This window comes from Daucus carota, chromosome 9 (assembly GCF_001625215.2).
Source record: "Daucus carota subsp. sativus chromosome 9, DH1 v3.0, whole genome shotgun sequence".
NCBI classification, from domain to species: domain Eukaryota; kingdom Viridiplantae; phylum Streptophyta; class Magnoliopsida; order Apiales; family Apiaceae; genus Daucus; species Daucus carota.
This window is the reverse complement of record NC_030389.2, coordinates 36,278,081-36,407,613: the sequence shown is the minus strand read 5'-3', so window position 1 is coordinate 36,407,613 and position 129,533 is coordinate 36,278,081. Positions and strand designations below refer to the sequence as shown.

The window sequence follows — 129,533 nt, the reverse complement described above, 5'->3', positions numbered from 1 at the left end:
TACAATGGTTCAATGCGTATGTTATTTCGTCATTTATCGAAGTTCACAACCATCGTCTAGCATCGCCATCAGGAAAAGAATTTCTACTTTGTAATCGATCTATGACTTCATTTCAGCGCCGATTTGTTCTAGATGCTGCGAAATCAAACATTGGCTCGTATAGAGCTCACAATTTGTTCAAGTCGATATCAGGATCCTACTCTGAAGTTGGGGCAACCGCTGTTGATTTTCAAAACTGGATGAGAGATATAAAATTATATATCGGCAAACATGATTCTGATATGCTGATACAGAAGTTTCAAAACAAAAGGGACGTATCAGATGGAGGATTTTTTTTCGAATATCAGACGGATTCAAACGGTCATCTTACCCGTCTTTTTTGGGCTGATATTCAAGGACGTAGGAGTTATGAAGTATTTGGTGATGTTGTATCTTTTGATGCAACATACCGTACCAATAAGTAAGTTTGATATGCAGTTTAATTTTATTTTGCAATTATGAGTTTTTTGATAATTTCATTGTATCTAATTTTACAATTTTTTTGGTGTGAAAGGTATGGAATGGTATTCGTGCCTTTTATTGGAGTAGATAATCATTGGAAGAGTGTTACTTTGCTTCTGCATTACTAAATCATGAGGATGCAACAAATTTCACGTGGGCTTGTGAGATGTTTCTTCAAGCATTTGGCCGTCCACCAAAATGTATAATAACTGATCAGTGTCTTGGGATGAAAGTTGCAATTTCTAACACATTCCCACATTCTATTCATCGTTATTGTATGTGGCATATAATGCAAAAGTTCCCTGCCAAGGTATAATCATCCTTGATTCTATTGTAGAATTTATTGATTTCTCTTATTACATATTTGTATGAAATGTTTAGGAAAAAATTCCACTTCAGAATCATATATTGTATTATTTTTAAGTTAATTTTTTGTTATTTATGATTAATTCTCTGCATGGTCCCTTATCAGTTGTTTTTGATATTGTGAATGTAGGTTGGTCCTGTGTCTCTGTGCAGAAACGGGATTTATGGAAAAACTCAATAAGTTGTTTGGTCATCACATTGACTGTTCCTGAGTTTGAAAAAGGTTGGGATGATGTGCTTAAGGAATTTGGATTAAGTGAACATGTCTGGTTGAAAGAGATATATGCAATGAGGGAATCATGGATTCCTGCTTTCTTTGCAGACAAGCCAATGGGAGCCTTATTGAGAACAACCTCAAGGTCAGAGAGCATAATTTCTACTTTAATCTTCGTCCAAAAAGGGGATACTCTTTCAGAGTTCTACTTGTGTTATGAGAGTGCTATTGACAAACAAATTCATGACCAAACAATTGAACACCACTGACAAGAATGTATTCACAATCTATTACCTGAGAAGGCTATTGAAAAGCATGCAGCTTGCCTTTATACTCGAACTATGTTTTATAAGGTTCAAAACAAATAAAAGCCAGTTGCTTTCATATCAGTCTTGGTGGGCAACCAATTGTTACTGATGGCGTGAATAAATATTTACTTTGTGATAAGAGCTTGAATGGTAAGTTGTTTGAGGTTGAATTTTGTTGTCAACATATGATATTAGCTGTTCCTGCAAGCTGTTTACCAGAGTAGGCTATCTGTGTCGTCATTGTTTCTATTGTTTGAGTTTGTGGGGTGTTGATAAAATCCCACATCAGTTCATATCTAAGCGTTGGATGAGGAATGCAGAGAGATTTTGCAAATTGAAGTTTACTGATGAAAGTGAATGTGCTACTGATGGGCATATCAGTAGAGAAATTGCAATGAGGATATGGACAGAGTATCAAGCTTGTGTTGATAATGTTTGCAATAACCTGAAAGGTTTAGAGTATTTGTTGGATGAGATGAAGTGCTTGAGGATTAGAGTTGAAGAGAAATTTGATAAACGTCCGGCAACAAAAGATGATATGCTGGAAGAGATTTTTGGTGTGAGGCCTTCAGGTTCAAGTAATGTACTTCCACCACTGCCAAGTAACAACAAAGGATGTCGTAAAAGAATTGTTGGTGGTGCAGAGTTAAGTCGTGATGGGAAGAAAAGACCAACCAGGACATGTAAATTTTGTCATACTCTTGGGTATCATGATTCACGCAACTGTCCGAAGAAACTCCTTGTTAATCAGCAGATTCCAACTATTCCTAATATACAAGTATCTGTTAGTCCTAGCTTCTACTCTCAGAATATGACTAGTTAGTATGTATAGTTAGTAGTTACTCTCAAAATGTAGATATGTTTTGTGTTGTTAGTATTTTGTGATGAAGAAATATTGTTGTTTGCGATTCAGAATGTGAAGATTTTTAATATTTTTGATATAATCAGTATTTTTTTTATTAGATTAATTTTGTGTATTGATTTTTCAAGTATCATTGTGTTGGAGTTGATTTGTTGATTCTAATGTAGAGTCAGTTGACTTGTCATGTTGTAATACTGATGAAAAATACTGATGAGAAATACTGATGTATCTATTCCTGATGCACAAAAAACTATTCTAGAGACAGTGATTTCTAATTGACTCTATAGTTGCATCATAGTATATGAATTATAAAATACTGATGTAGTAATCAAATACTGATGAAACACATGAATAATATAGAATATTATTTTATTTTATTTTTTTGCTTCTAAAGTGGAATCAACTACATTTATTAAAAAAAAAACTGGCAATATTTGGTTATGTTATAGAATCCGACTTTATATGTCTATTTTTTATGTTTATTTTTCAAAATATCTTTTTATTATGAACATGGTTAAGTATGAACAAGTACAAATATATGATTTTATTTTATTGCTTCTATCAAGGGACCAAGATGCACAAATTAACAATGATAATTACTGATGCAAAAATTAATGATGAAAAATAATACTTACAGATGGAGACAAAGAATGATTTATAGATCTTTGTTCTTTGTTCATTTACAACTTGAAAGACATTGCTTTCACTTAGAAATCTTGCAAGACGTTTATCCTCCCTTGATTTCAGATATTTGATCAGTTTGTCTTTCAAGATTTTCTGTTCTTCATCATCATCATCTATTTGAAATAGAGCTGCTCTGATGGTTGTGTTTGTACTGAATTGAAACTTGATTTCATCAAAACTGATATACGTAGGGATTGTCCCTCTTGGATTAAGATGCAGATATTTTGAACCATCTGAATCCGAAACCTTTGCACTCTTCTTTTGCATAGGGACTTCTTTCAGCGAGTAATCAGTATAACTTGGAGTGTATTCACCTGTATAAGATCCATCTCCATCCACCATTCTTCTTCTTATAGTATTCAGGATCATCCTAGACCATAGGGCTGTTGTTTCATTTGTCACTCTTAGTAAATACTGTACAAACTTTAGCTCCTTATTGGACTTGATTAAGAGATCTTCAATTGGCAGCACCCTGGTTGTATTATCATGTAGAAAATATATCATTTTCTGCTTTATGTCCTTTGTATCCCAGTGATCCTCAACAATGGCTACACTTTCAATTTTCTCAAGATGTTCTGCAGTTAACTTCTCATCAGGACTATCTGTAAGGGGACATTGATCAATGTAGATTGCATTCTCATATTTAATTAAATCAGAACCAAGTCCACCTTTTGTGGAATGACTAATCAATTTTAAGTCAGAAATTCTAATCTTTGAGGTTGCTCCTTTAATAGAAGGCATTTCAGTCATCATTCCTCCAGAGATGAAGTTTATTATTCTCTGAGTCATGCTGTCATTATTCATTTCTCTGTTTCTACGCCTTCTATCTTTTAGTATGTTTTCTGCTCTGGGGCAGTGACTCATTGGGAGGTCAGATTTCAGCCTAGAAGGATCATCCCAGATCTTGCGATTTGAGTTCAACACTTTACCCAGATAAAAATTTTCATTCGCCCGAACCTTTCTTTGAATTTCTCTTTCTCGTTTGTCAACTTTCTTCACTTCTACATCATCTTCTTCATAATAGCTTTCTAGATATACATAAGCCACTATGGTCTCAATACTTTTCATGTAGTCAGCATCCTTAATAACACCATGAATATTCCCAGAATCTTTAACATTTTGTTGTACCGCGTCAGTAACTTTGTAGTGAGCAACTGAAGTCACATCTTCAATTACTTTGACAGTTTTTGCCTGTATGACAAGTCCAATTACTAAAACAGTTTCAGCATCAGAAATATTTTTGGGAATTAAATCAGTTACCAAATCATTAGCAAATAAGTTGTCATTAAACGTGCCAAGTTTTAATAATTGTATTTTACCTGAATTTCCGGATCATTGCCCAACTCAGTTTCAGCATGAGGAACATTTTCATGGACAATTTCTTCACCAGCATCCAAAATATCTTTAGAAATTGGCTTTTCAGGATCTGAGGTTATTTCAGGATTTTGAAGAGAAGCATTTTGCTGTACGCCAAGTGCAATGAACAACATATTATTAGTATCAGGAATACTGTCAGGATTGGAAATACTGTTGATGTCAATTTCATTCTATAAGAGAATCATGTCTTAAGAGTGAAATACTGTGAGGATTGAGTGAAGTACTGTCAGGATTGGAAATACTGATGATGTCAATTTGATTATATAAGAGAATTATGTATTAAGAGTTAAATACTGTCAGGATTGAGTGAAATAATGTCAGGACTGAAAATACTGGTGATGTCAATTTGATTTAATAAGAGAATTATGTCTTAAGAGTTAAATACTGATGATTTCAATCTAGTTCTATAAGAGAATCATGTCTTCGAAATGACTCTAACACAGAATCATAATTTTTTACAAATCAGCATTGATTCATTATAGTCAATAACCATCTGCTATTTGAAAGTAAAATGAATAATTGGATTTACCTGAATTTTAGGATCATTGCCTAATTCAGTTTCAGCATGAGGAACAATTTCAGGGACAATTTCTTCACCAGCATTCAAAATATCTTTAGAAATTGTCTTCTCAGGATCTGAGTTCATATCAGGATTTTGAAGAGAAGCATTTTGCTGTACGCCAAGTGCAATGAATAACATATTATTAGCATCAGGAATATATTCTAGATTGATATGTCCATTAGTAACTGTCAACTAATCAAGAATTTAAACATTATGGTTTACCTGTTTTGAATCTTTTGATTTTCTATTTCTAATCAATTTATTCTCTTCTTCTTTATCAATTGCAACTTCTAAGGCATCATTATATTGAACAACTTTTGGAATTGGAATTGATGTTGAAGGAATAGGATTTTCTTGAGTTGCGATCTTTATTGTAGTACTTGTTTCCTCATTTGATTCATTTTCTTCGATCTGTTTCTGACCTCTTCCTCTTCCTTTTCCTCTTCCTCTTCCTCTTCCTCTTCCTCTCCCTTTACCTCTTCCTGAGTCCTCCTGACCTTCTCCAGCTTGCAATTCATTATACCTTTCTTGTTGAAGTATCCTGTATTCTTCCTCACTTATGTCTGGATCATCTTCAGCTATAGCAATAATTGTTGCTCTTTGTTCATTTATATTTAAAGCCTTCTCACTGTTTGCATACAGCAAGACTTCTTCTCCATCATTAGTTTTGAATTTCTGAAAATACTTGGCGGCCTCTTCAGCATTATCAATTATCTTGTAATCATCGTTAGTACCTTGAATTTATACACAAACTACGTTAAGCTCAACATCAATTTTTAATAAAGGCATGATATACATATGCATCTATCGTAGAAGCACAACTACACAAATTTTGATTGCATTACAGAACATTAATTAAAAAAAAAAAAAGCATTAATTTCAGACAAAAATTATATCACAAAAGAACATTAATGCTTCTACCCTGGAACCATAATTTTAAAGAATATGATTAACACCCTAAACTTTTAAATAACACACATAAATCAAATTGATTAGATAATTTGTATATAGAATCTATATTATGAAAAAAATTTCAGTCTTAAAAACATATATGCATGTAGAATCATACCAAACCTATAAAACACATACATACGCATATATTTTATACAACTTTTCACAAAAATACAAGTCAAAATTCAAGGAATAATTAGTACCTTTGAGGAGAACCTTCTCATTTTCCCCCTCGTCTTTATCAATTTTTTGATCATCATTTTTTTGATAACTGATTAAATCCAAACAAACTGGTTCCTCATTTGAATCATTTTGTTTGATTTGTTTCTGACCTCTTCCTCTTCCTCTTCCTCTTCCTCTTCCTCTCCCTCTCCCTTTCCCTCTTCCTGAATCCTTCTGACCCTCTCCCTTTCCCTCTTCCTCTTCCTTTCCCTCTTCCTGCAATTCATTATACCTTTCTTGTTGAAGTATCCTGTATTCTTCCTCACTCATGCCTGGATTATCTTCAGCCATAGCAACAGTTGTTGCTCTTTGTTCATTTATATTCAGAGCCTTCTCACTGTTTGCATACAGCAAGACTTCTTCTCCATCATTGGTTTTGAATTTTTGAAAATAATTGGCGGCCTCTTCAGTATTATCAATTATCTTGTCATCATCATTAGTACCTTGAATTTATACACAAACTACGTTAACCTCAATATCAATTTTTAATAAAGGCATGATATACATATGCATCTATTGTAGAAGCACAACTACACAAATTTTGATTGCATTACTGAACATTAATTTTAAAACAAAAAAAAACATTAATTTCATACATAAATTATTTCACAAAAGAACATTAATGCCTCTACCTTGGAACCATAATTTTAAAATATATGATTCACAACCTAAACTTTTAAATAACACAAATAAATCAAATTGATTAGATAATTTGTATATAGAATGTAAATTATGAAAATAATTAAATCTTAAAAACATATATGCATGTAGAATCATACCAAACCTATAAAACACATACACACGCATATATCTTCTACAACTTTTCACAAAAATACAAGTCAGAATTAAAGGAATGATTAGTACCTTTCTGGACATTTTCATCATTTTCCATAAGCTTCTCATGTTCCCCCTCGTCTTTATCAATTGCTTGATCAGCATTATGTTGATAAGAGAATGGGATTAAATCCCAACAAACTGGTTCAGCAGCATCAGTGTTTATTTCCTTTTCAGTTTGAACTCCTGAATCACGCATTTCAATGCCCTTTGGAGTAACTACCTTCTTGCCTTTGAGCAATTGAAGAATTTCATCAAGTTTCCCTGTAATATCTGTGAACTTTGATTCAAGACTATCTACTCTCATCGACAAAGTGCTCATCTCACTTTTTGTTGCGAAAGTGTTTTCTGAAGATTTGATATTTTCTTGAAGCTTATCTGTTACAGTATGCAAATCTTTGAGCTCAGACCTAAGATCTTGGTGTAGTGTTGTTGTTGCTTCCATTTTTTTCTTTAAGTCTGAGCTGTCAAAAGATATTTGCTCTTGCATAAATTTGCTGCTGCTTCCAGAAATACTTTTCCTTGAAATTCTAAGAACTTCAGCCAACTCTGGGTCAGACTCATCTTCAGAGGAATCAGAATTGTCATGGACATCTTCATCTTCGACAATAGGATTTTTTCCCTTGTCATTTTTGTCCGTTTTTGTTGTAGTTGTAGCTTCATCAGGAACTGACATAGAATGAAATTTATGTTAATGAGATGATTATGTTATAGAATCATATAATACAATCATAATTCTGTATATGAATGCTTCTATTACAGAATCTATAAATTGTTTTTAAATTTTTATTCTCCAATACTGATGATCTGTTAACAGTTCTTGATGATTACTCTCATCAGGAACTGACAGAGTGAAATTATCTTAATTAGATGATTATATTATAGAGTCATATGATAGAATCAAAATTCTGTATATGAATGCTTCTATTACAGAATCTATAAATTTGTTTATAGATTTGTATTCTCCAATACTGATGAGATGTTAACAGTTGCTGATGATTATTCTCATCAGGAACTGACATAAAATGGAATTATCTTAATTAGATGATTATATTATAGAATCATATGATAGAAATAAAATTCTGTATATTAATGCTTCTATTACAGAATCTATAATTTGTTTATAGATTTGTATTCTCCAATACTGATGAGATGTTAACAGTTGCTGATGATTATTCTCATCAGGAGCTGACATAGAATGAAATTATCTTAATTAGGTGATTATATTATATGATCATATGATAGAATCAAAATTCTTTATATGAATGCTTCTATTACAGAATCTATAAATTGTATATAAATTTTTATTCTCCAAAAGTGATGAGCTGTTACCAGTTCCTGATGAATATCCTCATCAGGAACTGACATAGAATGAAATTATCTTAATGAGATGATTATACTATAGAATCATATGAAAAAATCTATAAATACATATAGAATTTGATACTAATAACGGTTTGGCCAAAAGAGTATGCATTGAATCATATAAAATTATCCATTCTATATAAATAAACCATTTAATGAAAATCATGCTTGATATTTAAATTCTTACTTTGAAGATTTTTCTCTACAGGAACTTCATGAATAGGGTTCACACTGATTAGAGGTTGATAAATGACCATATCCAAATTTCCAGCTGCTTCCTGTAATTGAGTTGAAACCTCTTGCGTCATAATCCGTTCTTCAGTGTCAGCAATTTCAGTTGTCTTTTTCATGTTTTGAATCATCATTTCATCAAGTTCAGGAAGGGGATTGACTTTTTCCTCAACAAGTTCATTGAATTGTAATGTAGGAACGTAGTTTGAGCACTTCACAAGTCTTTTCCTCTTATACACATTGGTCTCTGCCTTTTTCCCAGAATTTGCAGGATCAATCGTTTCTGTATTGCTGATATTCACTGAAGGAGGTGTGCTTTCATCACGATCTGAATCAACATCCAGAATTCTAAGCTTCCTTTTTCTAGGAGGTTTCTGCATTTGTGTATCTCTTGAGTCCATCTCTTTTTTTTATTATCTGATGCCATTCCTGATGCCACAACCTTCTTTTTTTTTACTTTTGATTTCTGTTTGGAGATGTCCTTGATTTTTCTCTTTGGGCTTTGACGAATTGGTGAACTGTCTAGTGCCATATCAGTAGTTGATGATGGAACACTAGTAGTAACCAAATTATATTTTTCTGTCATGTTTGTGCTAAGAAATTGCCACACTTCTTTAGGAACGAAACATTCACCTTCTAAATTATTTTTCTTATCACCATTTATTATGGCTTTAATCCCTGTTTCTGAAATCTTACTAATAGGTACTAATTCGTCATCAGGAAAATCAGCAGAGGGGCACATATGATTGAAAATCAACTGTAAAAACCTAACATAACAGATATACTTAAGCTTATCCTCTTTTCTAGTACCTATCAAGTTAAGGATGAAATTTCCATAATCAAACACAGTGTTGTAGATAAGAGAATACCCAATTTCAAGTGATCCTGATGGAATAGCATCAAAGTTTGAAACCTTGTTCAAGAAGCATCTAGTGATACAATCAAAGTACAAGTTCCATTGCTTCTTCAGGCGAGATCTCTGCAGTACTCCAATCCTGTCAGGATCACCATTATATCCCAGTAATTTCAAAAACGCAATAAGCACATCAGCTGTAATATATTCTGGAGTTTTTTCTTCTAATTTTGGAAGATGCAGTGCTTCCTCCACCACCTCCGGTGTGATGACATACTCCTTGCCATTGTAATTGAACGTCAATTTTGATTTCTCTGTTTGGCCTCCATTTATAAACTTTAAAGTGCTCCAAATTTGCATTACACTTTTGAAAGTAACCTTAGTAGGTTGAGTCAATGCGTAATAAATTGGACTACAAGTCAAAAAGTCTATAATGATATGAAAATCATCAGGAAACACAGATTTCTCTAAAGGAGCACAGAAATTGTTTGGGGCAAACTCGTACCCTTTTATCGAACACTTGGTGTTCATGAAAGGAGAGGTCTGCATTTTGATGAAGTTAGTGAAATGTGATTTAGATTTTACTAGAATTTGAAGATTGAAGATGTTAATCTGAAAGAGATGAGAAAGCTTAGTTGGAGAATTGAATTTGAAAACCGTCGATTGTGTAGTGGAGTGGAAGTTATGAAAGAGTGTGGTAAGTTGGTTCTGTACTTTCTGATAAATGCTGATTGGTTTTCCCGCTTCTTTGTTTTTTTTAAAATTTGCGCACTTTTGTTTTGTTTTGAATTATTTGTTTAGGGGAAAGAAATTCTTAATTTATTACTTAAATTTAAATTTTAAATAAATATTATTTAATGAATTTTATGTAATAATTATTTTTAGCATTTGGTAAATAAATTTAGTCTTACAGGCAAGAAACCAGTCTAATAAAATTAATTTAAAATCGTTAACATTTGGGGTTTATGGTTTGGGTTTTAGAATAATTAATTTCTACTGTATATTAAATTTCCCTACACCCTCAATCCTAAACCCTAATTAAGGCGAGGCTGAAGGGCCGAAGGCCCTGAAGCCGAGACGTAGGCGGAATAAATAAATTTGAAATCGTTAACATTTGGGGTTTATAGTTTGGGTTTTAGAATAATTAATTCCTACTGTATATTAAATTGCTCGACGGTTAGGGTTTAGGATTGAGGGTGTAGGGCCGGTAGACCCTACTCCCTCGAGCCTAAACCCTAATTAAGGCGAGGCTGAAGGGCCGAAGGCCCTGAAGCCGAGACGTAGGCGGAATAAATAAATTTAAAATCGTTAACATTTGGGGTTTATGGTTTGGGTTTTAGAATAATTAATTCCTACTGTATATTAAATTGCCCGACGGTTAGGGTTTAGGATTGAGGGTGTAGGGCCGGTAGGCCCTACTCCCTCGAGCCTAAACCCTAATTAAGGCGAGGCTGAAGGGCCGAAGGCCCTGAAGCCGAGACGTAGGCGGAATAAATAAATTTAAAATCGTTAACATTTGGGGTTTATGGTTTGGGTTTTAGAATAATTAATTCCTACTGTATATTAAATTGCCCGACGGTTAGGGTTTAGGATTGAGGGTGTAGGGCCGGTAGGCCCTACTCCCTCGAGCCTAAACCCTAATTAAGGCGAGGCTGAAGGGCCGAAGGCCCTGAAGCCGAGACGTAGGCGGAATAAATAAATTTAAAATCGTTAACATTTGGGGTTTATGGTTTGGGTTTTAGAATAATTAATTCCTACTGTATATTTTATTATTTAAATAAAAACATTATTACAATTGTTAATAATTTTTTGTGTTTTTTTTGGTTTTAAGAAAGATAAGTTTTAAAACTAAATAAAATCATACATGTTTTTAATAAATTATTTGTTTTATTCATAATTACTAATTTAAATCATAGATAATATAAACGGTCGTTTGGATGAAATTGAAAATCATAATTTTGCTTCTGTTACAGAATCATAATTACTTGCACCAGTATTCATGCTTCTTCCCAACACGTATTGATTAAATGTTCACCCTCCTTTTAAATAAATGTCTCTTCAGTTCTTTAATACACTATTCTATAAAAAGGCATGCATGTAAGCCTACTGTAACACTCATATCAGAAACCCTTTCTTATCTAAAACCTTTCATCTTCTTCTCAAACCCTTTTGTTTTTTGAAAATGTCTCTCTCTGACGGTTCCGTCCGCATCTGCCACCGCTGCTTCAGCGTCACTGTTTGGGGTGTTCGCTACCATGTTCTCAGCCTCCCTGATGAGGTTGTTGAAGAAATGGACTTCGAGACACATCTCGAGGTCCAGTTTCTGACAATGAACTGCTACCTTCATGAGGAGCGCCTCCGTGAAGAAGCTGAGGCAAGGAGGCTTGCTGCCATCAGACGCCGCGAATGGATCATTCGATTCGCGGGGATGATGTCCAGTATCCTCCACAAGCAGGAGGAGGAGGAGAAGAAGGCAGAGGAAGAGTCTTCTAGTTGATAGGGCTAGATAGGTCTTCCTTTATGTACTGTCTTCTTTTTTAAATATATTATTATTAATGAAAAATGAATGTTTGATTGCATCTAATCTTTTTTGGTATGTTGTGTTTTTGAATAATTTATTTTAATCTATTGTGGTTGATTAAGTATAAAAGCCAATGGTAAAAGAAGCCAATGGTTGATTAAGTATAAAAGCCAATGAAAATAAAAGTCGAAGACGAAAGAAGTAAAAGTTACACAATGGAAATATTTTCATTAATAGAAGCCCGTGATGGGGCGAGGAGTTACAAGCAAAAGTTACAAGCAAACGACTTAGTAGTTGTTATCAGTTTTATCCCTTAAGAAGGAGTTCTCCATCTTCAACTCCTTCACTTCTTCCTGCAGCTCATCTATTTTGTCTTCAAGGCGGTCGTTTCGCCTTTCAAGCATCCTTATCCTCGCCTGAAGCTCGGTGATGAGGACCTGAAGTTCGCCTAAGGTTGTGCGAGGAGGAGGCGGAGGAACCGCGTTCGGATCTGGCATAAGTGGCGGAGGATCAGACTCCACTGCCCTATCAAACTCGGCGAGAAGATCTTTAGCAGACATGGTGAGATGGTGATGAAGAAGTGAGAAAAAGTAAACTGAGATGAAACTCTATTTAAAGAAAACAAGAGACTCTCTGAATTCTGACTTCGTTTTCTGTGAAATACAAAAGAATCATGTTTTGATGAGTAAAGTTAATGTGTTTAAATTCAATTTACTTATGATGCTAAAATTGAATTACTGACAGCTGTGAAAAACTACCAGGATCCAAAATACTGATGATGTCAAATATGATTCTATAAGAGAATCATGTCTTTAAGGATTAAATACTGATGACGTTTATTTGATTCTACAATAGAATCATGTGTTAAGATTTAAATACTGTCAGGATCCAAAAATACTGATGATTTAAATTTGATTCTACAAGAGAATCATGTTTTTTGAACATACAGAATATGTTAAAAATCAATTACTGATGATGTTAGTTTGATTCTATAAGAGAATCATGTCTTAAGGATTAAATACTGTCAGGATTGGAAATACTGATGACATGAATTTCATTCTACAAGGGAATCATGTCTTAAAAGTAAAATACTGATGATGACAATTTGGTTCTACAAGAGAACCATGTGTTAAGAGTTAAAATACATAAATGAAATACTGTCAGGATCAAAATACTGATGATTTATAATTTGACAGATGTGAAACACAGTGAGTATCCAAGTACTCTTTGGAATGGACATATTGATGCAACACAATTAACCAAGCTTAAACAAAATATTTTTACAAGCTCAGTCCACTTCTGATTCACAAATTTAATTCTACAAGAGAATTATGTGTTAAGAGTTATTTACATGTATGAAACTGTCAGGATCAAAATACTGATGATCTTAATATGACAGATGTGAAACACAGTCAGTATTCAAATACTTCAGGAACAGAAATACTGATGCAACACAATTATCCAAGATTAATCAATATATTTTTACAAGTTCAGTCTAGTCTAGTTCTGATTAACAAACTTTATCTCTGTTTTCATGTGGTCTTTCAAGATGTTTATTTCTGAGTAGACAATCTTTGCAGCATATATTTTTCTTGCCTTCTCCAATTGCCTTTTCTGTTCAATACCCTGTAAATATGATTGTCACAAATGGTCATAAAAGAGAAAAAAACACATATCTAATCCAAACTTGAAATTATTTTAGAAACAAAAGTTAGTTTTGCATCCAACCTCCGCAGCAAATTTGCAATCCCAGTTGCGTAGAGTATATCCCATATATGTTTCCATATGATGCATCACAAACACTCCAGAGTCTACATTCTTATTTGAAGTTCTCCATTTCATTTCTAGACGTTGCACTGGAGCATTATTTAACAACTTGATTTTTCTTGGGCTTTTCTGTGCCATGTATAACCCAAAGTTCTCTTGCTGAAACGTATAGTTAAAAATATAATAGTTGGTTAATATAATCAAATAAAACATAAATTACTATATTTATTTAAAACTGGAAAAAGTTGCATACCAGGGCTTCAGGTATTCCATCATACATGATATCTACACGGTCTCCACTTCGGTTGTCAATTATGTCAACACAAATCTTCCTTAAATTGAAGCATATCAGGTAGAAGTGGTTTCCAGAGAAGATTGGGAAGAAGATCTTTGGTTGAAAAAAAAACAAATATATTTACTCAAAATCTAAATATGAAAATAGGAAATGATCTCACATTGTTATAAATGATAAATATGGATAGAGTATATACCAGATCAACATGATTAATATCAACTCTGTGCTTGAACAAAATTGCATCCATGTTGGATTTGAACTTCATGTATGTTATATTTGGATCAGTACTGTTTGCTACCAATTGGCTTCCTTTAACCACATTTCCCATCTACCATTAAAGACACATATAACAGTTATTAATAAAAATTCTAAACATATAATATGAGTTCTGCAGATATAATATATAACATGGAATATGAAATAACAGACTGTAGATTATTTGTGATTAACTTACTGTCACCATTGTACTGCAGAAAAACCTATAAGGAGACTCTGCTGCTCTGAATTTTTCATCTTCGTTTAGTATGCTTGTATAAGCATCAACAACATGGAACAACACTTCTTTTCCAATTTGTAGGCTTTGAATGTGATGCTTCAAGCAAGTAACGTTGTTCCAGAGGAATATCTCAATCCTGCATGTTTAAAACAGAGTCAATTATTAGCTTTTGCTTTTGCAAAGTATAGTGTCAACCATATTAAATACTGTCAGGATTATATATATATGAAATACTGTCAGGATCAAAAATACTGATGATTTTTTATTTGACAGCTGTGAAATACAGTCAGTATCCAAATACTTGTCATGTATCATTACTTAAAGGAATGGAATGGTTTCCAAATGACTCTAACACTGAATCATAATATTTTATAAATCACGATTGAGTCATTATAGTCAATAACCATCTGCTATTTGAAACTAAAATGTATACTAAATATATACTCACATTGCTCGGTTCTTTCTTCCATTAATCCAGCTCCATACTTCTTCTTCATCTTTGCTGAACCTTTGTGTGTTGAGATCAATCCCTCGGATTTTGAATGGAGACTTCTGATGATCAGTTGGTTTGAGTACCCTTTTCAGATGATTGTTGAGTCCATATGCAGCATAGCTTGGCTCATTCCTAGTAATATGTTTTGTGTAAATATTACTATCAACCACCTGACCCCCTAATTTTAAATCATCTAAAAAGTCATCTATGTCGTGCATCTTATTAAAAGCCCTTTCATTTTCCGGGAGCATTAAAATGTCAAATGTTTTCCAGTCTTTGTATGTGAAAAAATCCCAGCCTTTATCAATACTGTTTTGCCAAAGAGTAAAAAATAATTCTAAGAATCTATCTAAACAAGTTATGTTCAGAAAGTTATGTAGTAAAAGTATTATTTAAATCTTTCACCTTCCTGTTGTCATCTCTTCAAACCTCTGTTCATATTCTTTCATTTTATCACTTTCTGGGAACAGCTGTTTCCCCTTGTCAAGTGTTTCACCAAATTCTTTCTTCAGCTTTTCCATTTGTGATAAATGATGCTGTAATCTTGACGATATCTCCTAGTTTCATTAATGTATGTTAGTACTTGCACATAGTTATGAATCTATAGTAAATTACTTGATTCTAATAAATTTTCTTACATCCTCTGTGAGCACCTCAGTGCTATTGTGATTCTGTTCAACATCTCTTGCAATTGACAATATTGATGCATCAACATTGTCTTGGGGAGAAAACAGCCGACTGGGTCCTACACCCTTCAATGTTTCTTTAGGTGTGGTGAAGTTGCTGTTCCCACCCTGTATTATAGAATAAAAACATCATTTATATTCATTTATTTATGGAAATAAACAAAAACTCAAGTTAAAAAGGATACATAATCAAAAACAGTTATATTTAATATGGTGGTTCTACTATAGAATCATCTTCATTTTTTATTACTTTTATACCTTGTACTGTTCAGAGTTCACATCATTTTGTTTGCTTTCATCAGGAGTTTCAAATTCTGGAACCTGCATAATTATATAAATAATTGGCATTTTTTATATTCATGACTATATGTAGAAAGAATATAGACTATCTACTTACAATATCTCCATAACCAAAATTATTATCAAGGCCCTCCCTCTTTGCTCTGTCATCAATGCATGAATTCTTCCAGCCAACAAAGGCAGGCCATGTTTTCTTCACTCTAACATCAGGATGGCTTGTCCTAGCTAGATAAAAGTACTACAGACAAAATAGAAAGTCATAAGAGACGATGGCAGAAGTTATATATATATAGTAAAAAAGAGTATCAAATGTTTCAAGGTGTCTTACAAGAAGAAAAACAAAACAACCAGTGTAGTATTGTGTTTTTGGATCATTCCACCATTGTTCATGAGCCTCTTTCAAATTTTGTATCACAAGTTTGCACCAATTGTAGTCTCTTGCATTGTCAAAATTACCACTGAACCTCAGGATTTTGGGGCAAACAAAGGACGTTTTATCTGTTCTGATGAAAAGGTTAGCCATCAGAATCATGAAGTTCTGCTTGAAATGTTCATCGGCATCACGAGACTCTGCAATCTTTTCACGCAACATCTTTTCAGTGATCCTGCTTGGCTGCCTTTCTTTAAATTGTTTGCCCCAGCTTTGGATTTTATCTTTAGAATCTTCAAGTTTAACATCCAATTTCCCTTGGGGTAGACCAATTATGTCAAAAACATCATCCTCTGTTATTTTAAGATTCCGATTTGGGAATAGACCAAACTCACATTTATTGTGCTCGAACCACCATAAGCAATTAACTATTGTCTTGTGTGGCAGTTCCTCACCAAGAGTAAAATGAAGGAGTGCACCAAACCCAGCAGATTTCACCCACTGCCTTTGAGCTTCAGACAGCCTTGAGATTGTTTTTGAAAAAGTTGATGGATAAGCACGGATTAAAATCTTTTTTGGTTTCTCATCATCATCTTTTTCTTCTTCTTCTTCCACTTCTTCATCTTCATTCTCTGCTTCCACCTTTTTCTTCAATTTCTTTTCCTTATTATGTTGTACCTGTATCAAATATTTTTAAAGTTCATGTTAGAACATAGCTCAACAGTTCTACTGTGGAATGTAAACCTGAGATGATTACTATCAGTAATCCTGATGCACTCATCAGTAATCCTGATGCACTCATCAGCAATACTGATGTACTCATTAGTAATCATTATGATCCGTATGAATCAAATATTTTTAAAGCTCATCTTAGAATAATAGCTTAACAGTGCTACTACCTGAGATGATGACTATCAGTAATCCTGATGCAGTCATCAGTAATCCTGATGCACTCATCAGTAATCCTGATGTATTCATCAGTAATCATTAATTTTGCTTCTAAAGTGGAACCAACTATAATTATTAAAAAATTGGCACTATTTTACTTATGTTACAGAATCAGACCATTTAAATGTTTTTACAAATGTGTAACTGTACTATACAATAGAAACCATGTATATTTTATATCTCTACTGTTGTAAAATGGGATGAACAATGAACAAGTACTGTTATAGTGTAACTATTTACCTCTTCTACGGCTTTCCTTTTATTGACACCTTCATTCTTTGTCGCCCTTACTTTTCTTTGTGCTTTTTGTGCTGGTCCCTTGTCTGCATTTTCTCCTCCCTCAGGGTCGACAATATGAATAGAGAAATCTTCTTCATCTTCTTTTATAGGTTGTAGCCTTGGAGATTTTCTCACAGAAGGTGCAGCAGCAGCCAGCTTTTCCTTGCCATCTTTTTCATGAGTGGCAATTGTTTCAGCTGTTTACAAAAACAAACAGTGTTAGACATAAGAAATCTGGATAGCACTATTTATTATACAATATAATAAACAGTGTTTCCTAGCCTCATTTCACTTTTTCTCAGCGTGGAGCATGAAAGCCAAAATCCCACACCCTAGCCACACTGGTTTGGCATAGAACAGGGGAAAATAAAATATTTATAAGAGAAGATGGAATAGAATAAGCTAAAGAGGTTAGAAGCTAAAATCCCTCTCTTTGTTGAAAACTGTAAGTTCTGATAGTCATCAACGTTTTTACAATACCAGCTGTGACTATCCATGTGATCTCAGTTCTTTTACTTGTGATGAAGATCATCAGCTCGAGCTTCACGGTATACTATTTTTCTTTCCGCAAGTAAAAGTATGTCGTCGAAAAGATTAAAAGTTTCCGGTGCTGGCTATGAAGTGGTGGAGATCAAAGCAGTGGCATCTGTAATGTGCAGTAATTGTTGAAGGCAAGATACAATCTGAAAGGTAGTGGAGCTGTCCAAAATTTTAGAGAATTCTTCCATGAATAGTACTCTTCGTACTGATCATAATCATCTTCCATGGAAAGAACATTACGCACATGCAAGAAATGATGATAATATGAGTTAAGCTAGCAGAAAAACTGAATTATGGCTAGTGCTTTGACCTGGTTTAGGGTCAAGAAATCGGGAAATTCAATGTTGAAGTGAACACACAGCCTGTCATTCATGAAGCCCGCCTCCAATACTTTGGCATAATCTCATCACTGATTCACTTATTTGAAGTGCAACCAAACCAAACATAATCATTAGTGTCATGAAAGTACATCATGCTTCCTTAAAATAGATAATCAATAAACTTAGTAAAGGACATAATTAGTACCAGTAATATAGGAAAAAATATATGAATACAAATATGGTGTATATTCAATAATATATACCTTGAATAGTAGGATGGAATTCTTGGGGAAGCAGTACTTCATCATCATCACTGTCACTTTCAAGGTCTACAATTCATAAAACATTAAAGGTACAGATATAAATATTACTTGGGAGATAAATTATTGCCTAATTATCTGATGTTTAGATCTATAGAGTTATAGAAGTAAATGATAACCTCACCAGCATTGCCATAAATACAACATCCTCATCAACCAAAAGATCATCGAAATTGACATTTAGCTGAATTGTTTGGGGGAATGGACATGGAGTACTAGATGCAGACATATAATCGTAAAGGAATTTTAGAAAATGAAGTTGCAGAACAATTAAAATTACCTAAGGGTGGTTCATTCTCTTTTTCAGAGCTTAGAAATTGGGTAATTTTGTTCCAAACAAATTGGTAGTAGACTCAGCTAACTTCATGGGTGAGATATGTCGTCGCCTCTTTGTATTAAGAACATCAGTTCTAATACATTCTACAGACATTCTCATTCAGACAAAGAAAAGTTAATTATGAGTTATAGTTATACCGCATAAATTATACAGTTAAACTACAATGAATGGTTACAAAGACACTAAATCACTATGAAAGCATAGGAGAATTAAGCGTATATACCAAGTGGATTCGCTCATTGCATCCTAAGCTAGAACTCATACCAAAAGTGACATTAGGTTGCCCTATGAAACAATAAATAAGAGCGTAATGAGTGGAAAAAAACATTCAATGATACAAAGAAAAATTCTGCGGTAAATATAATTATAACAAATATGAAGTTGCTCTCCTGCATACCAGAAGAAGGAATCAATATGAAACTGATATTCTTGGTTTAAGTATACATTTCTCCTCCTTGCAGCACTGCTGCCTATTACAAACCACAAAAATATAAATAACTCGAACAAATAAAGAACACAGAACATTGAAAAAATTAGACCAATGGGAAATACACAAACAAAAGCATATGGTTCATAAATACACACGAACCAAAGCTTAAAAAGCAAGAGACGGTAATCAATCAATGTATTGAGAGCGGGCACCCACCTATTGTATTTCGAGCTAATTACTTTGCAAGATACTGAGAGCTTCTTTTAAATAAGCTTTAAAAAAATATGCAGGTGGTTCTTACATTTCCTTGAAACACATGCAACTCATGTGTATCAGCATACCATGAGCTGCCCTCCATTGTGCCATATAAATGAAAAACAAAATTTCAAAAAAATAGATCATAACATGTCTAAGGATTTTCATCAAATAGTTAGAATGCGAACTACTAATGTACAAATTCTCAACTCAAATATCTCATACAACTTATTAGGTCAGATAGTTACACCACAAATAAAACACAATCAATGCAATAGTGAGTAAATACAAAATCAATAGAGAAAAAAATGAAAACTAATATAGATAACAAAACTATGAAAATCGAGTGTATTACCTTAGATTAGCCATAAATCTGACATACAACCTGTATGAACATAGACCTACAAATCAATAACAGAACAACTAATCAATAAAAGAACTTGCATCTTATATGTGAACATTAAATCAATAACAGAATCAAAAATCGAAAAAAGAGGAAAACAATATCAATAGACTGAGAGTAAAAGAGAAGGAACCTCTCTCATTTTTCCAGGAGCTAAGCAAAGATCAGTTTGAACTCAAATTACTAAAGAAAGAGAGATAACAGAGTTTGAATACTTGCAAATACAAACAAAACCTAGTCTACTGAAATTTGAAATTCAAATACATGCTTGTATATGTAAGTCAGATGCAACTCCCAATTTGGTGATGATAGTGCAACTGAAAAAAAATACCACAGGAGGTACCAGGCTCAAGGTGGTTGAACACTTGAGATTTTCCATTCAAAAACATACATAGCAAGTGCCACTGCCAGGTCCCGTAACATAATTAGTTAAACACAATTAATGGTTACAAACACAATTAATTAGTATGAAAGGGGTGGAGAATTACACAATAAAAGGATAAAATTTGCCATATCTCATCCTTCTGTAGGGAATTGTTAGTTACTGCGTCTTGGCTCTTACAAGATACCTTTCTACTTCAATAATTTGCCACCAGGTGATACTCTTATATTAAGAAAATCTCAGGCATGTTTGCTTGGTCTGCTGACACATATATTAGTTTGTGGCTGTGTGTCGGGAGCTGGCCAGCACTAAGATTTGTGATCTATTAAATGATTAAACCTTCACAACCTATTAGTCAGGTATAAGGGTGAGCAAAAACCGGCCAAGCTAAACAAGCATACTTCAGTTCGGTTATGTCTTCTAAACCACTTTTTTTTTCAGCCTTTATATATATATATATATATATGTGTGTGGTTAAAACAAAATAAACTAAATTTGTAATGATATATGTAAATGTCACATCCTGTATCATTTGTACACTAATGCCCATTACAGGTACGCTCTTTTATATAAGTCTAGATATAAGCATCTAACTTTGCAAGTTGCTGCTCAAATGTTCCCTTTCCACTCTTGGAAGTTGCTTCCTGGATCTGTTAATCGATTGACATCCTCTATTCTCACCTTTGCTTTGTTAGTTTGATTTTTACGTAGAGGTAAATTCTCTTTGATTAGGTGTTTATTTCTGATATAGGTCTTTATTGCTTGTAAGTTGTAATGCAACTACGTGTCTTGAAAGTATATTAGCAGAAACCAGAAAGGACAGAATAGGGGGAGCATGATATTAATAGAATTTTGATACTGGGTAGTATTATTCTACTGTTAATTTGTCAGTATAAAAGCTATTTTATCGAGTCATTTCAGTTTTCGATTATGTTGGTTTTATTTTGAACCGACCAAATGCTCACTCCGACTCACGGAAAGGAGTCTGGCTGAAGCCTGAAGGAAAGTCATGTGTATCCACACCCATCTAGCACATACGGCTTGCTGTTTGTACCTACTCTGCTAATAGAGGTTTCCTTTAACTTTTGTCACTCCCCTTCCTTGACTAGTAGCTGTGGAAGATTTTAGTGAAATTATAAGTTTCAGCTGTCCGATATTCAATCGGACTGAGAGCCTTTGGACTACTTAGCCGTAACTGGTACAAGGCTAAATCTTATTTGTGCGTGTTTGTGTGCATCGTGTTACTGTATCTTGTTGTTATGTCATGTATTGCACAAATATATTAGAAGCATCAACTATCACCACAATGCCTGTATGTATGAGCATGATTGGTAAGTTATATTGCAATGTTATCAAGTTCTTCTAAAACTTTCTATGATCAACTTTTCTTGAGAATACTTTCTTATCTGAGTATGAATTATTGTTTTGCTGCATGGGTTTGTGGTTACTTCAACTGAGCATAGCTTCTGGTCATTCCAGGGACTAGTAATTGTCTTTGCTACTTGCTAGGTTTTGTTTCTTCAAGTTGCTGCACTCCAGTCTTCACCATAGTAAACATGCCAGCCAAATATTAACTGAAACATCTCGGATTTGTATTTGGATAATATTTGAACCCTTATGAGTTGAATTTGCGAGTTTTATAACCGATAACCTGTCTTCCTAGTTCAAGACTTCGTTACTTTTTAGTGGTATATGTTAGACCATTTTGGATCTGAATTATTTTGATTTTATGATTTGATATGTTTCTTATGATCTTACCGACTTTTACATTTGGGATCTGAGTTGGAAATTAGGATAGAGAAAATAATACTCTCCAGCTGAGGGATATAACAAAGAAAGAGAGAAATGAAGAGAACCAAAAATTATATTCATAATCTGACAAAAAAAATAATATTCATAATTTTCTCTCAAAGATGGGACGATAAGTTCTCAAAATAAGATCTTCCTTCAATAAGATAAAAGGCACGGTAGAGAATTATCGAAATAATTTATTACTTTATAATCCGATTTTTTCTTTATTAAGAAACAAAAACAAATCTTAACCGTGCCAATCTGATATCATCTTTGTCAAGCAATTGAACTAAATTCAAATTTGAGTTATTTGTGCCATGTATTTCATACTATCATTTACAAATTTTTGTCAAGGAATTGAGATAATCTGTATTTGAATTTTTGTCAAGGAATTGAGATAATCTGTATTTGAGTTCTCGTATAATGTATTTCAGGTCGTTTACAAGATTGTCGGCTCTGTTCACGGACCATTATTCTATCTGAACTTTTTATCAAATTATTTAATTGAGATTAAATATATCATGATTATTATTATATTAGAAAAAAAAAATATATTGAAATTATTAATTTAGTACTTCTATTTTTTATGTGACATTTTGAGTCTTGTCATATATCTTTAGGTGCCTTAACATGCAAATAAATTTTTAATTCTCCAAAAAATATATTAAAAGTGGTACGGCATTTTATCAATTATGCATTCAAAAAAAATATTGAATAAAATAAAATTTCTACTCCCTCTATCCCATTATACATGTCAATTTAAATTTCATGGAAAATTTATCACTTTTATAGAAAACATACTTTATAAAAATTTTGAAAATTTCCTTTTCATTAAAATTTAAATGCGAAATTTTTATTTATAATTTTCCTCCAAAAAAATAGAATATAAAAAAATATTTTTTTTATTCACCATAAAATACATGAAAAAAGTCAAAATAAAGGAAGAATATTTTCTACGTAGGCATGACAGTAATAAAACACGGAGACTAAAATTAAAGCAGGTTTAAGAGTGTACTTCGTAATTCGTACTTCTCCACCTTCAACAGTACTTTATTCACGAGGGTTTCTTGGGATTCTCAAAAACTCAAACCTAAGAAGAAGACAGAAAGATGAAAGATAAAAGATGAAATAAAAGACTGTCTAGTCTATACACACAGGCGATCCATGCAATTTCCCCGGCGTCACTTTCTGGTCAGTAGCGTTTTATTTTATTCCGATCTTTTTTTTTATTTTGTTTCACTTTCCCTTTTTCTGTGTATAGTTCTATTACATATGATGTTTGCTGTGTTTTCGTTGGGTGTTTCGAATTATATATCATAATCTTTGTTACTTAGGTAAGTTGTTCAACATGGATACATGTCTAAATGATAGACTTGGTAATATTTTAAAAATATAGAGTACTGTACATGTTTTAGGCCTAAAATTAGTGTCAAAATCTGCAACAGTTGTACAAGAGAGAGGGTCCATGTCTCAGTGTCTGTCCAACACGGGTACTCGAGGCACACCGAAGAGTCTAACTGTCTTAGGTAACATATTCATAATCGTATTATGTATATCCGATAATGGGTTTTTCTAGGGTGTACTCGTATAACCTTCCATTTATTGTTATTTTAATGGGAATATATAAGAGATTTTATTTTTTGATTTAGCTAATTTGTAAAAATATATTGTATTTTAAACTTTTTCATGAGTAACTTAAGGTAAAGAATTTTTTTTTGGACCATTCCTCGATTTGTGCGTGTCATCCTTGCGCTGGGGCCGTGCTAATCTTCTCTGCATCGTTCCAATTTTATTGGATGTCCCCAAGGGGACATTGTAGATTGTGGTGGAAGAGGTATATAAATGCTATATTGTCTATGCCCGTAACAGTGTGGGAGTTTGTGTCTAGTATACTGACCGAAACTTAGATGAACGTGAACCTAGGAATCTATTTAACCCTCGAAGCAGCCTTCTAGTCATTAACCATGACCGTGAACTGTGAAGCAGAGGGTAAACAATCTGGAGCGGTTTCCTTCAAGGTAGTGCGAAATCAGGTAGGACGATTCTTGAGTTGTGCAAACCTTTTGTGGAGGCAAAAATGTGATATCAATATATTCAGTCCATGGATTCGCTCCCGCCATTTTTGATTCCAGGACTATGTTACTGCTTGGAACTCAAACAGTGTAGAGTTTACAAGCAAGATGCCAGGACTGTGCAAAAAATTAATTTCCCATGGATTTACATGTATGTTTCTCGACCTGGTCTGTCTCCCAGTTGTCTGGTGCCAAGTGCTGTTCACATAAAAAATCGACATACTTTTGTTATTTTTGCACTTAAACCATCAGATAATATTTTTGGCAGAACAAACCATTAAACTTGAAAACATATGAAAGCGTTTCACCATACTTAACAAGATAATGATTTATGATCCATGTGTATATTATTGGTTGTAAATGCGTCGCATTTTTTATTTATCATTATATTAATGTAAAATATAGTAAGAAAATATTAAACAAATAATTTGAGCGTGCTGATGTTGATAGAGAAATATACGTCATAGTGCACTTCTGAGCTCTAGTAATAGAAACATGTTCTGCACATATACTCCTTTTGTCAAGTTGATCTCTAATATAATAGGAAGATTAAGTTCAATATGCTCTTGAATTTGATAAGTATACATGCATCATTGCATGTTGCCTAAGTAGTAGAAGAGTTGCTCGTTAGGCCTTAGAGTTGTAATGTGTTCTGATGATATTTTCCTTCAGTAAGTGGACTCAAGATTTCCTTCAATTCTTGTCTTTTGTTCCTGATTTCTGAATCTGATCTTTTGTACTTTTAGGAAAAGTTTCTCTAGTCGTTCACACAACTACAGAAGTGGAGGAAGATGGTAAAAAACTAGACATCGTTTAGTTTGAAATTTAAAACCATGTTAATTTCTCAATCTTCCTTGATGATAACTTTTATTTTAATTATTATTCCTGCAAATTAAAGATGAAAGAAAATAATATTATTTATCTTCCATTTTTAACTGGTCTTTAGGGAGTGGAATTTCATGAATCTGTTTGTGTTGCAAACTGCCAAGTTCACTACTCAATAAACCTATTAACTGACAATCATTTTACGTGAACCTGAATAGAACTGTAAAAATCAAGAACTGAATTCTTTGATGATTTTTGCAATCTTTTACAGTCTGATACCATTATGTGTTGTTAAAAGATATATTCACATTATAGACCGATCTCATGGCAAATGACACAGGGATTTTTATTAAAATTAAGGAATTCATCTATGTACCCAGGGCTTTTGATCAAGTGGCTATTATTGTAATTTGTAGTTCATTATGAGATATTCTTTCGGTCTTCATCTTAATTATTGAGACAGTTGAATTGTGCGTCCCAAAATTTCACCTACAAGAAATTGGTTTGGATAAATTCTTAAAGGCTAAAGCAGGTATAGAGAATAATAATAGTACAAACACTATCAGCTTCCTGTTTTATGAAGTTACAAAAGAAAAACACGTGTAAGATTTTAGTATTAGAAAATTAATATCATTTTTTTGATTAAAAAATCCATGGGAAAGTCATCTGTAATACTTCGGGTCAATCTTCTTTTAATATGAGTTTCCACTATATGTTCTTCTGGCAATCGTCTATTTTCAATTAAAGAAAAAATTAAAGCTGAATCTGTATGCACTCAGTAATTGACATCTTTCTAATTTTCATTCTGAAATGTAGGTATCACTTTTTAAAAGTATAATCTCCCCCAACCTCTTAGGTTTTGGAGTTGAGACGGGACATTCAAGCTGAGATGGGAATTAGCATTCGGTTGGTCCTGACATTCAAAGTTTGTTTCTTACATCCATTCAGTACAGGTATGGAGATCATTTCTTTGCTGCTGCTCTTGGGCTTGTAAAGATTAGTTATGTAATGATATAATTTATTATTATGCAATCAAAATCTGTTGTCTGATCAAATATGTTCTTACTGTAAGCCAACAGAGAAAAACATCAAATCTAGCCTTAAAACCTCATTTGAAACACAGACATTGCAGTTTGTTATAACTCTTACAATTTAACAAAAAAGATTTTTTGAGGAACACAAAATCTTCGAACCATATATTATTGCTGAGATATTTGATCTCACTCTTGCCAACTATGTGTGTAAAGTGAAATTATGGACTTAACAACTATGTGCGAAAACAACTTAACAATACAATGTGTATATGCTTGTCGTAATTGTGAAAATGAGTCTACTTTATATTTATCATTATATTAATGTGAATATAGTAAGAATATTTTTAAAAACAATTTGAGCGTGTTTACTTGATAAAACAATCTACATTATATCCCACAAACCACAGCAAATACTTGACTATAATTGCTGGGGCTGCGCGGACGCAAGCCCCCCTAACACAAATTATGATGTAGGCTCCACCACTTGGGTAGACCTTAGGAAGGCACCCTTACAAAGTGCAATGGAAGTTGCTTCTCTAGGCCATGGGACACAATGATCACCCATTGACCCCATCCAGGTAAGTTTGTTAGAATTCTTTTCTTTTACTCCATCGATGAGGGAAGCTTTGCAAGCAAATCACCTAATAATAATAATAATAATATTTTATAATAACAATACCATTTGCATCTTTTTGGCATCTGTTGAAAATTTTCAGTTATCTGTCCTAAATGCAAAGCATCAAATATCTAAATGTTTGAACTAATATCTTTCATCATTGGTCAAATGTTTACAGTTTTCCGGCCCAGTGAGTGGAGTTGCTTTTTTCTTACTCCGTCAATGTGGGAAGCTTTGAGAGCAAATCACCTAATAATACTATATTATAGTAAGAATACCATTTGGATCTTATTGACATATATTGAAAAATTGTCAGTTATCTGTCCTAAATGCAAAGCATGGAATATCTAAATGTTTGAACTAATTTCTTTCATCTTTGGGCAAATGTTTACAGTTTTTGAGTGGAATTGCTTTGCTTTGGATGACAGGCGCGAGTAAAGTTGGAACAGCATTGCTCCTCAAAAACATACACTCTCCATCGGGCTTATAGTTTTCGGAGTTGAGACGGAAAAAAGTTGAGATGGCAGCTGTGATGGTCTGTGTTTTTTCCGCAAAAGAGGTATGAAGCTCACTTCTCAACTGTAATATTATTATGCAAGTTAAATTGCTGGACTTCATACAAAATAGTTGTATACACAAGCTAGTGGATCAAAAAAAGATTTTCTTAATCATATATTTAGATGGTTATTTAACAGATAGTAAAAACATGTTTCCGCAAAAATAGGCAGGGAACTTTCAGACTATGTTTTGGTGGGGTGAGCCTGGCCCGAGCAGTAGTGCAGCACTTAGGCGACTCGTGAAGACCCCAATAGCAATCTATTGTGCCGGTCCTTCCCCCTTAATAATAAATTTAATATCGTGTGGACCATTGGCCCACTATGTTTTGGTGGGGTGAGCCTGGCCCGAGCAGTAGTGCAGCACTTGGGCGACTCTTGAAGACCCCAATAGCAATCTATTGTGCCGGTCCTTCCCCCTTAATAAATAAATTTAATATCGTGTGGACCATTGGCCCACATATCAGATATTAAACTGATAAGAACAGATACTACACTTGATCTTAGCCAAAAGGCCGAGAAAGGTATGCCTTGAAAGTTTGGCTGACTTTGTTTATAAGCCAAGCCGCACAACTCCCAACACAAAATATCTCGTTGTGTTACATGACTCCAGCCAGAAATCAGCAGGGTAGAGCTAAAGGACAGGGGAACTAAATTTGAGGATAAATAATTTCGAGTACAAATGTCCTGAAATACCCACATATTAATGCAAATCTCTGAAGATGTTTCAGAGGGTGGTAGCACAAAGAGGAGGCTCTCAGAAAAATATAGAACAAGGTGTTTTAGAAGTCAAAGTTCAGCAGGTCTTCCACGGGCTGCTCCCCTAACTGAACCGCAGAAACAACACAACCGATTTCCTAACTGCGTTATTTTTAGGCAAGCACCCTTTGCTTTTGTGACATGAGCTATGAACCAAAAAAGAGACACCCCCGAACATAGTAAAATGCAAAAAATCCAATATCATTAATTAATGAATTGAAACACATGCGTGTTCGTATCAAATCGCCAAAACACAAACACATCAAAATAGACTTAACAGCTATGCGAATAAAGTGAAATTATCACAACACTGAAGATGAACCAGTTTTGTAGAGCACTCAGGGATGTAGATACTCCTCATAGTCGGCAGATTGCATAATTTTCTTAGCTTGAATTGTTAGGGGAGATTTGGTTGCAAACTGCCAAGTTCACTACTCAGAAAACCTATTAACTGAACTTAGACAATCTTCTTATTCTTTTTTTTTTTTTTTTGAATATGAATAGAACAGTAAAAGAACTGAATTCTTTGATGATTTTTGCAATCTTTAACAGTCTGATACCATTATGTGTTTTTAAAAGATATATTCACGTATTATACTAATCTCATGTGGTGTTGCGGACACGGGGATTTTTATTAAAATTAAGGAATTCATCTCTGTACCCAGAGCTTTTGATAAAGTGGCTATTATTGTAGTACATTATGAGATATTCTTTCGGTCTTCATTTTAATTATCATCGAGACAGTTGAGTTGTGCATCCCGAAAATTCACCTACAAGAAATTGTTTTAGGTAAGTGCTTATAGCAGGTTTAGAGAATAATATCAGTACAAACACTATCAGTTCTGTTTTATGAAGTTGCAAAAGAAAAAAACCTGTAAGATCTTGGTATTAAAAAATTAAGACCTTTTCTTTAATTAAAAATCCGTGGGAAAGTCATATGTAATACTTCTGCTCCATCTTTGTTTATTATGAGTTTCCATGATATGTTATTCTGGCAGCTGTATATTTTTTAATCAAACAAAAAAATTAAAGCTGATTCTGTACACGTCAGTAATTGACAGCTTGCTAAATTTTATTCTGAGATGTAGGCATCACTTTCCAGAAGGCCAACCTTTCAAATTTTGGAATTGAGACAGGACCTACAAGTTGAGATGGGAATCAGCATTCGATTGGTCCTGACATTCAAAGTTTGTTTCGTACGTCCATATCAGGTATCGAGATCATTTCTTTGCTGCTGCTCTTGGGCTTATGAAGATTAATTATGTAATGATAATATATTATTATGCAATTAAGTCCGTTGCCTGATCAAATATGTTCTTAACTTCTTATTGTATGCCACATTGAACAACGGATTAAGTAAAATATGATGTACTGTTGTTTCAGTTTAAAAGCTCATTTGATGTGCTTTAAAGAAACCTAGAAAAAGAAGAAGGGGAAGGAGGGGGGGGAAGAAAAAATCAGTCTTCATAGAAAGCGCGTTTGTATTACATGTGGGGCGCTTGATTGAGAAATAATTTTAACCTTCGTGCTTTTCATCCTTGCACAAAGTCCTTGCTAATTTTTCAAGTGTCTCCGGCAGTAGCTTTGTAGGATTTTAGGTTTAGGACATTGACCGGAACTAAACCTAGGACTCTATGTAACTCTTGGAGCAAACCTTTTAGTCATTAACTATTAAATTGAAGCAATGGAGGGTGAACAAACTAAAGCGATTTCCTTTAAAGTAGTGATACATGTGTTCAGAGTCATAAGTAGCCCAAACCTTTTCCTAGGTTTGCTTGCATTTTTCCTCAACCTGGGGTGGGTGCGTCTTCGCAGTTGTTTAAGACCCTTTCATACAAAACAACTTAACAATACCATGTGTATACAAGTTTGGTCGTACTTGTTAAAATGAGCCTCATTTGTTATATTAATGTGAATATAGTAAAAATATATTAAAAAATGATTTGAGCATGTGAAGTTGATGAAACAATAGACATTATAGACAGTAATATTTTCTATATACCATCTATAAGTGTTCTCTAATTGCTGGACCATACATTATAGTTATATACACAATCTAGAACAAAAAAATATGTTCTTAATCATATATTTAGATGGTTATTTAGCAGATAATAAAAACATGTTTCCGCAAAAATAGGTAAGCAATTTTGAGACTATGTTTTGGTGGGGTGAGCCTGGCCCGAGCAGTAGTGCAGCACTTGGGCGACTCTCGAAGACCCCAATAGCAAGCTTTTGTGGTGGGCCTTCCCCCTTAAAAAATTAATTTAATATCGTGTGGACCATTGGCCCACATATCAGATATTATTAAACTGATAAGAACAGATACTACACTTGATCTTAGCCAAAAGGCTGAAAGTTTGGCTGACTTTGTTTATAAGCCGAGTTGGCACAACTCCCAACACAAAATATCTCGATGTGGTACACAACTCCAACCAGAAATCAGCAGGGTAGAGCTATAGGACAGGGGAACTAAATATGTGGATAAATAATTTCGAGTACAAATGTCCTGAAATACCCACATATTAATGCAAATCTCTGAAGATGTTTCGGAGGGTGGTAGCACAAAGAGGAGGCTCTCAGAAAAATATAGAACAAGGTGTTTTAGAAGTCAAAGTTCAGCAGGTCTTCCATGGGCTGCTCCCCTAACTGAGCCGCAGAAACAACACAACCGATTTCCTAACAGCGTTATTTTTAGGAAAGACCCTTTGCTTTTGTGATATGAGCTATGAACCAAAAGAAGAGCACCCACGAACATAGTAAAAGGCAGAAATTCAAATATCAATAATTAATGAATTGAAACACATGCGTGATCGTATCAAATTGCCAAAAGACAAACACATCAAATATAGAACTAACAACTATGCGAATAAAGTGAAATTATCACAACACTGAAGATGAACCAGTTTTGTAAAGCACTCGGGGATCCAGATACTCCTCTTAGTCGGCAGATTGCATAAAGTTCTTAGCTTGAATTGTTAGGGAGATCTGTGCAGAAACCCCCTCCAAAAATAGGCTTAGGCCATTGTAAGTGACGAGCACACGGTATTCTTTAGTAAAAGGCGAAAGAATAGTTTGCTTTGTGCTCATCGCATGGCTGCATTTTTTTATTTTTTATTAGAGAACAGAACAGTTCTTTCAATATGTGATGTTGTTGATGTGTCTGCGCTTATTCGTGCAATGTGGGATTTCTTTTCGAAGTCCTGAAAAGTTGAATAAGAGCAAGCAAACACAGTGAAAGGCAACCGATAGCTCTCTCCTTTTCAGGTCGGTGCTGCAGAACATGACGCGGGAGTCAATTTTATTATACTTGTAGTAATATTTTATAAGTAACTTGGTTTCTTTCTTTCTTTTTTCCTTTGACTGTGCGACCTGAAATTTCGGTATGCAGTATTGGCGAGGTTTCTGAACTTTTTCGCGATAACAAGTTATCTTTTCCTGTGTGAAATTAAGTTGAAGTTTGAACAGTAGCAGCTGCAAAGCTGTATCAGTCGGACAAGAAAATAAGGAAAAACACCAAGTTTGTATATATGTTAGGTATTTAAACCTTTTGTAACATGAACAGCTCTAGTGTTAGACCATGACCTCCGTACAGTAATAAACAAGTAAAAGCTCCCATAACCCCAGCAAATACTTCACTATAAAATTGTGGGGGGTGCGCGGACGCAAGCCCCCCTAACACAAATTTTTATAGTTGTGATTTTTTAGAAGTAACTTTGTTTTTTTTTTCCTCGACTGTCCGGCCTGAAACTTCGGTATGCAGTGTTGGCGAGGTTTCTGAACTTTTTAGCAATATCAATTTTTCTTTTCCTGTGAAAAATCAAGGTTAAGTTTGGACAGTAGCAGCTGCATAACCGTATCAATCAAGCTGTCAAAGGACCCAGAGCTTTTGATAAAGTGGCTATTATTGTAGTACATTATGAGATATTATTATGCAAGTTAAATGCTTTATGTAACCCTTTAAGTTGTGTCATTCTTAGAGATGTTCAGTCAACAAACCAACAAAGTTTTGTCATTCTTTCACTTAGCCATCAAATAATATTTTTTGTAGAAAACAACTTGACAATACCATGTGTATATATTTAGTGGTAATTGTGAAAATGAGCCTAACTGTTTTATTTTTCGTTATATTAATATGAATATAGTAAGAATATATCTAAAAAAAAATTAGTGTGTTAAGTTGATAAAACAATATACATTATAGAGTCTTTCTTTATTACTACGTCAAGAATAAAATTATTCTGGGTAACCTTTTCTCTATACCATCTATGAGAGTGACATTATCGTTATATTATATATGTTGCCGGTTGTTATAAATTTTCTTACGATATTTTAAGTGATGATAAAAACGTGTTCTACTAAAATAGACAAGAAAGGTTGAGACTATGTTCTGGTGGGGCGAGCCTGGCCCGAGCAGTAGTGCAGCACTTGGGCGACTTTCGAAGACCCCAATAACAAGCTATTGTGGCGGGCCTTCCCCCTTAAAAAATTAATTTAATATCGTGTGGACCATTGGCCCACATATCAGATATTAAACTGATAAGAACAGATACTACACTTGATCTTAGCCAAAAGGCCGAGAAAGGTATGCCTAGAATGTTTGGCAGGTTTTGTTTATAAGCCGAGCCCCACAACTCTCAACACAAAATAACTCGTGGTGGTATTATCAGCTTTCTGTTTTATGAAGCTACAAAAGACAAAAACGTGTATAATCTTAGTATTAGAAAATTAATACAATTTTTTAAATTAAAAAAATCCATGGGAAAGTCATCTGTAATACTTGGGGTCAATCTTCATCCAATATGAGTTTCCACAATATGTTCTTCTGGCAATCGTCTATTTTTTAATCAAAGAAAAACTTAAAGCTGAATCTGTACACACTAAGTAATTTAAATCTTTCTGATTTTCATTCTGAAATGTAGGTATCACTTTTTAAAAGTATAATCTCTTCAAACCTTTTTAACTTTTGGAGTTGAGACGGGACATTCAAGCTGAGATGGGAATTAGCATTCGAATGATCCTGATATTCAAAGTTTGTTTCGTACGTCCATTCAAATCAGGTATGGAGATCATTTCTTTGCTGCTGCTCTTGGGCTTATAAGATTAATTATGTAATGATAATATATTACTATGCAATTTAATCCGTTGCCTGATCTAATATGTTCTTACTGCAAGCAACAGAAAAAAAAACATCGAATTTAGCCTTAACAACTCATTTGAAACACAGACATTCCAGTTTGTTAAAACTCTTACAATTTAGCAAGACTTAAAAGATTTTTTCAGGAACACAAAATCTTCGAACCATATGTTATTGCTGAGATATTTGATTTCACTTAATATGGACTTGCCAACTATGCGAGTAAAGTGAAATGAAACCAACTTAACAATACCATATGTACATGCTTGGTCGTAAGTGAGAAAATGAGTCCAACTTTTTATTTATCATGATATTAATGTGAATATAGTAGGAATATTTTTAAAAATAATGTGAGCGTGTTAAGTTGTTAAAACAATATACATTATCATAAACCACAACAAATGCTTGACTATAATTGCGGGGCTGCGCGGACGCAAGCCCCCCTAACACAAATTATGATGTAGGTCCACCACTTGGGTAGACCTTAGGAACTTCCAAAGTGCAATGGAAGTTGCTTCCCTAGACCATGGGCCTCAATGATCACCCATTGATCCCATCCAGGTAAGTATGTTGTCAAGTAGGCCGTGCATCTCTATTTATACCTTTGTCAGAATTCTTTTGTTTTACTCCGTGGATGAGGGAAGCTTTGCGAGCAAATCACCTAATAATAATAATATATTATAATAACAATACCATTTGCATCTTATTGACACCTGTTTGTTGAAAAAATTTCAGTTATCAGTCCTAATTGCAAAGCATTGAATATGTAAATGTTTGAACTAATTTCTGTCATCGTTGGTCAAATGTTTACAGTTTCCGGCCTGGTGAGTGGAGTTGCTTTGCCTTGGATGACAGGCGCGAGAAAAGTTGGAACGGTGTAAACTCTTTACATGCAGCGTCGCTTCTCAAAAACATATGCTCTCCATCGAGCTTCTAGTTTTCGGAGTTGAGACTGGGGAAAGTTGAGATGGGAGCTGTGTTGGTCGGTGTTTTTTTCCGCAAAAGAGGTACGAAGATAAGTTCCCCACTGTATATTATTATGAGAGTTAAATGCTTTATGTAACCCTTCAAGTTGTGTCATTCTAAGAGATGTTCAGTCAACAAACCAACAAAGTTTTGTCATTCTTTCACTTAGCCATCAAATAATATTTTTGTAGAAAACAACTTGACAATACCATGTGTATATTTAGTGGTAATGGTGAAAATGAGCCTAACTGTTTTATTTTTCGTTATATTAATGTGAATATAGTAAGAATATATTTAAAGAAAATTAGCGTGTTAAGTTGATAAAAAAATATACATTATAGAGTCTTTCTTTATTACTAAGTTAAGAATAAAATTATTCTGGGTAACTTTTTCTCTATTCCATCTATGAGACTGACATTATCGTTATATTATATGTTGCCTGTTGTTATAAATTTTCTACGATATTTTAAGTGATGATAAAAACGTGTTCTACTAAAATAGACAAGCAAGGTTGAGACTATGTTTTGGTGGGGTGAGTCTGGCCCGAGCAGTAGTGCAGCACTTGGGCGACTCTCGAAAACCCCAATAGCAAGCTATTGTGGCGGGCCTTCCCCCTTAAAAAATTAATTTAATATCGTGTGGACCATTGGCCCACATATCAGATATTAAACTGATAAGAACAGATACTACACTTGATCTTAGCCAAAAGGCCGAGAAAGGTATGCCTAGAATGTTTGGCAGGTTTTGTTTATAAGCCGAGCCCCACAACTCTCAACACAAATAACTCGTGGTGGTATTATCAGCTTTCTGTTTATGAAGCTACAAAAGAAAAAAACGTGTATGATCTTAATATTAGAAAATTAATACCATTTTTTAAATTAAAAAATCTATGTGAAAGTCATCTGTAATACATGGGGTCAATCTTCATCCAATATGAGTTTCCACAATATGTTCTTCTGGCAATCGTCTATTTTTTATCAAAGAAAAACTTAAAGCTGAATCTGTACACACTCAGTAATTTAAATCTTTCTGATTTTCATTCTGAAATGTAGGTATCACTTTTTAAAAGTATAATCTCTTCAAACCTTTTAACAATTGGAGTTGAGACGGGACATTCAAGCTGAGATGGGAATTAGCATTCGATTGGTCCTGATATTCAAAGTTTGTTTCGTACGTCCATTCATATCAGGTATGCAGATCATTTCTTTGCTGCTGCTCTTGGGCTTATAAAAATAAATTATGTAATGATAATATATTACTATGCAATTAAATCCGTTGCCTGATCAAATATGTTGTTACTGCAATCCAACAGAAAAAAACATCGAATTTAGCCTTAACAACTCATTTGAAACACAGACATTCCATTTTGTTAAAACTCTTACAATTTAGCAAGATTTAAAAGATTTTTTGAGGAACAAAAAATCTTCGAACCATATGTTATTACTGAGATATTTGATTTCACTTAATATGGAGTTGCCAACTATGCGAGAAAAGTGAAATGATGGAGTTAACGCTATGTGAGAAACCACTTAACAATACCATATGTATATGCTTGGTCGTAAGAGAGAAAATGAGTCCAACTTTTTATTTATCATGATATAATGTGAATCTAGTAGGAATATTTTTAAAAATAATATGAGCGTGTTAAGTTGATTAAACAATATACATTATCATAAACCACAGCAAATGCTTGACTATAATTGCGGGGGCTGCGCGGACGCAAGCCCCTCTATCACAAATTATGATGTAGGCTCCACCACTTGGGGAGACCTTAGGAACTTCCAAAGTGCAATGGAAGTTGCTTCCCTAGGCCATGGGCCTCAATGATCACCCATTGACCCCATCCAGGTAAGTATGTTGTCAAGTAGGCCGTGCATCTCTATTTATACCTTTGTCAGAATTCTTTTCTTTTACTCCGTGGATGAGGGAAGCTTTGCGGGCAAATCACCTAATAATAATAATATATTATAATAACAATACCATTTGCATCTTATTGACACCTGTTTGTTGAAAAATTTTCAGTTATCTGTCCTAAATGCAAAGCATTGAATATCTAAATGTTGAACTAATTTCTTTCATCATTGGTCAAATGTTTACAGTTTCCGGCCCGGTGAGTGGAGTGCTTTGCCTTGGATGACAGGCGCGAGAAAAGTTGGAACGGTGTAAACTCTTTACATGCAGCGTCGCTCCTCAAAAACATATGCTATCCATCGAGCTTCTAGTTTTCGGAGTTGAGACTGGGGAAAGTTGAGATGGGAGCTGTGTTGGTCGGTGTTTTTTCCGCAAAGAGGTACGAAGATCAGTTCCCCACTGTATATTATTATGAGAGTTAAATGCTTTATGTAACCCTTTAAGTTGTGTCATTCTAAGAGATGTTCGTCAACAAACCAACAAAGTTTTGTCATTCTTCACTTAGCCATCAAATAATATTTTGTAGAAAACAACTTGACAATACCATGTGTATATATTAGTGGTAATTGTGAAAATGAGCCTAACTTTTTATTTTTCGTTATATTAATGTGAATATAGTAAGAATATATTTAAAAAAAATTAGCGTGTTAAGTTGATAAAACAATATACATTATAAAGTCTTTCTTTATTACTAGGTTAAGAATAAAATTATTCTGGGTAACTTTTTCTCTATACCATCTATGAGAGTGACATTATCGTTATATTATATGTTGCCTGTTGTTATAAATTTTCTTACGATATCTTAAGTGATGATAAAAACGTGTTCTACTAAAATAGACAAGCAAGGTTGAGACTGTTTTGGGTGGGGTGAGCCTGGCCCGAGCAGTAGTGCAGCACTTGGGCGACTCTCGAAAACCCCAATAGCAAGCTATTGTGGCGGGCCTTCCCCCTTAAAAAATTAATTTAATATCGTGTGGACCATTGGCCCACATATCAGATATTAAACTGATAAGAACAGATACTACACTTGATCTTAGCCAAAAGGCCGAGAAAGGTATGCCTAGAATGTTTGCAGGCTTTGTTTATAAGCCGAGCCCCACAACTCTCAACACAAAATAACTCGTGGTGGTATTATCAGCTTTCGTTTTATGAAGCTACAAAAGAAAAAAACGTGTATGATCTTAGTATTAGAAAATTAATACCATTTTTTAAATTAAAAAAATCCATGTGAAAGTCATTGTAATACATGGGGTCAATCTTCATCCGATATGAGTTTCCACAATATGTTCTTCTTGCAATCGTCTCTATTTTTATCAAAGAAAAACTTAAAGCTGAATCTGTACACACTCAGTAATTTAAATCTTTCTGATTTTATCTGAAATGTAGGTATCACTTTTTTAAAAGTATAATCTCTTCAAACCTTTTTAACTTTTGGAGTTGAGACGGGACATTCAAGCTGAAATGGGAATTAGCATTCGATTGGTCCTGATATTCAAAGTTTGTTCGTACGTCCATTCAAATCAGGTATGGAGATCATTTCTTTGCTGCTGCTCTTGGGCTTATAAAGATAAATTATGTAATGCAATATATTACTATGCAATTAAATCCGTTGCCTGATCAATATGTTGTTACTGCAAGCCAACAGAAAAAAAAATCGAATTTAGCCTTAACAACTCATTTGAAACACAGACATTCCAGTTTGTTAAACACTTACAATTACCAAGATTTAAAAGATTTTTTTGAGGAACAAAAAATCTTCGAACCATATGTTATTACTGAGATATTTGATTTCACTTAATATGGACTTGCTAATGGGAATATTAAATGATTTTATTTTTGATTAGCTAATTTGTAAAAATATATTGTATTTAAACTTTTCATAAGTAACTTAAGGTAAAGAATTTTTTTTTGGACCACTTCCTCGATTTGTGCGTGTCATCCTTGCGCTGGGGCCGTGCTATCTTCTTCGCTCGTTCCAATTTTATTGGATGTCCCAAGGGGACATTGTAGATTGTGGTGAAGAGGTATATAAATGCTATATTGTCTATGCCGTAACCGTGTGGGAGTTTGTGTCTAGTATACTGACCGACAATTAGATGAACTGAACCTAGGAATCTATTTAACCCTCGAAGCAGCCTTCTAGTCATTAACCATGACCGTGAAATGTGAGCAGAGGGTAAACAATCTGGAGCGGTTTCCTTCAAGGTAGTGCGAAATCAGGTAGGACGATTCTTGGTTGTGCAAACCTTTTGTTGGGCAAAAATGTGATATCAATATATTCAGTCCATGGATTCGCTCCCGCCCATTTTGATTTCCAGGACTATGTACTGCTTGGAACTCAAAAGTGTAGAGTTTACAAGCAGATGCCAGGACTGTGCAAAAATTAATTTCCCATGGATTTACTGTATGTTTCTCGACCTGGTCTGTCTCCCCGTTGTCTGGTGCCAAGTGCTGTTTCACATAAAAAATCGACATCTTTGTTATTTTTGCACTTAACCATCACTAATATTTTTGGCAGAACAAACCATTAAACTTGAAAACAAGAAAGCGTTTCACCATATTAAAAGATAATGATTTATGATCATTGTGATATTTGGTTGTAATGCGTCGCATTTTTATTTATCATTATATTAATGTAAAATATAGTAAGAAAATATTTAAAACACAATAATTTGAGCGTGCTGATGTGTAGAGAAATATACGCATAGTGCACTTCTGAGCTCTAGTAATAGAAACAGTTTCACACATATACTCCTTTTGTCAAGTTGCTCTCTAATATATAGGAAGATTAGTTCAATATGCCTTGAATTTGATAAGTATACATGCATCTGCATGTTGCCTAATGTAGTAGAAGAGTTGCTCTGTAGCCTTAGTTGTAATGTGTTCTGATGATATTTTCCTTCAGTAAGTGGACTCAAGATTTCCTTCAATTCTTGTCTTTTGTTCCTGATTTCTGAATCTGATCTTTTGTACTTTTAGGAAAAGTTCTCTAGTCGTTCACACAACTACAGAAGTGGAGGAAGATGGTAAAAAAACTAGACATCGTTTAGTTTGAAAATTTAAAACCATGTTAATTTCTCAATCTTCCTGATGATAACTTTTATTTAATTATTATTCCTGCAAATAAAGATGAAAGAAAATAAATTATTTAGCTTCCCTTTTAACTGGTCTTTAGGAGGGGAATTTCAGTGAATCTGTTTGTGTTGCAAACTGCCACAGTTCACTACTCACTAAACCTATAACTGACAATCATTTTACGTGAAACCTGAATAGAACTGTAAAAATAAGAACGAATTCTTTGATGATTTTGCAATCTTTTTACAGTCTGATACCATTATTGTGTTGTTTAAAAAGATATATTCACATTATAGGACCGATCTCATGGCAAATGACACAGGGATTTTTATTAAATTAAGGAATTCATCTATTGTACCCAGGGTTTTGATCAAGTGGCTATTATTGTATTTGTAGTTCATTATGAGATTCTTTCGGTCTTCATCTTAATTTTGAGACAGTTGAATGTGCGTCCCAAAATTTCACCCTACAAAGAAATTGTTTGGATAAATTTCTTAAAGGCTAAAGCAAGGTATAGAGAATAATAATAGTACAAACACTATCAGCTTCTCTGTTTTATGAAGTACAAAAAGAAAAACACGTGTAAGATTTTAGTATTAGAAAATTAATATCAATTTTTTGATTAAAAACCATGGGAAAGTCATCTGTAATACTCGGGTCAATCTTCTTTTAATATGAGTTTCACTATTTCTTCTGGCAATCGTCTATTTTCAATTAAGAAAAAATTAAAGCTGAATCTGTATGCACTCGTAATGACATCTTTCTAATTTTCATTCTGAATGTAGTATCACTTTTTAAAAGTTAATCTCCCCCAACCTCTTAGGTTTTGAGGTTGAGACGGGACATTCAAGCTGAGATGGGAAATTAGCATCGGTTGGTCCTGACATTCAAAGTTTGTTTCTTACATCCATTCAGTACAGGTATGGAGATTTTCTTTGCTGCTGCTCTTGGCTTGTAAAGATTAGTTATGTATGATATAATTATTATTATGCAATCAAATCTGTTGTTGATCAAATATGGTTCTTACTGTAAGCCCACAGAGAAAAACATCAAATCTAGCCTAAAACCTCATTTGAAACACAGACATTCAGTTTGTTTCTAACTTACAATTTAACAAAAAGTTTTTTGAGGAACACAAAATCTTCGAACCCTATATATTGCTGAGTATTTGATCTCACTCTTGCCAACTATGTGTGTAAGTGAAACTTATGGACTTAACAACTATGGCGAAAACAACTTAACCATACATGTGTATATGCTTGTGTAATTGTGAATGAGCTACTTTATATTTATCATTATATAATGTGATAAGTAAGAATATTTTTAAAAACAATTGAGCGTGTTTACTTGATAAACAATCTACATTATATCCCACAAACCACAGCAATACTTGACTATAATTGCTGGGGCTGCGCGGACGCAAGCCCCCCTAACACAAATTATTTAGTAGGCTCCACCACTTGGGTAGACCTTAGGAAGGCACCCTTACACAGTGCAATGGAAGTTGCTTCTCTAGGCCATGGGACCAATGATCACCCATTGACCCATCCAGGTATAGTTTGTTAGAATTCTTTTCTTTTACTCCATCGATGAGGGAAGCTTGCAAGCAAATCACCTAATAATAATAATAATAATATTTTATAATAACAATACCATTTGCATCTTTTGCATCTGTTGAAATTTTCAGTTATCTGTCCTAAATGCAAAGCATCAAACTATCTAAATGTTTGAACTAATCATCTTCTCATTGGTCAAATGTTTACAGTTTTCCGGCCCGTGAGTGGAGTTGCTTTTTCTTACTCCGTCATGTGGGGAAGCTTTGAGAGCAAATCACCTAATAATACTATATTATAGTAAGAATACCATTGGATTTATTGACTATATTGAAAAATTGTCAGTATCTGTTCCTAAATGCAAAGCATGGAATATCTAAATGTTTGAACTAATTTCTTTCATCTTTGGGCAATGTTTACGTTTTGCGGGTGGAATTGCTTGCTTTGGATGACAGGCGCGAGTAAAGTTGGAACAGCATTGCTCCTCAAAACATACACTCTCCATCGGGCTTATAGTTTTCGGAGTTGAGACGGAAAAAAGTTGAGATGGACGCTGTGATGGTCTGTGTTTTTCCCAAAAGAGGTATGAAGCTCCTTCTCAACTGTACAATTATTATGCAGTTAAATTGCTGGACTTCATACAAAATAGTTGTATACCACAAGCTAGTGGATCAAAAAAAGATTTTCTTATCATATATTTAGATGGTTATTTAACAGATAGTAAAAACATGTTCCGCAAAATAGGCAGGAACTTTCAGACTATGTTTGTGGGGTGAGCCTGGCCCGAGCATGTGCAGCGACTTAGGCGACTCGTGAAGAACCCCAATAAATCTATTGTGCCGGTCTTCCCCCTTAATAATAAATTTAATATCGTGTGGACCATGGCCCACTATGTTTTGGTGGGGTGAGCTGGCCCGAGCAGTAGTGCAGCACTTGGGCGACTCTTGAAGACCACCATAGCATCTATTGTGCCGGTCCTTCCCCCTTAATAATAAATTTAAATATCGTGTGGACCATGGCCCACATATCAGATATTAAACTGATAAGAACAGTACTACACTTGATCTTAGCCAAAAGGCGAGAAAGTATGCCTTGAAAGTTTGGCTGACTTTGTTATAAGCCAAGCCGCACAACTCCCAACACAAAATATCTCGTTGTGTTACATGACTCAGCCAGAAATCAGAGGGTAGAGCTAAAGGACAGGGAACTAAATTGAGGATAAATAATTTCGAGTACAACATGTCCGAATACCCAAATATTAATTGCAAAATCTGAAGATGTTCAGAGGGTGGTAGCCCACAAAGAGAGGTCTCAGAAAAATATAGAACAAGGTGTTTTAGAAGTCAAAAGTTCAGCAGGTCTTCCACGGGCTGCTCCCCTAACTGAACCGCAGAAACAACACAAACGATTTCCTAACTGCGTTATTTTTAGGCAAGCACCCTTTGCTTTTGTGACATGAGCTATGAACCAAAAAAAGAGACACCCCCCGAACATGAAAATGCAAAAAATCCAATATCATTAATTACTGAATTGAAACATGCGTGTTCGTATCAAATCGCCAAACACAAACACATCAAAATAGACTTAACAGCTTGCCGAATAAAGTGAATTATCACAACACTGAAGATTGAACAGTTTTGAGAGCCTCAGGGATGTAGATACTCCTCATAGTCGGCAGATTGCATAATTTTCTTAGCTGATTGTTAGGGGAGATTTGGTTGCAAACTGCCAGTTCACTACTCAGAAACCTTTCAAACTGAACGTAGACAATCTCTTATTTTTTTTTTTTTTTTGATATTGAATAGAACAGTAAAAGAACTGAATTCTTTGATGATTTTTGCAACTTAACAGTCTGTACCATATGTGTTTTTAAAAGATATATTCACGTATTATACTAATCTCATGTGTGTTGCGGCACCCGGGATTTTTTTAAAATTAAGGAATTCATCTCTGTACCAGAGCTTTTGATAAAGTGGCTATTATTGTAGTACATTATGAGATTCTTTCGGTCTCATTTTAATTATCATCGGACAGTTGAGTTGTGCATCCCGCAAATTCACCTACAGAAAATTGTTTTAGGTAAGTGCTTATAGCAGGTTTAGGAGAATAATTCAGTACAAACACTATCAGTTTCTGTTTTGAAGTTGCAAAGAAAAAAACCTGTAAGATCTTGGTATTAAAAAATTAAGGACCTTTTCTTAATTAAAAATCCGTGGGAAAGTCATATGTAATACTTCTGCTCCCATCTTTGTTTATTATGAGTTTCCATATGTTATTCTGGCAGCGTGTATATTTTTTAATCAAACAAAAAAATTAAAGACTGATTCTGTACACGTCAGTAATTGACAGCTTGTAAATTTTATTCTGAGATGTAGGCCATCACTTTCCAGAAGGCAACCTTTCAAATTTTGGAATTGAGACAGGACCTACAAGTTGAGAGGGATCAGCATTCGTTGGTCCTGACATTCAAATTTGTTCGTACGTCCATATCAGGGTTCGAGGATCATTTCTTTGCTGCTGCTCTTGGCTTATGAGATTTATTATGTATAATGATAATATATTATTATGCAATTAAGTCCGTTGCCTGATCAAATATGTTCTTAAACTTCTTATGTATGCCACATTGACAACGGGATTAAGTAAAATATTGATGTACTGTTGTTTCAGCTTTAAAAGCTCATTTGGTGTGCTTTAAAGAAACCTAGAAAAAGAAAGGGGAAGGAGGGGGGAGGAAGAAAAATCAGTTCATAGAAAGGCTTGTATTACAGTGGGGGCGCTTGATTGAGAAATAATTTTTAACCTTCGTGCTTTTCATCTTGCACAAAGTCCTTGCTAATTTTTCAAGTGTCCTCCGGCAGAGCTTTGTAGGAAGGATTTTAGGTTTAGGGACATTGACCGGAACAAACCTAGGACCTCTATGTAACTCTTGGAGCAAACCTTTTAGTCATTAACTATTAAATTGAAGCAATGGAGGTGAACAAACTAAAGCGATTTCCTTTAAAGTGTGATATGTGTTCAGAGTCATAAGAAGTAGCCCAAACCTTTTCCTAGGTTTGCTTGCATTTTTCCTCAACCTGGGGTGGGTGCGGCTTCGCAGTTGTTTAAGACCCGTTCATACAAAACAACTCTTAACAATACCATGTGTATACACGTTTGGTCGTACTTGTAAAATGGAGCCTCATTTGTTATATTTATGTGAATAGTTATAAAAATATATTAAAAAATGATTTGAGCATGTGAAGTTGAGGATGAAAACAATAGACATTATAGACATAATATTTTCTATATACCATCTATAAGTGTTCTCTAATTGCTGGACCATACATTATAGTTATATACACAATCTAGACACAAAAAATATGTTCTTAATCCTATATTTAGATGGTTATTTAGCAGATAATAAAAACATGTTTCCGCAAAAATAGGTAAGCAATTTTGAGACTATGTTTTTGGTGTGGGGCCTGGCCCGAGCAGTAGTGCAGCACTGGGGCGCACTCTCGAAGACCCCAATAGCAAGCTTTTGTGTGGGCCTTCCCCTTAAAAAATTAATTTAATATGTGTGGACCATTGCCCACATATCAGATATTATAAACTGATAAGAAACAGATACTACAACTTGATCTTAGCCAAAAGGCTGAAAGTTTGGCTGACTTTGTTTATAAGCCGAGTTGGCACAACTCCCAACACAAAATAATCTCGATGTGGTTACACAACTCCAACCAGAAATCAGCAGGGTAGAGCTATAGGACAGGGGAACTAAATATGTGGATAATAATTTCGAGTACAATGTCCTGAAATACCCACATATTAATGCAAATCTCTGAAGATGTTTCTCGAGGGTGGTAGCACAAAGAGGAGGCTCTCAGAAAATATAGAACAAGGTGTTTTAGAAGTCAAAGTTTCAGCAGGTCTTCCCTGGGCTGCTCCCCTAACTGGCCGCAAAACAACACAACCGATTTCCTAACAGCGTTTTTTTTTAGGAAAGACCCTTTGCTTTTGTGATTGAGCTATGAACAAAGAAGAGCACCCACGAACATAGTAAAGAGCAGAATTCAATATCAATAATTAATGAATTGAAACACATGCGTGATCGTATCAAATTGCCAAGACAAACACATCAAAATATAGAACTAAAACTATGCGATAAAAGTGAAATTATCACAACACTGAAGATGAACCCAGTTTTGTAAAGCCTCGGGATCCCAGATACTCCCCTTAGTCGGCAGATTGCATAAAGTTCTTAGCTTGAATTGTTAGGGAGATCTGTGCAGAAACCCCCTCCAAAATAGGCTTAGGCCATTGTAAGTGACGAGCACACGGTATTCTTTAGTAAAAGGCGAAGAATATTGCTTTGTGCTCATCGCTGGCTGCTTTTTTTTATTTTTTTATTAGAGAACAGAACAGTTCTTTCAATATGTGATTTGTTGATGTGTCGCGCTTATTCGTGCAATGTGGGATTTCTTTTCGAAGTCCTGAAAAGTTGAATAAGAGCAAGCAAACACAGTGAAAGGCAACCGATAGCTCTCTCCTTTTCAGGCGGTGCTGCAGAACATGACGCGGGAGTCATTTTATTATACTTGTAGTAATATTTTATAAGTAATTGGTTCTTTCTTTCTTTTTCCTTGGACTGTGCGACTGAATTTCGGTATGCAGTATTGGCGAGGTTTCTGACTTTTTCGCGATAACAAGTATCTTTCCTGTGTGAAATTAAAGTTGAAGTTTGAACAGTAGCAGCTGCAAAGCTGTATCAGTCGACAAGAAAATAAGGAAAAACACCAAGTTGTATATATGTTAGGTTATTTAAACTTTTGAAACATGAAACGCTCTAGTGTTAACATGACCTCGTACAGTAATAAACAGTAAAGCTCCCATAACCCCAGCAAATACTTCACTATAAATTTGGGGGGTGGGGGTCGCGGACGCAAGCCCCCTACACAATTTTTATAGTTGTGATTTTTTAGAAGTAACTTTGTTTTTTTTTCCACTGTCCGGCTGAAACTTCGGTATGCAGTGTTGGCGAGGTTTCTGAACTTTTTAGAATATCAATTTTTCTTTTCCTGTGAAAAATCAAGTTAAGTTTGGACAGTAGCGCTGCATAACCGTATCAATCAAGCTGTCAAAGGACCCAGAGCTTTTGATAAAGTGGCTATTCGTAGTACAGTATGAGATATTATTATGCAAGTTAAATGCTTTATGTAACCTCTTTAAGTGTGTCATTCTTAGAGATGTTCAGTCAACAAACCAACAAGTTTTGTCATTCTTTCACTAGCCATCAATAATATTTTTGTAGAAAACAACTTGACAATACATGTGTATATATTTAGTGGGTAATATGTGAAAATGAGCCTAACTGTTTTATTTTTCGTATATAATATGAATAATAGTAAGAATATCTCTTAAAAAAATTAGTGTGTTAAGTTGATTAACACAAATACTTTATAGAGTCTTTTCTTATACGACGTCAGAATAAAATTATTCTGGGTAACCTTTTCTCTATACCATGCTATGAGACGTGTCATTATCTTATATTATATATGTTGCCGGTGTTGTGTATAAATTTTCTTACGATATTTTAAGTGATGTAAAAACGTGTTCTACTAAAATAGACAAGAAAGGTGAGACTATGTTCTGGGTGGGGCGAGGCCTGGCCGAGCAGTAGTGCTAGCAACTGGGCGACTTTCGAAGACCCCATAACAAGCTATTGTGGCGGGCCTTCCCCTTAAAAAATTAATTTATATCGTTGGACCATTGGCCCACATATCAGATATTAAACTGATAAGAACAGATACTACACTTGATCTTAGCCAAAGGCCGAGAAAGGTATGCCTAGAATGTTTTGCAGGTTTGTTTATAAGCCGAGCCCCACAACTCTCAACACAAAATAACTCGTGGTGGTATTATCAGCTTTCTGTGTTTTATGAAGCTACAAAAGACAAAAACGTGTGTATTTCAGTATTAGAAATTAATACAATTTTTTAATTAAAAATCCATGGGAAAGTCATCTGTATACTTGGGGTCATCTTCATCCAATATGAGTTTCCACAATATGTTTTCTGGCAATCGTCTATTTTTTAATCAAAGAAAAACTTAAAGGCCTTCACACACTAAGTAATTAAATCTTTCTGATTTCATTCTGAAATGTAGGTATCACTTTTAAAAGTATAATCTCTTCAACCTTTTTAACTTTTGGGTTGAGACGGGACATTCAAGCTGAGATGGAATTAGCATTCGAATGATCCTGATATTCAAAGTTTGTTTCGTACGTCCATTCAAGATCAGGTAGGAGATCATTTCTTTGCTGCTGGCGCTGGGGCTATATAAGATGAATTAGGAATGATAATATATTACGAGCAATTTAATCCGTTGCCTGATCTAATATGTGTCTTACTGCAAGCAACAGAAAAAAAAACATCGAATTTAGCCTTAACAACTCATTTGAAACACAGACATTCCAGTTTGTTAAAACTCTTACAATTTAGCAAGACTTAAAAGATTTTTCAGGAACACAAAATCTCGAACCATATGTTATTGCTGAGATATTTGATTTCACTTAATATGGACTTTGCCAACTTGCTAGGCGAGTAAAGTGAAATTGAAACCAACTTAACAATACCATATGTACATGCTTGGTCGTAAGTGAGAAATGAGTCCAACTTTTATGTATTGATATAATGTGAATGATGGAAAATATAATATTTTTACAAAATAATGGGAGCGGTTGTTAAGTTGTTAACAATATACATTATCATAACACAACAAATGCTTGACTATAATTGCGGGGCTGCGCGGACGCAAGCCCCCCTAACACAATTATGTGTTAGGTCCACCACTTGGGTAGACCTTAGGAACTTCCAAAGTGCAATGGACAGTTGCTTCCTAGACATGGGCCTCAATGATCACCCATTGATCCATCCCTGTAAGTATGTGGTCAAGTCGGCCGTGCCTCTCTTTTATACCTTTGTCAGAATTCTTTTGTTTTACTCCGTGGATGAGGGAAGCTTTTGCGAGCAAATCACTAATATATAAGTATATTAATAACAATACCATTGCATCTTATTGACACCTGTTTGTTGAAAAAATTTCAGTTATCAGTCCTAATTGCAAGCATTGATATGTAAATGTTTGAACTAATTTTCTGTCATCGTGGTCAAATGTTTACAGTTCCAGGCCTGGTGAGTGGAGTTGCTTGCCTTGGATGACAGGCGCGAGAAAGTTGGAACGGTGTATGGAAATCTTTACATGCAGCGTCGCTTCTCAAAAACATATGCTCTCCATCGAGCTTCTAGTTTTCGGAGTTGAGACTGGGGGAAAGTTGAGATGGGAGCTGTGTTGGTCGGTGTTTTTTCCGCAAAAGAGGTACGAAGATAAGTTCCCCACTGTATATTATTATGAGAGTGTAAATGCGTTAATGTAACCTTCAGGTGTGTCGTTCTAAGAGATGTTCAGTCAACAAACCAACAAAGTTTTGTCATTCTTTCACTTAGCCATCAAATAATATTTTTGTGAAAACAACTTGACAATACCATGTGTATATTTAGTGGGTATGGTGATAAACTGAGCCGAACTGTTTTATTTTTCGTATATTAATGTGAATATAGTAAGACTATATTAAGAAAGTAGCGTGTTAAGTTGAAAAAAAATATTACCTTATAGAGTCTTTCTTTTTACTAAGTTAGAATAAAATTATTCTGGGTAACTTTTTCTCTATTCCATCTATGAGACTGACATTATCGTTATATTATATGTTGCCTGTTGTTTTATAAATTTTCTACGATATTTAAGTGTGATAAAAAACGTGTTCTACTAAAATACAAGAAGGTGGAATATGTTTTGGTGGGGTGAGTCTGGCCCAGCAGTAGTGCAGCACTTTGGGCGACTCTCGAAACCCCAATAGAAGCTATTGTGGCGGGCCTTCCCCTTAAAAAATTAATTTAATATCTGTGGACCATTGGCCCAATATCAGATTATTGATAAGAACAGATACTACACTTGATCTTAGCCAAAAGGCCGAGAAAAGGTATGCCTAGAATGTTTGGCAGGTTTTGTTTTAGCCGAGCCCACACAACTCATCACACACAAAAAATAACTCGTGTTGGTATTATCAGCTTTCTGTTTTTTATGAAGCTACAAAGAAAAAACAACGTTTGTATGTATCTATATTAGAAAATTAATACCATTTTTAAATCTAAAAAATCATGTGAAAGTCATCCTGTAATACAGGGGTCAATCTTATCCGATAAGGTTTTCCACAATATGTTCTTTCTGGCATCGCTCTATGTTTTTATCAAGAAACTTTAAAGCTGAATCTGTACACATCTAGTAATTTTAAATCTTTCTGATTTTTCTTCTGAAGTAAGGTATCACTTTTTAAACGTATAATCTTTCAAAACTTTTTAAACAATTGGAGTTGAGACGGGGGACATTCCAAGCTTGAGAGGGAATTAGCCTTCGCATTGGCTCCTGATATTCAAAGTTGTTTCGGACGTCCATTATATGCAGGTATGCAAGATCATTTCTTTGCTGCTGCCTTGGGCTATTAAAATTAAACTGGTTTTATTTTGAACCGACCAAATGCTCCACTCCGACTCACGGAAAGGAGTCTGGCTGAAGCCTGAAGGAAAGTCATGTGTTATCCACACCCATCTAGCACATACGGCTTGCTGTTTGTTACCTACTCTGCTAATAGAGGTTTCCTTTAACTTTTGTCACTCCCCTTCCTTGACTAGTAGCTGTGGAAGATTTTAGTGAAAAATAAGTTCAGCTGTCCGATATTCAATCGGACTGAGAGCCTTTGGACTACTTAGCCGTAACTGGTACAAGGCTAAATCTTATTTGTGCGTGTTTGTGTGCATCGTGTTACTGTATCTTGTTGTTATGTCATGTATTGCACAAATATATTAGAAGCATCAACTATCACCACAATGCCTGTATGTATGAGCATATTGGTAAGTTATATTGCAATGTTATCAAGTTCTTCTAAAACTTTCTATGATCAACTTTTCTTGAGAATACTTTCTTATCTGAGTATGAATTATTGTTTTGCTGCATGGGTTTGTGGTTACTTCAACTGAGCATAGCTTCTGGTCATTCCAGGGACTAGTAATTGTCTTTGCTACTTGCTAGGTTTTGTTTCTTCAAGTTGCTGCACTCCAGTCTTCACCATAGTAAACATGCCAGCCAAATATTAACTGAAACATCTCGGATTTGTATTTGGATAATATTGAACCCTTATGAGTTGAATTTGCGAGTTTATAACCGATAACCCTGTCTTCCTAGTTCAAGACTTCGTTACTTTTTAGTGGTATATGTAGGACCATTTGGATCTGAATTATTTTGATTTTATGATTTGATATGTTTCTTATGATCTTACCGACTTTTACATTTGGGATCTGAGTTGGAAATTAGGATAGAGAAAATAATACTCTCCAGCTGAGGGATATAACAAAGAAAGAGAGAAATGAAGAGAACCAAACAATTATATTCATAATGACAAAAAAAAATAATATTCATAATTTTCTCTCAAAGATGGGACGATAAGTTCTCAAAATAAGATCTTCCTTCAATAAGATAAAAGGCACGGTTAGAGAATTATCGAAATAATTTATTACTTTATAATCCGATTTTTCTTTATTAAGAAACAAAAACAAATCTAACCGTGCCAATCTGATATCATCTTTGTCAAGCAATTGAACTAAATTCAAATTTGAGTTATTTGTGCCATGTATTTCATACTATCATTTACAAATTTTTGTCAAGGAATTGAGATAATCTGTATTTGAATTTTTGTCAAGGAATTGAGATAATCTGTATTTGAGTTCTCGTATAATGTATTTCAGGTCGTTTACAAGATTGTCGGCTCTGTTCACGGACCATTATTCTATCTGAACTTTTTATCAAATTATTTAATTGAGATTAAATATATCATGATTATTATTATATTAGAAAAAAAAATATATTGAAATTATTAATTTAGTACTTCTATTTTTATGTGACATTTTGAGTCTTGTCATATATCTTTAGGTGCCTTAACATGCAAATAAATTTTTAATTCTCCAAAAAATATATTAAAAGTGGTACGGCATTTTATCAATTATGCATTCAAAAAAAATATTGAATAAAATAAAATTTCTACTCCCTCTATCCCATTATACATGTCAATTTAAATTTCATGGAAAATTTATCACTTTTATAGAAAACATACTTTATAAAAATTTTGAAAATTTCCTTTTCATTAAAATTTAAATGCGAAATTTTTATTTATAATTTTCCTCCAAAAAAATAGAATATAAAAAAATATTTTTTTATTCACCATAAAATACATGAAAAAAGTCAAAATAAAGGAAGAATATTTTCTACGTAGGCATGACAGTAATAAAACACGGAGACTAAATTAAAGCAGGTTTAAGAGTGTACTTCGTAATTCGTACTTCTCCACCTTCAACAGTACTTTATTCACGAGGGTTTCTTGGGATTCTCAAAAACTCAAACCTAAGAAGAAGACAGAAAGATGAAAGATAAAAGATGAAATAAAAGACTGTCTAGTCTATACACACAGGCGATCCATGCAATTTCCCCGGCGTCACTTTCTGGTCAGTAGCGTTTTATTTTATTCCGATCTTTTTTTTTATTTTGTTTCACTTTCCCTTTTTCTGTGTATAGTTCTATTACATATGATGTTTGCTGTGTTTTCGTTGGGTGTTTCGAATTATATATCATAATCTTTGTTACTTAGGTAAGTTGTTCAACATGGATACATGTCTAAATGATAGACTTGGTAATATTTTAAAAATATAGAGTACTGTACATGTTTTAGGCCTAAAATTAGTGTCAAAATCTGCAACAGTTGTACAAGAGAGAGGGTCCATGTCTCAGTGTCTGTCCAACACGGGTACTCGAGGCACACCGAAGAGTCTAACTGTCTTAGGTAACATATTCATAATCGTATTATGTATATCCGATAATGGGTTTTTCTAGGGTGTACTCGTATAACCTTCCATTTATTGTTATTTTAATGGGAATATATAAGAGATTTTATTTTTTGATTTAGCTAATTTGTAAAAATATATTGTATTTTAAACTTTTTCATAAGTAACTTAAGGTAAAGAATTTTTTTTTGGACCATTCCTCGATTTGTGCGTGTCATCCTTGCGCTGGGGCCGTGCTAATCTTCTCTGCATCGTTCCAATTTTATTGGATGTCCCCAAGGGGACATTGTAGATTGTGGTGGAAGAGGTATATAAATGCTATATTGTCTATGCCCGTAACAGTGTGGGAGTTTGTGTCTAGTATACTGACCGAAACTTAGATGAACGTGAACCTAGGAATCTATTTAACCCTCGAAGCAGCCTTCTAGTCATTAACCATGACCGTGAACTGTGAAGCAGAGGGTAAACAATCTGGAGCGGTTTCCTTCAAGGTAGTGCGAAATCAGGTAGGACGATTCTTGAGTTGTGCAAACCTTTTGTGGAGGCAAAAATGTGATATCAATATATTCAGTCCATGGATTCGCTCCCGCCATTTTTGATTCCAGGACTATGTTACTGCTTGGAACTCAAACAGTGTAGAGTTTACAAGCAAGATGCCAGGACTGTGCAAAAAATTAATTTCCCATGGATTTACATGTATGTTTCTCGACCTGGTCTGTCTCCCAGTTGTCTGGTGCCAAGTGCTGTTCACATAAAAAATCGACATACTTTTGTTATTTTTGCACTTAAACCATCAGATAATATTTTTGGCAGAACAAACCATTAAACTTGAAAACATATGAAAGCGTTTCACCATACTTAACAAGATAATGATTTATGATCCATGTGTATATTATTGGTTGTAAATGCGTCGCATTTTTTATTTATCATTATATTAATGTAAAATATAGTAAGAAAATATTAAACAAATAATTTGAGCGTGCTGATGTTGATAGAGAAATATACGTCATAGTGCACTTCTGAGCTCTAGTAATAGAAACATGTTCTACACATATACTCCTTTTGTCAAGTTGATCTCTAATATAATAGGAAGATTAAGTTCAATATGCTCTTGAATTTGATAAGTATACATGCATCATTGCATGTTGCCTAAGTAGTAGAAGAGTTGCTCGTTAGGCCTTAGAGTTGTAATGTGTTCTGATGATATTTTCCTTCAGTAAGTGGACTCAAGATTTCCTTCAATTCTTGTCTTTTGTTCCTGATTTCTGAATCTGATCTTTTGTACTTTTAGGAAAAGTTTCTCTAGTCGTTCACACAACTACAGAAGTGGAGGAAGATGGTAAAAAACTAGACATCGTTTAGTTTGAAATTTAAAACCATGTTAATTTCTCAATCTTCCTTGATGATAACTTTTATTTTAATTATTATTCCTGCAAATTAAAGATGAAAGAAAATAATATTATTTATCTTCCATTTTTAACTGGTCTTTAGGGAGTGGAATTTCATGAATCTGTTTGTGTTGCAAACTGCCAAGTTCACTACTCAATAAACCTATTAACTGACAATCATTTTACGTGAACCTGAATAGAACTGTAAAAATCAAGAACTGAATTCTTTGATGATTTTGCAATCTTTTACAGTCTGATACCATTATGTGTTGTTAAAAGATATATTCACATTATAGACCGATCTCATGGCAAATGACACAGGGATTTTTATTAAAATTAAGGAATTCATCTATGTACCCAGGGCTTTTGATCAAGTGGCTATTATTGTAATTTGTAGTTCATTATGAGATATTCTTTCGGTCTTCATCTTAATTATTGAGACAGTTGAATTGTGCGTCCCAAAATTTCACCTACAAGAAATTGGTTTGGATAAATTCTTAAAGGCTAAAGCAGGTATAGAGAATAATAATAGTACAAACACTATCAGCTTCCTGTTTTATGAAGTTACAAAAGAAAAACACGTGTAAGATTTTAGTATTAGAAAATTAATATCATTTTTTTGATTAAAAAATCCATGGGAAAGTCATCTGTAATACTTCGGGTCAATCTTCTTTTAATATGAGTTTCCACTATATGTTCTTCTGGCAATCGTCTATTTTCAATTAAAGAAAAAATTAAAGCTGAATCTGTATGCACTCAGTAATTGACATCTTTCTAATTTTCATTCTGAAATGTAGGTATCACTTTTTAAAAGTATAATCTCCCCCAACCTCTTAGGTTTTGGAGTTGAGACGGGACATTCAAGCTGAGATGGGAATTAGCATTCGGTTGGTCCTGACATTCAAAGTTTGTTTCTTACATCCATTCAGTACAGGTATGGAGATCATTTCTTTGCTGCTGCTCTTGGGCTTGTAAAGATTAGTTATGTAATGATATAATTTATTATTATGCAATCAAAATCTGTTGTCTGATCAAATATGTTCTTACTGTAAGCCAACAGAGAAAAACATCAAATCTAGCCTTAAAACCTCATTTGAAACACAGACATTGCAGTTTGTTATAACTCTTACAATTTAACAAAAAGATTTTTGAGGAACACAAAATCTTCGAACCATATATTATTGCTGAGATATTTGATCTCACTCTTGCCAACTATGTGTGTAAAGTGAAATTATGGACTTAACAACTATGTGCGAAAACAACTTAACAATACAATGTGTATATGCTTGTCGTAATTGTGAAAATGAGTCTACTTTATATTTATCATTATATTAATGTGAATATAGTAAGAATATTTTTAAAAACAATTTGAGCGTGTTTACTTGATAAAACAATCTACATTATATCCCACAAACCACAGCAAATACTTGACTATAATTGCTGGGGCTGCGCGGACGCAAGCCCCCCTAACACAAATTATGATGTAGGCTCCACCACTTGGGTAGACCTTAGGAAGGCACCCTTACAAAGTGCAATGGAAGTTGCTTCTCTAGGCCATGGGACACAATGATCACCCATTGACCCCATCCAGGTAAGTTTGTTAGAATTCTTTTCTTTTACTCCATCGATGAGGGAAGCTTTGCAAGCAAATCACCTAATAATAATAATAATAATAATATTTTATAATAACAATACCATTTGCATCTTTTTGGCATCTGTTGAAAATTTTCAGTTATCTGTCCTAAATGCAAAGCATCAAATATCTAAATGTTTGAACTAATATCTTTCATCATTGGTCAAATGTTTACAGTTTTCCGGCCCAGTGAGTGGAGTTGCTTTTTTCTTACTCCGTCAATGTGGGAAGCTTTGAGAGCAAATCACCTAATAATACTATATTATAGTAAGAATACCATTTGGATCTTATTGACATATATTGAAAAATTGTCAGTTATCTGTCCTAAATGCAAAGCATGGAATATCTAAATGTTTGAACTAATTTCTTTCATCTTTGGGCAAATGTTTACAGTTTTTGAGTGGAATTGCTTTGCTTTGGATGACAGGCGCGAGTAAAGTTGGAACAGCATTGCTCCTCAAAAACATACACTCTCCATCGGGCTTATAGTTTTCGGAGTTGAGACGGAAAAAAGTTGAGATGGCAGCTGTGATGGTCTGTGTTTTTTCCGCAAAAGAGGTATGAAGCTCACTTCTCAACTGTAATATTATTATGCAAGTTAAATTGCTGGACTTCATACAAAATAGTTGTATACACAAGCTAGTGGATCAAAAAAAGATTTTCTTAATCATATATTTAGATGGTTATTTAACAGATAGTAAAAACATGTTTCCGCAAAAATAGGCAGGGAACTTTCAGACTATGTTTTGGTGGGGTGAGCCTGGCCCGAGCAGTAGTGCAGCACTTAGGCGACTCGTGAAGACCCCAATAGCAATCTATTGTGCCGGTCCTTCCCCCTTAATAATAAATTTAATATCGTGTGGACCATTGGCCCACTATGTTTTGGTGGGGTGAGCCTGGCCCGAGCAGTAGTGCAGCACTTGGGCGACTCTTGAAGACCCCAATAGCAATCTATTGTGCCGGTCCTTCCCCCTTAATAAATAAATTTAATATCGTGTGGACCATTGGCCCACATATCAGATATTAAACTGATAAGAACAGATACTACACTTGATCTTAGCCAAAAGGCCGAGAAAGGTATGCCTTGAAAGTTTGGCTGACTTTGTTTATAAGCCAAGCCGCACAACTCCCAACACAAAATATCTCGTTGTGTTACATGACTCCAGCCAGAAATCAGCAGGGTAGAGCTAAAGGACAGGGGAACTAAATTTGAGGATAAATAATTTCGAGTACAAATGTCCTGAAATACCCACATATTAATGCAAATCTCTGAAGATGTTTCAGAGGGTGGTAGCACAAAGAGGAGGCTCTCAGAAAAATATAGAACAAGGTGTTTTAGAAGTCAAAGTTCAGCAGGTCTTCCACGGGCTGCTCCCCTAACTGAACCGCAGAAACAACACAACCGATTTCCTAACTGCGTTATTTTTAGGCAAGCACCCTTTGCTTTTGTGACATGAGCTATGAACCAAAAAAGAGACACCCCCGAACATAGTAAAATGCAAAAAATCCAATATCATTAATTAATGAATTGAAACACATGCGTGTTCGTATCAAATCGCCAAAACACAAACACATCAAAATAGACTTAACAGCTATGCGAATAAAGTGAAATTATCACAACACTGAAGATGAACCAGTTTTGTAGAGCACTCAGGGATGTAGATACTCCTCATAGTCGGCAGATTGCATAATTTTCTTAGCTTGAATTGTTAGGGGAGATTTGGTTGCAAACTGCCAAGTTCACTACTCAGAAAACCTATTAACTGAACTTAGACAATCTTCTTATTCTTTTTTTTTTTTTTTTTGAATATGAATAGAACAGTAAAAGAACTGAATTCTTTGATGATTTTTGCAATCTTTAACAGTCTGATACCATTATGTGTTTTTAAAAGATATATTCACGTATTATACTAATCTCATGTGGTGTTGCGGACACGGGGATTTTTATTAAAATTAAGGAATTCATCTCTGTACCCAGAGCTTTTGATAAAGTGGCTATTATTGTAGTACATTATGAGATATTCTTTCGGTCTTCATTTTAATTATCATCGAGACAGTTGAGTTGTGCATCCCGAAAATTCACCTACAAGAAATTGTTTTAGGTAAGTGCTTATAGCAGGTTTAGAGAATAATATCAGTACAAACACTATCAGTTCTGTTTTATGAAGTTGCAAAAGAAAAAAACCTGTAAGATCTTGGTATTAAAAAATTAAGACCTTTTCTTTAATTAAAAATCCGTGGGAAAGTCATATGTAATACTTCTGCTCCATCTTTGTTTATTATGAGTTTCCATGATATGTTATTCTGGCAGCTGTATATTTTTTAATCAAACAAAAAAATTAAAGCTGATTCTGTACACGTCAGTAATTGACAGCTTGCTAAATTTTATTCTGAGATGTAGGCATCACTTTCCAGAAGGCCAACCTTTCAAATTTTGGAATTGAGACAGGACCTACAAGTTGAGATGGGAATCAGCATTCGATTGGTCCTGACATTCAAAGTTTGTTTCGTACGTCCATATCAGGTATCGAGATCATTTCTTTGCTGCTGCTCTTGGGCTTATGAAGATTAATTATGTAATGATAATATATTATTATGCAATTAAGTCCGTTGCCTGATCAAATATGTTCTTAACTTCTTATTGTATGCCACATTGAACAACGGATTAAGTAAAATATGATGTACTGTTGTTTCAGTTTAAAAGCTCATTTGATGTGCTTTAAAGAAACCTAGAAAAAGAAGAAGGGGAAGGAGGGGGGGGAAGAAAAAATCAGTCTTCATAGAAAGCGCGTTTGTATTACATGTGGGGCGCTTGATTGAGAAATAATTTTAACCTTCGTGCTTTTCATCCTTGCACAAAGTCCTTGCTAATTTTTCAAGTGTCTCCGGCAGTAGCTTTGTAGGATTTTAGGTTTAGGACATTGACCGGAACTAAACCTAGGACTCTATGTAACTCTTGGAGCAAACCTTTTAGTCATTAACTATTAAATTGAAGCAATGGAGGGTGAACAAACTAAAGCGATTTCCTTTAAAGTAGTGATACATGTGTTCAGAGTCATAAGTAGCCCAAACCTTTTCCTAGGTTTGCTTGCATTTTTCCTCAACCTGGGGTGGGTGCGTCTTCGCAGTTGTTTAAGACCCTTTCATACAAAACAACTTAACAATACCATGTGTATACAAGTTTGGTCGTACTTGTTAAAATGAGCCTCATTTGTTATATTAATGTGAATATAGTAAAAATATATTAAAAAATGATTTGAGCATGTGAAGTTGATGAAACAATAGACATTATAGACAGTAATATTTTCTATATACCATCTATAAGTGTTCTCTAATTGCTGGACCATACATTATAGTTATATACACAATCTAGAACAAAAAAATATGTTCTTAATCATATATTTAGATGGTTATTTAGCAGATAATAAAAACATGTTTCCGCAAAAATAGGTAAGCAATTTTGAGACTATGTTTTGGTGGGGTGAGCCTGGCCCGAGCAGTAGTGCAGCACTTGGGCGACTCTCGAAGACCCCAATAGCAAGCTTTTGTGGTGGGCCTTCCCCCTTAAAAAATTAATTTAATATCGTGTGGACCATTGGCCCACATATCAGATATTATTAAACTGATAAGAACAGATACTACACTTGATCTTAGCCAAAAGGCTGAAAGTTTGGCTGACTTTGTTTATAAGCCGAGTTGGCACAACTCCCAACACAAAATATCTCGATGTGGTACACAACTCCAACCAGAAATCAGCAGGGTAGAGCTATAGGACAGGGGAACTAAATATGTGGATAAATAATTTCGAGTACAAATGTCCTGAAATACCCACATATTAATGCAAATCTCTGAAGATGTTTCGGAGGGTGGTAGCACAAAGAGGAGGCTCTCAGAAAAATATAGAACAAGGTGTTTTAGAAGTCAAAGTTCAGCAGGTCTTCCATGGGCTGCTCCCCTAACTGAGCCGCAGAAACAACACAACCGATTTCCTAACAGCGTTATTTTTAGGAAAGACCCTTTGCTTTTGTGATATGAGCTATGAACCAAAAGAAGAGCACCCACGAACATAGTAAAAGGCAGAAATTCAAATATCAATAATTAATGAATTGAAACACATGCGTGATCGTATCAAATTGCCAAAAGACAAACACATCAAATATAGAACTAACAACTATGCGAATAAAGTGAAATTATCACAACACTGAAGATGAACCAGTTTTGTAAAGCACTCGGGGATCCAGATACTCCTCTTAGTCGGCAGATTGCATAAAGTTCTTAGCTTGAATTGTTAGGGAGATCTGTGCAGAAACCCCCTCCAAAAATAGGCTTAGGCCATTGTAAGTGACGAGCACACGGTATTCTTTAGTAAAAGGCGAAAGAATAGTTTGCTTTGTGCTCATCGCATGGCTGCATTTTTTTATTTTTTTATTAGAGAACAGAACAGTTCTTTCAATATGTGATGTTGTTGATGTGTCTGCGCTTATTCGTGCAATGTGGGATTTCTTTTCGAAGTCCTGAAAAGTTGAATAAGAGCAAGCAAACACAGTGAAAGGCAACCGATAGCTCTCTCCTTTTCAGGTCGGTGCTGCAGAACATGACGCGGGAGTCAATTTTATTATACTTGTAGTAATATTTTATAAGTAACTTGGTTTCTTTCTTTCTTTTTTCCTTTGACTGTGCGACCTGAAATTTCGGTATGCAGTATTGGCGAGGTTTCTGAACTTTTTCGCGATAACAAGTTATCTTTTCCTGTGTGAAATTAAGTTGAAGTTTGAACAGTAGCAGCTGCAAAGCTGTATCAGTCGGACAAGAAAATAAGGAAAAACACCAAGTTTGTATATATGTTAGGTATTTAAACCTTTTGTAACATGAACAGCTCTAGTGTTAGACCATGACCTCCGTACAGTAATAAACAAGTAAAAGCTCCCATAACCCCAGCAAATACTTCACTATAAAATTGTGGGGGGTGCGCGGACGCAAGCCCCCCTAACACAAATTTTTATAGTTGTGATTTTTTAGAAGTAACTTTGTTTTTTTTTTCCTCGACTGTCCGGCCTGAAACTTCGGTATGCAGTGTTGGCGAGGTTTCTGAACTTTTTAGCAATATCAATTTTTCTTTTCCTGTGAAAAATCAAGGTTAAGTTTGGACAGTAGCAGCTGCATAACCGTATCAATCAAGCTGTCAAAGGACCCAGAGCTTTTGATAAAGTGGCTATTATTGTAGTACATTATGAGATATTATTATGCAAGTTAAATGCTTTATGTAACCCTTTAAGTTGTGTCATTCTTAGAGATGTTCAGTCAACAAACCAACAAAGTTTTGTCATTCTTTCACTTAGCCATCAAATAATATTTTTTGTAGAAAACAACTTGACAATACCATGTGTATATATTTAGTGGTAATTGTGAAAATGAGCCTAACTGTTTTATTTTTCGTTATATTAATATGAATATAGTAAGAATATATCTAAAAAAAAATTAGTGTGTTAAGTTGATAAAACAATATACATTATAGAGTCTTTCTTTATTACTACGTCAAGAATAAAATTATTCTGGGTAACCTTTTCTCTATACCATCTATGAGAGTGACATTATCGTTATATTATATATGTTGCCGGTTGTTATAAATTTTCTTACGATATTTTAAGTGATGATAAAAACGTGTTCTACTAAAATAGACAAGAAAGGTTGAGACTATGTTCTGGTGGGGCGAGCCTGGCCCGAGCAGTAGTGCAGCACTTGGGCGACTTTCGAAGACCCCAATAACAAGCTATTGTGGCGGGCCTTCCCCCTTAAAAAATTAATTTAATATCGTGTGGACCATTGGCCCACATATCAGATATTAAACTGATAAGAACAGATACTACACTTGATCTTAGCCAAAAGGCCGAGAAAGGTATGCCTAGAATGTTTGGCAGGTTTTGTTTATAAGCCGAGCCCCACAACTCTCAACACAAAATAACTCGTGGTGGTATTATCAGCTTTCTGTTTTATGAAGCTACAAAAGACAAAAACGTGTATAATCTTAGTATTAGAAAATTAATACAATTTTTTAAATTAAAAAAATCCATGGGAAAGTCATCTGTAATACTTGGGGTCAATCTTCATCCAATATGAGTTTCCACAATATGTTCTTCTGGCAATCGTCTATTTTTTAATCAAAGAAAAACTTAAAGCTGAATCTGTACACACTAAGTAATTTAAATCTTTCTGATTTTCATTCTGAAATGTAGGTATCACTTTTTAAAAGTATAATCTCTTCAAACCTTTTTAACTTTTGGAGTTGAGACGGGACATTCAAGCTGAGATGGGAATTAGCATTCGAATGATCCTGATATTCAAAGTTTGTTTCGTACGTCCATTCAAATCAGGTATGGAGATCATTTCTTTGCTGCTGCTCTTGGGCTTATAAGATTAATTATGTAATGATAATATATTACTATGCAATTTAATCCGTTGCCTGATCTAATATGTTCTTACTGCAAGCAACAGAAAAAAAAACATCGAATTTAGCCTTAACAACTCATTTGAAACACAGACATTCCAGTTTGTTAAAACTCTTACAATTTAGCAAGACTTAAAAGATTTTTTCAGGAACACAAAATCTTCGAACCATATGTTATTGCTGAGATATTTGATTTCACTTAATATGGACTTGCCAACTATGCGAGTAAAGTGAAATGAAACCAACTTAACAATACCATATGTACATGCTTGGTCGTAAGTGAGAAAATGAGTCCAACTTTTTATTTATCATGATATTAATGTGAATATAGTAGGAATATTTTTAAAAATAATGTGAGCGTGTTAAGTTGTTAAAACAATATACATTATCATAAACCACAACAAATGCTTGACTATAATTGCGGGGCTGCGCGGACGCAAGCCCCCCTAACACAAATTATGATGTAGGTCCACCACTTGGGTAGACCTTAGGAACTTCCAAAGTGCAATGGAAGTTGCTTCCCTAGACCATGGGCCTCAATGATCACCCATTGATCCCATCCAGGTAAGTATGTTGTCAAGTAGGCCGTGCATCTCTATTTATACCTTTGTCAGAATTCTTTTGTTTTACTCCGTGGATGAGGGAAGCTTTGCGAGCAAATCACCTAATAATAATAATATATTATAATAACAATACCATTTGCATCTTATTGACACCTGTTTGTTGAAAAAATTTCAGTTATCAGTCCTAATTGCAAAGCATTGAATATGTAAATGTTTGAACTAATTTCTGTCATCGTTGGTCAAATGTTTACAGTTTCCGGCCTGGTGAGTGGAGTTGCTTTGCCTTGGATGACAGGCGCGAGAAAAGTTGGAACGGTGTAAACTCTTTACATGCAGCGTCGCTTCTCAAAAACATATGCTCTCCATCGAGCTTCTAGTTTTCGGAGTTGAGACTGGGGAAAGTTGAGATGGGAGCTGTGTTGGTCGGTGTTTTTTCCGCAAAAGAGGTACGAAGATAAGTTCCCCACTGTATATTATTATGAGAGTTAAATGCTTTATGTAACCCTTCAAGTTGTGTCATTCTAAGAGATGTTCAGTCAACAAACCAACAAAGTTTTGTCATTCTTTCACTTAGCCATCAAATAATATTTTTGTAGAAAACAACTTGACAATACCATGTGTATATTTAGTGGTAATGGTGAAAATGAGCCTAACTGTTTTATTTTTCGTTATATTAATGTGAATATAGTAAGAATATATTTAAAGAAAATTAGCGTGTTAAGTTGATAAAAAAATATACATTATAGAGTCTTTCTTTATTACTAAGTTAAGAATAAAATTATTCTGGGTAACTTTTTCTCTATTCCATCTATGAGACTGACATTATCGTTATATTATATGTTGCCTGTTGTTATAAATTTTCTACGATATTTTAAGTGATGATAAAAACGTGTTCTACTAAAATAGACAAGCAAGGTTGAGACTATGTTTTGGTGGGGTGAGTCTGGCCCGAGCAGTAGTGCAGCACTTGGGCGACTCTCGAAAACCCCAATAGCAAGCTATTGTGGCGGGCCTTCCCCCTTAAAAAATTAATTTAATATCGTGTGGACCATTGGCCCACATATCAGATATTAAACTGATAAGAACAGATACTACACTTGATCTTAGCCAAAAGGCCGAGAAAGGTATGCCTAGAATGTTTGGCAGGTTTTGTTTATAAGCCGAGCCCCACAACTCTCAACACAAAATAACTCGTGGTGGTATTATCAGCTTTCTGTTTTATGAAGCTACAAAAGAAAAAAACGTGTATGATCTTAATATTAGAAAATTAATACCATTTTTTAAATTAAAAAAATCTATGTGAAAGTCATCTGTAATACATGGGGTCAATCTTCATCCAATATGAGTTTCCACAATATGTTCTTCTGGCAATCGTCTATTTTTTTATCAAAGAAAAACTTAAAGCTGAATCTGTACACACTCAGTAATTTAAATCTTTCTGATTTTCATTCTGAAATGTAGGTATCACTTTTTAAAAGTATAATCTCTTCAAACCTTTTTAACAATTGGAGTTGAGACGGGACATTCAAGCTGAGATGGGAATTAGCATTCGATTGGTCCTGATATTCAAAGTTTGTTTCGTACGTCCATTCATATCAGGTATGCAGATCATTTCTTTGCTGCTGCTCTTGGGCTTATAAAAATAAATTATGTAATGATAATATATTACTATGCAATTAAATCCGTTGCCTGATCAAATATGTTGTTACTGCAATCCAACAGAAAAAAACATCGAATTTAGCCTTAACAACTCATTTGAAACACAGACATTCCATTTTGTTAAAACTCTTACAATTTAGCAAGATTTAAAAGATTTTTTGAGGAACAAAAAATCTTCGAACCATATGTTATTACTGAGATATTTGATTTCACTTAATATGGAGTTGCCAACTATGCGAGAAAAGTGAAATGATGGAGTTAACGCTATGTGAGAAACCAACTTAACAATACCATATGTATATGCTTGGTCGTAAGAGAGAAAATGAGTCCAACTTTTTATTTATCATGATATTAATGTGAATCTAGTAGGAATATTTTTAAAAATAATATGAGCGTGTTAAGTTGATTAAACAATATACATTATCATAAACCACAGCAAATGCTTGACTATAATTGCGGGGGCTGCGCGGACGCAAGCCCCTCTATCACAAATTATGATGTAGGCTCCACCACTTGGGGAGACCTTAGGAACTTCCAAAGTGCAATGGAAGTTGCTTCCCTAGGCCATGGGCCTCAATGATCACCCATTGACCCCATCCAGGTAAGTATGTTGTCAAGTAGGCCGTGCATCTCTATTTATACCTTTGTCAGAATTCTTTTCTTTTACTCCGTGGATGAGGGAAGCTTTGCGGGCAAATCACCTAATAATAATAATATATTATAATAACAATACCATTTGCATCTTATTGACACCTGTTTGTTGAAAAATTTTCAGTTATCTGTCCTAAATGCAAAGCATTGAATATCTAAATGTTTGAACTAATTTCTTTCATCATTGGTCAAATGTTTACAGTTTCCGGCCCGGTGAGTGGAGTTGCTTTGCCTTGGATGACAGGCGCGAGAAAAGTTGGAACGGTGTAAACTCTTTACATGCAGCGTCGCTCCTCAAAAACATATGCTATCCATCGAGCTTCTAGTTTTCGGAGTTGAGACTGGGGAAAGTTGAGATGGGAGCTGTGTTGGTCGGTGTTTTTTCCGCAAAAGAGGTACGAAGATCAGTTCCCCACTGTATATTATTATGAGAGTTAAATGCTTTATGTAACCCTTTAAGTTGTGTCATTCTAAGAGATGTTCAGTCAACAAACCAACAAAGTTTTGTCATTCTTTCACTTAGCCATCAAATAATATTTTTGTAGAAAACAACTTGACAATACCATGTGTATATATTTAGTGGTAATTGTGAAAATGAGCCTAACTTTTTTATTTTTCGTTATATTAATGTGAATATAGTAAGAATATATTTAAAAAAAATTAGCGTGTTAAGTTGATAAAACAATATACATTATAAAGTCTTTCTTTATTACTAGGTTAAGAATAAAATTATTCTGGGTAACTTTTTCTCTATACCATCTATGAGAGTGACATTATCGTTATATTATATGTTGCCGGTTGTTATAAATTTTCTTACGATATCTTAAGTGATGATAAAAACGTGTTCTACTAAAATAGACAAGCAAGGTTGTGAGACTGTTTTGGTGGGGTGAGCCTGGCCCGAGCAGTAGTGCAGCACTTGGGCGACTCTCGAAAACCCCAATAGCAAGCTATTGTGGCGGGCCTTCCCCCTTAAAAAATTAATTTAATATCGTGTGGACCATTGGCCCACATATCAGATATTAAACTGATAAGAACAGATACTACACTTGATCTTAGCCAAAAGGCCGAGAAAGGTATGCCTAGAATGTTTGGCAGGCTTTGTTTATAAGCCGAGCCCCACAACTCTCAACACAAAATAACTCGTGGTGGTATTATCAGCTTTCTGTTTTATGAAGCTACAAAAGAAAAAAACGTGTATGATCTTAGTATTAGAAAATTAATACCATTTTTTAAATTAAAAAAATCCATGGGAAAGTCATTTGTAATACTTGGGGTCAATCTTCATCCGATATGAGTTTCCACAATATGTTCTTCTTGCAATCGTCTCTATTTTTATCAAAGAAAAACTTAAAGCTGAATCTGTACACACTCAGTAATTTAAATCTTTCTGATTTTTATTCTGAAATGTAGGTATCACTTTTTAAAAGTATAATCTCTTCAAACCTTTTTAACTTTTGGAGTTGAGACGGGACATTCAAGCTGAAATGGGAATTAGCATTCGATTGGTCCTGATATTCAAAGTTTGTTTCGTACGTCCATTCAAATCAGGTATGGAGATCATTTCTTTGCTGCTGCTCTTGGGCTTCTAAAGATAAATTATGTAATGATAATATATTACTATGCAATTAAATCCGTTGCCTGATCAAATATGTTGTTACTGCAAGCCAACAGAAAAAAAACATCGAATTTAGCCTTAACAACTCATTTGAAACACAGACATTCCAGTTTGTTAAAACACTTACAATTTACCAAGATTTAAAAGATTTTTTTGAGGAACAAAAAATCTTCGAACCATATGTTATTACTGAGATATTTGATTTCACTTAATATGGACTTGCCAACTATGCGAGTAAAGTGAAATGAAACCAACTTAACGATACCATATGTATATGCTTGGTCGCAAGTGAGAAAATGAGTCCAACTTTTTATTTATCATGATATTAATGTGAATATAGTAGGAATATTTTTAAAAATAATGTGAGTGTGTTAAGTTTATAAAACAATATACATTATCGTAAACCACAACAAATGCTTGACTATATTTGCGGGGGCTGCGCGGACGCAAGCCCCCCCTAACACAAATTATGATGTAGGTCCACCACTTGGGTAGACCTTAGGAACTTCCAAAGTGCAATGGAAGTTGCTTCCCTAGGCCATGGGCCTCAATGATCACCCATTGACCCCATCCAGGTAAGTATGTTGTCAAGTAGGCAGTGCATCTCTATTTATACCTTTGTCAGAATTCTTTTCTTTTACTCCGTCGATGAGGGAAGCTTTGCGAGCAAATCACTTAATAATAATAATATATTATAATAACAATACCATTTGCATCTTATTGACACCTGTTTGTTGAAAAATTTTCAGTTATCTGTCCTAAATGCAAAGCATTGAATATCTAAATGTTTGAACTAATTTCTTTCATCATTGGTCAAATGTTTACAGTTTCCGGCCCGGTGAGTGGAGTTGCTTTGCCTTGGATGACAGGCGCGAGAAAAGTTGGAACGGTGTAAACTCTTTACATGCAGCGTCGCTCCTCAAAAACATATGCTATCCATCGAGCTTCTAGTTTTCGGAGTTGAGACTGGGGAAAGTTGAGATGGGAGCTGTGTTGGTCGGTGTTTTTTCCGCAAAAGAGGTACGAAGATCAGTTGCCCACTGTATATTATTATGAGAGTTAAATGCTTTATGTAACCCTTTAAGTTGTGTCATTCTAAGAGATGTTCAGTCAACAAACCAACAAAGTTTTGTCATTCTTTCAGTTAGCCATCAAATAATATTTTTGTAGAAAACAACTTGACAATACCATGTGTATATATTTAGTGGTAATTGTGAAAATGAGCCTAACTTTTTTATTTTTCGTTATATTAATGTGAATATAGTAAGAATATATTTAAAAAAAATTAGCGTGTTAAGTTGATAAAACAATATACATTATAGAGTCTTTCTTTATTACTAGGTTAAGAATAAAATTATTCTGGGTAACTTTTTCTCTATACCATCTATGAGAGTGACATTATCATTATATTATATGTTGCCGGTTGTTATAAATTTTCTTACGATATTTTAAGTGATGATAAAAACGTGTTCTACTAAAATAGACAAGCAAGGTTGTGAGACTATGTTTTAGTGGGGTGAGCCTGGCCCGAGCAGTAGTGCAGCACTTGGGCGACTCTCGAAAACCACAATAGCAAGCTATTGTGGCGGGCCTTCCCCCTTAAAAATTTAATTTAATATCGTGTGGACCATTGGCCCACATATCAGATATTAAACTGATAAGAACAGATACTACACTTGATCTTAGCCAAAAGGCCGAGAAAGGTATGCCTGGAATGTTTGGCAGGCTTTGTTTATAAGCCGAGCCCCACAACTCTCAACACAAAATAACTCGTGGTGGTATTATCAGCTTTCTGTTTTATGAAGCTACAAAAGAAAAAAACGTGTATGATCTTAGTATTAGAAAATTAATACCATTTTTTTAATTAAAAAAATCCATGGGAAAGTCATTAGTAATACTTGGGGTCAATCTTCATCCGATATGAGTTTCCACAATATGTTCTTCTGGCAATCGTCTCTTTTTTTATCAAAGAAAAACTTAAAGTTGAATCTGTACACACTCAGTAATTTAAATCTTTCTGATTTTCATTCTGAAATGTAGGTATCACTTTTTAAAAGTATAATCTCTTCAAACCTTTTTAACTTTTGGAGTTGAGACGGGACATTCAAGTTGAAATGGGAATTAGCATTCGATTGGTCCTGATATTCAAAGTTTGTTTCGTACGTCCATTCAAATCAGGTATGGAGATCATTTCTTTGCTGCTGCTCTTGGGCTTATAAAGATCAATTATGTAATGATAATATATTACTATGCAATTAAATCTGTTGCCTGATCAAATATGTTCTTACTGCAAGCCAACAGAAAAAAAACATCGAATTTAGCCTTAACAACTCATTTGAAACACAGACATTCCAGTTTGTTAAAACTCTTACAATTTAGCAAGATTTAAAAGATTTTTGAGGAACACCAAATCTTCGAACCATATGTTATTGCTGAGATATTTGATTTCACTTAATATGGAGTTGCCAACTATGCGAGAAAAGTGAAATGATGGAGTTAACGCTATGTGAGAAACCAACTTAACAATACCATATGTATCATGATATTAATGTGAATCTAGTAGGAATATTTTTAAAAATAATATGAGCGTGTTAAGTTGATTAAACAATATACATTATCATAAACCACAGCAAATGCTTGACTATAATTGCGGGGGCTGCGCGGACGCAAGCCCCCTATCACAAATTATGATGTAGGCTCCACCACTTGGGGAGACCTTAGGAACTTCCAAAGTGCAATGGAAGTTGCTTCCCTAGGCCATGGGCCTCAATGATCACCCATTGACCCCATCCAGGTAAGTATGTTGTCAAGTAGGCCGTGCATCTCTATTTATACCTTTGTCAGAATTCTTTTCTTTTACTCCGTGGATGAGGGAAGCTTTGCGAGCAAATCACCTAATAATAATAATATATTATAATAACAATACCATTTGCATCTTATTGACACCTGTTTGTTGAAAAATTTTCAGTTATCTGTCCTAAATGCAAAGCATTGAATATCTAAATGTTTGAACTAATTTCTTTCATCATTGGTCAAATGTTTACAGTTTCCGGCCCGGTGAGTGGAGTTGCTTTGCCTTGGATGACAGGCGCGAGAAAAGTTGGAACGGTGTAAACTCTTTACATGCAGCGTCGCTCCTCAAAAACATATGCTCTCCATCGAGCTTCTAGTTTTCGGAGTTGAGACTGGGGAAAGTTGAGATGGGAGCTGTGTTGGTCGGTGTTTTTTCCGCAAAAGAGGTACGAAGATCAGTTCCCCACTGTATATTATTATGAGAGTTAAATGCTTTATGTAACCCTTTAAGTTGTGTCATTCTAAGAGATGTTCAGTCAACAAACCAACAAAGTTTTGTCATTCTTTCAGTTAGCCATCAAATAATATTTTTGTAGAAAACAACTTGACAATACCATGTGTATATATTTAGTGGTAATTGTGAAAATGAGCCTAACTTTTTTATTTTTCGTTATATTAATGTGAATATAGTAAGAATATATTTAAAAAAAATTAGCGTGTTAAGTTGATAAAACAATATACATTATAGAGTCTTTCTTTATTACTAGGTTAAGAATAAAATTATTCTGGGTAACTTTTTCTCAATACCATCTATGAGAGTGACATTATCGTTATATTATATGTTGCCGGTTGTTATAAATTTTCTTACGATATCTTAAGTGATGATAAAAACGTGTTCTACTAAAATAGACAAGCAAGGTTGTGAGACTGTTTTGGTGGGGTGAGCCTGGCCCGAGCAGTAGTGCAGCACTTGGGCGACTCTCGAAAACCCCAATAGCAAGCTATTGTGGCGGGCCTTCCCCCTTAAAAAATTAATTTAATATCGTGTGGACCATTGGCCCACATATCAGATATTAAACTGATAAGAACAGATACTACACTTGATCTTAGCCAAAAGGCCGAGAAAGGTATGCCTAGAATGTTTGGCAGGCTTTGTTTATAAGCCGAGCCCCACAACTCTCAACACAAAATAACTCGTGGTGGTATTATCAGCTTTCTGTTTTATGAAGCTACAAAAGAAAAAAACGTGTATGATCTTAGTATTAGAAAATTAATACCATTTTTTAAATTAAAAAAATCCATGGGAATGTCATTTGTAATACTTGGGGTCAATCTTCATCCGATATGAGTTTCCACAATATGTTCTTCTGGCAATCGTCTCTATTTTTATCAAAGAAAAACTTAAAGCTGAATTTGTACACACTCAGTAATTTAAATCTTTCTGATTTTCATTCTGAAATGTAGGTATCACTTTTTAAAAGTATAATCTCTTCAAACCTTTTTAACTTTTGGAGTTGAGACGGGACATTCAAGCTGAAATGGGAATTAGCATTCGATTGGTCCTGATATTCAAAGTTTGTTTCGTACGTCCATTCAAATCAGGTATGGAGATCATTTCTTTGCTGCTGCTCTTGGGCTTCTAAAGATAAATTATGTAATGATAATATATTACTATGCAATTAAATCCGTTGCCTGATCAAATATGTTGTTACTGCAAGCCAACAGAAAAAAACATCGAATTTAGCCTTAACAACTCATTTGAAACACAGACATTCCAGTTTGTTAAAAGACTTACAATTTACCAAGATTTAAAAGATTTTTTTGAGGAACAAAAAATCTTCGAACCATATGTTATTACTGAGATATTTGATTTCACTTAATATGGACTTGCCAACTATGCGAGTAAAGTAAAATGAAACCAACTTAACGATACCATATGTATATGCTTGGTCGCAAGTGAGAAAATGAGTCCAACTTTTTATTTATCATGATATTAATGTGAATATAGTAGGAATATTTTTAAAAATAATGTGAGCGTGTTAAGTTTATAAAACAATATACATTATCGTAAACCACAGCAAATGCTTGACTATATTTGCGGGGGCTGCGCGGACGCAAGCCCCCCCTAACACAAATTATGATGTAGGTCCACCACTTGGGTAGACCTTAGGAACTTCCAAAGTGCAATGGAAGTTGCTTCCCTAGGCCATGGGCCTCAATGATCACCCATTAACCCCATCCAGGTAAGTATGTTGTCAAGTAGGCAGTGCATCTCTATTTATACCTTTGTCAGAATTCTTTTCTTTTACTCCGTCGATGAGGGAAGCTTTGCGAGCAAATCACTTAATAATAATAATATATTATAATAACAATACCATTTGCATCTTATTGACACCTGTTTGTTGAAAAATTTTCAGTTATCTGTCCAAAATGCAAAGCATTGAATATCTAAATGTTTGAACTAATTTCTTTCATCATTGGTCAAATGTTTACAGTTTCCGGCCCGGTGAGTGGAGTTGCTTTGCCTAGGATGACAGGCGCGAGAAAAGTTGGAACGGTGTAAACTCTTTACAGGCAGCGTCGCTCCTCAAAAACATATGCTCTCCATCGAGCTTCTAGTTTTCGGAGTTGAGACCGGGGAAAGTTGAGAAGGGAGCTGTGTTGGTCGGTTCTTTTTCCGCAAAAGAGGTACGAAGATCAGTTCTCCACTGTATATTATTATGCAAGTTAAATGCTTTATGTAACCCTTTAAGTTGTGTCATTCTAAGAGGTGTTCAGTCAACAAACCAACAAAGTTTTGTCATTCTTTCACTTAGCCATCAAATAATATTTTTGTAGAAAACAACTTGACAATACCATGTGCATTTATTTAGTGGTAATTGTGAAAATGAGCCTAACTTTTTATTTTTCGTTATATTAATGTGAATATAGTAAGAATATATTTAAAAAAAATTAGCGTGTTAAGTTGATAAAACAATATACATTATAGAGTCTTTCTTTATTACTAGGTTAAGAATAAAATTATTCTGGGTAACTTTTTCTCTATACCATCTATGAGACTGACATTATCTTTATAGGGGAGGGTTCTGGTACAAACTTACAAACTTACAAACTTTTTTTGTTCAACACATATATAACTTGAGTTCAACATTTTTTTTAACATATTTTGTTGAACATCGATTAAAATAGTGGTGGAGAAGTACATAAACCAATTTTTAAAGGTCAGAACTAAGGTAAACATGTTATATAACTAATATTTATGTTTCTAGACCCTACCCAAACCCTAGAGGTATAGTTTAAACATGTTTTTAGATATGTTCAGCACAATGATAATTAGTGTTCAACACCCGATGTTGAACCCCAGTTATAAATGTGTTGAAAACGCGATTTATTTATGCGTTATTTTTAAAAATTGTGATGTTTTTTGAAAAATTTTCAACATGGATACTTTATATAACTAAGGATTAACACGATGGGAGAATAAAAAAAAGTTTGTAAGTTTGTAACTTAAAAAAGTTTTTATTTGATCCTATCCCTATCTTTATATTATATGTTGCCTGTTGTTATAAATTTTCTTACGATATTTTAAGTGATGATAAAAACGTGTTCTACTAAAATAGACAAGCAAGGTTGAGACTATGTTTTGGTGGGGTGAGCCTGGCCCGAGCAGTAGTGCAGCACTTGGGCGACTCTCGTAAACCCCAATAGCAAGCTATTGTGGCGGGCCTTCCCCCTTAAAAAATTAATTTAATATCGTGTGGACCATTGGCCCACATATCAGATATTAAACTGATAAGAACAGATACTACACTTGATCTTAGCCAAAAGGCCGAGAAAGGTATGCCTAGAATGTTTGGCAGGCTTTGTTTATAAGCCGAGCCTCACAACTCTCAACACAAAATAACTCGTGGTGGTATTATCAGCTTTCTGTTTTATGAAGTTACAAAAGAAAAAAAACGTGTATGATCTTAGTATTAGAAAATTAATACCATTTTTAAAATTAAAAAAATCCATGGGAAAGTCATCTGTAATACTTGGGGTCAATCTTCATTCAATATGAGTTTCCACAATATGTTCTTCTGGCAATCGTCTGTTTTTTAATCAAAGAAAAACTTAAAGCTGAATCTGTACACACTCAGTAATTTAAATCTTTCTGATTTTCATTCTGAAATGTAGGTATCACTTTTTAAAAGTATAATCTCTTCAAACCTTTTTAACTTTTGGAGTTTGAGACGGGACATTCAAGCTGAAATGGGAATTAGCATTCGATTGGTCCTGATATTCAGAGTTTGTTTCGTACGTCCATTCAAATCAGGTATGGAGATCATTTCTTTGCTGCTGCTCTTGGGCTTATAAAGATCAATTATGTAATGATAATATATTACTATGCAATTAAATCCGTTGCCTGATCAAATATGTTCTTACTGCAAGCCAACAGAAAAAAACATCGAATTTAGCCTTAACAACTCATTTGAAACACAGACATTCCAATTTGTTAAAACTCTTACAATTTAGCAAGATTTAAAAGATTTTTGAGGAACACCAAATCTTCGAACCATATGTTATTGCTGAGATATTTGATTTCACTTAATATGGAGTTGCCAACTATGCGAGTAAAGTAAAATGAAACCAACTTAACAATACCATATGTATATGCTTGGTCGTAAGTGAGAAAATGAGTCCAACTTTTTATTTATCATGATATTAATGTGAATATAGTAGGAATATTTTTAAAAAATAATGTGAGCGTGTTAAGTTGATAAAACAATATACATTATCATAAACCACAGCAAATGCTTGACTATAATTGCGGGGGCTGCTCGGACGCAAGCCCCCCTAACACAAATTATGATGTAGGTCCACCACTTGGGTAGACCTTAGGAACTTCCAAAGTGCAATGGAAGTTGCTTCCCTTAGGCCATGGGCCTCAATGATCACCCATTGACCCCATCCAGGTAAGTATGTTGTCAAGTAGGCCGTGCATCTCTATTTATACCTTTGTCAGGATTCTTTTCTTTTACTCCGTCGATGAGGGAAGCTTTGCGAGCAAATCACTTAATAATAGTAATATATTATAATAACAATACCATTTGCATCTTATTGACACCTGTTTGTTAAAAAAATTTCAGTTATCTTTCGTAATTGCAAAGCATTGAATATCTAAATGTTTGAACTAATTTCTTTCATCATTGGTCAAATGTTTACAGTTTCCGGCCCGGTGAGTGGAGTTGCTTTGCCTTGGATGACAGGCGCGAGAAAAGTTGGAACGGTGTAAACTCTTTACATGCAGCGTCGCTCCTCAAAAACATATGCTCTCCATCGAGCTTCTAGTTTTCGGAGTTGAGACTGGGGAAAGTTGAGAAGGGAGCTGTGTTGGTCTGTGTTTTTTCCGCAAAAGAGGTACGAAGATCAGTTCTCCACTGTATATTGTTATGCAAGTTAAATGCTTTATGTAACCCTTTAAGTTGTGTCATTCTAAGGGATGTTCAGTCAACAAACCAACAAAGTTTTGTCATTCTTTCACTTAGCCATCAAATAATATTTTTGTAGAAAACAACTTGACAATACCATGTGTATATATTTAGTGGTAATTGTGAAAATGAGCCTAACTTTTTTATTTTTTGTTATATTAATGTGAATATAGTAAGAATATATTTTTAAAAAAAATAGCGTGTCAAGTTGATGAAACAATATACATTATAGAGTCTTTCTTTAGTACTAGGTTAAGAATAAAATTATTCTGGGTAGCTTTTTCTCTATACCATCTATGAGAGTGACATTATCGTCATATTGTAAGTTGCCGGTTGTTATATATTTTCTTACAATATTTTAAGTGATGATAGAAACGTGTTCTACTAAAATAGACAAGCAAGGTTGAGACTATGTTTTGGTGGGGTGAGCCTGGCCCGAGCAGTAGTGCAGCACTTGGGCGACTCTCGAAGACCCCAATAGCAAGCTATTGTGGCGGGCCTTCCCCCTTAAAAAATTAAATTAATATCGTGTGGACCATTGGCCCACATATCAGATATTAAACTGATAAGAACAGATACTACACTTGATCTTAGCCAAAAGGCCGAGAAAGGTATGCTTAGAATGTTTGGCAGGTTTTGTTTATAAGCCGAGCCCCACAACTCTCAACACAAAATAACTCGTGGTGGTATGTAACACCAAGTAGAAATCAGCTGAGTAGTGCTATAGGTCAGGGGAACTAAGTACGAGTATATATAATTTCGAGTACCAATGTCATGAAATACCCACATCTTAATGCTATTTTACAGAGTCATTTCAGTTTACGATTATTTTGGTTTTGTTTTGAACCGACCAAATGCTCACTCCAACTCATGGAAAAGGATTCTGGCTGAAGGAAAGTCGTATGTATTAGCATCTATCTGGCACAGAGGGCTTGCTGTTTGTTAAATTATAAGTTTCAGCTGTCTGATATTCAATCGGACTCTTTGGACTAGTTAGCCGTAACTGGTACAAGACTAAATCTTATCTGTGTGTGTTTGTATGCATCGTATTATTGTATCTTGTTGCTATGTCATGTAATGCACAAGTATGTAAGAAGCATTAACTGTCTATGTTTAGACTTGTCTTGAGTTTACTTTCTTATCTGAGGTATGAATTAATGTTTTGCTGCATGTATTTGTGGTTACTAATCCAAGGACTGGTCTTTGCTAGGTTTTTTTTCTTCAAGTTGCTGCCCCCTCCAGTTCACCGTAGTAGACATGCCAGTCAAATATTCTGAAACATCTCTATTTGTATTTGGATAAAAATTTAAACCCTAATGAGTTGAAATTGCGTGTTTTATAACGGATTTGAAACCTGTCTTCCAAGTTTAGGACTTTGTTAGAAAGTGTTTTATGTTGGACCATTTTGGATCTGAATTGTTTTGATCTGTTACATTTTGCGGTCTAAGTTAGAAAAAGGATAGAGAAAATAATGCTCTCAGAGTTTTCTTGAGGGATATAACAGAGAAAAATGAAGAGAACCAAAAATTGTATTCATAGTTTTCTCCCAAATACAGTATGGGACGACAAGTTCTTAAAGTTGTTTTCTTAATAAAAAAAAAAACAAATCTAAAAATAATCTAAAAATCTTAAACAGATCTAAACATGGCAATTCGATATCATCTTTGTCAAGCAATGGAACTTGACAAAAACTTGAAGGTGCTGCATTTGTTCCCATTGAACCGTAATGTTCGACATTCCCCTCGAGCGAGCAGACTATCAGTATCAACGAACAAAAATAAGTACAGGTAATATGGCTAAGTATGAGTTGTTTTATATGTAAGAAGCTTAAATTGTAGACCTCTTGGATCAATTAAGAATTATTAATGTATTTAAGATTTAAGATGTGCAGTTCAGATTTAAAAAAAGGTATTTACTCACCGGTTTTTGCAAAAAAATCTTGTTTGATTAAAATAGGGAATATTAAGAAATGTAAATGTTAACAAAAAAAGTTTATGAAATAAAATTAATCTTGAAAATATAAATGGGAGATATGTGAATTAGAGTTGATTTTAAAAATATAAACAAGTATTTTAAAATCATTTAAAATTAACATTGCTTAACAAATCTTTTTGCAGAAAAGACATCTTTTTTTGTCAGGAAAAAAGACAAATATTTTGAACGGGGTAATGATATATGTTCATCATTGTATGGTATATACTACATCAAGTTAAAAATCGTATCTATTAAAAAGATATGATACTATAAATTTGAAAATATTTCAAATTCTTCTTTTGGGAAAAAAATAATTCAAATTCTACATTACTCACTCTATTTTATTTTACATGTTAATTTAATTTTTTTTTTACATGTAGTTTTAGTTGCATAGTAATTTTAATTCCATATACTATTTTTGAATTTCCCTTTTGATAAAAATATAAATGCTGCTTCCTCTCACTCGTTTCTTTAAAAAAAAAAAAGTTCACACACACATTTTAAGGCTATTATAAAGTAAAATTTTATAATTTATTAGTATTTTTCTTTTTTAATTGAAAATCTAACATAAGGACATCTAAAGCCATCTAAACTATTAGCAAAAAATCAAATAAGAAATATAGAGTCTAGTAGTTCATTCTCTTTGTCTATAAATAAGAAAATAAGGACATGTTTCCTTTTTAATTTTTTAAACTACGACCTCTCTTATAATTATTTATAATTAACTGATTATTGTTTTCAAATAAAATTTATCATCTTTTCAATATTTTCTAACTAAAATCCGTCATTTCCTAGAAACATCATGAATGACATTTATATAATTATTATTAAATCATCTCATTTAAAAATTTAAGTCTCCAAAATTCATATTAATAAAAATTTATATAATATTAAAAAAAATCCGTGCGGTTTTAAGCTAATTATAAATTAATTATAAAAAAATAAAAGTAAACTATGACTATAAAATAGTAAGTTAGTAAAGTTAGGAATCTTAACTTTGAACGTTCAATTATTTTGGAAAATAAGGCCAAAGAGCCATGTATGAATTTTACCAATGGGTTAGGTCGAAGCGGCCCATTTAAAAGTGTGGCCCAGAATAGTGATATAAAGAAGATACAAAAGTCATCATCAGCCTAACCTAACACAAACACAGCCGCAGCAGAAGATTGAAGAAGCATGGAAGAAAAGAAGAGGAGTCTAATTCTGGCGCAGGTTGTGGTGGGAGAAAAAAGATCTGATTATTATGTATTTGATCTGGAAGCTGATGAAGTTTTGAAAACTGAAATTCAATCTTTGTTGGACCAAGGACAGGGGGACATGGTGAAGTTGGGAGGAATGATGTATAATATTGGCGGTCTAAGACGAATAGATGAATGCCCTCCCCTTGATGTTATTCCTTGTGCTGAAGGAGATCACCACGTCCACTTGGGAGTATCTTGTTTAGACTTGAAGAATTTTGATGATGCTCCTCTATCCTCCAATAAGTGGAGGTGGAATGATATCCCTCCTATGAAAGAATTCCGCATATACCCGTCTTGTGCTTCCCTTGATGGTAAATTATATGCCTTTTATTGTTTATCAGCAAAGACCCATATTGGTGAAGTGTTTGACCCCAGCCTTGGACGCTGGGAACCCTTGCCTCCTCCACCAGAGGAAATCCCTGCCGGTGGCTCTTTGCTCGTGTCTCCTCGGGTGATTTCTGATGAAAAGAGACATCGCATTCTTGTGCATTTTGATACTACTCATTCCCTCTATGCTTATTATCCTGATTTCCATTCATGGGATTGCCTTGTACAATACTTTAGCCCGTGGTATCCTGCTACCATCGCTTTGGTTGATGATGTCCTTTTCTTCCATATATATGAGCGCCGTGATTGCCTTGCTGCCTTTGATTTGTTAAGCAATTCATGGTTAAAGGTTAAGTATTCTTCCAACTTTCCTGCTTGGGATATGTCTTTTAATGAATGGCAGAACATTCTTCATTTGGGCGATGGCATCTTGTGCTTGGCCAACTCCTGTGCTTCTTTTAGTCCCCCCCCTGTCCACACTAATATTCGGTTTGTCAAATTAAGACTTCAGCGGATCTCTTCTCAACACCTGCTGCTCGTCACTTTCGTTTCTTCCCAATGCTTTCGATTTCAAGGCTACTTGAGAGCCAACAGCTTCTTCCTTCTTTAGGTACTTCAAATCCTACTTATATGCTACTGCCACTTCTATGTCTAGATATTGCTGGAAGGTTAGTGATATATGCACATCCTAAATTGATTGTTGCACACCCTAAATTGATTAGTTGACCAAAATATCCCATGTTTCTATATCATTTTCCATTTTGCCCCTTTATCAAGATATATGGTTTTGTTATTTAGATTCATGTTACTCCGTATTATTATGTTTTATAAAGTAATATATACATTAATTAGGTAAATTTAAAAATAATTTACATGTTGATTATTTTACTAAATACGTGCTCCCTCCGTCCCAGCAGATTGTTAATGTTTCTATTGGAGTTCTAAACGTCAAGTTTTAGGCCTATATTTGAACATCCTAATCATTTCGGATTAACGATCAAGTGTTTAATTTGAATACACTTGATCGTTGATCCGAAATTATTAGCTAATCATTTCGGATTAACGATCAAGTGTATTCAAATTAAAGCTTGTAGTACACTTGATCATTGATCCGAAATTATTAGGATGTTCAAGTATTGGCCTAAAACTTGACGTTTAGAACGCCAACAGAAGCGTTAATAACCTGCTGGGACGAAGGGAGTAATATTTATATGAACGCCTCTTATTATTTAAAAAGGTTTTCTTTCCAAATCAATAAAAGTAGTAGAGAAAATTCAAGAAAAATTCAATTCAAATATATTATAATTACTTATTTCTAATTATCATAAAATTACTAATATCTTATTTAAATATTAATTGCATATAAAAAGTTATTTTATTAAATTTTATAAATTTCATATATTAAGAATTAGATCCTTATACAGTTCACTCCTAGGTTTGATATGTATGGGTGTGCACAGGTGGGTTCAAATCAGTTTCTACCTAAAATTGTTACCAAGTCGGGTTTTTATCTTATAACTTATAACCGTAACTGAATCGTTCTAAACGATTTTTTTCGGTTCGGTTAACCATTCATCGATTTCATTTTTTTCGATTTTTACCTAATTATTAAATATTAAATAAATTAAATAATATTAATGAACAATATTTTATAGTAACATAATTTTTATTTATATAAAATTAACAATTTAAATAATGAAGGCACAGTAAACAAAAGAAGCACACTCATTTCCGGATTCAGATCCGTATCAGAAATATTCGTTTGACAATCCTGATTAGGAGTGAGCATTACCCGCCCGATTCGTAATCAGGATCGGGTGTGCTAAAAAATTAAAGATGATATATACCTCGCACATTTAAGCCCCTTGTAATCTGGTACTGTATATCTAACATGTAAATTATAACTATTTTATTTGGGAAAAATCTCAAATTGGTCAATGAAGTGAGCTTGTAGTATCAAAAGTTCTATCAAATTTAACGGGGTCTCATTCGTACCACTTTAGTAAGGAATAATGACATGTCCGTTAGTTTGACCGGTTGACCGGACGGAAAGCTGACGTGGCGAACAGAGCAGCATTATGTGGCTTGTGACTCAGATTGCAGCAGTCACAGTAGATAAAAGAAAACAAAAATAAAAGAAGATAAACAACAAAAACAAAACAAAACCCATAAACAAACCCGACACATTTCCCTTTAACCAGAATTTCCACACAGCTTTTGTCTGTGACAGCAACATGAAATGAAGGTGCAATGGTATCTGTTTTGGTTTCAGCTATAAATTGGGGTATCTCAACAACTCCAGACTGATCAGTTTTATCACTGAATAGAGACGAGACAGAACAGATGGAGTCTTCATCTTTATGACAAGGTTTTCTTTTTACAATTTTCAGAATGAATGGGAAAGTCTGAAAGTAGTTGCAGATAAAATTATGAATCATGTGGGGCTGGTGAAGCAAATAAAAAAGTTCAATATTCAAGCTCAATATGCTAGTACTGAAGCATCAGTAATTTAAACACCTACAAAGAGCTATAAACCTGCAACAATATGAAAATAAATGATCAGATAGTACCTTGCAAGCATCACCAGTCCATTATAATAATGGGATTTACTAGTTGAATCTTATGGTTCTATTATCAAAGCTTCTGCATATTTACCCTGTTGCATACGGAAAAAGGAAACAAATACATCAAACGAATAAAAAAGATTAAACTACATTCTTAAAATTAATTATCCCAACGCTAGTGCTCCCATTATATCTTCCACACACCTAGTATGATCTAATTTTCCAAACTAGCATGCAGATTATGATACGGGTAACATGTATAAGATCCAATTGAAACATTATATGTCTTACACAGGCTTTCAAGGAGCAAGAATTCTGAACTATACGACAACAATTTAGTTTCATGCATCATTTCTAATGTCTCAAATTTTAACAGTTTTAAAACTTTAAAAGTGTAATAAGTTTAAATTCTTATTAGGCGAGGATTCTTCACTATTATATGCTGCAAACTTCAACCGTTGCTGAAGGAGACTCTTCCGGACTAACTCGGCTGCATGCGGGTTCATAATTAATGGAGGCATTAAGTGGTTACCATATGAATAGGCCGCCCCCATCCAAAATCTAAATCGTATATTGGGGTCCTCTGACAAGAGCTGATAGACCAGGCTGGCATTCCAGGAAGTCGAGTGCTGATCTCAAGTACTCATTTCCCATCTTTGACAATGCAGCGTGAATTCTCTTTGCAGAGTTCACTAAAGGCTCTGATATAATTTCACCTGCTGTGCCAACTGGGATGGCTGTAAAGACTACATTGCCTAGATAGCCTGGAGGAAGTGGAGGGCTCAGTCTGAATCATCCATCCGTGACCATGTAAAGATATACACACACACACACACACACCGGGATACAGAAGAGAAGAGGGGTTTTTAATTAGTTTATATTATTACAATCCAGGTAGATGCAAATAGAGACGTTAGAAGCCACTCTGTCAAACATACACCCGCCACGTCAGCTTTCCGTCCGGTCAATCGGTCAAACTAACGGACATGTCATTATCCCTTACTAAAGTGGTACGAATGAGACCCCGTTAAATTTGATAGAACTTTTGATACTACAGGCTCACTTCAGTGACCAATTTGAGATTTTTCCCTATTTTATTTATATGATGATTGACGTTATTTTAGTCATTTAAAGTTAGGGTGTGCAAGAATCAATTTAGGGTGTGCATATGTCAACACCCTTTCCTAAAAAGCTTGAAATTACAAAACATGGAGTAGTTAAAAAGCATGCTAATACATGAAAATAATCCACAATTAATTTTCAAATGTGGTTGAGGTGTTCTGTAGATTAGGTTCAAGATAGGAAATGTTGCAATCTTCTAACATATACGCATACCTGAGCCCATGTCTAGATTAGAATCTATACACATGTTTCACTTGACACAGCCGTTTGCATTATGTGGTTTGTGGATGATTGCAAATCAGCATTGGTTTTTTAATTGTACTGTTGTGTTAGGATAGTGACATAGCGCTACTTGTAGGCTTTTATAAGGGTTGGATTGGTAAAATGTTATTTCTCAGTACAATTTCCCCCACTTGCATTATGTGGTTTGTGGATGATTGCAAATCAGCATTGGTTTTTTAATTGTACTGTTGTGTTAGGATAGTGACATAGCGCTACTTGTAGGCTTTTATAAGGGTTGGATTGGTAAAATGTTATTTCTCAGTACAATTTCCCCCACTCAAAGCGAGGAAGGAGGGTCTGTCACTAGTCAGATTGTGAATAGTATATACACCAGTAGTTAATGACCTTTTTGCTCTTTTCTTGTTGAGAAATTTAAAATTAGACAGAATTTTACTGCTTTGATTCTTATAGTCAAAACAAGTGTTAACCTGATTATCAAATGAGTGTTGTGTCGGACTGAGATGAATCAACTATTGGTGCGTCAGTCTTTGGGTAAATTATTAATGTAACAGATATTTTCACATTAAAATGGTGACTTTTCTCACCAATTTGGTTACATACTATCCCATAATTATATCTTCTCAAATATCGGGAATAAGGCACACAAATAACGAATATGATATGAGCTTCGGCTTGAGTGTCAGCTGATGCTGATATTTTCTGCATCTATACACCCAGGAGCAACATTTACAAAAAAATAAGTCACAAGTTAACTGATAAATAGAACTTGTTCTGCCCGACTTCACTCATGACCTGGTTCTAGCACCTTAATTTTTTTCCTTCTGATTAATAAGACTGCTCGTAACACACGTTTTCAGCTGACACTCTCTTATTATTATTATTATTATTATTCCACCTGATTTGTATTTATCTACAGGTGCAAAAGTTATCCGGATACCAAATCTTTCTTACATCAAGATAACGGCTCTCCCTTTAGTCGAAGTTACTGATGCATTGGTCTTTGATGATTTCTGCTTGCTTGCTTCTAAGCTATATGTTTTCCGAATGATGATCCGTGGTTTGTAATATTGTGACTTTTTTTTTTTGTCAGACTTATTGTGACTATTTTATTGTGACAATTTTATGTAACCTGCATCTTTAAACAATTTATGCACCTTGGTCACTACGATTAGGAGTAATTTTACATCATCTGGCTTGCTTAAATTATAGTATTTGCAGTATGAAATTATTCACTTATGTTATTGCTTCTTCTCTTTCTATTTAACCCATTTTTAAAGATACAAATTTTTACTTATTCTGATTTTTTGATTGATGAAATCCTTGATTATGAATGTATTTTGTTTAGTATAGTTTGTCACTCCAAAGCAGCGGCAATCGATATGTTGAAACAATTTGTATAAATATATATAATTATTTTATATTTTTAATTAAATAAATATTATTTTGTTGTCAACTACTCCCTCCGTCCTGGTAGATTGTATACATTTGGTTTGGACACGGAGACCAAGAAAAAGTGTAAAAAGTGAGTAAAGTGAGATGAAAAGTGATTAAAGTGGTGGGACCCATTTATATTTAATGATAGATTTGAGATAGTGGAGGAAAATAGTGGGTGTAATAGTGTTTATATTATTATAGAATGAAGATAGTGGAAGAAAGAAGTGGGTGTAATAGTGTTTTATATTATTAAAAGTTACTATATTTGGAATGTATAGAAATGATGGGACGTCTCAAAAAGGAAACTGTATAGAATTGATTAGGACGGAGGGAGTATCTTTTTTCTAAAATAATTATCCACTGTCTGATCAAAAAAGAAAAAAAAAATGAAAAGATGGCATGAAATATCTGTCATAATTGGAATTTTTATTACACTAATGTCAAATGTTGAGGTTTACGATTTGAAAAAAAAAAACTTTAGGTAAAATCCTAAAATTAAGTTATTGTTTAGCTATGCATGTCTATGGATGATGATAACAAATGTCACAAGGTAGAAAATGAATCAAGGAATCGAAGCTGACAAATGAATTAGGAAGCTAACTGAAATGCAGTTCAACTAAAGATCAGTAATCAGAAGAGAGTTTGCTGTAACCATGCAAGTAATTTCGAGAAATCAAGGAAAGAAGAGTTCGAGAAGTCAGGGATTTTATCATAACTCTATTCGAGATATATTATACCTGACCTGATTCGAGACAACAAAAAAGGTTATTCGAGAAGTTCCTGTTCGAGAAGTCAATTTGATAACTCTATTCGAGAAGTCTGTTATATAGGCTATTCGAGAAGTCTGTGATATAGGCTATTCGAGAAGTCATTCGAGATCTCAACAAAGAGAACTACTCGAGAAGTCGACATTCGAGAACTCAAGCTCTATCAGTTCGAGAACTCAGCCTGAACTCTTAGAAGTGCCAGAGTTGTCTAATGGAACATATCGAATAAAGATCAAACCCAGAATTACTTTGCAACCCGTGACTTATAGACAGTGATCAATTACACAAAGGATATTACGAGTAGGGAGTCAAATTGTAGATATTTGAAGGCTCAAACTCTTCCAAGTGAAAGGTGAAATCAGTCACTGTTTATCTAGTTTCAAGGGCAACAATAAGAGTGGAAGCAACCTCCAACATGATTACTCTACTACTGAAAAATTCGAAGGATATCTTGATGAATGCATAAGGATCAGCTATTTTATATGGGAAGTTCAAGCATAGCTCAATAAGCAGAAAAGCTTATTGACTTTCGAAAAGATTATCTTTTTGATTAAAGCCACTTTTCAGATATAGAGATTGAAAGCAAAAGGTTCTTTTGCATAAAGCATCACGTGAGCTTGGAAGCTAAGTCAATTCAAGAACTTAGAAACTTACGAAGAAAGAAGCATGCACTGACTTGGAGCATGTTGGGATTGTCCAAATCAAGGAAAGATGACTTTCAAGATAATTTCAGAAATAGAGTGACTTCAAGCTTGTGTGTGTGACAAGTTACCAAAAATGTATCTTGCATTTTACGTATTTCACTTGGCTTCTGATAAGTGGATTTTATATCCACTTGGAGCGTTCCATATCGGCTTAAATTGATTTACTAGGCCTCAAGTAGAAGAGGTGTTAGATGATGAAGAGAATGTGGTTCTGCAGCTCACAGATGTTGAGGATGAAGACTTTTACTCTCTAGAAGAGATTGAAAGCATGAACAATCCAACCATGGCATATATGGCTAAGAGATTCAAAAATATAAAGTTCAGAAGAGACAAGTCATATAAGCCACATGGTCAATCGTCCAAGTTCAACAAGGGAAACTCATCAAAGGCTATTGGTAGTGCAATAAGAGGAGGATACAAGACAAGGATGGTGGACAGATAGAAGTTCAGATGCTATAACTGCAATGAGCTAGGCCATTTTTTTACTGAGTGCAGAAGGCCAAAGCAGAATCAAAAGTTTGAAAAAGGATCTAGAAGTCAGTTTAAGAAGAATCAAGGAAGAGCCTATGTGGCTGAAGGGAAGTGTTGGGATGATTCTGATAATGAGAAAGAGGAAAAATTTGTGAACCTAGCTCTCATGGCTAGATCTGATGATGAAGCATCAAGCTCATCAAATCAGGTACCATCTCTCGTTCTACTTGATATGTCTAAAACTGAGTATAAGCAAACTATTGAAGAGTTAAGTGCTGAGATGTTTAACATTCATGTTAGTTTATCTGCTGCTAATGAAGAAATTGCTAAGTTAACTAAACAGAATGAAACACTCAAATCTGAGAATGAAATGCTATTGCTTAAAACTAGTCCACTAGATTCGCTAGCTCAAGAAAATGGTAGGTTGAAGAATGATATTGCTTGTGCTAAGGAAGTAAAAAAATTCTTAAGGAACCAAATTGCTGAAAATGAATTTAAGATCAAGTCCATTTTAGTTGGATTTTTAGCAATGCGAAATTGTTTTTTTTTGCTTCACCCTTTTATTCTAAATCCCTAACCCCCAAATGGAGTAACCCGACTCTGTTTTTTTACAGCTTCTGGAGATTTCGAGCTCCCTCTCTAATCTCTCTGAATCTCTCTCTTCCTCATGAATCTCTCTCAATCTTTTTCTCTTCCTCACGGTTCTCTCCCTCTTACTGAAAATCACAATCTGTTGTCTCTCTCTCGTTAATCTCGATTCTCCTCTCTCATGTAAGATCAATTCGAGCTTATGTGACCTTGTTGAAATTAATTCCCCCTTTCCCTCTATTCATTTTACCTCTGTGATTACTGCGTGTATAATCGAGGTCGTGGCTGTGTGTGTTGATTTTCTCCTCCCCCTCCCCTGTTCTTGACATCGAAGTGTTGTGAGTTGCTGCTATTGTGCGTGTGTGTATGCAGTTTTGGCTGGGTGTGTGTGTGTGCGCGCGTGAATAATCTGTGTGTGTGTGAGTTCGAAATAGTGTACGTGTGTATGTGTAGCAAGAGGGTGAGTCGAATTCAAGCTTAGAGGTACTATTGTGGTTTATTTTGAGCGGGTATGTGACTCTTGTTTGATGGTTTATTTGCTTGATCAGTGTGGTAATATAATTATAGGTAGTAATAGGTTGTAATTTGAGTGTAATACTTGATCAGTATAAATTTTCAGTGGAATTCTGGTTTTGGTCGAAGCTGGTTTTGGTTGTGTCTGGTTCGAAGGTGGCAAGGGGATTAAGAGGCTTTGAGGAGGAGGAGTTCGATTGGTGTGGGTGGTAATAAATCTAGGAGTTTTAGTAAGTGTTTAGCAGGGGAGAAGTCTGTGCAGATGTGTGAAGTTAAATGTACTGGTGTCCGTGTGTGTGTGTGTTTTTAGGAGTGTCAAGAACAGGAGGATGGTATGGGGTGACTGGTAAGTGGTGTAAAAGCTATACGTATATGTGTTGGGAGTGGTATGTATAATATTGGTGTGAGGGTGTTATTTTGTTGTAGATGTTTGTTTGGGTACAAGTGTGGGTATGTACAAGTGTTGGCTGAGTTTTAATGGATAACTAAATGTGGATAGATTGTTTTAAATAAAAAGGGCTAATTGTTTGTTTGCTTAGTACTGACAAAATGTAAGATGGAAATATATACCCTTATGGACGATTAAAGATGTAATTGTTGTTTTAAGGATTATTGATTAAAATTTGGTGAAGTACTAATGGTATGCGATTTTAGTAGAATTGTTAATTGAGCTCGGACTGTTTGTAGTAAACTAAATTGTTAATTGTATTTAGAGTGATAATTATAATTGTTAAATTACTATTGTGGATATTAACCTGTTTTAAGGATAAAAGAAGTTGGATGTACATTTTGTTGAAACTGTGGTATATGTACGTTGTTTATCAAGTTTATGGATTTTCAGAGATGTACAAACTAGGTACATTAGTGTGAATTGATATGATTGAGTAGTGTATTGAAGCAAAGGATATTTGGTTGTCGACGGGGGTTAATAGTATTTCTCATAGGTTAAGTTATATTTTGGAGGGGGTACTGTCCACTTTTTGTTAGAATTATTTGTAAATTTTATAGTAAATTGATGACAATTATTTGTAAATAGATATGAGGTACATGTTAACAGGTATAAGTGTAACTAAATAATATGTGCTAAATGTTATGTGATTTATGTGGGTATATATTACTATTTTAATAATACGTGCTGTATATGTTAAGTGGTAAAACGTATAGGATGCGTTTTGGGTAGAATGAGTTAGACGGTTAAGGTTATAAGCACACTGAAATAGTACTTTGCCTTTCTATAGGTATGAGTAGGAGGCCGACTGGGAGCCAACGCACGTGTAGAAAGAATCTAGAGGAAGGAGACAACCATTGGAAATAGACGAGTATAATAACGGAGTGACAGACAAATTGTAGAGGAAAGATGAATGTATAGCCGAGCAGAGGCCAATGTATAAGGAAGTAGAGATTGATGTAAGGTGAATGACGAATCAATGTGATGGAAAAGGAAACTTCGTATATTGAGGCAAGTTTACTATACCTCACTTATTGTTCAAGTGATGTGAAACCTTCTGTTATATTTATTCGTTCTTTCGAAATCATTTCCTGCAAGTATTTTTACTCTCCATATTTATTTGAAGGATGTGAACCTGTTTCTATTATTCATAAAGTGTTCTTCCAATTCGTGTTGCCAGGGTCTATACCCTTTTTTTTTGTTTCAAGCTCGAACCTTGTATTGAAATTCAGATTTCTTGAATCGCTTATGAATTGTATTTAAAATTCTCGTACGTTATTGCTATTCCTTTTTAAATTATTATCGAACCTTTTATACCTTTTTGTTTATCCCTGATAAATTACTATTGAAACACATGTACCTTGCTTTTCCTTATGAATCATTATTTAAACTTATGTACCCTATTATTTGCCTATTTCTTGTTAAACCATAAACCATGACTTACAATTTATGCACTGCTTTATCTTAGTCTTTTCCTTATTCTCATTCTTTTAAACCATACCAGCCTAACCAGATCTCATAACCCCTGAATTAAATTCTAGAACCCTAACCTTTGTTTTGTTCCTTATTAACTAACAACTCTTCATTAGATTGTGACCAATGCAGTAACCCAATTTCTCAATTGAACTTCAGATTTCTTTATTCCCTGATTTTCATATAATTGCTGTTCAATTTCTGGAATCTCAATAATTGCTTCGTTATTTAATTGATATATGTTTCCTTGATATATGATTCTGTCTTGCTGAATCCTACCATGTTTAGTTCAATCTTATTGCTTTGTTGCTATGATTCTTTATATCGAATGCTTCCCTGAATCTTAATATTATTGTTGTGTTGTTCATAATTCTTTATATCGAATGCTTCTCTATTTCTTAATCTTTAATGTTGCTCCCTAAAATGGTCTAATTTATTAAAGATGTTTTTAAAAATTCCTTATACTGGGCTGATCTGTTATCAGTGAGTATAAAGGACTTAAAAGTGATTTGTTTTAAAGGTTTTAAAGATTTTAATGTGGGGTTTTCGTTAAATGTTTTTCACGGATTCCTTCAGATTGGAGACGTAAGAGGCTAGGGTGGTCCTAGTCCAAATTTTGTTTAGCGTAAGAGGCTAGGGGTGGTTCCCCTAGTCCAGCATTGAAGGCCAATGTGTTGCCTAATTGGGAACCCAATTTCAAGGTCCAGAGGGACTTCGTGTCCGGTATGGGGACTTTACGTGGCTGATCACCCGTATTGTCCGTTGTCAAGGAAAAACTCCAATCAGCTTAAATGTTTTTAAAAGGTTCTATGAAAAGTATGTTTTAATGATGGAATGGTTTTAAAGAAAGAATATTTTGATGAAATGTTATGATTGAAGAAAATGGAAAGCTTAATCCTATAATGGAAATTGAATGATCTTTTGAAGTAAAGTATTCATTGATATTGTTCATCAATGAATTATCGTGACACCATTGTTTCACTATATTATTAACTTGCTGGGCGTTCTTTGGCTCACTCTTGCTTTGTTTCTACCTAACCCTTTGCAGTTAGGCTTAAAGATGATCTACCTGTATTTTTCCTTTCGAATCAGAGCGATGAGGCATTCTATTCAAGACAGATTTCAGAGCCAGCGCGGGCAGGCACAGATTTGGTATGAGCTTCAGATTTGACGGTACAATAGTTGAGATTAGATTATAAATGGAAGTTGTAATAATTTGTATTAATTGGTTTCTTGTTTCATACCATAACCTGGAATCGATCCTCGGTGAGGAATAGTTGGTGTATTAAATTTTTATATACAGGTGGATAGTCTGATTTTCAAATACTTCATGCCGAAATTTTCTAAAATTCCCCTATACCAAAGACTATTTTATTACAAAAAGTATATTTGCAGTATTGGAAAGTCAGGGCGTTACACTAACAGTAGCCCTAAGGGCTATGGTTAAGCATTAACTAATCTCATATATATTGTCAACATTTATTTTAGTTATTTAACTGATTGTTGATTTTTCAATGCTTTTTTACAACATCAATTTAATTTCCCAAGTATTTATAGTGGACCTCGTATTCATATTAATTTCTACTAATAAAAACTTCCAAAATTCTTAAATAGTTACATTGGGATTCGTGCAAACTTGATATATTAAGTGCAAAATTGACATTTATCCACTTACATTAATTCTTAACCATAGCCTTAGGACTATGTTTAAAAGAATACATTTATCAACTTAGAGAGAAGACCTGGTCATTGGTCACCTGCACAGATACAGAAATTAAATTGTCTCCAAATACCATGGTTTCTCCACTGAGCCTACGATTGCAATAAATGAAATATGAGATCTGAAAGCAACCATAACCAAACCGATTAACAAAATCACTTATTCGCAAACTGAAATCCGATATCAAATTTTGAAAAATGGCAAAAATATCTCTTTTTTCATAAAATAACCTTAAAATACCCGATTTAATAAAATTGGCCAATATTCCCCTCTTGAACCTGCCGCTGCCATATGCGTATTATACATAACCCTACCCAAACTTAAAATCAAACAGAACGGCTCACATCTATCTTACATCGTTGCCATTATGTATTTACCAGTTACTCATGACAGATTGGGTTCTGTTATTTACACCAACTATGAGAAAGATTGTAGAAGGGGAGGTTGAATACAATCTTTTACAAATTTAAAAGATTCAAGAATGATACACTAAGAACACAGTAAACAGAAAAACACCAAGTATTAAAAATACGGGTGGATTGAATGATCCACCCGTGAGATTTTATATAGAAGAATCTGTGGATTGTTTACAATTCGCACAGCTGCTGGTTCATCACTCAACAAGTTCTAACTCTCAGATTTTTCTCTCAAGTAATTTGAACAAGTTCAACTGATGCTACTAACTTGGTTATATACTCCAAGTTTTACAAAGCTTTTAGCTAGATTACAAAATGCACTCTAATCTAAAAACAATGCTGCACAACTTTGTCTTATGCATGCTTTCTGAGATGTCTTCATCTTTGACCATCATCTTGATTTGATCCAGATTGCACTGCATGAGATAAGTATGTTTCTGCTTCTTCTTTATTTTCCTAATTAGGCTTCCATGTCTATTTTAGTGTAATTCGATCCATGTGATTTGTCAGACTTAAGCTCTAGTCACTTTCAACTGCTCTTTGCTTCATCAGTTGAAAGTTCTGGTTACTTTCAACTGCTCTTGACTTCATCAGTTGAATGCCCGGCTCATCAGTTGAATGAATTACAAACTTCATCAGTTGAATGGTGTTCCAGTCTCATCAGTTGAATTCCTCAGCATCATCAGTTGAACACTTTGTCTTCAGTTGAATGCTTGATTTTCATCAGTTGAAACATCATCCGGTCTTCATCAGTTGAATAGATACATCTCATCAGTTGAATATCCTTCACTTAGATAAAATTACATGGCATTGGATATTTACAATTAGCCATCCTATTCTACCCATCCGTTGATAATTCCCAAAGACAAGAAACATAACAATTACAACTGAAATTTGATAAAGGTTCTAAGTAAGACATGTTACAAAATGTTTATGTTATCATCAAAAATTATTGATTCCTAACAATCGCCCCCAATTTATGACTGGAGAAGATGCAGACATAAATTCTACACTTGATGATAACAAAAACATTAATAAATAAAATGCAGAATTTAAATACAAGAGTTAGAAAAGATTACAGATGATTATGCTCCTCTAGACTGAGCAGTTACTTGTTCCTAGAAGATCTTCTTCTTCTGGACTTAAGTTTTTCTTCAAGAATATTGATTTGCTTCTGAAAGATCCTGTAGAACCATTCTTCATCACTATCTTGTCTGTTGAGCTTGGATTGGAGAGTCTTCAGAGTATTCAAGCTAGCAACCTTGAGTTGATCTTTAGGTCTGAAAATCTCCTAACACCTTGATTGTCCCTAAATTCCATGACTGGAGTAGGTTCATGATGAATTTTCTTTCCAGTGTAGGGAATTTTTAGCCTTCTTTGTAGACTAGCATCTGAGTTCCATTCCTTCCTGATCTCAAGGATTCTCTTTAGTACCATTTGCTTTGCAGGTGGTGTAAATCCTCCAGTCCTCTTCATAGATCCATATATTTTTGTTAGAGAACTGAATCCCTCAGAATTCAGAACTCTGTGAAGAGGCCAGATGACATCACCCTTGTTTTTGTAAGAGAATACCAATCTTTCAGGTAACTTTGAAGTTGCTTCTATTCCTCTTACTTCTTGAAGATCATCCAGCTCCAGCTCCAACTCAGAAATTTCTTCAATGTTAGCAATGATCAGATAGTCATCAGGATTTTCAGGTTCTTTTGGAGGTTTAGGAGGGTTAGCCATCTTCTTAGCAACAGACTTGACTTTCTTCTTTGGCTTGGAAGGTTCTTGAACAAGAAAAGCTGGAATTGGGATATCTTCCAAGTCAACTGGCTCCTCCTTTGGCATTATTGGCTCATCATGGAAGTTGACATCTGGATGTACCACTGTGGTGTCCTTGATTGGAGAAGAAGGCTTTGAGATAGGCTTTTCTGGCACTTCTTCTCTTCTCTTGGCTGCCTCAGGCATCTTAGTCTTAGATTTGACTCTCTTTTTCTTTGGAGAAGATTCAAGAGGCAATCTTTCCTCATTTAAAAGCTCAGCTGCCAACTCCTCTTCCAGCTCAATAGCATACCTTTCATCAACCTCTATTTGATTTAAAGAGAGTTGAGATTCAAACTCCTCTTTTTCACATTCTCTGGCCACCTCTTCAGCTTTTGCAAATGAGTAGTGAGGATGGCCAGTTCCAATAAACAGCTTCTGGCCTTCTCTATAGATGATGGCAAAATGAGCCTTTAAGGCCACATCTGCACAGTCTTTATAACTTTTGATTTCTTGGCCCAAAAGCTTGTATTCATTTTTGTCAGGCCTGGCTAGTGGAAAGTAGATTGAGCTGAGTCTTTCCCAGGCTTGGAGTAACCACAGCTGTTTGGAAACAGAATGGGCTTGAATTCATTCACAATTGATGGCTCACCCTTTTCTGTCTTGGAAGGGATAACAATCTCAGGTGTAATCACCTGAGAATTGTGGTTGTGGTTGGAAAAGAGATTTGAGCAGTAGTGGGCTGTAGAAGATGGTGAAGCTTTCTTGCCCAGTTGAGCCACTCTCTTTGCAATGGAGTCCATTCTTTCATCCTTTCAATCTTTTGCTTTTCCCTTTCAGTGTGGAAAGGAGGAGGAATTTGGCTGATCAATCTGCAGGAGTTGGTAATTCTTTCTCCCCCTTTTGTTAGCAGCAAGTGTAGGGGATGGACTGGGAAGAGAAACACCAGAGGCAAGAAGAAGATGTTGAAGAAGTCCAGTCTGAATTCTTTGATGCTGCAACATCTCATCCATTCTAGAGTTTAAGATATAGACATTTCCTTCCAGAGCTTCCACTTGCTTTTCCAATTGCAGTTGTTTTGCTCAGATCCAGAAAGAGCTGATTTGACCTGAGCTGGAAGCTTTTCATCAATTTGCTTGGTCAGATCAGTCTTAACAGTGGCAATAAGAGAATTGAGATGCTCTATCTCATGCTGAAAATGGAGAGATTGAAATTTGTGAAGCTTGAGATTTTCAAGAGCTTGACTGGCAATTGTGGCAGAGATGGCTGGAGAGGAGGATGAGCTTCCAGATTGTGGTTGAAGAATTGTTGAAGCTTGCCTTTCCAGCTCCATGCTAACAGCAATGGCATTGGCAGACTGCATGGAGAGCCATGAAGGTAGAGAAGTTGTAGGTTGTTCAACAAGGGATTCCTCAAGAGCATCATTGAGGTCTTCATCACTATCATCATAATGAAAATCATCTCCAGCATTGGCAGGCAGAGCTGTAAGTGCCTCCTTTGCTCTAAGCATAGAAGATGTAGTGTGAATCAGATTGAGGTGCCTCTCAGCTGCTTGATTATCCAATCTTGCAAAATCTTGAATGGAAGACATCCCATGAGTAAAAGTCTCAGGGTCTAGTGAAACACTATCCAATATGGATCTATATTCAGCTTGAAACTCTTGTTCACTAAACCCTTCATTGACACCTGCATTTCTCTCAATATCTCTCTTTTCTTGCATCAAGGGCTCCCCTTGGCTCACCACACAACTCACCTCTCCCTCACTTACCCTTACTAAAGGGTCACTCTTATCCTCTCCTTTTTCCTGGCTAGAAGAAAATGCCAGACTCTCCACACCCTCTCCTTTTGCCAGCTCACTAGGCTGCCTCTCCACTCCATAGCTCACTCCACTCAATCCTAAAAGTGTTTGTGCTACCATGTGATCAACTGCTGTAGAAGAAGGTAAAGTAATTGAAGTAGCAGCAGTTGTCAACTGATGAGGACATCAGTTGAAACATGAGTAGAGGAGGCATTCAACTGATGAGAGCTGTTAAGCAGATCAGTTGAAGGACAAACCTGTTCAACTGATGAGGAGATCAGTTGAAGAAAATGAAGAAATAGGTTTAGAAGCTGTGACAGTTGAGTCTGTGGTGATTGATTTTAAAGGAAAATCCACAGAACACACTGTCTCAGTAGAAGGAAATGGAAGAGAAAGATCCAACAAATCATCAAAATGATGATGATCAATCTCAGATGGGGGCTTCTCCATGAAATCCAAAGATGGAGAATTTACAAGTGTGGTGTGAATTAATTCCACATCCACAGAAGAGGTTGGGATTGTGTTTGAGTAGTAGAGATGGTAAGATCATAAATATGGGTGATTGGTTGAGATGAAGAAGGGGGCTGTGACTCCACATTTATTGGAGTCACATCAATCTGACTTTGAGAAGTTAAAGGCATAGAGTCCAGAATGGATGCCTGTGTGTGTGCAGAGTGCTTCAGTTTATCACTTCTTAGCTTCTTTCTCCCATAGGCTTTTATTGGTGAAGAAGTGTGTCCCTCCCCCTTTTTAACTGTGTCCCCTGGTTGAGGACTATTTCAATAGCAACATCCTTTTGGGAGGATGCTCTAGGGAACGGTATATTGTTGCTATGTCATGTAAGGCACAAGTATGTAAGAGCATTAACTGTCTATGTTTAGACTTGTCTTGAGTTGACTTTCCTTATCTGAGGTATGAATTTAATTTGCTGGCAATGTATTGGGGTTACTAATCCAAGGACTGGGCTTTGCAGGTTTTTTTTCTTAAGTTGCTGCCCCCTCCAGTTACACCGTAGTAACTCCAGTCGAAATATTCTGAAAACTCTATTTTATTTTGGAATAAAAATTAAACCCTAAGGAGTTGAAATTGCGTTGTTTTATAACGATTTGAAACCTGTCTTCCGAGTTTAGGACTTTGTAGAAAGTGTTTTATGTTGGACCATTTGGATCTGATTGTTTGGATCTGTTACCATTTGCGGTTCAAGTTAAGAAAAAGGATAGAAAAATAATGCTCCAGAGTTTTCTTGGGGAATATAACAGAGAACAAATGAAGAGAACCAAATTGTATGCAAATTTTCTCCCTCTCGTATGGGACGAACAAGTTCTAAGTTGTTTTCTTAATAAAAAAAAAACAAATCGAAAATAATCGTAAAAATCTAAAACAGATCTAAACATGGCAATCGATATAATCTTTGTCAGCAATGAACTTGACAAAAACTGAAGTGCTGCATTTGTGTTCCCATTTGAACGTAATGTTCGACATTCGTCCCTCGAGCGAGCAGACTATGCATATCAACGAACAAAAATAAGTACAGGTAATATGGCTAAGTAGAGGGTTGTGGTTTATTAAGGTAAGCTTAAATTGGAGACCTCTGGGATCAATTAAGAATTATTAATGTATTCTAAGATGGTGCAGTTCAGATTTAAAAAAAAGGTATTTAACTCACCGTGGTTTTTTGCAAAAAAATCTTTGTTTGATTAAAAAGGGAAATTTAAGAAATGTTAAATGTAACAAAAAATTATGAAATAAAAGTAATCTTGAAATATAAATGGGAGATATGTGAATTAGAGTTGAGAAAATCAAGTATTTTAGAATCTTTAAAATTAACATTGCTTACAACACATCTTTTTGCGAAAAGACAAATCTTTTTTGTCAGAAAAAAGACAATATTTGTTGAACGGGGTTGATATATGTTTCAGCATTGTATGGTATAACTACATACAGTTAAAATCGAATCTATTAAAAAGATATATATATCAAATTTGAAATATTTTTCAATGTCCTTCTTTTGGTAAAAAAAAATAATTTCAAATTCTCATTACTCACTCTATTTTATTTTACATGTTAATTTAATTTTTTTTTACATGTAGTTTTATTGCATAGTAATTTGTTTAATTCCATTAACCTACTTTTTGAATTTCCCTTTTGTCATAACCATATATGCGGCTTTTCCTCTCACACCTCGATTTCTTGCACCACACCAAAAAAGGTTTCCCACCCAACCATTTTTCAGGCGCTATTCTACAGTAAATATTATATTCTATTCGTATTTTCTTTCTTTTTATGACAATCTAACTAACCCGGACAATCTAACCCGCCCCATCTTACCACAACATATCACAAGAAACAAATGAATCAGAGTTCTGTAGTTCCTTCTCTTTTGTCTATAACTAAGAAAAAACATAGGACATGTGTTCTCTTTTAATTTTTATAACTACTGACCCTCTCTTATAATTACTTATAAGTACTGATTAGTGTTTTCAAATACTTTATCATCATCTTATCATTTTCTGACTAAAACCGTCCTTTTCCTAGAAATATCACATGATGAACAGTTAGTAATAGAAATTAATACATCTCAATAAGATCAGTTAAAATGTTAAGTCTCCAAAATTCATATTAATAAAATTTAATATATATAAAAAAAATTCCGTGCGGTTTTAAGCTATATTATAAATTAATTATAAAAAAATCAAAGTAAACTGATGACTATAAAATATAAGTAGACAGTCTACGAGCTTCAGTCTACGTAATTATGAAATAGCGGCCAAGACCTATGAGGCACAGTTACTATGGGTTAGGTGACTCCCAATAAAAGTATCTTCTCAAATTATTGTTTAAAGATTTTGATACAAAAGTCATTGCAGCCTATATTTAGTCAAACAGCAGAAAGCGATTTAAAAGATGAAGTAGTTAGAAAAGATGAGTTGATCTAATGTGGCCCAAAGTACGTGCAAAAGTGAAATTAATTAATTTGACGAGTAGATAAATTTAGGTCTTATTGAAGGTATAGTTTGGAAATGCCAAAGTGGAATAATGGTAGTCACGGCCTAGTGTGCAGATTGATGAAGGTACAAAGTTTCGCAAAACAAAAGCGCAGAAAGTTAAAACGAAGGGATCAATTCTGTGTGTGAATCTGAAAGTATTGTCTGACTGAAGTTTGAAAACTAAATTCACGGGAGCAGGCATGGTGAAGTTGGAGGAATGATGTATAAGATTGGCCGTCTAAGACGAAGAGTGAATGCCCTCCCTTGATGTTATTCCTTGTGCTTGAAGGAGATCACCACGTCCACTTGGAGTATCTTGTTTGACTTGAAGATTTTGATGAGCTCCTCTATCCTCCATAAGTGGAGGTGGAATGATTCCCTCCTATAAAATTCCCGATATACCCGTCTTGGCTTCACTGTGATGGTAATATATAGAGCCCTGTTATTGTTTTTATCAGCAAGACCCATATTGGTGAAGTTTTGACCCCAGCCTTGGACGCTGGGACCTTGCCTCCCCACCAGAGAAATCCCGCCGGTGGCTCTTTGCTCGTTGTGGGCTCCCTCGGTGATTTCTGATGAAAAGAGACATCGCATGCTATTGTGCATTTTTTGATACTACCATTCCCTCTATGCGTATTTAATCACGATTTCCATTCATGGGAATTGCTTGTACTAATTTGCCCGTGGTAGTACCGGCTACCATCCTTTGGTTGATGATGTCCTTTTCTTCCATAATATGAGCGACGTGATGTGCTGCTGCCATTTGATGTTAAACAATTCATGGTTAAGGTTAAGTATTGTCCAACTTCCGGCTTGGGATTCTTTTTAAGGAATGGCAGAACATCCGTCATTTGGGCGATGGCAGCATCTGTGCTTGGGGCCCAACTCCTTGGCTTCTTTGTCCCCCCCGCCCTGTCCACAATAATTCGGTTTGTCAAATTAAGACTTCAGCGGATCTCTCTCAACACCGCCGCTCGTCAACTTCGTTTTTCTTCCATGGCTTTCATTGTCAAGGCTAACTTGAGAGCCAACAAGCTTCTTTCCTTCTGTAGGTAACGTCAAACCTACGTTATATGCTACTCTGCCACTTCTTGGTCTAGATTTGCTGGAAGGTTAGTGATATGAATGCACACCTAATTGATTGTTGCACACCCCAAATGATTAGTTGACCCAAAAATCCCATTTCTATATATTTTCAGGTCCATTTTGCCCCTTTATAGAGAAGATGGTTTTGTTATTTAGATAGCAATGTTATACTCAGATATGAAATGTTTTATGAAAGTAATAATACATTAATTAGGTAAATTTAAAAAAATTGTAACATTTGATTAGGTACTAAATACGTGCTGCCCTGCCGCACCAGCAAGTGTTAATGTTTCGATTGGAGTTCTAAACGTGCAAGTTTGTTAAGAGGCCTAATTTGAACTCCTAATCATTTCGGATAACGATCAAGTGTTTAATTTGAATACACTTGATCGTGATCCGAAATTATAGCGATCATTTCGGAGTAACGATCAGCAGGGTATTCAAATTAAAGCTTTAGTACACGTGACGTTGATCCGAAATACTTAGGAGTTCAAGTATGGCCTAAAACTTACGTTTAGAACGCAACGAAGCGTTAATAAACTCTGGACGAAGGGAGTATAGTTATATAACGCCTCTTATAGTTATTAAAAGGTTTTCCTTTCGCAAATCAATAAAGTATAGAGAAAATTCAAGAAAAATCCAATTCAAATATATTAGAATGACTTATATCTATTATCCATAAATTATAATATCTTTTATTTAAATAGTATTGCAATAAAAAGTTATTTTATTAATTTATAAATTGTCATATATGAGAATTTAGATCCGTTCATTAGAATTCACTGCCTAGTTTGAATGTAATGGGTGTGCACAGGTGGTGTTCAAATATCAGTTTTCCTACTAAAATGTTGGACCAAGAGTCGGGTTTTTTCTTATGAACTTATAACCGTAATCTGGAATCGTTCTAAACGCTTTTTTTCGGTTCGGTTAACCATATCGATTTGCATTTTTTTTCGATTTTTACTAATTTATTAATATTAATAAATTAAATAATTAATGAACAATAATTTTAAGTAACATAATTTTTATTTATATAAAATTAACACAATTTAAAGATTAAGGCACAGTAAACAAAAAGAAGCACACTCATTTCGCCGGATCAGAGCCGTAATCAGAAATTGCGTTTGACAATCCTGATTAGGATGGCATTACCCGCCCGATCTAATAGGATCGGGTGTGCTAAAAAGTAAGTGATAATGAACCTCGACACATTTAAGCCCCTGTATCTGTAACTGTATATCTAACATGTAATTAACTATTTTATAGTTGGGAAAAAGTCTCAAATTGGTCAATGAGTGAGCTTGTAGTATCAAAATTCTATCAATTTAACGTGGTCCATTCTACCACTTTAGTAAGAAGAATGACATGTCCGAGTTGTTAACCGGTTTGACGACGAAACTGACGGGCGAACAGAGCACTATTGGCTTGTGACTACAGATTGCAGCAGTCACAGTAGGATAAAGAAGAACAAAAATAAAAGAAGATAACAACAAAAACAAACAAAACCCATAGAACAACCCGAACATTTCCCTTAACCAGATTCCACACAAGCGTTTGGTCTGTACACGCAACATGAATATGAAGGTGCATGGAATCGGTTTTTGGTTTCAGACACTATAAAATTAGGGGTATCTCAACACTCCAAGACGGATTCAGTTTTATCACTGAATAGAGACGAGACAGAACAGATGGAGTCGTCATCTTTCATGACAAGTTTCTTCTTGTACAATTTTTCAGAAGAATGGAAAGCTGAAAGTATTGGTTTGCAAGATAAATTAATGAATCTGTGGGGCTGTGAAGCAAATAAAAAAGTTCATATTCAAGCTCAATATGCAGTACTGAAGCTCAGTAATTAAAAACACACTACAAAGAGCTATAAACCTGCAAAATTGAAAATAAATACAGGATATACACTTGCAGACATCACCCAGTCCATTTAGTAATAATGGGGATTTACATTGAATCGTATGGGTTCTATTATCAAGCTTCTCAGATTTACCCGTTGCTACGGAAAAAGAAACAAAGACATCAAACGAATAAAAAGATTAAAACTACATTCTAAATAATTATCCCCAACGCTAGGGCTCTCCCATTAGTATCTTCCACAAACACTAGTATGATCTATTTTCCAAACGAGAATGCAGATTAATGATACGGGTAACAGTTAAAAGTCCAATTAACACTTTATGTCTTCCAGGCTTTCAACAGGAGCAAGAATTCTGAACTATACGCCAACAATTAGTTTTCATGGCATCATTTTCTAATTGTCTCAAATTTTAACATTTTACAACGTTATAAAGTGGTAATAGTTTATAATTCTTATGTAGCGAGGATTCTTCACTATTATATGCTGTCAAAACCTCAACCGTTGCTGAATGAGACTCTCGGACTAACTCATGCTTGCATGCGGGTTTTCATAATTATGGAGGCATTAAGTGGTTACCATATGAATAGGCCGCCCCCATCCAAATCTAAATCGTATAGGGGGGTCCGCTGACAAAGCGATAGACAGGCTGGCGTTTCCGAAGTCGAGTGGCTGATCGCAGATACTCATTGCCCAGCTTTGACAATGCAGGCAGTGAATTATCTTTGCAGAGTCATAAAGGCTTCTGATATTAATTTCACACTGCTGTGCCAACTGGGTGGCTGTAAAGACTATACATTGCCTAGATAAGCCGGAGGAAGTGAGATGCCCAGTCTGAATCATCCATCCGTGACACATGTAAGATAAACAAACACACACAACACAACCGGGATACGAGAGAAGAGGGGTTTTAATTAAGTAGTTTATATTATTACAAATCCGTAAGTAATGCAAATAGAGACGTTAGAAGAGCCACTCGTCACAACATAACACCCCAACGATCACTTTGCCGGGACCGTGTCCCAAAGTCGGGTCAAACTACGTAGACATTCATGTATAGGAAGGCGCCTACAAGACAGTGGTAGAATGAGACCCACGTAGACCAGTATAGGGATAGAAGATATAAATTGATATCTACAAACAGAACATTAGGCGAACACTTCTAGTGACCATTTGGATTTTCCCTATTTTATTTTATATGATGATTGACGTATGTTTAGTCATTTAAAGTTAGGGTGTGAAGAATCAAATTTAGGGTGGTGTCAATGTCAACCCCTTTCCTAAAGCGGAAATTACAAAGACATGGAGTATTAAAAGCATGTCTAAACAGAAAAAATCCACAATGAAGTTTCAATGTGGTGGAAGGTGGTTTCTTGTAGATTATGGTCAGATGGAAATGTTGCAATCTTGCTAACATAGACGCATGACCTAAGCCCATGTCTAATTAGAATGCTATACACATTTTCACTTGACACAAGCCGTTTGGCATATGTGGTTTGGTGGATATTTGTGCAAATCAGCATTGGTTTTTTAATTGGTACTGTTGTGTTAGATAGTGGACATAGCGCTACTTGTAGGCTGTTATAAGGTTGGGATTGGTAAAATGTGATATTCTCAGTACAATTCCCCCACTGTGCATTATGTGGTTTGTGGATGATGCAAATCAGCATTGGTTTGTTAATTGTACTGTTGTGTTAGGATAGGACATAGCGCTACTGTGTAGCTTTTTATAGGGTTGGGATTGGTAAAAATGGTATTTCTCACGTACAATTTCCCATTCCCACTCAAGCGAGGAGGGGGTCTGTCAACTAGTCCAATTGGAATAGTATATCACCAGTATTTAATGACCCTTTTGCTCTTTTCTTGTTGAGAAATTTCAAATTAGACAGAATTTTACTGCTTTGATTCTTAATAGTCAAAACAATGTTACTCGGATTATCAAATAGTGTTGTGTCGGACTGAATGAAATCAACTATTGGTGCGTCAGTCTTGGGTAAATTATTAATTAAACAGAATATTTTCACATTAAATGGGACGTTTCTCACAATTTGGTTCATACTATCCATAATTATAATCTTCTCAAAAATCGGGAAATAAGGCACACAAATAACGAATAGAATGAGCTATTGGCTTGAGTGTCCAGCGATGCTGATAGGTTTCTGCATCGATACACCCAGAGCAACATTTACAAAAAATAAGTCACAAGTTAACTGATAAATAGACTTTGTTTCTGCCGCGACTATCCACTCATGACCCTGTTCTAAGCACCTTAATTTTTTGTCCTTCTGATTAATAAGACTGCTCCTAACACACGGTTTCAGCTGACACTCTCTTATTAGTAAATTATTAATATTATCACACTCGATTGTATTATCTACGGTGCAAAAGTTAGCCGGATACCAAATCTTCTACATCAAGAAGACGGCTTCTCCCTTTAGTCGAAGTTACGGATGCATTGGGCGTTGATGATTTTCTGCGTGCTTGCTTCTAGCATATGTTTTCCGAAGGAGGATCCGGTGTTGTAATTTGGGACTTTGGTTTTTGTTGTCAGACTTATTGTTGACATTTTTTGTGACAATTGGTATGTAACACTACTTTAAACAATGTATTATGCACCTTGGTCCAATACGATAGGAGTAATTTTACATCATCTCGGGCTGCTTAAATGTAAGTATTATGTGCAGTAATGAAATTATCACTTATGTTAGTTTTGTCTTCTTCGCTTTCTATTTCACCCTTTTTACAAGATACAATTTTTACTTATTCTGATTTTTTGATTGATAAATCCTTGATTATGAATGTTAATTGGTGTTGAATAGTTTTCACTCCAAAGCAGCGGCAACGATATGTTGAAACAATTTGTATAAATTATGAAGTTAATTGATATTTTTAATTAAATAAATATATTTTGTTTCACGATATCCCTCCGTCCTGGTAGATTGTATAATTTGTTTGTGGACACGGAACAAGAAAAAGTGTAAAAGTGATAAAGTGAGATGAAAAAGTGATTAAAGTGGTGGGACCCAGTGTAATTTTAATGAGGATTGGAGATAGTGGGGAAAATCGTGGGTGAAATAGTGTTGTATATTATTATTAGAAATGAAGTAGTGAAGAAAGAAGTGGGTGTAATGTGTTTTTAATATTATAAAACCGTTACTATATTTGGAATGTAATAGAAAAAATGATGGGACGTCCAAAAGGAAACTGTATAGAATTGATTAGGACGGAGGGAGTATCTTTTCTAAAATAATTTATCCCACTGTCGATCAAAAAGAAAAAAACATGAAAAAAGAGGGGGCATGAAATATCTGTCATAATTGGAATTTTTAGTTACCGAAGGTCAATTTGAGGTTTACGATTTGAAAAAAAAAAACTAGGTAAAATCTAAATTAAGTTAGTGTTTAGCTATGGCATTCTATGGATGAATGTAATAAAAATGTCAACAAGGTAAATGATACATAAGGAATCGAAGCTGACAAAATGAATTAGAAGCGAACTGAAATGCAGTTCACTAAAGATCAGTATCAAAAAGAGAGTTTGCTGAACCAGGCAAGAAGTCGAGGAACTCAAGGAAAGAAAGTTCGAGAAGTCAGGATTTTTCATAACTCTAAAATTCGAGATATATTATACCTGACCTGATGCGAGACAAACAGAAAAGGTTGTTCGAGAATTCCTGTTCGAGAAGATCAATTTGAATTAACTCATATCGAGAAGGTGGGTTATAGGCTATTCGAGAAGTCTGTGATATAGCAGTTCGAAGAATCATTCGAGAACTGCAACAAGAGAACTACTCGAGAAGTCGACATTCGAGAACTCAAGCTCTATCAGTTTCGAGAACCTCACTGAACTCTTTAAAGTGCCAAGTGTTCTAATGGAAAATATGCGAATAAAGAAAACCAGAATTACTTTGGCAAACCGGACTTATAGACAGTGATCAAGGAACAAAGGATATGACGAGTAGGGAGTCATAGATTTGTGTGGAAGGCCTTAAACTGCGTCCAAGTGAAAGGTGAACTCAGTCCACTGTTTATTAGTTTCAAGGGCAACAAATAAGAGTGGAAGCAAACCTCAACATGAGACTCGTACTATGAAAATTTCGAAGGAATATCTTGATGAATGCTAAGGACAGAGTATTTTATATGGGAAAGAAGTTGCAAGCATAGCTCAATAGCAAGAAAGCTTATTGAATTTCGAAAAGATTAATTCGTTTTGAGTTAAAGCCACTGTTAGATATAAGAGATTGAAAGCAAAAGGTATCTTTGCATAAAGCATCACGTGAGCTTGGAAGGCTAAGTCAATTCAAGAACTTAAGAAACGTACGAAGAAAGAAGCATGCACTGACTTGGAAGATGTTGGGATTGTCCACAATCAAGGAAGATGACTTCAAGATAATTTCCAGAAAATAGAGTGACTTCAAGCGTGTTTGTGACAAGTTAACAAAAAGTAATCTTGCATTTTCGTAGTTTCACTTGGCTTCGATAAGTTGGATTTTAATATACACTTGGACGTTCCTATCGGCTTAAATGGAATTTACTAGGCCTCAAGTAGAAGAGGTGTTTAGATGATGAAGAAATGTGGTTCTGCAGCTCACAGATGTGAGGATGAACTTTCTCTCTAGAAGAATGTGAAGCATGAACAATCCAACCATGGCGATATATGCTAAGAGTTCAAAATATAAAGTTCAGAAGAGACAGTCATATAAGCACAATGGTCAATCGCCAGTTCAACAAGGGAAACTCATCAAAGGCTATTGTAGTGCAATAGAGGAGGATACAAGACAAGGATGGTGGAAACAGAGAAAGTTCAGATGCTAAACTGCAATGACGCTAGCCATTTGTTTTACTGAGTGCAGAAGGCCCAAAGCAAATCAACAGGTTGAAAACAGGCTCTAGAAGTCAGTTACAGAAAATCAAGGAAGAGCTATTGGCTGAAGGGAGTGTTGGGATGATTCATAATGTAGAAAGAGAAAAATTTGTGACCTAATCTCATGGCTAACTGATGAATGAATCATCAAGCTCATCAAATCAGGTACCATCTCTGCGTTCTACTTATATGTCTAAAACCTGAGTATAAGACCAACTATTGAAGAGTTAATGCTGAATGTTTAACATTCAGTTAGTTTATCTGCTGGCTATGAAGAAATTGCTAAGTTAACTAAGACAGAATGAAAACACTTCAAATCTGAGATAAATGCATTGCTTAAAACTCGTCCACTAAGATCGCTAGCCTCAAGAAAATGGTAGGTTGAAGATGATGATTTGCTTGTGCTAAGGAATAAAAATTCTTAGGAACCAATTGCTGGAAAATGAATTTAAGATCAAGTCACATTTTAGTTGGATGTTTAGCAATGCGAAATTGTTTTTTTTTTGCTTCATCCCCTGTTTATTCTAGAATCCCTAACCCCAAAATGGAGAACCCGACTCTGTTTTTTTCAGCTTCGGAGAGTTCGAGCTCCCCTCTCTAAGCTCTCTGAATCTCTCTCGTTTCCCCCTCATGAATCTCTCTCAATCGTTTCTCTCTCTTCACACGGTTCTATCTCCCCTCTACTAAATCACAATCTGTTGTCTCTCTCTCGTTAATCTCGATTCTCCTCTCTCAGTAAGATCAATTCGACTTATGTGGACCCTTGTGAATTATTCCCCCTTCCCTCTATTCTTTTACCTCTGTGATTACTGCGTGTAAAATCGATGTCGTGGCTGTGTGGAGTTTATCCTTCCCTTCCCCCTCCCCTGTTCGTGACATCGAAGTGTTGTGGTTGCTGCTATTGTGCCTGTGGGTATGCAGTGTTGCTGTGGTGGTGTGTGTGTGCGCGCGTGAATAATCTGTGTGGTGTGTGAGTTCGAATAGTGTACGGGTGTATGTGTAGCAAGAGGGTGAGTCGAGGTCAAGCTTAGAGGTACTATTTGTGGTTGTATTTTTTGAGCGGGTATGTGACTCTTTTTGATGGTTTATTTGGCTTGAATCAGGTGGTAATATATAATTTAGGTAGAATAGGTTTAATTTGAGTGTAATACTTGATCATATAAATTTCAGTGGAATTCTGGTTTTTGGTCGAACGGTGTTTGTTGTGTCCTGGTTCGAAGGTGGCAGGGGTTAAAGAGGGCTTTGAGGAGGAGGGTTCGATTGGTGGGTGGTGTATAATCCTAGGAGTTTTAGTAAGTGTTTAGCATGGGAGAGCTGTGCAGATTTGTGAAGTTACATGGACTGTGTCCGTGTGTGTGTTGTTTTTTAGGAATGTGCAAGCACGGAGGTCGGGGTAGGGGTTGACGGTAGTGTTGTAAAGCTAGCGTATAGTTTTGGGAGTGGTAATGTATAATATTGGTGGTGAGGGGTTCTTTTGTTTGTAGATGTTTGTTTGGGTACCAGTGGGGTATGTACAAGTGTTGGCTGGATGTTTAGTATGATAACTAAATGTGGATAGAGTGTTTTAAATCAAAAGGGGCTAATTGTTTGTTTGCTTGAGTACGTGAAAAATGTTAAGATGGAATATATACCTATGGAAACGTAAAGATGGTAATGTTGTTTTTAAGGATATTGAGAAAATTTGGTGAAGTACTAATGGTATGGCGTTATGTGTAGAATTGTTAATTGAGCTCGGACGGTTTTGTGATAAACTAAATTGGGTTAATTGTATTAGAGTGATAAGTTATAATTGTGTTAAAGTTACTATGTGGATATTAACCTGTTTTAAGGATAAAAAGTTGGATGTACATTTTGTTGAACTGGTATATGTACGTTGTTTACATCAGTTTATTGGATTTTCAAATGTACAACTAGTACATTAGTGGTGAATTGATTGATTGAGTAAGTGTATTGAAGCAAGGAATTTGGTTTCGACGGGGTTAATAGTATTTCTGCATAGGTTTAAGTTATATTTTGGAGGGGGTACTGTCCACTTTTTTTGAAATTAGTTTGTAAATTTTATAGTAAGTTGATGACAATTATTTGTAAATAATAGGAGGTACATGTTACAGGTATAAGTGGTAACAAATAACTATGTGCTAATGTTATGTGATTAATAGGTGGTATATATACTATTTTAATAATGCGTGCGTATTGTGAGAGTGGTAAAACGTATAGGAAATGGCGTTGTTTGGGTAAAGAGTAGACGGTTAAAGGTTATAACACACCCTGAAATAGTGACCTTTGCCTGTTCTATAGGTATGAGGAGGTAGGACCGTCTGGGACGCCAACGCACGGTTAGAAGATCTCTAGAGGAAGGAGACAACCATGTGGAAATAGAACGAGATAATTAACGGTGACAGACAATTGTAGAGGAAGAGGAAGTAGCAGCTAGGAGGCCGAGAGAGGAAGTGAGTAGAGATTGATTAAGGTGAATGACGAATCAATGGATGAAAGGAAACTTCGTATATGGAGGCTAAGTTAACTAGACAACCTCCTTATTGTTTCAAAGTGATGGTGAACCTTCTGTTATATGTTATTCTGTTCTTCGAACATCGTTCCCGGCAAGTATTTTACTCTCATATTAGTTTGAAGGATTGAACCTGTTCTATTAGTCATAAAGTGTTTCTTCCAGATTCGGGTTGCCAAGGGTCATACCCTTTTTTTTTGTTTCAAGCTCGAACACTTGTTATTGAAAATTCAGATTTCTCTGAAGCCGCTTATGAATGGTATTTAAATTCTCGTACGTTATTGCTAATTCCTTTGTTAAATTATTGATCGAACCTTTGTTATACCTTTTTGTTTATCCATGATAATACTATTGAAACACAATGACCTTGCTTTCCTTTGAAGTCATTATTTAAACTATGTCCTATTATGTTGCCTTTTCTTGTTAAACCAATAAACCAGACTTACAAGTTATGCACTTGCTTTACTTTAGTCTTTCCTATTCTCATTCTTTTAAACCAACCAGCCTAACAGTCGCATAACCCACTGAATTAATTCTAGAACCCCTAAACCGTTTATGTTCTTTCCTTATTAACTAACAACTCATTCTTAGTTGTGACACAATGCCGTAACCCAATTTCTCAAGTTGAACTTCAAGATTCTTATTCCCGATTTTTCATATAGATTGCTGTTCAATTCTGGAATCTCAAAATTGGCTTCGTTCTTAATTGAATAGATGTTCCCTTGATAGCATGATTCGTCTTGCTGAATCCTACCATGTTTTAGTTAAATTGTTATTGCTTTGTTGCTATGATTCTTTATAAGCGAATGCTTCCCTGAATCTTAATAATTATTGTTTGTGTGTTTCAATTCTTTATATCGAATGCTTCCTCTATTCTTATCTTTAATGTTGTCCCGAAAATGGTCAATTTATTAAAGATGTGTTAAAAAGTCCTTATAACTGGGCTGATCTGTTATCATGAGTATAAGGACTTAACAGTGTATTGTGTTTAAGGTTTAGCATTAATATGTGGGTTTTCGTTAACTGTTTTTTCACAGGATTATCCGTTCAGATTGGAGACGTAGAAGGCTAGGGTTGGGTCCTAGTCCAGAATTTTGTTTAGCGTGAAAGGCTAGGGGTGGTTCCCCAGTCCAGCATTGGAACGGCCAATGTGTTTGCCTATTGGGAACGCCAATTTCAAGTCCAAGGGAATCGTGTCGGTAGGGGACGTTACGTGGCGGATCACCCGTATTGTCCGTTGTCAGGAAAAACTCCAATCAGCGTAAAATGTTTTTAAAGGGTCTATGAAAAGTAGTTTTAATGATGGAATGTTTTCAAGAAAAGAAATATTTGATGAAATGTTTATGCTTGAAGAAAATGGAAAGCTTAAATCCTATACTGGAAATTGAATGACTTTTGAAGTAAAGTATTCATTGATAGTGTTATCAATGATTATCGTAGCCACGCCCGGCCATTGTTTTCACCTGAAAAATTTTATTTAACTGTGCGGGCGTTCTTTGGCTCACTCTTGCTTTGTTTCTACCTACCCTTTCAGTAGGCTTAAAGATGATCTACCGTATTTTTCCTTTAGAATCAGAGCGAGAGGCATTGCATGCAAGACAATTTCAGAGCCAGCGCCGGGCAGCACAGATTTGGTAGGAGCTTCAGAATTGTTGACGGTACAGATAGTGAGCTAGATTATAAATGAAGTTGTAATAATTTGTATGAATGGTTTCGTGCTTTCATACCATAACTGGAATCGATCCTCCCCCGGTGAGGAATAGTTGGTGTATAAATTTGTATATACAGGGGATAGTCTGATTTTTCAAATACTTCATGCCGAATTTTCATAAAATTCCCCCTATAGCAAAAGAACTATTTTATTACAAAGTATATTTGCGTATTATGGAAAGTCAGGGCGTTTACACAACAGTAGCCCCTAAGGGCTATGGTTAGCAGTTAACGAATCGCATAATATATGTCAAATTTATTTAGTTATGTAAACTATTGTTTGATTTTTCCATGCTTTTTTACAACATCAATTTATTTCCCAAGTATTGAAGAGGGACCTCGTATTGTAATTCTACTAATAAAAACTTCCACATTCTTAAATAGTTTACAATTGGGATTCGTGCAAACTTGATATATTAAGTGAAAATTGACATTTATCCATTCAAATATTCTTAACCTAGCCTAGGCTAGTTTAAAAGAAGACATTATCACTTAGAGAGAAGACCTGGTCATGGTCACCTGCACAGAAATACAGAATTAAATGTCCCCTCCAAATACATGGTTTTTCTCCACTGAGCCTAGATTTGCAATAAATGAAATATGAGATCGAAAGCAACCATAACCAACCAATAACAAAATCACTTATTCCAAACTGAAATCCGATATCAAATGTTTTGAAAAAGGTGCAAAAATATCTCTGTTTTCAAAAATAACTTAAAATAACCCGATTTATAAACATTGGCCAATATGCCCCTTGAACTGCCGCTGCCATAGCGTATTATACAAACCCGTACCCAGAAACTTAAAATCAAACGAACGGCGCACATATCTTACTCGTGCCATTTATGTTATTTTACGCAGTTACTCAAGGACAGATTGGTTCTGTTATTTTACACCAACTATGAGAGAAGATTGTAAAGGGAGGTGAATACAATCTGTTACAAATTTAAAAGATTCAGAATGATCACTAGAACACAGTAAACAGAAAAAACACCAAGTATAAAAATAGCGGGTGGATTGGAATAGCCAACCCGTGAGATGTTTTAGAAGAGAATCTGTGGAATTGTTTACAATTAGCGCCACACTCGCTGGTTCATCACGCAACAAGTTCTGAACTCTCAGAGTTTTTTCACTCAGTATTTGAACAGTTCAACACGATGCTACTGAACTTGGGTATATGACTCCAAGTTTTACAAAGCTTTTAGCTGAGTTACAAAATGCACTCGAATCTAAAAACAAATGGCGCACACTGTTGTCTTATCATGCTTCGAGATGTCGTTCATCTTGACCACAGTACTTGATTTATCCAGATTGCACTGCAGGAGATAAGTATGTGTCTGCTTCTCTTTTATTTCCTAATTGGCTGTCATGTCTATTTTTAGTGTAATTCGATCCATGTGAATTGTCCGACTTAAGCCTCTAGTCCACTTTCACTGCCTGTTGCTTCATCAGTTTGAAAGTTCTTGGTTAACTTTCAACTGCTCTTTGACTTCATCAGTTGAATGCCCGGCTCATGCAGTTGAAGGAATTAGCAACTCATCAGTTGAATGGTGTTCCATACTCATCAGTGAATTCCTCAAGCATCAGTCATGGAACACTTTGTCGTTCAGTTGAATGCTTGTTTCATCAGTTGAAACATCATCCGGTCTTCATCAGTTTGATAGATACATCTCATCAGTGAATTCCTTACGTAGATAAAATTACAATGGCATTGGATATTACAATTGCCATCCTATTCGACCCCATATCCGTTTGATAATTCCAAAGACAAGAAACATAACAATTACAACTGAAATTTGATAAGGTTTCTAAGTAAGAACATGTTACAAAATGTTGTAGTTATCATCAAAAATTATTGATTCTGAACAATCGCCCCAATTTATCTGGAGAAAGCCAGACATAAATTCTACACTTGATGATAACAAACCATTATAAATAAAAATGCAGAATTTAAATACAAGAGTTAGAAAAAGATTACAGATATTATATGCTCCACTAGATGAAGCAGTTACTTGTTCCTAGAAGATCTTCTTCCTGTCTGGGACATTAATTTTTCTTCAAGAAGTATTGATTTGTTTTGCTTCGTAAAGACCTGTTAGAACCATTCTTCATCACTATTTGTCTGTTGAGCTTGGATTGGGAGAGGTCGTCAGAGTATTCAAGCTAGCAACACTTAGTTGATCTTTAGGTCTGAAAATCTCCCACTAACACCTTGCTTGTCCTAAATCCATGACTGGAGTAGGTTCCTGATGAATTGGCTTCCAGTGTAGGGAATTTTTAGTCCTTCTTTGTAAGACTAGCATCTGAGTTCCATTCGTCCGGACCAGGAGTCTCTTTAGTACCAGTTGCTTTCAGGTGGTGTAAATCCTCCATCTCGTCATAGATCCATAGTTATGTTGTAGAGCACTGAATCCACTCCAGAATTCAAACTCTGTGAAGAGGCCAGATGACAATCACCCTTGTTTTTGAAGAGAATACCACATCTGTTCAGGTAATCTTTGAAGTTTGCTTCATATTCCCTTACTTCTTGAAATCATCCAGGCTCACGTCCAACCAGAAATTCTTCAATGTTAGCAATGATCAATAGTCATCAGGATGTTTCAGGGTTCTGTTTGGAGGTTAGGAGGGTTGCCATCTGTCTAGCAACAACTTGGACTTTCTTCTTTGGCTTGAAAAGGTTCTTGAACAGAAAAAGCTGGAATTGGATACTTGCCAAGTCAAACTGGCGCCTCCTTGGCATTATTGGCTCATCATGGAAGTTGCATCTGAATCTGTACACACTCAGTAATTTAAATCTTTCTGGTTTTCATTCTGAAATGTAGGTATCACTTTTTAAAAGTATAATCTCTTCAAACCTTTTTAACTTTTGGAGTTAGACGGACATTCAAGCTGAAATGGGAATTAGCATTCGATTGGTCCTGATATTCAAGTTTGTTTCGTAACGTCCATTCAAATCAGGTATGGAGATCATTTCTTTGCTGCTGCTCTTGGGCTTATAAAGATCAATTATGTAATGATAATATATTACTATGCAATTAAATCCGTTGCCTGATCAAATATGTTCTTACTGCAAGCCAACAGAAAAAAACATCGAATTAGCCTTAACAACTCATTTGAAACACAGACATTCCAATTTGTTAAAACTCTTACAATTTAGCAAGATTTAAAAGATTTTTGAGGAACACCAAATCTTCGAACCATATGTTATTGCTGAGATATTTGATTTCACTTAATATGGAGTTGCCAACTATGCGAGTAAAGTAAATGAAACCAACTTAACAATACCATATGTATATGCTTGGTCGTAAGTGAGAAAATGAGTCAAACTTTTTATTTATCATGATATTAATGTGAATATAGTAGGAATATTTTTTAAAAATAATGTGAGCGTGTTAAGTTGATAAAACAATATACATTATCATAAACCACAGCAAATGCTTGACTATAATTGCGGGGGGCTGCTCGGACGCAAGCCCCCCTAACACAAATTATGATGTAGGTCCACCACTTGGGTAGACCTTAGGAACTTCAAAGTGCAATGGAAGTTGCTTCCCTAGGCCATGGGCCTCAATGATCACCCATTGACCCCATCCAGGTAAGTATGTTGTCAAGTAGGCCGTGCATCTCTATTTATACCTTTGTCAGGATTCTTTTTCTTTACTTCTTTACTTCCGTCGAGGAGGGAAGCTTTGCGAGCAAATCACTTAATAATAGTAATATATTATAATAACAATACCATTTGCATCTTATTGACACCTGTTTGTTAAAAAAATTTCAGTTATCTTTCGTAATTGCAAAGCATTGAATATCTAAATGTTTGAACTAATTTCTTTTCATCATTGGTCAAATGTTTACAGTTCCGGCCCGGTGAGTGGAGTTGCTTTGCCTTGGATGACAGGCGCGAGAAAAGTTGGAACGGTGTAAACTCTTTACATGCAGCGTCGCTCCTCAAAAACATATGCTCTCCATCGAGCTTCTAGTTTTAGGAGTTGAGACTGGGGAAAGTTGAGAAGGGAGCTGTTGTTGGTCTGTGTTTTTTTCCGCAAAGAGGTACGAAGATCAGTTCTCCACTGTATATTGTTATGCAAGTTAAATGCTTTATGTAACCCTTTAAGTTGTGTCATTTTAAGGGATGTTCAGTCAACAAACCAACAAAGTTTTGTCATTCTTTCACTTAGCCATCAAATAATATTTTTGTAGAAAACAACTTGACAATACCATGTGTATATATTTAGTGGTAATTGTGAAAATGAGCCTAACTTTTTTATTTTTCGTTATATTAATGTGAATATAGTAAGAATATATTTTTAAAAAAAATAGCGTGTCAAATTGATGAAACATATACATTATAGAGTCTTTCTTTAGTACTAGGTTAAGAATAAAATTATTCTGGGTAGCTTTTTCTCTATACCATCTATGAGAGTGACATTATCGTCATATTGTAAGTTGCCGGTTGTTATATATTTTCTTACACTATTTTAAGTGATGATAGAAACGTGTTCTACTAAAATAGACAAGCAAGGTTGAGACTATGTTTTGGTGGGGTGAGCCTGGCCCGAGCAGTAGTGCAGCACTTGGGCGACTCTCGAAGACCCCAATAGCAAGACGTGGCGGGCCTTCCCCCTTAAAAAATTAATTAATATCGTGTGGACCATTGGCCCACATATCAGATATTAAACTGATAAGAACAGATACTACACTTGATCTTAGCCAAAAGGCCGAGAAAGGTATGCCTAGAATGTTTGGCAGGTTTTGTTTATAAGCCGAGCCCCACAACTCTCAACCCAAAATAACTCGTGGTGGTATGTAACACCAAGTAGAAATCAGCTGAGTAGTGCTATAGGTCAGGGGAACTAAGTACGAGTATATATAATTTCGAGTACCAATGTCATGAAATACCCACATCTTAATGCTATTTACAGAGTCATTTCAGTTTACGATTATTTTGGTTTTGTTTTGAACCGACCAAATGCTCACTCCAACTCATGGAAAAGGATTCTGGCTGAAGGAAAGTCGTATGTATCAGCATCTATCTGGCACAGAGGGCTTGCTGTTGTACCTATTCTGGTAATAGAGGTTTCCTTTAACTTTAGTCACTCCCCTTCCCTTCCTTGACTAGTAGCTGTGGAAGATTTTTGTTAAATTATAAGTTTCAGCTGTCTGATATTCAATCGGACTGAGAGCCTTTGGACTAGTTAGCCGTAACTGGTACAAGACTAAATCTTATCTGTGTGTGTTTGTATGCATCGTATTACTGTATCTTGTTGCTATGTCATGTAATGCACAAGTATGTAAGAAGCATTAACTGTCTATGTTTAGACTTGTCTTGAGTTTACTTTCTTATCTGAGGTATGAATTAATGTTTGCTGCATGTATTTGTGGTTACTAATCCAAGGACTGGTCTTTGCTAGGTTTTTTTTCTTCAAGTTGCCTGCCCCCTCCAGTTCACCGTAGTAGACATGCCAGTCAAATATTCTGAAACATCTCTATTTGTATTTGGATAAAAATTTAAACCCTAATGAGTTGAAATTGCGTGTTTTATAACGGATTTGAAACCTGTCTTCCGAGTTTAGGACTTTGTTAGAAAGTGTTTTATGTTGGACCATTTTGGATCTGAATTGTTTTGATCTCTTACATTTTGCGGTCTAAGTTAGAAAAAGGATAGAGAAAATAATGCTCTCAGAGTTTTCTTGAGGGATATAACAGAGAAAAATGAAGAGAACCAAAAATTGTATTCATAATTTTCTCCCAAATACAGTATGGGACGACAAGTTCTTAAAGTTGTTTTCTTAATAAAAAAAAAACAAATCTAAAAATAATCTAAAAATCTAAAACAGATCTAAACATGGCAATTCGATATCATCTTTGTCAAGCAATGGAACTTGACAAAAACTTGAAGGTGCTGCATTTGTTCCCATTGAACCGTAATGTTCGACATTCCCCTCGAGCGAGCAGACTATCAGTATCAACGAACAAAAATAAGTACAGGTAATTTGGCTAAGTATGAGTTGTTTTATATGTAAGAAGCTTAAATTGTAGACCTCTTGGATCAATTAAGAATTATTAATGTATTTAAGATGTGCAGTTCAGATTTAAAAAAAGGTATTTACTCACGGGTTTTTGCAAAAAAATCTTGTTTGATTAAAATAGGGAATATTAAGAAATGTAAATGTTAACAAAAAAAGTTTATGAAATAAAATTAATCTTGAAAATATAAATGGGAGATATGTGAATTAGAGTTGATAAACAAGTATTTTAAAATCATTTAAAATTAACATTGCTTAACAAATCTTTTTGCAGAAAAGACATCTTTTTTTGTCAGATAAAAAGACAAATATTTTGAACGGGGTAATGATATATGTTCATCATTGTATGGTATATACTACATCAAGTTAAAAATCGTATCTATTAAAAGATATGATACTATCAATTTGAAAATATTTCAAATTCTTCTTTTGGTAAAAAAAAAAAAAGAATTCAAATTCTACATTACTCACTCTATTTTATTTTACATGTTAATTTAATTTTTTTTTACATGTAGTTTTAGTTGCATAGTAATTTTAATTCCATATACTATTTTTGAATTTCCCTTTTGATAAAAATATAAATGCTGCTTCCTCTCACTCGTTTCTTTACAAAAAAAAAAAAAAGGTTCACACACACATTTTAAGGCTATTATAAAGTAAAATTTTATAATTTATTAGTATTTTCCTTTTTTAATTGAAAATCTAACATAAGGACATCTAAAGCCATCTAAACTATTAGCAAAAAATCAAATAAGAAATATAGAGTCTAGTAGTTCATTCTCTTTGTCTATAAATAAGAAAATAAGGACATGTTTCTTTTTTAATTTTTAAACTACGACCTCTCTTATAATTACTTATAATTAACTGATTATTGTTTTCAACTAAAATTTATCATATTTTCAATATTTTCTGACTAAAATCCGTCTTTTCCTAGAAATATCACAGATGACATTTATATAATTATTATTAAATCATCTCATTTAAAAATTTAAGTCTCCAAAATTCATATTAATAAAAATTTATATAATATTAAAAAAAATCCGTGCGGTTTTAAGCTAATTATAAATTAATTATAAAAAAATAAAAGTAAACTATGACTATAAAATAGTACTCCCTCCGTTCCTAAATAATAGTCGCTTTGACTTTGTGCACGTACTTTTAGGTGTCCAAAAAATATACTTCTATGTATTATTTTAAAATTTTCTTTTTCTGAATAAAAGTTTGACATCTATATTTTTATTCAAAAAAAGAAAATTTTAAAAATAACGTGTAGAAATATGTTTTTATTGCACCTCAAAATACGTGCAAAAAGTCAAAGTGACTATTATTTAGGAACGGAGGGAGTAAGTTAGTAAAGTTAGGAATCTTAACTTTGAACGTTCAATTATTTTGGAAAATAAGGCCAAAGAGCCATGTATGAATTTTACCAATGGGTTAGGTCGAAGCGGCCCATTTAAAAGTGTGGCCCAGAATAGTGATATAAAGAAGATACAAAAGTCATCATCAGCCTAACCTAACACAAACACAGCCGCAGCAGAAGATTGAAGAAGCATGGAAGAAAAGAAGAGGAGTCTAATTCTGGCGCAGGTTGTGGTGGGAGAAAAAAGATCTGATTATTATGTATTTGATCTGGAAGCTGATGAAGTTTTGAAAACTGAAATTCAATCTTTGTTGGACCAAGGACAGGGGGACATGGTGAAGTTGGGAGGAATGATGTATAATATTGGCGGTCTAAGACGAATAGATGAATGCCCTCCCCTTGATGTTATTCCTTGTGCTGAAGGAGATCACCACGTCCACTTGGGAGTATCTTGTTTAGACTTGAAGAATTTTGATGATGCTCCTCTATCCTCCAATAAGTGGAGGTGGAATGATATCCCTCCTATGAAAGAATTCCGCATATACCCGTCTTGTGCTTCCCTTGATGGTAAATTATATGCCTTTTATTGTTTATCAGCAAAGACCCATATTGGTGAAGTGTTTGACCCCAGCCTTGGACGCTGGGAACCCTTGCCTCCTCCACCAGAGGAAATCCCTGCCGGTGGCTCTTTGCTCGTGTCTCCTCGGGTGATTTCTGATGAAAAGAGACATCGCATTCTTGTGCATTTTGATACTACTCATTCCCTCTATGCTTATTATCCTGATTTCCATTCATGGGATTGCCTTGTACAATACTTTAGCCCGTGGTATCCTGCTACCATCGCTTTGGTTGATGATGTCCTTTTCTTCCATATATATGAGCGCCGTGATTGCCTTGCTGCCTTTGATTTGTTAAGCAATTCATGGTTAAAGGTTAAGTATTCTTCCAACTTTCCTGCTTGGGATATGTCTTTTAATGAATGGCAGAACATTCTTCATTTGGGCGATGGCATCTTGTGCTTGGCCAACTCCTGTGCTTCTTTTAGTCCCCCCCCTGTCCACACTAATATTCGGTTTGTCAAATTAAGACTTCAGCGGATCTCTTCTCAACACCTGCTGCTCGTCACTTTCGTTTCTTCCCAATGCTTTCGATTTCAAGGCTACTTGAGAGCCAACAGCTTCTTCCTTCTTTAGGTACTTCAAATCCTACTTATATGCTACTGCCACTTCTATGTCTAGATATTGCTGGAAGGTTAGTGATATATGCACATCCTAAATTGATTGTTGCACACCCTAAATTGATTAGTTGACCAAAATATCCCATGTTTCTATATCATTTTCCATTTTGCCCCTTTATCAAGATATATGGTTTTGTTATTTAGATTCATGTTACTCCGTATTATTATGTTTTATAAAGTAATATATACATTAATTAGGTAAATTTAAAAATAATTTACATGTTGATTATTTTACTAAATACGTGCTCCCTCCGTCCCAGCAGATTGTTAATGTTTCTATTGGAGTTCTAAACGTCAAGTTTTAGGCCTATATTTGAACATCCTAATCATTTCGGATTAACGATCAAGTGTTTAATTTGAATACACTTGATCGTTGATCCGAAATTATTAGCTAATCATTTCGGATTAACGATCAAGTGTATTCAAATTAAAGCTTGTAGTACACTTGATCATTGATCCGAAATTATTAGGATGTTCAAGTATTGGCCTAAAACTTGACGTTTAGAACGCCAACAGAAGCGTTAATAACCTGCTGGGACGAAGGGAGTAATATTTATATGAACGCCTCTTATTATTTAAAAAGGTTTTCTTTCCAAATCAATAAAAGTAGTAGAGAAAATTCAAGAAAAATTCAATTCAAATATATTATAATTACTTATTTCTAATTATCATAAAATTACTAATATCTTATTTAAATATTAATTGCATATAAAAAGTTATTTTATTAAATTTTATAAATTTCATATATTAAGAATTAGATCCTTATACAGTTCACTCCTAGGTTTGATATGTATGGGTGTGCACAGGTGGGTTCAAATCAGTTTCTACCTAAAATTGTTACCAAGTCGGGTTTTTATCTTATAACTTATAACCGTAACTGAATCGTTCTAAACGATTTTTTTCGGTTCGGTTAACCATTCATCGATTTCATTTTTTTCGATTTTTACCTAATTATTAAATATTAAATAAATTAAATAATATTAATGAACAATATTTTATAGTAACATAATTTTTATTTATATAAAATTAACAATTTAAATAATGAAGGCACAGTAAACAAAAGAAGCACACTCATTTCCGGATTCAGATCCGTATCAGAAATATTCGTTTGACAATCCTGATTAGGAGTGAGCATTACCCGCCCGATTCGTAATCAGGATCGGGTGTGCTAAAAAATTAAAGATGATATATACCTCGCACATTTAAGCCCCTTGTAATCTGGTACTGTATATCTAACATGTAAATTATAACTATTTTATTTGGGAAAAATCTCAAATTGGTCAATGAAGTGAGCTTGTAGTATCAAAAGTTCTATCAAATTTAACGGGGTCTCATTCGTACCACTTTAGTAAGGAATAATGACATGTCCGTTAGTTTGACCGGTTGACCGGACGGAAAGCTGACGTGGCGAACAGAGCAGCATTATGTGGCTTGTGACTCAGATTGCAGCAGTCACAGTAGATAAAAGAAAACAAAAATAAAAGAAGATAAACAACAAAAACAAAACAAAACCCATAAACAAACCCGACACATTTCCCTTTAACCAGAATTTCCACACAGCTTTTGTCTGTGACAGCAACATGAAATGAAGGTGCAATGGTATCTGTTTTGGTTTCAGCTATAAATTGGGGTATCTCAACAACTCCAGACTGATCAGTTTTATCACTGAATAGAGACGAGACAGAACAGATGGAGTCTTCATCTTTATGACAAGGTTTTCTTTTTACAATTTTCAGAATGAATGGGAAAGTCTGAAAGTAGTTGCAGATAAAATTATGAATCATGTGGGGCTGGTGAAGCAAATAAAAAAGTTCAATATTCAAGCTCAATATGCTAGTACTGAAGCATCAGTAATTTAAACACCTACAAAGAGCTATAAACCTGCAACAATATGAAAATAAATGATCAGATAGTACCTTGCAAGCATCACCAGTCCATTATAATAATGGGATTTACTAGTTGAATCTTATGGTTCTATTATCAAAGCTTCTGCATATTTACCCTGTTGCATACGGAAAAAGGAAACAAATACATCAAACGAATAAAAAAGATTAAACTACATTCTTAAAATTAATTATCCCAACGCTAGTGCTCCCATTATATCTTCCACACACCTAGTATGATCTAATTTTCCAAACTAGCATGCAGATTATGATACGGGTAACATGTATAAGATCCAATTGAAACATTATATGTCTTACACAGGCTTTCAAGGAGCAAGAATTCTGAACTATACGACAACAATTTAGTTTCATGCATCATTTCTAATGTCTCAAATTTTAACAGTTTTAAAACTTTAAAAGTGTAATAAGTTTAAATTCTTATTAGGCGAGGATTCTTCACTATTATATGCTGCAAACTTCAACCGTTGCTGAAGGAGACTCTTCCGGACTAACTCGGCTGCATGCGGGTTCATAATTAATGGAGGCATTAAGTGGTTACCATATGAATAGGCCGCCCCCATCCAAAATCTAAATCGTATATTGGGGTCCTCTGACAAGAGCTGATAGACCAGGCTGGCATTCCAGGAAGTCGAGTGCTGATCTCAAGTACTCATTTCCCATCTTTGACAATGCAGCGTGAATTCTCTTTGCAGAGTTCACTAAAGGCTCTGATATAATTTCACCTGCTGTGCCAACTGGGATGGCTGTAAAGACTACATTGCCTAGATAGCCTGGAGGAAGTGGAGGGCTCAGTCTGAATCATCCATCCGTGACCATGTAAAGATATACACACACACACACACACCGGGATACAGAAGAGAAGAGGGGTTTTTAATTAGTTTATATTATTACAATCCAGGTAGATGCAAATAGAGACGTTAGAAGCCACTCTGTCAAACATACACCCGCCACGTCAGCTTTCCGTCCGGTCAATCGGTCAAACTAACGGACATGTCATTATCCCTTACTAAAGTGGTACGAATGAGACCCCGTTAAATTTGATAGAACTTTTGATACTACAGGCTCACTTCAGTGACCAATTTGAGATTTTTCCCTATTTTATTTATATGATGATTGACGTTATTTTAGTCATTTAAAGTTAGGGTGTGCAAGAATCAATTTAGGGTGTGCATATGTCAACACCCTTTCCTAAAAAGCTTGAAATTACAAAACATGGAGTAGTTAAAAAGCATGCTAATACATGAAAATAATCCACAATTAATTTTCAAATGTGGTTGAGGTGTTCTGTAGATTAGGTTCAAGATAGGAAATGTTGCAATCTTCTAACATATACGCATACCTGAGCCCATGTCTAGATTAGAATCTATACACATGTTTCACTTGACACAGCCGTTTGCATTATGTGGTTTGTGGATGATTGCAAATCAGCATTGGTTTTTTAATTGTACTGTTGTGTTAGGATAGTGACATAGCGCTACTTGTAGGCTTTTATAAGGGTTGGATTGGTAAAATGTTATTTCTCAGTACAATTTCCCCCACTTGCATTATGTGGTTTGTGGATGATTGCAAATCAGCATTGGTTTTTTAATTGTACTGTTGTGTTAGGATAGTGACATAGCGCTACTTGTAGGCTTTTATAAGGGTTGGATTGGTAAAATGTTATTTCTCAGTACAATTTCCCCCACTCAAAGCGAGGAAGGAGGGTCTGTCACTAGTCAGATTGTGAATAGTATATACACCAGTAGTTAATGACCTTTTTGCTCTTTTCTTGTTGAGAAATTTAAAATTAGACAGAATTTTACTGCTTTGATTCTTATAGTCAAAACAAGTGTTAACCTGATTATCAAATGAGTGTTGTGTCGGACTGAGATGAATCAACTATTGGTGCGTCAGTCTTTGGGTAAATTATTAATGTAACAGATATTATCACATTAAAATGGTGACTTTTCTCACCAATTTGGTTACATACTATCCCATAATTATATCTTCTCAAATATCGGGAATAAGGCACACAAATAACGAATATGATATGAGCTTCGGCTTGAGTGTCAGCTGATGCTGATATTTTCTGCATCTATACACCCAGGAGCAACATTTACAAAAAAATAAGTCACAAGTTAACTGATAAATAGAACTTGTTCTGCCCGACTTCACTCATGACCTGGTTCTAGCACCTTAATTTTTTTCCTTCTGATTAATAAGACTGCTCGTAACACACGTTTTCAGCTGACACTCTCTTATTATTATTATTATTATTCCACCTGATTTGTATTTATCTACAGGTGCAAAAGTTATCCGGATACCAAATCTTTCTTACATCAAGATAACGGCTCTCCCTTTAGTCGAAGTTACTGATGCATTGGTCTTTGATGATTTCTGCTTGCTTGCTTCTAAGCTATATGTTTTCCGAATGATGATCCGTGGTTTGTAATATTGTGACTTTTTTTTTTTGTCAGACTTATTGTGACTATTTTATTGTGACAATTTTATGTAACCTGCATCTTTAAACAATTTATGCACCTTGGTCACTACGATTAGGAGTAATTTTACATCATCTGGCTTGCTTAAATTATAGTATTTGCAGTATGAAATTATTCACTTATGTTATTGCTTCTTCTCTTTCTATTTAACCCATTTTTAAAGATACAAATTTTTACTTATTCTGATTTTTTGATTGATGAAATCCTTGATTATGAATGTATTTTGTTTAGTATAGTTTGTCACTCCAAAGCAGCGGCAATCGATATGTTGAAACAATTTGTATAAATATATATAATTATTTTATATTTTTAATTAAATAAATATTATTTTGTTGTCAACTACTCCCTCCGTCCTGGTAGATTGTATACATTTGGTTTGGACACGGAGACCAAGAAAAAGTGTAAAAAGTGAGTAAAGTGAGATGAAAAGTGATTAAAGTGGTGGGACCCATTTATATTTAATGATAGATTTGAGATAGTGGAGGAAAATAGTGGGTGTAATAGTGTTTATATTATTATAGAATGAAGATAGTGGAAGAAAGAAGTGGGTGTAATAGTGTTTTATATTATTAAAAGTTACTATATTTGGAATGTATAGAAATGATGGGACGTCTCAAAAAGGAAACTGTATAGAATTGATTAGGACGGAGGGAGTATCTTTTTTCTAAAATAATTATCCACTGTCTGATCAAAAAAGAAAAAAAAAATGAAAAGATGGCATGAAATATCTGTCATAATTGGAATTTTTATTACACTAATGTCAAATGTTGAGGTTTACGATTTGAAAAAAAAAAACTTTAGGTAAAATCCTAAAATTAAGTTATTGTTTAGCTATGCATGTCTATGGATGATGATAACAAATGTCACAAGGTAGAAAATGAATCAAGGAATCGAAGCTGACAAATGAATTAGGAAGCTAACTGAAATGCAGTTCAACTAAAGATCAGTAATCAGAAGAGAGTTTGCTGTAACCATGCAAGTAATTTCGAGAAATCAAGGAAAGAAGAGTTCGAGAAGTCAGGGATTTTATCATAACTCTATTCGAGATATATTATACCTGACCTGATTCGAGACAACAAAAAAGGTTATTCGAGAAGTTCCTGTTCGAGAAGTCAATTTGATAACTCTATTCGAGAAGTCTGTTATATAGGCTATTCGAGAAGTCTGTGATATAGGCTATTCGAGAAGTCATTCGAGATCTCAACAAAGAGAACTACTCGAGAAGTCGACATTCGAGAACTCAAGCTCTATCAGTTCGAGAACTCAGCCTGAACTCTTAGAAGTGCCAGAGTTGTCTAATGGAACATATCGAATAAAGATCAAACCCAGAATTACTTTGCAACCCGTGACTTATAGACAGTGATCAATTACACAAAGGATATTACGAGTAGGGAGTCAAATTGTAGATATTTGAAGGCTCAAACTCTTCCAAGTGAAAGGTGAAATCAGTCACTGTTTATCTAGTTTCAAGGGCAACAATAAGAGTGGAAGCAACCTCCAACATGATTACTCTACTACTGAAAAATTCGAAGGATATCTTGATGAATGCATAAGGATCAGCTATTTTATATGGGAAGTTCAAGCATAGCTCAATAAGCAGAAAAGCTTATTGACTTTCGAAAAGATTATCTTTTTGATTAAAGCCACTTTTCAGATATAGAGATTGAAAGCAAAAGGTTCTTTTGCATAAAGCATCACGTGAGCTTGGAAGCTAAGTCAATTCAAGAACTTAGAAACTTACGAAGAAAGAAGCATGCACTGACTTGGAGCATGTTGGGATTGTCCAAATCAAGGAAAGATGACTTTCAAGATAATTTCAGAAATAGAGTGACTTCAAGCTTGTGTGTGTGACAAGTTACCAAAAATGTATCTTGCATTTTACGTATTTCACTTGGCTTCTGATAAGTGGATTTTATATCCACTTGGAGCGTTCCATATCGGCTTAAATTGATTTACTAGGCCTCAAGTAGAAGAGGTGTTAGATGATGAAGAGAATGTGGTTCTGCAGCTCACAGATGTTGAGGATGAAGACTTTTACTCTCTAGAAGAGATTGAAAGCATGAACAATCCAACCATGGCATATATGGCTAAGAGATTCAAAAATATAAAGTTCAGAAGAGACAAGTCATATAAGCCACATGGTCAATCGTCCAAGTTCAACAAGGGAAACTCATCAAAGGCTATTGGTAGTGCAATAAGAGGAGGATACAAGACAAGGATGGTGGACAGATAGAAGTTCAGATGCTATAACTGCAATGAGCTAGGCCATTTTTTTACTGAGTGCAGAAGGCCAAAGCAGAATCAAAAGTTTGAAAAAGGATCTAGAAGTCAGTTTAAGAAGAATCAAGGAAGAGCCTATGTGGCTGAAGGGAAGTGTTGGGATGATTCTGATAATGAGAAAGAGGAAAAATTTGTGAACCTAGCTCTCATGGCTAGATCTGATGATGAAGCATCAAGCTCATCAAATCAGGTACCATCTCTCGTTCTACTTGATATGTCTAAAACTGAGTATAAGCAAACTATTGAAGAGTTAAGTGCTGAGATGTTTAACATTCATGTTAGTTTATCTGCTGCTAATGAAGAAATTGCTAAGTTAACTAAACAGAATGAAACACTCAAATCTGAGAATGAAATGCTATTGCTTAAAACTAGTCCACTAGATTCGCTAGCTCAAGAAAATGGTAGGTTGAAGAATGATATTGCTTGTGCTAAGGAAGTAAAAAAATTCTTAAGGAACCAAATTGCTGAAAATGAATTTAAGATCAAGTCCATTTTAGTTGGATTTTTAGCAATGCGAAATTGTTTTTTTTTGCTTCACCCTTTTATTCTAAATCCCTAACCCCCAAATGGAGTAACCCGACTCTGTTTTTTTACAGCTTCTGGAGATTTCGAGCTCCCTCTCTAATCTCTCTGAATCTCTCTCTTCCTCATGAATCTCTCTCAATCTTTTTCTCTTCCTCACGGTTCTCTCCCTCTTACTGAAAATCACAATCTGTTGTCTCTCTCTCGTTAATCTCGATTCTCCTCTCTCATGTAAGATCAATTCGAGCTTATGTGACCTTGTTGAAATTAATTCCCCCTTTCCCTCTATTCATTTTACCTCTGTGATTACTGCGTGTATAATCGAGGTCGTGGCTGTGTGTGTTGATTTTCTCTTCCCCCTCCCCTGTTCTTGACATCGAAGTGTTGTGAGTTGCTGCTATTGTGCGTGTGTGTATGCAGTTTTGGCTGGGTGTGTGTGTGTGCGCGCGTGAATAATCTGTGTGTGTGTGAGTTCGAAATAGTGTACGTGTGTATGTGTAGCAAGAGGGTGAGTCGAATTCAAGCTTAGAGGTACTATTGTGGTTTATTTTGAGCGGGTATGTGACTCTTGTTTGATGGTTTATTTGCTTGATCAGTGTGGTAATATAATTATAGGTAGTAATAGGTTGTAATTTGAGTGTAATACTTGATCAGTATAAATTTTCAGTGGAATTCTGGTTTTGGTCGAAGCTGGTTTTGGTTGTGTCTGGTTCGAAGGTGGCAAGGGGATTAAGAGGCTTTGAGGAGGAGGAGTTCGATTGGTGTGGGTGGTAATAAATCTAGGAGTTTTAGTAAGTGTTTAGCAGGGGAGAAGTCTGTGCAGATGTGTGAAGTTAAATGTACTGGTGTCCGTGTGTGTGTGTGTTTTTAGGAGTGTCAAGAACAGGAGGATGGTATGGGGTGACTGGTAAGTGGTGTAAAAGCTATACGTATATGTGTTGGGAGTGGTATGTATAATATTGGTGTGAGGGTGTTATTTTGTTGTAGATGTTTGTTTGGGTACAAGTGTGGGTATGTACAAGTGTTGGCTGAGTTTTAATGGATAACTAAATGTGGATAGATTGTTTTAAATAAAAAGGGCTAATTGTTTGTTTGCTTAGTACTGACAAAATGTAAGATGGAAATATATACCCTTATGGACGATTAAAGATGTAATTGTTGTTTTAAGGATTATTGATTAAAAATTTGGTGAAGTACTAATGGTATGCGATTTTAGTAGAATTGTTAATTGAGCTCGGACTGTTTGTAGTAAACTAAATTGTTAATTGTATTTAGAGTGATAATTATAATTGTTAAATTACTATTGTGGATATTAACCTGTTTTAAGGATAAAAGAAGTTGGATGTACATTTTGTTGAAACTGTGGTATATGTACGTTGTTTATCAAGTTTATGGATTTTCAGAGATGTACAAACTAGGTACATTAGTGTGAATTGATATGATTGAGTAGTGTATTGAAGCAAAGGATATTTGGTTGTCGACGGGGGTTAATAGTATTTCTCATAGGTTAAGTTATATTTTGGAGGGGGTACTGTCCACTTTTTGTTAGAATTATTTGTAAATTTTATAGTAAATTGATGACAATTATTTGTAAATAGATATGAGGTACATGTTAACAGGTATAAGTGTAACTAAATAATATGTGCTAAATGTTATGTGATTTATGTGGGTATATATTACTATTTTAATAATACGTGCTGTATATGTTAAGTGGTAAAACGTATAGGATGCGTTTTGGGTAGAATGAGTTAGACGGTTAAGGTTATAAGCACACTGAAATAGTACTTTGCCTTTCTATAGGTATGAGTAGGAGGCCGACTGGGAGCCAACGCACGTGTAGAAAGAATCTAGAGGAAGGAGACAACCATTGGAAATAGACGAGTATAATAACGGAGTGACAGACAAATTGTAGAGGAAAGATGAATGTATAGCCGAGCAGAGGCCAATGTATAAGGAAGTAGAGATTGATGTAAGGTGAATGACGAATCAATGTGATGGAAAAGGAAACTTCGTATATTGAGGCAAGTTTACTATACCTCACTTATTGTTCAAGTGATGTGAAACCTTCTGTTATATTTATTCGTTCTTTCGAAATCATTTCCTGCAAGTATTTTTACTCTCCATATTTATTTTGAAGGATGTGAACCTGTTTCTATTATTCATAAAGTGTTCTTCCAATTCGTGTTGCCAGGGTCTATACCCTTTTTTTTTGTTTCAAGCTCGAACCTTGTATTGAAATTCAGATTTCTTGAATCGCTTATGAATTGTATTTAAAATTCTCGTACGTTATTGCTATTCCTTTTTAAATTATTATCGAACCTTTTATACCTTTTTGTTTATCCCTGATAAATTACTATTGAAACACATGTACCTTGCTTTTCCTTATGAATCATTATTTAAACTTATGTACCCTATTATTTGCCTATTTCTTGTTAAACCATAAACCATGACTTACAATTTATGCACTGCTTTATCTTAGTCTTTTCCTTATTCTCATTCTTTTAAACCATACCAGCCTAACCAGATCTCATAACCCCTGAATTAAATTCTAGAACCCTAACCTTTGTTTTGTTCCTTATTAACTAACAACTCTTCATTAGATTGTGACCAATGCAGTAACCCAATTTCTCAATTGAACTTCAGATTTCTTTATTCCCTGATTTTCATATAATTGCTGTTCAATTTCTGGAATCTCAATAATTGCTTCGTTATTTAATTGATATATGTTTCCTTGATATATGATTCTGTCTTGCTGAATCCTACCATGTTTAGTTCAATCTTATTGCTTTGTTGCTATGATTCTTTATATCGAATGCTTCCCTGAATCTTAATATTATTGTTGTGTTGTTCATAATTCTTTATATCGAATGCTTCTCTATTTCTTAATCTTTAATGTTGCTCCCTAAAATGGTCTAATTTATTAAAGATGTTTTTAAAAATTCCTTATACTGGGCTGATCTGTTATCAGTGAGTATAAAGGACTTAAAAGTGATTTGTTTTAAAGGTTTTAAAGATTTTAATGTGGGGGTTTTCGTTAAATGTTTTTCACGGATTCCTTCAGATTGGAGACGTAAGAGGCTAGGGTGGTCCTAGTCCAAATTTTGTTTAGCGTAAGAGGCTAGGGGTGGTTCCCCTAGTCCAGCATTGAAGGCCAATGTGTTGCCTAATTGGGAACCCAATTTCAAGGTCCAGAGGGACTTCGTGTCCGGTATGGGGACTTTACGTGGCTGATCACCCGTATTGTCCGTTGTCAAGGAAAAACTCCAATCAGCTTAAAATGTTTTTAAAAGGTTCTATGAAAAGTATGTTTTAATGATGGAATGGTTTTAAAGAAAAGAATATTTTGATGAAATGTTATGATTGAAGAAAATGGAAAGCTTAATCCTATAATGGAAATTGAATGATCTTTTGAAGTAAAGTATTCATTGATATTGTTCATCAATGAATTATCGTGACACCATTGTTTCACTATATTATTAACTTGCTGGGCGTTCTTTGGCTCACTCTTGCTTTGTTTCTACCTAACCCTTTGCAGTTAGGCTTAAAGATGATCTACCTGTATTTTTCCTTTCGAATCAGAGCGATGAGGCATTCTATTCAAGACAGATTTCAGAGCCAGCGCGGGCAGGCACAGATTTGGTATGAGCTTCAGATTTGACGGTACAATAGTTGAGATTAGATTATAAATGGAAGTTGTAATAATTTGTATTAATTGGTTTCTTGTTTCATACCATAACCTGGAATCGATCCTCGGTGAGGAATAGTTGGTGTATTAAATTTTTATATACAGGTGGATAGTCTGATTTTCAAATACTTCATGCCGAAATTTTCTAAAATTCCCCTATACCAAAGACTATTTTATTACAAAAAGTATATTTGCAGTATTGGAAAGTCAGGGCGTTACACTAACAGTAGCCCTAAGGGCTATGGTTAAGCATTAACTAATCTCATATATATTGTCAACATTTATTTTAGTTATTTAACTGATTGTTGATTTTTCAATGCTTTTTTACAACATCAATTTAATTTCCCAAGTATTTATAGTGGACCTCGTATTCATATTAATTTCTACTAATAAAAACTTCCAAAATTCTTAAATAGTTACATTGGGATTCGTGCAAACTTGATATATTAAGTGCAAAATTGACATTTATCCACTTACATTAATTCTTAACCATAGCCTTAGGACTATGTTTAAAAGAATACATTTATCAACTTAGAGAGAAGACCTGGTCATTGGTCACCTGCACAGATACAGAAATTAAATTGTCTCCAAATACCATGGTTTCTCCACTGAGCCTACGATTGCAATAAATGAAATATGAGATCTGAAAGCAACCATAACCAAACCGATTAACAAAATCACTTATTCGCAAACTGAAATCCGATATCAAATTTTGAAAAATGGCAAAAATATCTCTTTTTTCATAAAATAACCTTAAAATACCCGATTTAATAAAATTGGCCAATATTCCCCTCTTGAACCTGCCGCTGCCATATGCGTATTATACATAACCCTACCCAAACTTAAAATCAAACAGAACGGCTCACATCTATCTTACATCGTTGCCATTTATGTATTTACCAGTTACTCATGACAGATTGGGTTCTGTTATTTTACACCAACTATGAGAAAGATTGTAGAAGGGGAGGTTGAATACAATCTTTTACAAATTTAAAAGATTCAAGAATGATACACTAAGAACACAGTAAACAGAAAAACACCAAGTATTAAAAATACGGGTGGATTGAATGATCCACCCGTGAGATTTTATATAGAAGAATCTGTGGATTGTTTACAATTCGCACAGCTGCTGGTTCATCACTCAACAAGTTCTAACTCTCAGATTTTTCTCTCAAGTAATTTGAACAAGTTCAACTGATGCTACTAACTTGGTTATATACTCCAAGTTTTACAAAGCTTTTAGCTAGATTACAAAATGCACTCTAATCTAAAAACAATGCTGCACAACTTTGTCTTATGCATGCTTTCTGAGATGTCTTCATCTTTGACCATCATCTTGATTTGATCCAGATTGCACTGCATGAGATAAGTATGTTTCTGCTTCTTCTTTATTTTCCTAATTAGGCTTCCATGTCTATTTTAGTGTAATTCGATCCATGTGATTTGTCAGACTTAAGCTCTAGTCACTTTCAACTGCTCTTTGCTTCATCAGTTGAAAGTTCTGGTTACTTTCAACTGCTCTTGACTTCATCAGTTGAATGCCCGGCTCATCAGTTGAATGAA

The 129,533-nt window shown here is 34.8% G+C and overlaps 4 protein-coding genes, 2 long non-coding RNA genes, 33 other non-coding genes and 5 pseudogenes across 49 annotated transcripts; 4 read left to right on the top strand and 40 right to left on the bottom strand.

The window, feature by feature from the left end:
• Positions 1 to 13,304: 13,304 nt before the first annotated feature.
• On the bottom strand, positions 13,305 to 14,001 carry LOC135149249 (uncharacterized). The gene is made up of 3 exons (XM_064084371.1): positions 13,872 to 14,001; positions 13,580 to 13,777; positions 13,305 to 13,477 (listed from the first exon to the last, which is right to left on the bottom strand). The coding sequence occupies exons 1-3, from the start codon at positions 13,896 to 13,898 to the stop codon at positions 13,352 to 13,354; spliced, it is 351 nt and encodes a 116-aa protein (XP_063940441.1). The 5' UTR covers positions 13,899 to 14,001; the 3' UTR covers positions 13,305 to 13,351.
• Positions 13,936 to 15,915, bottom strand: LOC135149653 (uncharacterized). The gene is made up of 7 exons (XM_064085424.1): positions 15,847 to 15,915; positions 15,541 to 15,696; positions 15,308 to 15,459; positions 14,858 to 15,211; positions 14,368 to 14,545; positions 14,110 to 14,241; positions 13,936 to 13,950 (listed from the first exon to the last, which is right to left on the bottom strand). The coding sequence occupies exons 1-7, from the start codon at positions 15,913 to 15,915 to the stop codon at positions 13,936 to 13,938; spliced, it is 1,056 nt and encodes a 351-aa protein (XP_063941494.1).
• A 7,342-nt stretch (positions 15,916 to 23,257) lies between these two features.
• Positions 23,258 to 36,343, top strand: LOC135149138 (uncharacterized). Of its 7 annotated transcripts, none has more exons than XR_010287279.1 (10): positions 23,258 to 23,454; positions 23,709 to 23,789; positions 25,082 to 25,129; positions 25,977 to 26,113; positions 26,669 to 26,772; positions 26,989 to 27,078; positions 27,205 to 27,369; positions 29,212 to 29,334; positions 33,043 to 33,180; positions 34,071 to 34,246. It is a non-coding gene; the product is annotated as an uncharacterized LOC135149138 (long non-coding RNA). The 7 variants fall into 7 exon arrangements; XR_010287280.1 differs by lacking the exons at positions 23,258 to 23,454; positions 23,709 to 23,789 and adding exons at positions 23,962 to 24,296; positions 24,396 to 24,486; XR_010287276.1 differs by lacking the exon at positions 23,709 to 23,789.
• On the bottom strand, positions 23,967 to 24,075 carry LOC135149856 (U6 spliceosomal RNA; annotated as a pseudogene).
• LOC135149794 (U1 spliceosomal RNA) lies at positions 26,622 to 26,780 on the bottom strand. Its single transcript, XR_010288009.1, has one exon. It is a non-coding gene; the product is annotated as a U1 spliceosomal RNA (small nuclear RNA).
• Positions 27,697 to 27,892, bottom strand: LOC135149842 (U2 spliceosomal RNA). Its single transcript, XR_010288051.1, has one exon. It is a non-coding gene; the product is annotated as a U2 spliceosomal RNA (small nuclear RNA).
• LOC135149846 (U2 spliceosomal RNA) lies at positions 30,287 to 30,481 on the bottom strand. Its single transcript, XR_010288055.1, has one exon. It is a non-coding gene; the product is annotated as a U2 spliceosomal RNA (small nuclear RNA).
• LOC135149852 (U5 spliceosomal RNA) lies at positions 31,104 to 31,219 on the bottom strand. Its single transcript, XR_010288060.1, has one exon. It is a non-coding gene; the product is annotated as a U5 spliceosomal RNA (small nuclear RNA).
• LOC135149840 (U2 spliceosomal RNA) lies at positions 32,514 to 32,709 on the bottom strand. Its single transcript, XR_010288049.1, has one exon. It is a non-coding gene; the product is annotated as a U2 spliceosomal RNA (small nuclear RNA).
• Positions 33,674 to 33,826, bottom strand: LOC135149816 (U1 spliceosomal RNA). The gene has a single exon (XR_010288031.1). It is a non-coding gene; the product is annotated as a U1 spliceosomal RNA (small nuclear RNA).
• Positions 34,751 to 34,946, bottom strand: LOC135149836 (U2 spliceosomal RNA). The gene has a single exon (XR_010288045.1). It is a non-coding gene; the product is annotated as a U2 spliceosomal RNA (small nuclear RNA).
• On the bottom strand, positions 35,926 to 36,079 carry LOC135149832 (U1 spliceosomal RNA). Its single transcript, XR_010288041.1, has one exon. It is a non-coding gene; the product is annotated as a U1 spliceosomal RNA (small nuclear RNA).
• Positions 36,344 to 36,996: 653 nt separating the features above from the next.
• LOC135149834 (U2 spliceosomal RNA) lies at positions 36,997 to 37,192 on the bottom strand. The gene has a single exon (XR_010288043.1). It is a non-coding gene; the product is annotated as a U2 spliceosomal RNA (small nuclear RNA).
• Positions 37,193 to 38,030: 838 nt separating this feature from the next.
• Positions 38,031 to 38,137, bottom strand: LOC135149857 (U6 spliceosomal RNA). The gene has a single exon (XR_010288062.1). It is a non-coding gene; the product is annotated as a U6 spliceosomal RNA (small nuclear RNA).
• Positions 38,138 to 40,612: 2,475 nt separating this feature from the next.
• On the bottom strand, positions 40,613 to 40,770 carry LOC135149828 (U1 spliceosomal RNA). Its single transcript, XR_010288038.1, has one exon. It is a non-coding gene; the product is annotated as a U1 spliceosomal RNA (small nuclear RNA).
• An 891-nt stretch (positions 40,771 to 41,661) lies between these two features.
• LOC135149847 (U2 spliceosomal RNA) lies at positions 41,662 to 41,851 on the bottom strand. Its single transcript, XR_010288056.1, has one exon. It is a non-coding gene; the product is annotated as a U2 spliceosomal RNA (small nuclear RNA).
• Positions 41,852 to 44,211: 2,360 nt separating this feature from the next.
• Positions 44,212 to 44,405, bottom strand: LOC135149850 (U2 spliceosomal RNA). The gene has a single exon (XR_010288058.1). It is a non-coding gene; the product is annotated as a U2 spliceosomal RNA (small nuclear RNA).
• Positions 44,406 to 45,020: 615 nt separating this feature from the next.
• On the bottom strand, positions 45,021 to 45,131 carry LOC135149853 (U5 spliceosomal RNA; annotated as a pseudogene).
• Positions 45,132 to 46,395: 1,264 nt separating this feature from the next.
• Positions 46,396 to 46,586, bottom strand: LOC135149848 (U2 spliceosomal RNA). The gene has a single exon (XR_010288057.1). It is a non-coding gene; the product is annotated as a U2 spliceosomal RNA (small nuclear RNA).
• Positions 46,587 to 47,536: 950 nt separating this feature from the next.
• LOC135149829 (U1 spliceosomal RNA) lies at positions 47,537 to 47,686 on the bottom strand (annotated as a pseudogene).
• A 909-nt stretch (positions 47,687 to 48,595) lies between these two features.
• Positions 48,596 to 48,781, bottom strand: LOC135149849 (U2 spliceosomal RNA; annotated as a pseudogene).
• Positions 48,782 to 51,721: 2,940 nt separating this feature from the next.
• LOC108199303 (uncharacterized) lies at positions 51,722 to 75,250 on the top strand. Its single transcript, XR_010287912.1, has 20 exons — positions 51,722 to 52,193; positions 52,293 to 52,383; positions 52,979 to 53,026; positions 53,873 to 54,009; positions 54,563 to 54,666; positions 54,886 to 54,975; positions 55,102 to 55,266; positions 57,110 to 57,232; positions 60,942 to 61,079; positions 61,970 to 62,162; positions 63,178 to 63,315; positions 64,229 to 64,421; positions 65,440 to 65,577; positions 66,472 to 66,664; positions 67,685 to 67,822; positions 68,691 to 68,883; positions 69,902 to 70,039; positions 70,933 to 71,125; positions 72,614 to 72,752; positions 73,645 to 75,250. It is a non-coding gene; the product is annotated as an uncharacterized LOC108199303 (long non-coding RNA).
• Positions 51,864 to 51,972, bottom strand: LOC135149855 (U6 spliceosomal RNA; annotated as a pseudogene).
• LOC135149783 (U1 spliceosomal RNA) lies at positions 54,516 to 54,674 on the bottom strand. Its single transcript, XR_010287998.1, has one exon. It is a non-coding gene; the product is annotated as a U1 spliceosomal RNA (small nuclear RNA).
• Positions 55,594 to 55,789, bottom strand: LOC135149841 (U2 spliceosomal RNA). The gene has a single exon (XR_010288050.1). It is a non-coding gene; the product is annotated as a U2 spliceosomal RNA (small nuclear RNA).
• Positions 58,185 to 58,379, bottom strand: LOC135149845 (U2 spliceosomal RNA). Its single transcript, XR_010288054.1, has one exon. It is a non-coding gene; the product is annotated as a U2 spliceosomal RNA (small nuclear RNA).
• Positions 59,002 to 59,117, bottom strand: LOC135149851 (U5 spliceosomal RNA). The gene has a single exon (XR_010288059.1). It is a non-coding gene; the product is annotated as a U5 spliceosomal RNA (small nuclear RNA).
• Positions 60,413 to 60,608, bottom strand: LOC135149839 (U2 spliceosomal RNA). The gene has a single exon (XR_010288048.1). It is a non-coding gene; the product is annotated as a U2 spliceosomal RNA (small nuclear RNA).
• Positions 61,573 to 61,725, bottom strand: LOC135149805 (U1 spliceosomal RNA). The gene has a single exon (XR_010288020.1). It is a non-coding gene; the product is annotated as a U1 spliceosomal RNA (small nuclear RNA).
• Positions 62,649 to 62,844, bottom strand: LOC135149835 (U2 spliceosomal RNA). The gene has a single exon (XR_010288044.1). It is a non-coding gene; the product is annotated as a U2 spliceosomal RNA (small nuclear RNA).
• LOC135149777 (U1 spliceosomal RNA) lies at positions 63,831 to 63,984 on the bottom strand. The gene has a single exon (XR_010287992.1). It is a non-coding gene; the product is annotated as a U1 spliceosomal RNA (small nuclear RNA).
• On the bottom strand, positions 64,911 to 65,106 carry LOC135149833 (U2 spliceosomal RNA). Its single transcript, XR_010288042.1, has one exon. It is a non-coding gene; the product is annotated as a U2 spliceosomal RNA (small nuclear RNA).
• Positions 66,074 to 66,227, bottom strand: LOC135149854 (U1 spliceosomal RNA). The gene has a single exon (XR_010288061.1). It is a non-coding gene; the product is annotated as a U1 spliceosomal RNA (small nuclear RNA).
• LOC135149838 (U2 spliceosomal RNA) lies at positions 67,156 to 67,351 on the bottom strand. The gene has a single exon (XR_010288047.1). It is a non-coding gene; the product is annotated as a U2 spliceosomal RNA (small nuclear RNA).
• Positions 68,294 to 68,446, bottom strand: LOC135149843 (U1 spliceosomal RNA). Its single transcript, XR_010288052.1, has one exon. It is a non-coding gene; the product is annotated as a U1 spliceosomal RNA (small nuclear RNA).
• Positions 69,373 to 69,568, bottom strand: LOC135149831 (U2 spliceosomal RNA). Its single transcript, XR_010288040.1, has one exon. It is a non-coding gene; the product is annotated as a U2 spliceosomal RNA (small nuclear RNA).
• On the bottom strand, positions 70,535 to 70,688 carry LOC135149865 (U1 spliceosomal RNA). The gene has a single exon (XR_010288070.1). It is a non-coding gene; the product is annotated as a U1 spliceosomal RNA (small nuclear RNA).
• Positions 72,084 to 72,279, bottom strand: LOC135149837 (U2 spliceosomal RNA). Its single transcript, XR_010288046.1, has one exon. It is a non-coding gene; the product is annotated as a U2 spliceosomal RNA (small nuclear RNA).
• LOC135149826 (U1 spliceosomal RNA) lies at positions 73,247 to 73,400 on the bottom strand. Its single transcript, XR_010288036.1, has one exon. It is a non-coding gene; the product is annotated as a U1 spliceosomal RNA (small nuclear RNA).
• On the bottom strand, positions 74,328 to 74,523 carry LOC135149830 (U2 spliceosomal RNA). The gene has a single exon (XR_010288039.1). It is a non-coding gene; the product is annotated as a U2 spliceosomal RNA (small nuclear RNA).
• A 1,674-nt stretch (positions 75,251 to 76,924) lies between the features above and the next one.
• LOC108213207 (uncharacterized) lies at positions 76,925 to 82,567 on the top strand. 3 transcript variants are annotated; one of them, XR_010287813.1, is made up of 4 exons: positions 76,998 to 78,060; positions 80,433 to 80,824; positions 80,909 to 81,024; positions 82,296 to 82,567. XR_010287813.1 is itself a non-coding variant. In XM_064085011.1 (2 exons), the coding sequence occupies exon 1, from the start codon at positions 77,059 to 77,061 to the stop codon at positions 78,058 to 78,060; it is 1,002 nt and encodes a 333-aa protein (XP_063941081.1). In that variant the 5' UTR covers positions 76,925 to 77,058; the 3' UTR covers positions 82,296 to 82,567. The 3 variants fall into 3 exon arrangements, 1 of the variants encoding a protein (XP_063941081.1); XR_010287812.1 differs by having other exon boundaries at positions 80,433 to 81,024; XM_064085011.1 differs by lacking the exons at positions 80,433 to 80,824; positions 80,909 to 81,024 and having other exon boundaries at positions 76,925 to 78,060.
• A 29,360-nt stretch (positions 82,568 to 111,927) lies between these two features.
• Positions 111,928 to 112,079, bottom strand: LOC135149827 (U1 spliceosomal RNA). Its single transcript, XR_010288037.1, has one exon. It is a non-coding gene; the product is annotated as a U1 spliceosomal RNA (small nuclear RNA).
• A 936-nt stretch (positions 112,080 to 113,015) lies between these two features.
• On the bottom strand, positions 113,016 to 113,207 carry LOC135149844 (U2 spliceosomal RNA). The gene has a single exon (XR_010288053.1). It is a non-coding gene; the product is annotated as a U2 spliceosomal RNA (small nuclear RNA).
• A 2,712-nt stretch (positions 113,208 to 115,919) lies between these two features.
• LOC135149357 (uncharacterized) lies at positions 115,920 to 121,557 on the top strand. 3 transcript variants are annotated; one of them, XR_010287786.1, is made up of 4 exons: positions 115,997 to 117,055; positions 119,428 to 119,819; positions 119,902 to 120,017; positions 121,286 to 121,557. XR_010287786.1 is itself a non-coding variant. In XM_064084945.1 (2 exons), exon 1 carries the CDS (start codon positions 116,054 to 116,056, stop codon positions 117,053 to 117,055), a length of 1,002 nt encoding a protein of 333 aa, XP_063941015.1. In that variant the 5' UTR covers positions 115,920 to 116,053; the 3' UTR covers positions 121,286 to 121,557. The 3 variants fall into 3 exon arrangements, 1 of the variants encoding a protein (XP_063941015.1); XR_010287785.1 differs by having other exon boundaries at positions 115,995 to 117,055; positions 119,428 to 120,017; XM_064084945.1 differs by lacking the exons at positions 119,428 to 119,819; positions 119,902 to 120,017 and having other exon boundaries at positions 115,920 to 117,055.
• Positions 121,558 to 129,533: the final 7,976 nt, after the last annotated feature.

What these genes read in the sequence shown, in the direction of transcription:
- LOC135149653 (XM_064085424.1), bottom strand. Translation starts at nt 15,915, where the DNA reads ATGCAGGTTCCAGAATTTGAAACTCCTGATGAAAGCAAACAAAATGAT. An exon ending in GAAGAGATGACAACAGGAAG is followed by an intron (nt 15,212 to 15,307) that starts GTGAAAGATTTA and finishes TTGGCAAAACAG; the next exon opens with TATTGATAAAGGCTGGGATT. An exon ending in TCTGCAGTACAATGGTGACA is followed by an intron (nt 14,242 to 14,367) that starts GTAAGTTAATCA and finishes CTTTAATGGTAG; the next exon opens with ATGGGAAATGTGGTTAAAGG.
- LOC108213207 (XM_064085011.1), top strand. Translation starts at nt 77,059, where the DNA reads ATGGAAGAAAAGAAGAGGAGTCTAATTCTGGCGCAGGTTGTGGTGGGA.
- LOC135149357 (XM_064084945.1), top strand. Translation starts at nt 116,054, where the DNA reads ATGGAAGAAAAGAAGAGGAGTCTAATTCTGGCGCAGGTTGTGGTGGGA.
- LOC135149249 (XM_064084371.1), bottom strand. Translation starts at nt 13,898, where the DNA reads ATGTATGATGGAATACCTGAAGCCCTG. An exon ending in ATGGAATACCTGAAGCCCTG is followed by an intron (nt 13,778 to 13,871) that starts GTATGCAACTTT and finishes TATACGTTTCAG; the next exon opens with CAAGAGAACTTTGGGTTATA. An exon ending in ATTGCAAATTTGCTGCGGAG is followed by an intron (nt 13,478 to 13,579) that starts GTTGGATGCAAA and finishes TCATATTTACAG; the next exon opens with GGTATTGAACAGAAAAGGCA.